Below are 144,179 nucleotides of genomic sequence, written 5' to 3' on the forward strand. Positions count from 1 at the left end.
TCGCAACCACTGCGGCGGATGCCTCCACCCGGTTTTAACTGAAAAGAAAATAGAGTGTTTCCAAAAACTTGGACGCCCAATGAAAAGGGAGTTTAGATGGAAAGTAAGAACTGAGAAAGAGAAACCGGAGGGATGAGAAAATAAGCAAAAGACGATAGGAAAGGAAGCGGGGAGGGGAGGGAAAGGCCCAATGACCTCACGTCACATGTGACGCAGGCTCCACCACTCAAGGAGGGGGAGAGTGCGTGCCTGCGTGGTGTGGAGGATGGCGAGGAGGATGCAGATGCACTGTGGCATTTAGCGTTTTACTAGCACTGACTCCTTAGTCAGGGTACCAACGTTGGGCTGGAGAAACGAGGACGACGCCATCAGGCTACCTCGCTAACCTCAGACCTCGAAGCCCATCAGAGAGGAGCGCGAACCGAACCCTTTCCTGTCTCACCCGCCCGCCCCCCGAGGTCAGTTTAGTGGGCCTATCTGGTGTACCCACCTTTGGAGTCACCATGCTTCTTGTTTTCCACTTTTGTTCGTATCATTCTCTTTTCTGACCTCCACCTTGTCTCTGCTAACTCGTGTTACTGCTGCTCTGTGCTGGTTTGTGGCTTTTTGGGGATTCCAGCGGCGGTCACAAACTCCCGGACTCTTGCTCGCAAACAGGCTGAAGGAGTTCTCTCGCTTGCAGAAGGTTGTGCTGAGAGACGTTCCTTGTCATGGCATCCAACAGCATCTTTGACTCCTTCTCCAACTACAGCAGCAGTCTGCTCAGAGGTGAGTCCTGATCCGCCCCCATTCTCTAAACCCCCACCCCTAACTGCTAAAACCCCCCTCCCCTGCGTCATGCGCAACCTCTTTTCAATGGTTATTTTGGACAAGATTGCATGATATTATATCAAAGTGAAAGGGATGCGTCCATGCAACACCCGTCAAAGCTCCCCTCCTCTCCTTGCATTTCCACTCATAATGCGCCATAATGGGATTCTCACCACAAACGTTCATTATCAGGAGAAAACTCTCGGTGCGAATACAAGCTCTCTTTACTGGAATGCAGCAATACAATACGAGAGAGAGCGAGAGAGAGAGAGAGAGAGAAACATATTAAGATGCTTTCTTTCCAGGAGGTACTTTTGGTCTGTGTGGTGAGGTGAGTGCTCTATACTGGACTTAATGAACAAACCATTTGTTGCCATGGTGATTCCAATTTGAATTTGAAAATTGCAACATAACTTTGGTGGAGTTTGACTGAGTCCGCCCTGGGTGCTGCTTGAGTCATTGTTTACATAAGCCGGTGTTTAGTCTGCACCCGGACGTGACGACTCTGAAACCGGACGTGACGTTGCGTGCAACAAATGTATCGAAATATGGCACCTTTTGATTTTTCGATACCCGGCAGTACCGACTGAATTCGGTCAGCGCCTGTTAAAAACACTGAATTCGGTACCCATCCCTTACTGTAATGGCTTGCTATCAATAACTCCAATTCACAATTTTACACATCACAAGTTATGAGTTGGCTTAACACACAGGTGTCAAACTCAAGGCCTATTATTTTATGTGGCCCGCAAAAGCCTGGAAATAATATGCGTTAATAAAATGCTTAATATTTTCTTACTAAATATATTTGTTCGTTCCCTTTCGACATTAAAAACCATGTGCTGCATGAAATTGCATATCTTTTCAAATTCAATATTATCAAAATCTAAATATTATATTATCATGAATGCCAAAAATATTTTTTGTTAAAATAAAGATAAATACTCTACTTAAATATCTGCTTGTCTTATGATTTCAAAACAAATGATCAATCAAATTGTAGACTGTAAAATTGACAATAGATTTTACGGTTATATTCCACTGACTTGAGTTTTTTTTAACTTTAAAATCAACTTTGGTGCTGTTTTTTCCCATACACAGTAAGACACTAAAACATTAAAAAACAAACAAAAAAAACCATTAAAATAACAAGATTTTACGGTAAAAAAACAAACAAACTGGCAGCTCTGTTGCTTGAATTTTACCGCTAAAAACAGTTGTATTGTTTTTCCTTTCCATTTATTCAATTTTTTTATATGCTGTAAAAAAAACAACACTGCTTTTACTATAAAATTCTCGTGACTGAGCAACCAGTTTTTTAAGTAAAATTTTAATATTTTTTTGCAGCTTATGTAAAAAAAAAGATACTGTTAATGATATCACCACATGGGCTCAAAGCTTTCGCTACAGTAGAAAACAAGGAGTTAGAAAGTTCATAAGCAACTGGCTAAGCATCGTCAAGTAGCCATTTTTTCCCGCCTTTCCTCACACCCAACGGAGGCAGCAGAAAAAAAGTTAATCTCTCTCCCAATTAAGGCCTTGATGCAGTGTTAATTAGAGACAGCCACAAGAGCCCCTAATTGTTTGCAGAGTGTATACTCAAATCAGCGGCGCCTCACACACACAGTCAGTAAAAAGTCCATCTGGGGCTCGTATGAGAAGCAATCCTCTGATAGCCTCCATGGAACCACAGTAACAACGGATGATGTTGCAGTGTTCTCTCCGCCGCGACCGACACTTTTATAACTTCCTCATGACAACTTTTTAACCCTTTCTTCTCTTTAACTGCTGGATCTGGACTGTTTTAGCTCCCCACCGTTTACCGCCCACCCACTTCACGTTTCATCTAACATCAGGCTGTTTCAGCCGCTAATGCAGGGGTTCCCAAAATGGGGCCCATCAGGGTAGGAACTTTATTATTTATTATTTCGGTTATTTGTGTTTCACGCTTAAAAATTAGGGGTGTCTCAATCTGATATCGACATGGGATATTGGTGTGATACAGGGATGGGGCCATATTGCCTGAAATCTATACCACGATATTTAGTGCAGCCTCTTGCTATAATGATATATATCACAATATATTATTTGGTATATATAAATGATAATAGAACTATTTCAGAACACATTACAAAGGCTTCTAAATTGAATGCTGACGAATGGGGTAACATTTCGCCATTTACGGTTATCATCTTCTTAAAATTTTTGCTAATTTAATAGTTGGTTACTTTCAGTTGTAACATGTTTCTACATTCCGGTAAAATGTAATAAACCAAAAAGCCGCTGCCTGACCAGGGCTCAGAAAATCTGGAAAGACTCCTCCCACCCCCACCAAGGACTGTTTTCACTGCTGGACTCTAGAAAGAGGTTCCGCAGCCTCCGAAGCAGAACCTCCAGGTTCTGTAACAGCTTCTTCCCTCAGGCCTCTTGAACGCATCATAATTAAATTATCCGCTCAACTCCCCCCAAAATGGATTAACTCGCTGGAATAAAAAAGACAATATAACATACATCCATAAATGTGGACACATGTGAAAAGGTGCAATATATTTATCTGTACAGTAATCTATTTATTTATTTATTTATCTATATATATTTATATATATTTATTTATTTTATATATATATTTATATATTATTTATATATATTTATTTATTTATATATGCACCTTATTGTTTTTTTATCCTGTACTACCATGAGCTTATGTAACAAAATGTTGTTCTTATCTGTGCTGTAAAGTTCAAATTTGAATGACAATAAAAAAGGAAGTCTAAGTCTAAGTCTATCCATCCATCCGTCCATCATCTTCCGCTTATTCGAGGTCGGGTCGCGGGGGCAGCAGCCTAAGCAGGGAAGCCCAGACTTCCCTCTCCCCAGCCACTTTGTCCAGCTCCTCCCGGGGCATCCCGAGGCGTTCCCAGGTCAGCCGGGACACATAGTCTTCCCACCGTGTCCTGGGTCTTCCCCGTTGTCTCCTACCGGTCGGACGTGGCCTAAACACCTCCCTAGGGAGGCGCTCGGGTGGCATCCTGACCAGATGCCCGAACCACCTCATCTGGCTCCTCTCGATGTGGAGGAGCAGCGGCTTTACTTTGAGCTCCCCCCGGATGGCAGAGCTTCTCACCCTATCTCTAAGGGAGAGCCCTGCCACCCGGCGGGGGAAAACTCATTTCGGCCGCTTGTACTCGTGATCTTGTCCTTTCGGTCATAACCCAAAGCTCATGACCATAGGTGAGGATGGGAACGTAGATCGACCGGTAAATTGAGAGCTTTGCCTTCCGGCTCAGCTTCTTCTTCACCACAACGGACCGATACAGCGTCCGCATTACTGAAGACGCCGCACCGATCCGCCTGTCGATCTCACGATCCACTCTTCCCTCACTCGTGAACAAGACTCCGAGGTACTTGAACTCCTCCACTTGGGGAAAGATCTCCTCCCCAACCCGGAGATGGCACTCCACCCTTTTCCAGGCGAGAACCATGGACTCGTACTTGGAGGTGCTGATTCTCATCCCAGTTGCTTCACACTCAGCTGCGAACCGATCCAGTGAGAGCTGAAGATCCTGGCCAGATGAAGCCATCAGGACCACATCATCTGCAAACAGCAGAGACCTAATCCTGCAGCCACCAAACCGGACCCCCTCAACGCCTTGACTGCGCCTAGAAATTCTGTCCATAAAAGTTATGAACAGAATCGGTGACAAAGGGCAGCCTTGGCGGAGTCCAACCCTCACCGGAAACGTGTCCGACTTACTGCCGGTTATGCGAACCAAGCTCTGACACTGATCAAACAGGGAGCAGACCGCCACAATCAGACAGTCGGAAACCCCATACTCTCTGAGCACTCCCCACAGGACTTCCTGAGGGACACGGTCGAATGCCTTCTCCAAGTCCACAAAGCACATGTAGACTGGTTGGGCAAACTCCCATGCACCCTCAAGGACCCTGCCAAGAGTATAGAGCTGGTCCATAGTTCCACGACCTGGACGAAAACCACACTGTTCCTCCTGAATCCGAAGTTCGACTATCCGGCGTAGCCTCCTCTCCAGTACACCTGAATAGACCTTACCGGGAAGGCTGAGGAGTGTGATCCCACGATAGTTAGAACACACCCTCCGGTTCCCCTTTTTAAAGAAAGGAACCACCACCCCGGTCTGCCAGTCCAGAGGTACCGCCCCCGATGTCCACGCGATGCTGCAGAGTCTTGTCAACCAAGACAGCCCCACAGCATCCAGAGCCTTAAAGAACTCCGGGGGGGATCTCATCTACCCCCGGGGCCTTGCGACCGAAGGGCTTTTTAACTACCTCAGCAACCTCAGCCCCAGAAATAGGAGAGCCCACCACAGAAATTCCCCAGGCACTGCTTCCTCATAGGAAGACGTGTTGGTGGGATTGAGGAGGTCTTCGAAGTATTCCCTCCACCGATCCACAACTTCTGCAGTCGAGGTCAGCAGAATACCATCCTCACCATACACGGTGTTGATAGTGCACTGCTTCCCCTTCCTGAGGCGGCGGATGGTGGTCCAGAATCGCTTCGAAGCCGTCCGGAAGTCGTTTTCCATGGCTTCCCCGAACTCCTCCCATGTCCGAGTTTTTGCCTCCGCGACCGCTGAAGCCGCACACTGCTTGGCCTGTCGGTACCTGTCCGCTTCCTCAGGAGTCCCATGAGCCAAAAGAACCCGATAGGACTCCTTCTTCAGCTTGACGGCATCCCTCACCGCCGGTGTCCACCAACGGGTTCTAGGATTACCACCACGACAGGCACCAACCACCTTGCGGTCACAGCTCCAATCAGCCGCCTCGACAATAGAGGCGCGGAACATGGTCCACTCGGACTCAATGTCTAGCACCTCCCTCGTGACATGTTCAAAGTTCTTCCGGAGGTGGGAATTGAAACTCTCTCTGACAGGAGACTCTTCCAGACATTCTCAGCAAACCCTCACAATGCGTTTGGGCCTGCCAGGTCTATCCGGCATTCTCCCCCACCATCGCAGCCAACTCACCACCAGGTGGTGATCGGTAGAAAGCTCCGCCCCTCTCTTCACCCGAGTGTCCAAAACATGAGGCCGCAAATCCGATGACACAACTACAAAGTCGATCATGGAACTGCGGCCTAGGGTGTCCTGGTGCCAAGTGCACATATGGACACCCTTATGCTTGAACATGGTGTTCGTTATGGACAATTCGTGACGGGCACAAAAGTCCAATAACAAAACACCACTCGGGTTCAGATCCGGACGGCCATTCTTCCCAATCAAGCCTCTCCAGGTTTCACTGTCATTGCCAATTTGAGCGTTGAAGTCCCCCAGTAGAACGAGGGAATCCCTCGGGGGAGCACCCTCAAGTACTCCCTCGAGTGACTCCAAAAAGGGTGGGTACTCTGAGCTGCTGTTTGGCGCGTAAGCGTAAACAACAGTCAGGACCCGTCCCCACACCCGAAGGCGGAGGGATGCTACCCTCTCGTCCACCGGGTTGAACTCCAACATGCAGGCTCTGAGCCGGGGGGCAACAAGAATTTCCACCCCAGCCCGTTGCCTCTCACTGCTAGCAACGCCAGAGTGGAAGAGAGTCCAGCCCCTCTCGAGAGAACTGGTTCCAGAGCCCTTGCTGTGTGTCGAGGTGAGTCCGACTATATCCAGCCGGAACTTCTCTACCTCACGCACTAGCTCAGGCTCCCCAGCGAGGTGACGTTCCACGTCCCAAGAGCTAGCTTCTGTAGCCGAGGATCGGACCGCCAAGTGCCCTGCCTTCGGCTTCCGCCCAGCTCACATTGCACCCGACCTCTATGGCCCCTGCTATGGGTGGTGAGCCCATTGGAGGGGGGACCCACGTTGCCTCTTCGGGCTGTGCCCGGCCGGGCCCCATGGGGACAGGCCCAGCCACCAGGCGCTCGCCATCGTGCCCCAACTCCGGGCCTGGCTCCGGAGGGGGGCCCCGGTGACCCGCGTCCGGGCGAGGAAAATCTGAGTCTCGGTTCTTGCATTTCCATAGAAGTCTTCGAGCTGCTCTTTGTCTGATCCCTCACCTAGGACCTGTTTGTCTTGGGAGACCCTACCAGGGGGCACGGAAGCCCCCGGACAACATAGCTCCTAGGATCACTGGGACACGCAAACTCCTCTACCATGGTAAGGTGGCAGCTCAGAGAGGAGAGTCTAAGTCTAATAAACACATATTCTTCTGTTGTTTGGATACTTTACATTAGTTTTAGGCAATACTACAAATTTAGTAATCGATCTAATACCAAGTAGATACATGGACAGTATTGGTCATACCAATGCTGATACTTCAAATTTTCAAGATCATTAAATGATTAAATTTTTGATCGCAATTATCCATCCATCCATCATTTTCTACCGTTTGTTCCTTTTGGGGTCGCGGGAGGTACTGGAGCCTTTCTCAGCTGCATTCGGGCGGAAGGCAGGGTACAATTATAATCAGACAAAAACACAGGATGGCGGTTTAACGATATCAATTAACAATATATATTTTTTCACCTACTATTTGCTCAGATTTAAATCCATTATTTTTTGCACTTAAAATGCTCCTGTGTCCATGGACTTATTTCCTGAGTTGTTAAAAACAAAAAGGAAAATCTATTTAAAAAAAAAAAAACGATAAACTGTTTTTTAATAATGGAAAAATATCAATCCAACCACTGTAATATAGACTATATACTATTACTATTTTTTGGTATCGTTACTGTAGATAGTTGTATCGATCCGCCTACCTCTGTTTACATTCAAGAGCTCTAGCTTAATGGTTAGCATATCCTCTTATGGTGTGTAGTGTGGCATGTTTAGCTATTTCCCGTCCTTCAGGGAAGATATTTATAAATAATAAATAATTTATTTTTGCCGCCACGGAGGCGAGGAGTGCTGACTTAGAAAAAGCGTTGCACTGTGGAGGGACATTAGCTGCTAGCAAGCATGCTGCATTGCGTTGAGGATGTGTTCAGTAGCTTGTCACTATTTGCGGGACACAAGTAGAATGTTTCATCAAAATGTATTCCCAGGAATAACGATAATATTAAAATGATGGCATTGAACACCGCAGAGGCAGCCCGAGTGTATAAGTGTGTTCGTGTTTAATATTTAACACTGATGTTTTTTTAATGTTTTTTTTAAATATACATCGATGTATGGTGCAAATGTATGTGCACAATATGTGTTATTTCATATTCATTACATTAATAAAGTCTACTATATCCTTTCTGGGGCTGAGGTTGCTGAGGTAGTTAAAAAGCTCCTCGGTGCAAAGGCCCCGGGTGTAGATGAGATCCGCCCGGAGTTCCTTAAGGCTCTGGATGTTGTAGGGCTGTCTTGTTTGACAAGACTCTGCAGCATCGCGTGGACATCGGGGGCGGTACCTCTGGAATGGCAGACCGGGGTGGTGGTTCCTCTCTTTAAGAAGGGGAACCGGCAGGTGTGTTCTAACTATCGTGGGATCACACTCCTCAGCCTTCCCGGTAAGGTATATTCAGGTGTACTGGAGAGGAGGCTATGCCGGATAGTCGAACTTCGGATTCAGGAGGAACAGGGTGGTTTTCGTCCTGGTCGTGGAACTGTGGACCATTTCTATACTCTCGGCAGGGTCCTTGAGGGTGCATGGGAGTTTGCCCAACCAGTCTACATGTGTTTTGTAGACTTGGAGAAGGCATTCGACCGTGTCCCTTAGGAAGTCCTGTGGAGAGTGCTCAGAGAGTATGGGGTATCGGACTGTCTGATTGTGGCGGTCCGCTCCCTGTATGATCAGTGTCAGAGCTTGGTTCGCATTGCCGGCAGTAAGTCGGACACGTTTCCAGTGAGGGTTGGACTTCGCCAAGGCTGCCCTTTGTCACTGATTCTGTTCATAACTTTTATGGACAGAATTTCTAGGCGCAGTCAAGGTGTTGAGGGGATCCGGTTTGGTGGCTGCAGGATTAGGTCTCTGCTTTTTGCAGATGATGTGGTCCTGATGGCTTCATCTGGCCAGTATCTTCAGCTCTCACTGGATCGGTTCGCAGCTGAGTGTGAATCGACTGGGATGAGAATCAGCACCTCCAAGTCCGAGTCCATGGTTCTCGCCCAGAAAAGGGTGGAGTGCCATCTCCGGGTTGCGGAGAAGACCCTGCCCCAAGTGGAGGAGTTCAAGTACCCCGCAGTCTTGTTCACGAGTGAGGGAAGAGTGGATTGTGAGATCGACAGGCGGATTGGAGCGGCGTCTTCAGTAATGCGGACGCTGTATCGATCCATTGTGGTGAAGAAGGAGCTGAGCCGGAAGGCAAAGCTCTCAATTTACCGGTCAATCTACGTTCCCATCCTCACCTATGGTCATGAGCTTTGGGTTATGACTGAAAAGACAAGATCACGGGTACAAGCGGCCAAAATGAGCTTCCTCCGCTGGGTGGCAGGGCTCTCCCTTAGAGATAGGGTGAGAAGCTCTGCCATCCGGGAGGAGCTCAAAGTAAAGCCGCTGCTCCTCCACATCGAGAGGAGCCAAATGAGGTGGTTCGGGCATCTGGTCAGGATGCCACCCGAACGCCTCCCTAGGGAGGTGTTTAGGGCACGTCCCACCGGTAGGAGGCCACGGGGAAGACCCAGGACACGTTGGGAAGACTATGTCTCCCGGCTGACCTGGGAACGCCTTGGGATCCCCCGGGAAGAGCTGGACGAAGTGGCTGGGGAGAGGGTAGTCTGGGCTTCCCTGCTTAGGCTGCTGCCCCCGCAACCCGACTTCGGATAAGCGGAAGAAGATGGATGGATGGATGGATATCCTTTCCTATATCACCCAACCTTACTGTGATATCAGAAAGAAAAAAAAAAGTATTGGCTCAGCTTGCATGTAAAGTGTCCGATACAAGCTTCGATACAAGCAGGCCTGCGGCATGTTTATTTCTGCAAAGCTGGACAGTTAATTATCATCTAAATGTCCTCCAATAAACACACAATGTTGGTCATTTCTTGTATTTTAGTGAGGTTATTTATAAAAAGTAATCATTGTAGGCTTTAGGCTACCAGGAGCTTGCAGCTACACAACAGCTAAGCACACAAAAGCACACAAGCTAGACATCCGTAAGAAGTGTCCTTAATTGAACCACATTGCAGTCTATAACACCACATTTGTCATGTATCAAATATTTATAGTTGCATATTACTTACACATACATACAAAGTCTCCAAGTCAGTATACAGTAACAAACGTGTCTGCATCATTCAGCATATTGCTTCATGATCTTGACATCATGAATTATTTTAACCATTAGGTGTTACCAAAAAACAATTACCCCTCCACTTCAACTTCAAGACATTTCATACCTATCGTTGTTCTAGGTTTGAATCAATTTCACTCGATCAAACTTTTTCTAACATTACTCGCTACAAAATAAAACAAGTATGTGTGATGCATGCATTGTATCAGATAAATATCAGTATCGGCCATTATGAAAGGCTTCAGTATCGGTATTGTATGGGAAGTGAAAAAGTTGTATAAGGACATCCTTACTAAAAATCGCCGCCTTTTACCACATTTCCAATTTGGCCCCTGGGAGGCAATAAGATTGGGCACTCATGATCTACTGGGATGTGCTGCCTGATTTTGATTGTCAAGAGGTAGAAGATGTGAGACTGTACATTGCAAAAAGGGCGATGGTTACTGTAATCACTATTGGAAATCATTATAAAATATGCAATATCCTTTTACAATTTAGAATGACACTTTTCTTTAACAGAAGCAGGACAGAACAATGACCAAGAGTGATTAAATCCAAAACCCTTTCAAATCGGGGCAACCCCATGTAAGCCGAATACCCCATGGTTACGTTAACAACTTGTATTACACAGGGAGAGTAATTTTGCTAAAGCCGTCTTTTGTCGGGCTTAATTCTAGCCAAAATGAAGAGGAATGTTAAATGCCTCCGAAGCGTTGATTTGAATAAAGTGCAACATGCAGCTCATGGAAATAACTTCCCCATCCATTACGGTGTCAGGAGATACGGACCTTTACAACATTTCTTGTTGTGACTTTCAAATAAGACAAGTTTCTTGTTATGCTGTATGTTGGCAACTCTGGCACATGTCGGCGTGGCGCAGTGGAAGAGTGGCCGTGCGCGACCCGAGGGTCCCTGGTTCAATCCCCACCTAGTACCAACCTCGTCATGTCCGTTCACCCTTGCTCCTGATGGGTGCTGGTTAGCGCCTTGCATGGCAGCTCCCTCCATAAGTGTGTGAATGTGTGTGTGAATGGGTAAATGTGGAAGTAGTGTCAAAGCGCTTTGAGTACCTTGAAGGTAGAAAAGCGCTATACAAGTACAACCCATTTATCATTTATTTATTTACATGTCATCTCGCAGAGCAGACATGCATCAACTGCCATTCTCGTGAAAAAACAGAAGATGCCTCACCTCAGAAACCTCAGAACTGTGTTAAAAAAACAAAACAAAACAAAAAAACTCACATACATTACCCAGTCGCACATAAAATATATGAGACATGAGCATCAAGCCCCTTGGCAAACCAGACAGAGATAGCCATGTTCTTGCCACGTTAAACTGATAATGTGAAGCACGACAAAGTGACCGTTGGTCTGTTATGAAAAAGTGCAATGGAGAGCTTTGCATCAATGAGGCGCTAATCTGATGCAGACTCGGTGCTGCTCGCTGATAACCACAATAAGGCTACACCTGCAAGAGTCTCCTAGATTTCTAATACTGACAATTGCAAATACGACAGAACTGATACGTTAGCTATGAAATAACCAAGCATGAGGACTGTAAATTCTGACTACAATGCATTGACAAAAAACAATATCTAAATATTAATATTCGGAAAAGTCTGACTTTCTTCACAAACGTTTGTTAAATTTTGTTCATCTACGTAGATTTGCCTGTTATTATTGTCATTCTTCCAGATTAATGTGTTGTCATTGAATTCATCGCATACGGACTGTTCAGGTTGTCTTACAAGATGTTTCTCCCTCACCTAAACAGCTCAATACTCACTGACTTAGATCGGACAGCTCTATCTGAGAGCTTGTCTGGGCATGTCTCCTAATGTAGAGAATGTATTCTTTAGATAAGGAGTGCCCAAATTTGGCCCCCCAAAGACTAGTTCCCCAACTTTAATAAATATTCATACCGACCTCTTTCAAACTCACCCAGTCATTGATAAGATGTCAGCAAGGCTAATTGGTTGCCATCTATCAAAGGGGACAATCTCCACCACCAGGGCCGTCCATCCGCAGATCACGTCTATGTGTAGGGTCCAGAGATCTGTGGGGGTCCCTGTTTTGCCTGAAAAGTGCATGTCAAATTGTATTTAATGTATGACAGGGCGCGTCAAATGAAATTTTAACAAAAACTCTCCTAGCATTTTCCTGCTCTGTCACTCTGATAAGAATATTACAGTACATTTCCCTTGCGATCTTCATTCTCCCAAATGGAGCACCGCGTTAATGCGCTGGTCTTGCAAGACAGACGTATCAGGACTACTTCAAATATTCAAAATCAGTGAATGATTACACGTTTCATTACAATTGCAATCTGACAAAAACACAGGATGGCTGTGTGATGAAATCAATTAAATATTTTAATGATTTCCTACTATTGGCTCTGATTTAAATCGTTTGGTTGTTTTGCCCTTAAAGCCGTCTTGTGTTCAGGGACTTATTTAAACAATAACAACAACAACAAAATATTTATTGATGTCAAAAAAAAATGTCATCTAACTACTGTAGAATCGACCATATATTGACATTATATTTTGTTTCGTTACTGTCAATCCCCCCACCTTTGTTAACATTCAATAGCTTGCGGATCAGGCCCGTGCAAAGACATTTTCCGGCCCGCGGGATGTGTTTGCTAAGTATAAAAATTAACCTGAAATTTTTGAATGAAAGAAACAGCTGTTGCGACTGGATGTCGCAATAGCAATTACCTGTATTTTTGTAGATGATGCTTCATATGTACAAAATAAACCACATTTTAGTACATCAGTCGAGGAAAATGATCAAACTACATAAATAACATACTGTAATTTGATTTTGATATAATCTTATGGTAACACTTCAGTATGGGGAACATATTCACCATTAATTAGTTTCTTATTAAAGTAACAAAGACTTAATTTAGAGTTATTTGGACAATAGGGGAACATATAAGGGTTAGGATTAGGGTTAGGGTTAGGGTTAGGGTTACTAATAAGCAATAATTGTGAGGTTATTGAGGGAAGACTCTTAGTTAATGGCTTACTGGTTGTATAATAAGGCCATGCAGAATAAGGCCTTAATAAGTACTTAAAATAACTAATTAAGAGTCAATATGTTATTAATTTGCATGTTAATAAGCAACTAATTAATTGTGAATATGTGTTCCCCATACTAAAGTGTTACCAATTTTTTTTATCTTGATAGATTGCAAATCAACACCAATGAATTGACTGATGAACATTATCACATCATTTATTCAGAAAATATAAATAACGAAAAATAAAGATAGAATACTATTAACCGCACCATGTAAGTGTAAATAAAGCCCATTGTACAATTTGATTTGTACAATTTCAGAATGTGCTTGTTCTATTTTTAAACAAGACAACAATCTGAAGTTGTCTTTTTTTAAGTTATTGTGCCGTGATTTTACCAGTCCGGCCCACCTCGGAACAGATTTTTCTCCATGTGGCCCCTGATCTAAAATGAGTTTGACACCTCTGTTCTACGGTGTGTAGTGTAACATGTTTAGCTATTCCTCGTCCATACTTGTAAGAAACATATTTTTATTGCCGCCCTGGAGGTGAGGACTACTGACTTTGTAGTGGCTTTGCGTTAGCCGCTAGCAGGAATGCTAGCTCGTCGCTGTTTGTGAGAGAATGTGTCATCAACATGCTTTATGACAATATAACAGAAGCTTGGTATTGGCACAACCCTAATCCAAGGTACAAAAACTCATTCACAGAAGATAAAGAGACCTACAGATGCATAAAAACAATACAGTATTTAGAAAATAAATTCTAAACATTTGAAAAATTATGAATCTGGCAAAAACTAATAATAATTTGATTAAGACTACATATACGACTTGAATGAATGGGCTTGATTGGAGGCTCTTGCTCAGTGTGAGGCCCTCTTTAGATGCCAAGCTGAGCAAGCTGAAATTTGTAACTGGATATTAACAATTTCAATATTCTAAAGTGAAAGCAAATAATAGAAAACTCATGTCAGCTACAGAGAAGCACAATCCTGTCTCCAATTTAGCTGGGTATAATATCTATTTATAAAACTCTGAAGGCATATTGGATAGAAGAAACACTCTGGACTTGATTATGTCTGCAAACGTTTTGGAGGTACTTATTTACTTTTTGGTCTGTCTCGCCGTTTTCACTGTCTGTCAACACGACTTTATGGGGAACGCTTTTAGGGTTTGCCAGTAAGACGGCTTCCAGGTAGGGAGCGCAGAGGGGCGTTCTGATTATGTGGTTGACTAATCCGAAAGACGCCGCCGCCCTTCTACGCTTTTGGCTTAAACCGCCACGCAGTGCCTTGTGTCGGTCAAGGTTAGAGCGGCGCTAAGCCTGCTAGTAAATACAATTTTCTGGTGCAATGCAAATAATCACTGTCCAAATTCCTCCATGCCAATCTGATAAAGATGTATGCTGTAATCTTTTCTCTGACGTCAACTTATGTTAGCTGAGTCATTACAATGGTAGTATTGTATATGTTGTATCAGTATTATTTAAAAAGTAAGTTACTAGTAAACGGTCTATTTTAAACGGTCAGTGTGCAATTATTTTTATTCTACATTTGTGGACTTTGTTGTGTCATTGTAGGGTTTCATTTACATCCATATTGTTGTACATTTATTGGTAAGAAAGTGTGGTGCTAACTGCGTTGAAAAAAGATGTCACTCACAGGTAGACAAGTGCTCACACTGTATTATTTAGTTCATACCAGATCATTGTTTAATATCTTTAAAGGCCTACTGAAATGTGATTTTCTTATTTAAATGGGGATAGCAGGTCCATTCTATGTGTCATACTTGATCATTTCGCGATATTGCCATATTTTTGCTGAAAGGATTTAGTAGAGAACATCGACGATAAAGTTCGCAACTTTTGGTCGCTGATAAAAAAGCCTTGCCTGTACCGGAAGTAGCAGACGAGTAGCGTGACGTCACAGGCTGTGGAGCTCCCCACATCTGCACATTGTTTACAATCATGGCCACCAGCAGCGAGAGCGATTCAGACCGAGAAAGCGACGATTTCCCCATTAATTTGAGCGAGGATGAAAGATTCGTGGATGAGGAAAGTAAGAGTGAAGGACTAGAGGGCAGTGGGAGCGATTCAGATAGAGAAGATGCTGTGAGAGGCGGGTGGGACCTGATTTTCAGCTGGGAATGACTAAAACAGTAAATAAACACAAGACATATATATACTCTATTAGCCACAACACAATCAGGCTTATATTTAATATGCCACTAATTAATCCCGCATAACAAACACCTCCCCCCTACCGTCCATATAACCCGTCAGTACAACTCAAACACCTGCACAACACACTCAATCCCACAGCCCAAAGTACTGTTCACCTCCCCAAAGTTCATACAACACATATATTTCCCCAAAGTCCCCAAAGTTACGTACGTGACATGCACATAGCGGCACGCACGTACGGGCAAGCGATCACATGTTTGGAAGCCACAGCTGCATGTGTACTCACGGTACCGCGTCTGTGCATCCAACTCAAAGTCCTCCTGGTAAGAGTCTCTGTTGTCCCAGTTCTCCACGGGCCAATGTTTAAAACTTGACTGTCATCTTTCGGTTATGTAAACAATGAAACACCGGCTGTGTTTGTGTTGCTGAAGTCGGCCACAATACACCGCTTCCCACCTACAGCTTTCTTCTTTGCTGTCTCCATTGTTCATTGAACAAATTGCAAAAGATTCACCAACACAGATGTCCAGAATACTGTGGAATTTTCCAATGAAAACAGACGACTTAATAGCTGGCCACCATGCTGTCCCAAAATGTCCTCTACAATCCGTGACGTCACGTGCCGGCGTCATCACACCGAGACGTTTTCAGCAGGATATTTCGCGTGAAATTTAAAATTGCACTTTAGCAAGCTAACACGGCCGTATTGGCATGTGTTGCAATGTTAAGATTTCATCATTGATATATAAACTATCAGACTGCGTGGTCGGTAGTAGTGGGTTTCAGCAGGCCTTTAATATTAAGATTTAAGATTCTCGCCAGATCCTTGTAGTTCGCTGAGCTCCACACAAGGATCTGGGATCGAGGGCAATGCAAACTCCTTCAAGATAGCAAAAAATAAAGAACCAATCAAAATCGCCGGGTGGAATTTCACAGATGTGACGTAGCGCCAAAGCGACTGTTTGATTCAAACAACAATGGCGGCACTCAGCAAGGAGTCGTGTGCTGACATTGATTCTGCTATTGCAACTGTTTTGTCGAATGTATCGAATATTAATTTTTTAAAAGATCAACAGAGAACGGTTTTGAAGGCATTCATTAACTTTTCGCTCTGTCGTTATCCAATATGTTGACTGTTCTGTTTTGGATTTCTCAGCGTCGCTCTCATCAGCGTCACGGGTTGATTTGGATGTGAGTGGTTGAAGTAGCACATCATTCAAGATAACGGACAAGTGGTTTATCCAATCACATACAATGATTTTTTTTACAAGGCCCCGCCTTCTGAAATACATCTCCTATTGAGAAGTCCCAGATCCTTGTGTGGAGCTCAGCGAACTACAAGGATCTGGCAAGAGTCAGGTTACCGATCTGATACTTTGACAATAAATTATAACAACAAGTAACCAAAGTTAATCCAATACCACATTTTTTAAAGTGTATCTAATTAAATTTAGAATCTGCCACTATTATTGTAAATCAGATGATGTATTAAATGTGTAGTATTAGAAACGACATATATTTTTTTGGACTAAATAAAAGGACTAGAGCAAAATAACTAAGCAAAAGCCAAATCTATTGGCTCCCATATGAATCATTTTCATTCCCATTTTCACCAAGTCACACAGCTGACTCAGAGGAGGAAGCACCCGCCCTTTATCCTTACACACAACTACCTTTTAAATGGTGGAAGAAGAGAAACGTCCTTTTCACTTAACACAACGTTGTGATGAACCCTTAACTGAATAGAACTCCTTCAGGAGTTTGGCTTGATCCTGTTCGACTCAGTTATGAGCAACTTGTCTTTAGAAAAATAATGTTGTTTTTTTAATCACAGAAAGAATTTTGGAAAAAAAAAGCGCCAACCTCGATGGATAAAGAGAGGGATGTTTCTCACAGACAAAAATATTTCCACCACACTGGATCTTGGCTTCATAATTAAATAAGTTAACACCCTCATTGCCTGTCCTCGTTCGCATAAGCAGTAAAGAAAAAAATGTAACTGCGGTCGAGGGGGAAAAAATGCAGCTAATGATAGGATGTAAAAGATTTTTGAGTCAGTTTTTTTCAACTTGTTTACAAACAGTCAATGTTTTATCTACAATGAAACATGTTTTGGGTTTGCTTCTTCCTTTGCATCAGAAAAGGATCATGCTAACCACATACAAAATGTTTAGGGCTTTGCGTTTTTGGCCTGTACCCCAGTGACAACATTATTGCGCCATAATGTGCATGTCTTTGAAAGCTGCGTAGATGTATACTTACTTAACTTTTCATCGAATGGGATCATTTTATTAATCTCATTATTCATCAAGATTATTTATATAGCCCTTAATCACAGGTGCCTTGAAGAGCTGCACTAACCACAATGACATCATTGGTCTGAACCCACATCCCGGGTGGCCGGCTGCAATTGATGCCAAGTGGGTACAGTAATTGCAAATTATTCAGGATAAAAATGATGTGAATTACAATTTATTTATTCATCTATATGTATTGCATTGTTTGTGTTACAGATTGAACACTGGAAGTTAACAAAAAAAAATGTGTTGGAAATTGCTATGAAATGGAAAATGAATAGGATTAAATAAGTTCCGCTCATTCCTACTCCTTTAAGGACACGTTGAAATTAGAAACTTGAAAAATGTGATGTAACTTTATGCATGTTTGAAATAAGCTAAAACCATTACTGATACCAAAACCCACCTTTTTAATCTAACCTCCAATCTGTAATGCTTTATACAATGCCTAGTTGTTTTCTGATTTTAGGGAAATTACTATTTTCTGTATTCATTGCTTATTTGTATTCCGTATTTTTTTTATTGTAATTGCTATTGCTTATTGTAAAGTGTCTTTGAGTTTTTGGAAAAGTCCGTCTAAATTAAATGTTTTGTTATTATTATTAACATTACCATAGCTTTGGACACAAACCTACAGCAACGTTGCACCCAAGTAATGCACTCAATTTTGCCTCTGTTGCTTCAACGCTGGATTCATCAACAATTATTTCAATCAGTTCCACGCCCTTAACAGAATCCTTAAACGGCAGTTTAACGGCAATTATTCCCATCCCCCTTCACAAGTCAAAATCAAACCTTTTAAGGATCATTGTTCAAAGTTACAATCCATTTGCACAATAAAGTATCAAGCTGTGAAGGTCGTATTACTGCACATACGTTATAATTACGGATGGGTACTTATAGTTACAGACCAAATCCCATTTGTACTCCCAAGTACCAAGTCAGGTAAAATGAAACAATACTGATCTTAAATACATGGGTTTCACGTGGCAGGCTTGGCGTCAGCTCAAGCACTTGCTGGACAAACAGGGGTATTCATCGCTGGCCGCTTCTAGGTAATGTTGCAAGAGTCCATATCAGCAAAGCAAATACCTGATAAAAAGCACTCAAATGTAAGATAGCACGATGCTAAAGAGAATACACTGTACAACATTTTTTTCTTTTTTCGAGTAACAGAAAATATGGATATGCCATAAAAATGCTACGAGCATTAGCAATTTTACATGGCAATCAAAACTAGATATAAGACACATGACACTCACAGGTACCCCGCCTTCCGCCCGATTGTGGCTGAGATAGGCTCCAGCGCCCCCCGCGACCCCAAAGGGAATAAGCGGTAGAAAATGGAGGGATGGATGGACACTCACAGGTAGGGTTGGCCTGATACCATTATTTTGGTACAGTTACTGGTACCAAAATGTATTTCGATACATTTTCGATACTTTTCTAAATAAAGGGGACCACAAGAAAAAAGCAATATTGGCTTTATTTTAACACTAAATCTTACGGTCCATTAAACATATGTTTCTTATTGCAATCGAAGAACAATTTTGATCTTAAATAAAATAGTGAACATACTAGACAACTTGTCTTTTAGTAGTAAGCAAACAAAGGCTCCAAATTTGGCTACTGACGTATGTAATAAGATATTATGTAATTTCTTATTTATTTTTTTTGTCAAAATTATGAGGGACAAGCGGTAATAAATGCATTATTAATCTACTTGTTCGTTTACTGTTAATATCTGGTTATTTTGTCTTTTAACATGTTCTATCTACACTTCTGTTCAAATGTAATAATCACTTATTCTTTTGTTGTTTGGATGCTTTACATTAGTTTTGGATAACACCACAGATTTGGGTGTCGATCCGATACTAAGTAGTTACAGGATCATACATTGGTCATATTTAAAGTCCCCAGGTGTCCAGGGATGTATTTCCTAAGTTTATAAACATAATGTAAATTTTAAAAAAAGGTAAAAAGATTTTGTGATGATAGAAAATATAGATGTAATCATTGTAGTATCGACTAGACGTGGCGCAGTGGGAGAATGGCCGTGCGCGACCCGAGGGTCCCTGGTTCAATCCCCACCTAGTACCAACCTCGTCATGTCCGTTGTGTCCTGAGCAAGACACTTCACCCTTGCTCCTGATGGGTGCTGGTTAGCGCCTTGCATGGCAGCTCCCTCCATCAGTGTGTGAATGGGTAAATGTGGAAGTAGTGTCAAAGCGCTTTAAGTACCTTGAAGGTAGAAAAGCGCTATACAAGTACAACCCATTTATTTATTTATTTATTTATCTTGTACTTGGTATCATTACAGTGGATGTCAGGTGTAGAACCAACCATGGCATTTGTTTACATTGAGGAGCACTAGCCTGTTAGTGATGAGCTATTGTATCCTCCTACGGTGTGTAGTGAAGCATGTTTAGCTATTCCTCGTCCTGCAGTGGGCATATGTGTAAGGAACGTACTTTATTTGTCGCCATGGTAGCAAGGATTAGTGATTTAGAAGTAGCTAAAACACTGCCAACTGCGGATGGACGTTAGCCGCTAGCTAGCTAGCAATGTTTAAAGCACCTCTTGTAGAGCTCCATTTTAGTGTTATAGCTTCACCTTTATCGTTAGTTTTTAAGCCAAAATGCATCCATTCTCACTGTCTGCTTTTGAATACTCTGTGATTGTGACTCTGCTCGTACAACCAATGTCACGACAAAAAAAAAAAAAGGCAACCTGTATTTTAAGAGGCGGTACAGTACCGTTTATGATTCATTGCGGTACTTTACTAGTAACTGTTATACCGTACAACCCTACTCACAGTATATAAATATTTTGTATGGCTCAACACAAGACATTCAACTTAATGGCAAAGAACTACTCCTTGACTACATCAACACACCGGAGACATGCATATTTGCAGAAGTGTGAGAAAACAAGATATAACAACTGGACATTGAAATTATCTTTAACCTTTCTGTGTTAAATGTTAGATTAGAAGAAAATAGACATGGTAACAATTACTATACCATACAAACACACATAAAAGTACCAACAATTGGTATCAGATACCGATTCCCACGTACCAGGTGCCTCTGATTTTTTGATCTCTAAATGCAATATCAATCAATCAATCAATCAATCAATCAATCAATCAAAGTTTACTTATATAGCCCTAAATCACAAGTGTCTCAAAGGGCTGCACAAGCCACAACGACATCCTCGGCTCAGATCCCACATCAGGGCAAGAAAAAACTCAACCCAATGGGATGACAATGAAAAACCTTGGAGGGGACCGCAGATGTGGGGACCCCCGCCCTGGGCGACAGGTGCAATGGACGTCGAGTGGATCTAGCATAATATTGTGAGAGTCTAGTCCATAGTGGATCTAACATAATAGTGTGAGAGTCCAGTCCATAGTGGGGCCAGCAGGAGATCATCTTGAGTGGAGACGGGTCAGCAGCGCAGAGACGTCCCCAACTGATGCACAGATGAGTGGTCCACCCTGGGTCCCGACTTTGGACAGCTAGCGCCTCATCTGTGGTCACAGAATATGTGCCCCCCCTCTCCACGAAGGAGAGCAGAAAAGAAACGGCAGATGAACTGGTCTAAAAAGGGGTGGATCCAACATAATAGTAAGAGTCCAGTCCATAGTGGGACCAGCAGGACACCATCCCGAGCGGAGACGAGTCAGCAGCGCAGAGATGTTCCCAAACGATGCACAGGCGAGCGGTCCACCCCGGGTCCCGACTCTGGACAGCCAGCACTTCATTCATGGCCACCGGACCGGATTGTCAAATTTCTGTGTTTATTTATATTTGTTAAATCAAGAGCCTTATTGATTACATTTTAGGGCTACCTCACAGTTTTTTTGTGTCAGTACATAGTAGTACTTCTTAAAAGTTTTAACTTTGCATTTGATATCCCCGTTATGTCCTATTTGAAACAAATCTATTACATTTGTATGTTTTTTTTCTGAACCAAAAATACTTTATTATTAATCACTGGGGAAATTGTGTTTAGCTCTGAAGTAAACCCAGCATGTGCTTGTTCTTTTGTGCAATTTCTAAGTCAGGCACACTATGAAAGGGATTCCCCGTCAGCTGTGCAGCAGAAGTGTCACCTCCTTGTCTTCTCCAATGTCTGACGAGTAGTGTGAGATCACACTGTCTGCTTTTGTCTCTCGTCTCATGGTCACGTCAGTCATGAGCACACATGCATTAGGCCCCTGATTTCTATGGCTCCAAAATCAGACGATATCCCACACGTGTATACACGCCTTGCTCGTGCTGAGTCAGGAATGTCAACATGATGACTGTGATTTTTTTTTTTGCTGCTTTGTAAATACTGTCTGACCTCCTGTTAGTGGCTCGTCAAGACAAACATACGGTCTGCTCATGTGCCGGCGCGACAGTATCACCCACATGGTGACAGCACTATGGTCGACTTCCCTCTTTATGTTACAAATGTGCATCTTCCTCTTAAACAGTACATTTGTGAGTGCAGAACAGTGTATGTGCTTACTCTAAATATACAAAACCTGCAAGTTTCCAATGGGGTTTGCAATCATAGTTAGTACGGGACATGACCGGAAAAAACGAATATGGTACGGTATACCGGAATTAGTATAGTATCGCGATACTAATGAATCATATTCGGTACTATACCGCCTTCTAAAAAGTACCGGCGTCGTCGTCATGACGTGTAATGCAGAACTTCTTCAAAATCTCTCGTCCTTGTCTCCATGGAGACAAGTCAAATACGTTTGATTCAAGTATCAACCCTGTAAAACCAGTGGTAGCTGTGCATGCTTCATTACACACCGGTGCCATGATAAGGAAGAACTTAACTTTGTCCACACCAGGGAATACTTAGTCAACACTGTCATAAATATGTGCCATGAAGTGAAACCACACTAAACAACGATGACAAACACATTTTGGGAGAATATTTGCACCGCAACACAACATAAGCACTACAGAACAAATTCCCAGAATTCCCTTCAGCACCAACTCTTCTGGTACGCTACAATGTAAACAAACGCCATTGGTGGATCTACACCTAACATCCACTGTAATGATACCAAGTACAGGAGCTGATCTAGTCGATACTACTGTGATTACATTGATATGTTTTAGCATCACAAAATCTTCTTTTGTTTTTAAAAAATGTATATTATGTTTATAAACTCAGGAAATATGTCCCTGGACACATGAGGACTTGAATATGACCAATGTATGATCCTCGTAACTAGAGATGTCTGATAATATCGGCCTGCTGATATTATCGGCCGATAAATGCGTTAAAATGTAATATCGGAAATTATCGGTATCGTTTTTTTTGTTATCGGTACTGTTTTATTGTTTTTTTTGTTTTTTGTTTTTTTATTAAATCAACATAAAAAACACAAGATACACTTACAACTAGTGCACCAACCCAAAAAAACCTTCCTCCCCCATTTACACTCATTCACACTCATTCACACAAAAGGGTTGTTTCTTTCTGTTATTAATATTCTGCTTCCTACAATATATAAATGTACATCAATACAGTCTGCAAGGGATACAGTCCGTAAGCACACATGATTGTGCGTGCTGCTTGTCCACTAATAGTACTAACCTTTAACAGTTAATTTTACTAATTTGTATTAATTGCTAGTTTCTATGTAACTGTTTTTATATTGTTTTACTTTCTTTTTTATTCAAGAAAATGTTTTTAATTTATTTATCTTATTTTATTTTTATTTTATTTTTATAAAGTACCTTATCTTCACCATACCTGGTTGTCCAAATTAGGCATAATAACGTGTTAATTCCACGACTGTATATATTGGTTGATATCGGTATCGGTTGATATCGGTATTGGTAATTAAAGATTTGGACAATATCGGAATATCGGATATCGGCAAATAGCCATTATCGGACATCCCTACCTGTAACTACTTGGTATCGGATTGATACCCAAATTTGTGGTATCATCCAAAACTAATGTAAAGTATCAAACAACAGAAGAATAAGTGATTATTACATTTGAACAGAAATGTAGATATAACATTGTTCAAACAGAAAATAACCAGATATTAACAGTAAATGAACAAGTGGATGTATAATTCATTTTCTACCACTTGTCCTTAATAATATTGACAAAATAATAGAATGATAAATGACACAATATGTTACTGCATATGCCAGCAGCTAAATTAGGAGCCTTGGTTTGCTTACACACTACTAAAAGACACGTTTCATTACATTTATTTTATTTAAGGACAAACTTGCAATAATAAACATATGTTTAATGTACCGTAAGATTTTTTGTTATAATAAAGCCAATAATGAAATTTTTTGTGGTCCCCTTTATTTAGAAAAGTACCGAAAAGTACCAAAATATTTTGGTACCGGTACGAAAATATTGGTATCGGAACAATACTACCGCAAAGTAGGACCGTTAATAATGAATGTTTTTAGTTAGAGCAAACATTTTTTTAACAGTGTTATACAAATACAATATACAAAAACAGTAGCGGAGTATCCTCTAAGCATCATTGCTATGGCAGTCACCCGGTCACTAAAACACGGCCATGACATGGAAATACTTTGTCACGTCCTGGGTAGTTCCTCAAAGTTAGAACTGGGCTTCCATGTATTGAAAACAAAAACTTGGTCAACAGTCACAGATCATTAGCTGGGTTTTACTTGTTCGCATTCCATCGTGTTAGCAATGTGTGCCCTGCGTTGTCATTCCACATAGTTCATACCAAAGATTTTGGTATTGATGTTGACGATGAAGACACTAGCGTAGTAGGCTTAAGTATTCATTCAAAACAAGGAAGTGGTTTTATTTAACAAGTATTTATATTTAATATTTTTGGCACGTGCACCACAGTTTGACGATAATTGTCTTATTGAGTTGAGGTGAAGTCCATCAAAAAGTTGTTTTGCCAAAAGTTAGTCAACATTAGATTGTTGCTTTGAAGATCCTGCAGAGCCAATATTAGCCGTTTGTGTCGTTGCTTTGTAGTGTTTACCCTTTACCCGGAAATGGAAGTCCATCGCCACAATATGATAGTATAACATTAAGACAGTTACTGCACTGTAATACATACAATGTGACAATAGCGGCTGTTGGTGAGATCCCAGAATGCAGAAAAGACAAGCAACATGCAGGCAGAAGAAAAGTAACACAAGTCGATCAAGAACTAAAAAGGCAACAGGTTTGGCATACACTAGATCAGGGGTGTCAAACTAATTTTAGATCGGGGGCCACATGGAGAAAAATCTACTCCCAAGTGGGCCGGACTGGTAAAATCACGGCAGGATAACTTAAAAATGAAGACAACTTCAGATTGTTTTCTTTGTTTAAAAATAGAACAAGCCCATTCTGAAAATGTACAAATCATAATGTTGTTGGGGTTTTTTTACACTTGCATGTTGCGGTTAATAATATGCTATCTTTATTTGTCGTTTTTTATATTTTCTGAATAAATTATGTGATAATGTTCATCAGTCAACTCATTAGTGTTAATTTTCAATTTGTCAAAATAAAAAAATTATATCAAAATCAAATTACAGGATGTTATTTATGTAGATTGATCATTTTCCTCGACTGATGTACTAACATGTGGTTTATTGTGTACATATGTAGCATCATCTACAAAGATACAAATAATTTATATTGCGACATCCAGTGGACACATTTAGAACAGCTGTTTCTTTCATTGCAAAATTTCAGGTTAATTTAGCAAACTCATCCCGCGGGCCGGATAAAACCTGTTCGCGTTTGACACCCCTGCCCTAGATTATGAACCAACATTAAAGGTGGGAAGAGGATGGAACTCAATAGAACTAATTTGGGTCAAATGTAGAGGTTCATTTCACCACACCTAGTGTGTGTGTAAGAATCATTGGTACTTTAACTTTTTTAACTTTAACTAATTAATGTGGAACGGGTGTGCTGGCATGACAAGGAACATAAAGCAAAGTGCTGCAAAAGAAGGAGACCAAACAGGAAATAGTACCAAAACACAAGCAACAGGACAGGAAATGACAACAAACACAGATAAACTGTCAAAACTGTCATATGTGATCATGACATACCAGTGACGGGCAGTCAGGAAGGCAGGTGAGGCGGGGCCTCACGTGCCATCATGGAAAGAAAAAAAATGTAAAAAGAAAAACAATTAATTAAATTGTTATAAGTATCCAGTGATTATACTATAAAGTTATTTTCCATTTAACATCACCAGTTTTAGATTATTTGTATTCAAAATCGCTGAATTTTCACATTTGCTGTTCAAATACTGAGAAGAGACTTGCGGTGATCAGCAGCCAGTTGAGCCTCACTATGGATTGCGCAATGACTCGGCCAACTGCTGGCCTGCTGTGCAGTGAGACCGTATTGCTATATGAATTATATTTTACATTTCCATAGTTCAGTTAGCTGAGGTATATAATGAACAGTGTATTTTGTCAACAACTGTATGTGTGTAACATATTTCTTGTGCTGAGCAATCATAAAACGGCTGCGAAGGCGCACTGGCTGAGGCTCGCAGTAATCCCGCCTCCTGGTGGTAGAGGGCGCTAGTGATCCCAGAGATCATTTTTGCGACTATTCGGCTGCAGAATAAGTGACAACAAGCAGCAACAGTTAGCAATCGTTTATTTTTTTCCTCTCGCCTGGACTTTTAACATGGAGGATTACATATCTAAAATAAAACAGTTTTCTAAACTGGACTTTCAATCGAAGCAGGAGGTAATAATTAAAGGAAGATCTCCATCGAGACAGAGAGACTATTCAAACTGAAGAAAGATAAGGAAGACTTCTATAAACAAGTTATCGATGCTTTTGTTCAGAAGGAGCGGCGCATGGACTTCATTTATAAGTAAAGGTAAGACCATAATAATGTTTTTTTAATTAAATGTGCTTTTTTGTGTGCTACAGTTTGTATGTGTAAAGTTAAAGTTAAGTTAAAGTACCAATGATTGTCAGACACACACTAGGTGTGGTGAAATTTGTCCTCTGCATTTGACCCATCTCCTTGATCACCCCCTGGGAGGTGAGGGGAGCAGTGGGCAGCAGCGGCTGATTTAACCCCCAATTCCAACCCTTGATGCTGAGTGCCAAGCAGGGAAGAATGCTGGTATGAGCTTTTAAACATAACCCGTTAACTGCTGCCAATCAAATGGTGAATAAGACACTCTTTAGGGTTCATATGTTTGTAAATCTGACTGTGATGAAGTCAGTGCCTCAGCAGCCATGAACCTCACTGCACGTCACTGTGACATACAATATATAGATACAACCTAAATTACTAAAAACATGTAGACTATGCTTGAAAAAAGTTGTTTTTTTATTCTGTGATGTAGCGACCGACGACGGTAGTTTACAACTGCTTACCAGAACAAGTGCAAGATTATTATACTTTTGCGGAAGGGCGTTGGAGAAGGTTTTTATTGTTTCAATTGAGCTTTGAACCCGAATCCCCTGACTGGGAGGGAGACATGCTAACCATGCCTCTACCATGTTACCAATGCCAGATATTTTGTTACATCATGATCCATTGTGCACAGTGGCGCCTCAAATGGAACTGCTTTTAAATATATTAGGGACAAGTTCTTTCCTATTAATCTTTCAACTGAGATTTGAAGACGGATCTCCTGATCACTGTGCTGCCAGTCCAATACAGCTCTTTGATGTTATATCATGATATTAGTGACGAGTTCCTTTCATTTGTCTCTCATTTAAAAAAAAAAACATGACAGCTATTTGCGGACACTGCCAAACTGGATGTCTGTGTATGAGACTGACGGACTCTTTAATCAGTGTGATGACATAAGAGTCAGACAGCAGACAAGTCATTCAGTCAGCACCGAGTTTGATCAACCCAATCACCAGGCAGCCAGACTCCACGCTACTGATTGGATTCACAAACGCCGCTTGTCATCGTCGCGTCATTAGCTTGTCGTTAGCTGTGGCCGCCTTGACGTGGAGCAGCAGCGAGCTGGGCCTAAACACTGCAATCAGGGGATTAGTGAGCAGTCACAGCGAAGCCTCATGTGGACGCCCCAGTCTGCCCTCGCCGTGTTCTAACGCCACGTGGCCGAGGTGATAATGGTACACAGGGAACGCCACAGCTGATTAGCCATGGAGATGATGAGAGGAAACATTTAGTCACTTCGGACACATGGGTGGTTTCCTGGAAACCGATCAAGTCCGGTCCTTGACGGAGAGGGGGGGATTCAGCTCGGTGGTTGGGAATGGAGCCCAGAGTTGTGAGTTGAACTGTTGCATGCTGAGCTGTCACTCTTTGGATTTACTGCAAAAAAAATAAAAAAATAATGACATTTGGAAGTGGTCCATTTTCTCTATTAGATTTCATTTATAAATCAATTGGAAACAACTGACAGTCATATTTTGCTGTCCTTACAATGATTTGACAGTATTGTGTGTTGAAGTGAGGTGAGATCCGGACCTCCTTGACATGCAGGCGGAGAGTCGCCACGCCTTTGTTTCCTTACAATTAAAAGCCCCGAGGGCCTGCCAAGTACTTTCCAAAGATGTCTCGGGTCTGCAGAGGAAAGTGGCATGGACATTTGTCAGGAAACCAGCGCCGTGCTTGCTGCTGGAATCTGGAAGGATTCTGTGGTGAGTCAGATGGCGCTCGGGAAGCAGAACTCTTCTGAAGAGGGAAATTAATGTAAATTCAATATTGGCGACCCTTTGAAGTCCTTTTGCACTTGAATGAGTGTGACAGAACCTGGAATGACCCTGTAACAATAATGTATAAAGCTGAAAGTGGCCAACACTGACGACGATAGTTGAAATTTAGGAAATTAATGCAAAACATCAAGTACAAGAACGGTACCACAATTTTGTCTCTGAGAAAAGTTAATAAGTCTCAGTTTAGATTGACACTGTCTGATAGATATGTATTTTGAAAAATGGCTTTTACTGTGGTTGTACAGTAGTTTAAGACCACAACCACAGTAAACCTAAGGAAAAAAATATTTAGTCAAAATTACTCAATGTGTAATATCAAAATTACAGATTTAGACTATTATTAATGATGCACACATCAAAGACAGTGAGACTAATCGGAAAAAGAAAAACAGTGGTAACATAAACATTAATGTTTTATAAATGTCTTTTTTTATCTGAGCAAGTCGAGCCTACTTTCAGACTGCACAGTCCTGATGTATGGCACGTGCCCGTTTCTGTTTTGTCAGCATGTCGCTTATATAAAGTGTGCAGAAACATGTATTGTACACCATGCCTTGCTGCTGCCTATGTAATGTTTTTAATCAACGTATCACAAGCACATTACCATGACTGAAGGGGGCGCACTTGAGCTAGCAGGTGTCTGAGAAACTTCGTATGCAAATAAAAGTAAGACCACAGATGTTTTTTTAATTTCCATCTATCCATTTTCTACCGAAATTGAAAAAAGTGACATCGCTGTCAAAGAATGGGGAAGTCGAATTGGTTACCACAAAAGCCAAAAGAAATTCGTAATCATGCATTCATTTTCTACCGCTTGTCCCTTTCGGGGTCGCTGGAGCCTATCTCAGCTGCAATCGGGCGGAAGGCGGGGTACACCCTGGACAATTCGCCACCTCATCACAGGGCCAACACAGATAAACAGACAACATTCACACTCACATTCACACACTAGGACCAATTTAGTGTTGCCAATCAACCTATCCCCAGGTGCATGTCTTTGGAGGTGGGAGGAAGCCGGAGTACCCGGAGTGAACCCACGCAGAACATGCAAACTCCACACAGAAAGATCCCGGATCCCGAGCCCGGGATTGAACTCAGCACCTTCGTATTGTAAGACACATGCACTAACACCTGTTCCACCGTGCTGCCTGTTTTTTTAATTTGAACAAGAATAATGAATTGGTATTAGAAGTAAACATGGGGACTTACCGTCAGGCAAACACAGGCAGTTGCAAGGAACCTGAGATTTCCAGAGGCCCCAAAACAACATCACATAAAAAAAACAATCTCTTGTTCAAGCACGACCACCACCGTCAAGAGCTCTCCTTTGCCCACCAGTCAAACACTTCCAGCCTTCACAATAATAGCGCTATTTTTTGTCACATTCAGTTTAACTACGTTAATGATCTCTGAAAGATGACTTACACTTGATTAAACGATAAGTTATCATTTTGTTTTTGTTATGTGGTCGGCCCCAATGACTAGTTTTGCCTTGGGCCCCCAAACTTATTGGAATTCCCATGAAGGCATGAAGGAGCCATGCTTAACTGTAGTCTTACTCCCTATTGATCAGTCTATTGTTGCCACCTCAAACGCAAGCTGCTTATTTTCCTGGAAAGCGATAATAAAGAGCATCAAAAGTGCTTAGAGGAAAAATAAAACTGACAGACCCTCAATTGACCAGAAATGTGACTGCCAACACCCCTTTCCATTCACCCCACACCATCTATCATCCTATCACTTTTGTGTGCATCTTCCCGCTCTTATCTGCAGTTATTAAAGATTTTCCTCCAGCGAGAGGGTGCAGCCAGCACAAAGGCACATTGTCTGTTGGTAGAAATGTGGTTTACAGGCCCCACTTTAATGTCTTGGCGGTTGCTGGAAGCCAAGCACGCTTCCTAATATTTGGCTCTCATGCGATTTTATTTTGAGGAAAGACTGAGCTATGGGGGCCTTGTCTTTGTGCACCCCACCCCCTCTTCCCCTCTCTGGTGGCATAACTATATTTGTGTGGAATCTCTAGCGTAAGGAGCGTAGAGGCAGACTGCGTTGCCAGTCAAACGTGTTTGGGTTGTCAGACTGAATGGCTTCCAGCGCTGCGATCTGTCTCCTCTCCTCGTCAGTGGGAACTGTTTGATCTGACAGAAAGACTCCATTAGAGACAGGAAAGTTCAACTGCTGGGAGGTTGGAAGGCTGCAGCAGCGAGGGCAGCAGCCCAGAGAGGAAAAGCTTTGCACACACAGTCTGGTTGCAATCTTGGTGTCTATGCCTGTGTATCTATAAATGTCTCTGAGCATTACTGGTCAGTTGGTTAGGTGTGTGTGCGGTTTGTGTTGATGAAAAATGTCTATGTTGGTTTCCTTTTACATCTTCAGTACAAACATTTTGAGAAATACCTCTTAAGAGAAGAATTATCAAATCTTGTTTCATCTTCATCTCATTAATATGTTTTGGACAAGTCTATGCTTCCAATTGTGCAGATCAGTTAGGCCAAATGATGGGAAACTCCATTCCTTTTCCTGACTCCAGTTTTTATAAGTTTCACATACAGTGAATTGGGTAACCAATTCACTCAAGTTATTTTTTTTAAGAATCTTAAACATGCTAATGAGGTCGCCACCAAAATAAAGATCTCGAAAATGCAAACAATAAACTCCTTTTCATGATTCAAGAAAATAAGCGCACTCAGTTGTTCAGTTTTTAATAATTCCTTTACGACTCACATCTACACCTAGGGACCCGTGAGTCAGTGAAACTCAAGTCTTCAACGAGCACTCGTGAGTCAGTTAAACTCCATTTTTTTATCGCGCACTCGTAAATCAGTGAAACTCCTGTTTTTGTCATCACCCGTATGTCTGTGAAACTGTAGTTTTTGTTGAGCACACACGAGTCAATGAAATTTGAGTCTTTGTTGAGCACTCATGGGTCAATGAAACTTGAGTCTTCGCCGACCACCTGTAGCTAAGTACATTCCACGTCTTCATCGAGCGCTAGTTAGTCTGTGACACCTGAGTCTTAATGAGCACATGTAAGTCAGTGAAACTTAATCGGGCACCTACGAGTCAGTTAAACTGGAGTTTTCATCGAGCACTCGTGAGTCAGTTAAACTAAAGTCTTCGTGGAGCACCCGTAAGTCACGAAAACTCCAGTCTTTGTCGAGCATTTGTGAGATCAGTGAAACACAAGTCTTTGTCAAACACCTGTGAGTAACTTAAACTCCAGTCTTTGTCCAGCACTTGTAGGCCAGTAAGCTTGGGTCTTTGTTGAGCACCTGTGAGTCAGTGAAACTCGAGTCTTTGTCCAGCACTTGTAGGCCAGTGAAGCTGGAGTCTTCGTCGAGGACCCGTGAGTCAGTGAAACTCGAATTTTTGTCAAGTACCCGTGTGTCAGTGAAAAATTTGTCTTTGTCAAGCACCCATAAGTCAGTTAAACTCAAGTCTTTGTGGAGCACACCCATGATGCAGCTCTGGCAGGGTGAAGGGGCGGTGGGGGAGGTTGAATTTGAAACAAGGAACAGATGCTGCTTTTTTTATGGGGTTAATTCATATACAATTCATATACAGTCATGATCAAAAGTTTACATACACTTGTAAAGAACATAATGTCATGGCTGTCTTGAGTTTCCAATAATTTCTACAACTCTTATTTTTTTGTGATAGAGTGATTGGACCACATAACTTTACTTCAGAAGGTCTTGTCTTTGTCCATGTGATGTCAGATGAAACAAAAATTGAGCTGGCCACAATACCCAGCAATATGTTTGAAGGAGAAAAGGTGAGGCCTTTAATCCCAAGGACATCATGCCTAACATCAAGCATGGTTGTGGCAGTAATAAATCTGGGTCCGTTTTGCTGCCAATGGAACTGGTGCTTTACAGAGAGTAAATGGGGCAATGAAAAAGGAGGATTACCTCCAAATTCTTCAGGACAACCTAAAATCATCAGCTCGGAGGTTGGATCTTGAGCGCAGTTGGGTGTTCCAACAGGACAATGACCCCAAACACACGTCAAAAGTGGTAAAGGAATGGCTACATCAGGCTAGAATTAAGGTTTTAGAATGGCCTTCCCAAAGTCCTGACTTAAACGAGTGGACAATGCTGAAGAAGGAAGCCCATGTCAAAAAACCAACACATTTAGCTGAACTGCACCAATTTTGTCAAGAGGAGTGGTCAAAAATTCAACCAGAAGCTTGCCAGAAGCTTGTGGGTGGCTACCAAAAGCACCGTATTGCAGTGAAACTTGCCAAGGGACATGTAACCAAATATTAACATTGCTGTATGTCAGTGACGTGCAGTCAGGGGAGGCAGGTGAGGCGGGGCCTCACGTGCCATCATAGAAAGAAAAAAAATTTAAAAAGAAAAAAAAAAAAAATTGTATCCAGTGATTATACTATAATGTTATTTTCCATTTAACTTCACCAGTTTTAGATTATTTTTTTATTAAAAATCGCTGAATTTTCACATTTGCCGTTTAAATACTGAGAAGAGACTTGCGGTGAGTCAGCAGCCAGTTGAAGCACGTCACTGAGTTGAGCCTCACCATTGATTGCGCAATGACTCGGCTAACTGCTGGCCTGCTGTGCAGTGAGACCTTATTGCTATATGAATTATATTATACATTTCCATAGTTTAGCTAGCTGAGGTATATAATGTACAGTGTATTTTGTCAACAACTGTATGTGTGTAACGTATTTCTTGTGCTGAGCAATCATAAAACTGCTGCGAAGACGCACTGTGTGAGGCTCGCAGTAATCCCACCTCCTGGTGGTAGAGGGCGGTAGTGATCCCAGGGAGCATTTCTGTGACTACTCGGCTGCAGAAGAAGTGACAACAAGCAGCAACAGTTAGCAGCGATCGTTTATTTTTTCCTCTTGCCTGGACTATTAACATGGAGGATTACATATCTAAAATAAAACAGTTTTCTAAACTGGACTTTCAATCAAAGCTTGAGGTAATAATTAAAGGAAGATCTCCATCGAGCCTGAGAGACTTTTAAGACTGAAGAAAGATAAGGAAGACTTCTATAAACAAGTTATCGATGCTTTTGTTCAAAAGGAGCAGCGCATGGACTTCATTTATAAGTAAAGGTAAGACCATAATAACGTTTTTTTATTAAATGTGCTTTTTTGTGTGCTACAGTTTGTATTTGTAAAGTTAAAGTTAAGTTAAAGTGCCAATGATTGTCACACACACTATGTGTTGTGAAATTTGTCCTCTGCATTTGACCCATCCCCTTGATCACCCCCTGGGAGGTGAGGGGAGCAGTGGGCAGCAGCGGCGCCGCGCCCGGGAATCATTTTTGGTGATTTAACCCCCAATTCCAACCCTTGATGCTGAGTGCCAAGCAGGGATGAATGCTGGCATAACATTATGTTCTTTACAAGTGTATGTAAACTTTTGACCATGACTGGACAATACAAATACATATTGTTCCAGCATGACTGTGCCAAAGTCTACAAATCAAGGTGCATAAAGGGATTGCTGAATGTGTTTGGTGGGCAAGAGCTTCTGCCGTCAAACACATCAGGAATAAACCTGAACAATCTGAACAAACACACCACAAACTCTGCAAAAAATGACCAAACCCATATTTTGTTTACTTCATACAGATGTAATGATGTAGTTAATAGTCATCATTTTGTGACTTTGTGCGAAGACAAAAGGCGGTGACGCATGCGGGTAATGCTGAGGCAGCATTATGTGTAAAGGTCAACTCAAACGGTCTCTCCCACACCTGACACCCTTTAGTTGAGATGACCTCATAAAACCTGCAACAAAATCCAAAAATAGAGAAAAAAAAAAAAGTGTTGTCAAAGCGGTGCGAAAGGAGGCGATGTCTTGATGATTGCTTGTAATAGTGCGGCCGCAGACTCTCACTGCATGTTACATTTCATGTGGCTTCCACTTCCACTAATCATGAGGAACTCTGACAAACATGACTCACTTCTCGGGGGGGGAAAAAAGTACAAAAATGAGGGATAGTCTTAAGACGTGAAGGTATATGTATCACCTGCTTGCTTGTGTCATGGTGTGTATTGTAGGTGTTGGGGGTGTGAAGTGAGAAGCCAGTGTGAAGCTGCAGCCCCCCTGATCTTTGTGTGGGAGCTGGCACTAACGCAGCACAACAGTTAAACTGTCACTGGTGGAAACTGTGCACTTTTTGCAGAAGGTGAATGAAACATGACAGCGCTGCAGGTGTGTGTCTGTAAGTGTGTGTGTGTGTGTGTGTGTGTGTGTGTGTGTGTGTGTGTGTGTGTGTGTGTGTGTGTGTGTGTGTGTGTGTGTGTGTGCACACTCACCACTCCCCAGTTTGTCATGATAAAACAGTAACTTGTCTCTGTTAGTGTCTCTGGCTTGCAGCCGTCTTGAGATTTTTAAACTCCTGAATTTTAGTCGGACACATTCGGCAAAGTCAGAGTGAGTCAGGATATTGTGTGGCGTGAGTCTGTTTATGTGTAGAGTGGTGTGGGGTGTGTATGTGTGGGGGGGAAGGGGGTTGGGGGGGGGGGGGGGGGGGTGCTGTCACTTTGGCAACACAACTGCACATATTGCAGCGATTACCACAGCGGAAAAATGTTTTTCTGCAACATGCAATTACTACAGATTACAGATTGCCGTCCTTGCATCAGAAGCTCTCGCCAGCAAAGGAGAAACACTGCGTTTGCGTGTGTGTGTGTGTGTGTGTGTGTGTTGTTACGCACAAAGAGACAGACAGACAAAGAGACAAAGAAAGATGAGAAATGATTATAGCTTGCATGAAAAACCACAACTAAAAAAAATGGGGGAGTTGATGTATTTATGGTCGTCATTTAGATGTAAACGTTATATAGACTCCCAACGTGTAAATACAGATCCTGCTCAAAATACACAATAGTCCTCCACAAAAGAAGGACACATTTCACTGAAGGCAGCACACTGAGAAATCAAAGCATGTGGAGGCCATTTTGATATTGTTTTGCATTATAAATATTTGTTTTAACCTTGAGGGCTCCCCTCAAGTTTGGTGCCGGGGACCCAAAAGGGTCTTGATCATTAAAATGTTTAAAATAAGTCATTTTTTATTTTATTTTTCAATTCTTAAATCTCCAGATCAGCTTCAGACCTATATGTCGAAATATATATATATATTTTTTTTATGTTTTATGACCTTTCATTTAAAGAAAACACTGTTTTTTTTTTATCACAAAAACAATATGCAGTAGGGTTCCCCCAAAAGATTTAGAATGAAAAATTAGGTCAGTATTTCATAACATTGATTTAGATTCATTATTATTATTTTCAGCAATTCTCAGGGATCCAGAAGGACCCCATTCATGAAAGCCTTTCGTTCACAATCATTATTAAAGACATCAAGATGGATAGATTTAAAAAAAATGCATTCTAACTATTAAATAAACGTAAATAAAAGTCAGCTTACAGTGGAGCCAATGAGAGCTCCACTATTTTGTCCAAAAAAATCCAATAATGAAACATTCAAAAAGCGCTCATTCAAAAAAACGATACTTAAGTTACATTTTGTGCCTTGAATATTAACCAAGTATTAGTGATATTCTTATTATAGCAGACAAACTATTTATAGCTGCGCCGTGATCACAAGCTTATGTTCCAATGTTTACATCATCGAGTGGTCTGCTGCTTCCTCGCTTCCTTGCTCACTGTAAGTTTATTGTAGGTCATAAATCATGCATCTCACCTTGATATGAGACGTCTGAGTAGGTATTCCAACAAGTTGGGACACTTTGACAGCCATTTAGGATCTGGAACTGGCGAGAAAGACACAAATAGCGCTTGTTACCCCCGCATCCCCACCGCAACCCATTCTTCGTGAGAATTATGAGACATTTTTCACCTAAATGGGAGTATATGAACATCCCAGCAGTCGGCATCCTAATGACAGCAGACCTTGCACGGTGAGTGATGTTTTATGTTTGTTTGCTCTCATAAAGTCTGCAGTGAGTATTAATCAGTGATGAAGAAAAAATAAAAAAGCAAACGTCGTGATGCGCTGTTGACATTAATATTAAATGTTATTATAAGAGTGCCCATTACTACATTACATGTATTCTTACATTAAGTGTATAAAACCCTAATGAAGATGTTTGGACGTTTTTTAGGGGCTTTATAGACAGAAAAAAGCGGCTCCTATAGGCTCCATTGTAAGCTGACGTTTGATCAAATTTATTTAATATTTAGAAGGCGTTAAAAAAATCCATCGTCATGTCTTTCATAATGATTGTGAATGATAGGCATAATTTAAAAAAAAAACGTATTTTATGGCAAACACTAAATAATTATTTTTTTTCCCAAAAAATACTAAAAAGTTAAATATATTTGACGCACAGTAATTGGAGCCTTCAGTGGGTCTGTAATTTATAACAAAATGGATTTTGATTATTATTTTTTGAGCAATGACAATTTCAAAGAAAAAAACTGCTTTCAGTTATTAGAGTCAATATTGCAACTCTTTTTATTACATTTCACCTGTGTGCTCGATTCAAAAATGACTCCTGGGCGGGGCCACCGCTGCTGCTCACTGCTCCCCTCACCTCCCAGGGGGTGAGGGTGATGGGTCAAATGCAGAGGATAATCTCACCACACCTCGTGTGTGTGTGTGTGTGTGTGTGTGTGTGTGTGTGTGTGTGTGTGTGTGTGTGTGTGTGTGTGTGTGTGTGTGTGTGTGTGTGTGTGTGTGTGTGTGTGTGTGTGTGACAATCAATGGTACTTTACCTGTTTTTATTCCACTTTTATTTTTATTTTTGTACCAGTCATTTTAAAATTTAGTGCAGGCCGTTAAAAAAATAGATGTGGGCCACCAATGGCCCCCGGGCATCATTTTGGAAACTTCAAACTCATACTCATTTAGAAAATATAGCGTCTCGTTGAATAAATAGCTTTGAATTTGACTTATTTTGGACTTAAAATCCAGGTAAAAATCTGCTTTGATATCAAAAAGCTCCCCTCAGTCCTAACAATATAGCTGGTAAAAGCAGTGACCGCAATAAGGCGGGACCTTATATACAAACCCACCAGATCAAAACTAAACCCAAAGTGCTCTTATTATAGCACGGGGGCCGTTTGGTGAGTTTATACTGAAATGATACTTTTAGTGGGTTTCCAAAGAATAAACAGGCCCATGAACCACATCACAGACTGCCTACTGTCATCATTGGGTGAGTGTACCCAATGGATGATGTGAGGGTGGAGCTGCATGACACAGGGCTTTGCAGAGCGTGCGTGCTGAGTGAGTGGGGAAGCAGGATTGGGATAATGAGGGCTACCCAATCTCTAAACACTGAGCTCATCACATGGTGTAGAAAATGGCTTACCTTTTTGGCACACACCTGACTTGCAGCAAATCGCTTGAAATTCTTTGCATAATTGCCAGCAACGCCATAAAAAACAATATTGTTTCGTCAATTCAAATATTTCTTATGCTTATAGTGTCTCAAGTGTCAAGTTTTGAGATAAGAGCTGTTGTTATGCTTTAAGTTGCAAGCAAAAATTTGAGTTACAAGCATCACCGCTGTTAGTTGGCGTAGCAAATGTTGCAGTGAACCCCGTAAGATCAGACCAAAACATCTGGTCTAACTCGCTAGTATTAGCGTTTAGCTAGAGATCGACATAACTTTGTTTTCCAGCCATTAGAGGGAAGTAATTGCCTGTGAAAAAGTGGATGATATTCATTGAATTAATAAAATAAACAATCAAAAAACATGACCAAACGTATCGGCAACTTGGTGAAGCAGTTGGAGCATATCACTGCTCGTCTGCACCATGCAATGAGTGTAACGCCAGCCAAGGATGTTTAAAAATAATATCTAAATGGTGGACATTTATTCTTGAGAATATGGAGAAGCTGTTGATGGTGTGTTTGACAGAGAAGCCGCTGGAAGGAGATACCGTAGTCCACTCCCCAAGGTCAATGCTGTACATTACTTCATAAAACTACTGTAGTTGTTAGAAGTACATTACACTGCATTATTTAAAGACAAAATTTATTATCTAAAAGTTTGTTTTTCTTTTTAAAAGGTATTTTAAATGTTGAAATGTTGCTGTTTTGGGCGGACCATGCACCAATTAAATGGGTTTAATTTAATTTCAAATAGAGACATTGAGTTGATATATAAGTGCTTTGAGTTAAGAGCTCCGTCATTAATTCAGTTACTTCTGTAACATTAAAAAAAATACATACGTAAAATGACTGGGCTGTGTTTAAGTTAAAAAAAATATTGCCAAATGTACATAAAAATTGATAAGTCAACTTAAAATTGGTTTTCCCATAGTCTGCAGAGGATCGGGTTGACGCCGTTTCCTTTCGACCATGTGACTTGTGGAATTCAGAGGGTGTCATGTGTTAGGGTAACAGAACTGAGTGAAAACCCAAAGACACAACCAAAGTGTGAATTTTAACTAAATGAAATCAACTTAATAGTGGCGGGCCGTGCGTTTACCACCTCAACCTTCAGTGATGTCCTTCTTAGTCCGACTTAAATAAATACCTCTCAAAATACCATCATTTGATTGATTGATTGATTTAAATTTTTAGTGGTAGATTGCACAGTACAATACACATTCAACCACTAAATGGTAACACCCATTAAGTTTTTCAACTTGTTTAAGTCGGGGTCCACGTTAATCAATTCATGTCATCATTTATGTCACCACATGACCACGGTTGGAGAAATACTATACAGAAACACACTTGCGCATTACTGGCCTTTGAATCACCTTAACAGTGTACAAAACGGGCTATTTTTTGGCACATTTAATAATCAATAAACCCGCATCAGCAATGAAAACATATCTTACGTGGTACTGTCAAAAATAAAATAATTGTAAAAAAACAAATCAAACATGAAAAAATGAAGATATAAAATATTTGAACTAACATTTTATAGCAGCCATGCGACGCCGCATAAGGCAGTGGTACCGCTCGTAGTTGGTTGATTCAAGTGGAAAACCATTTTACTGCTGGGACAGCTAGCTTCCGCGGTTGGCCGACCTCGTCTCACAAGATCTAGTTTCTGTTTAAATATCCTTTTTGAAAATGGCCTTGCAAATATATATGGTTTTGCGCTTCTTTTTTGTGGGTTAAAAAAGTCAGTACCAGGGATTCCAGGATTTCTGCGGTGGCACTTGCTGCTTTTGCAAATCACAACTTGTGATTGGATACTCACTTGGGAGTGACAAGGGAGTATCCAATCACAGTTGCGTTTAACGTAATGCGAGCGAGACGGGCTAATGTCAACAGCTTGTAATCTAATTGGCCATTACAACTGTCTATCAACTGAATGTCCTCCGTCCGTTTACACCCCACAGCCGCCACTAATACTGATTCAGAAGGCCTCTGGCCGAATTTATACAGTGCTGACCACAAGCTCGCTGAATTGATTGGCTGAAAGCTCTAACATAAAAACAAGCAACACTGGAGCCTAATTTGACATGAAGAGAATATGATGAATAATTTTATATTTCAAAGGAAAGTAAACTGAAAAATACTGCAATGAGGTGCTGACTTGTCCAGGGTGTACACCGGCTTCAGCCACCCCAGCAACCTCCAGAGGGTCAAGTTGTAGAAAATGGATGAATGGTTGGAAATTTAAAAATAAATAACTTTTATTAATTTATGTTAGGCCAGCAGAGAAGGCCTTGCTGGCCCTCATACGTTAGGTCAGGAAAAAACACATTGGCTATTTCATCCCTACAAGCCTGTTTTGCAGGTTGCCCTGCTTTCAGGGGATTTTTAGCATGTATAAATGAAGAGCAGGGCAGGCTTGTAGGGATGAAATAGAATCTGTGTTTTTCCTGACCTAACATATATTCCACCCTACCCCGGTATTGAGCACTGTATAACAGATAAACCACAGAAACTTTGACTATATATATATATATATATATATATATATATATATATATATATATATATATATATATATATATATATATATATTTATTTATATATATATATATTTATATACATATATATATATATATATATATATATATATATATATATATATATATATATATATATATATATATATTTATATACATATATATATATATATATATATATATATATATATATATATATATATATATATATATATATATATATATATATATATATATATATATATATATATATATGTATGGTTGGAGTAAAGGAGTAGCACAATCTTGTGAAAAAAATAGTGCTGTCAAACAATTAAAAAAAAAAAAATCTGATTTATCACACTTTTAATTTTAGATTAATAATGATTAATCACAATAAATTATTTCCTTACATAATTATAATTAACCTTAAAAAAATTAATCCAAGAGCATGTACAATCAAAACAATTTCTGGTCTTCAGGGTAGTTTAATTAATAATGATTTGCATCCATCCATCCGGTACCTATACAACATGTCCTCGTCAAGGTTATGGGTAAATTGAAGCCTATCACAGCTGACTTTGTACACCCTAGATAGGTCGCCATACAATTACAGGGCACATATGGACAAACAAGCATTCACACCTATGGACAATTTAAGCTAACATGCATGTTTTTATGATGTGGAAGGAAGCAGGCAAACCCTAAGAAAACCAGCCACCACACACACATGTGGAGAACATACACACACCACACAGAGATGTCCACACAGAGATTCAAACCCTCAATTTCTTGACCGTGCAGCCAATGTGTTGATCTTTGACATTGTGTTTATTGCAGAACACTTTGCCTAAAAAGATTTATTACAGAAAATTTTATGGTGCATTTTTACATTTTCTTACCTGGGGGACGCAAATGGCACCAATTCTGTGGAATGGCCCACAAGCGCTACGATTCAATATTTGACAGTACTAGTATATTTCAGCTAACATCCCCATGTGTTGTGCCGAGTTTGGGAAATAGGATTTGGAAAAAGACAGTATCATCGTTTTGCTAAACACAGCAATGATGTCACCCATAATTGCTTATTTAGAAACAAGGCGCCGTCATGCCAAGGTTTGCTTGGCAAGCTACTGTTGTATCCGGACTTTTTTACTTGTACTTAACCATTTACTCAATTTACTTCACATATTGTTGAATTTATACAAGCTCAAAATAAATGACAGACTATTTTAAGTCTATAAAAGAAAAAAACTATATATAATATTACATTACAGCCTATTGCAGCATGCAATCAGCATCAGGACAAGCTGATTGGATAATTAGTAAGTCCTGTGATCTTTCAACATATTCTATATGACAATCTATTGGACTTTTTTCCATTGTTGTCATTGCATAGTGAGTGATACAGTATGAGTATGATATACTATCTGTACTTTTCTGGGCTATAGATGGTACCAGTATTTAAGCTCCACCCACCAAATTTTTAGACAAAATAAATATTTGTACATACTGTATATTATCTGCACCGGACCATAGGCCGCAGATATATACCGGTAAAAAAGATTCTGTAAATGTTTATTTAAATTAAACTTAATTATTTCTGAACTGTACCTGTTATGCGGCAATTAAACAGCTGATCAAACAAAACCAAAGTCATTGTCATGGACCAACTAGCTGAGGAAGCTAGTTCTCCAATCAGCTAAACAGACTCAATAACTCCACGGTGACGTTTTGGTGAATTTAAAAAATTGAAGCAATACAAAAAGAATGCTATTGTGCGTTAACAATACTAACACAGACACGTGTAAACGTGTTAGCATACTCGCTAATGCTAACAACGCTAGCTTGATTACATTACGATAGCACATACAAAAATGCATGAAAACATTCTAACAGAAATCACACATGGGACGTTTTAATAAGTGTGAATTGTTTTAATAACAGTGTAAAACTTACAAACGTTGCTTGAAGTGATAAAGAAGAGTCCTTTTGATCAGAAACGATATAAATAAATAGTAGAAAAAAGGGGATATACTTCCGGTTCAAGGCACGAAACGGGAAGTACATTTTCAACCCGCATCACCTGCAGTGAACGAACTCATCTAAAAGATGGTGCCATAGCACAAAAACAATACCACAAAATTTCAGTGTCTTTGTCGGTGTTGAAAACTATTTGTTGAATACAAAACATTATGGTTGTTAGCAAAGAAAAATCTATAAATTAGCTACACCATTTTATAAGCCGCAGGGGACAAAGCGTAGGAAAAAAAGTAGCAACTTATTGTTTGGAAAATACGGTAGTTGCATTTCATTGCACATTATCATTATATTTCTTTGTGGATTGACAATATGAATATGCAACATGATATTTTCTGTTCTAGTATTTTGAGGTAGAATGATGTTCAACCTCAGACAGCAACTCGGCACATCTGAAAAATTAAGTCCTTAAGAAATCCATTTACATTGCAGGCTAAAATATAAACATAGGTGGAGCTGTCCCCCAACAGCCATTATTTTGCTCAATTGATTCAGAAGGCTTTAATAAGCCCTCGGCTCCACTCTGCACCTTTTATAGAACGTAAGCAGATTATTAAAGATGCATGAGGTCGATGTGCTCAATATCTCCTTCAGTGTTTCGTTTGAACTGATAAAGTGTTCCAGTGTATGTCGCTGCCAGGTTTAGAGACGTCAACAACGTATTTGTGTGTAAACTAGTCATAGACATGTAAGTCATATGTCAGAGTGAGCAAATGATGTGTACAAGAGGGAATGGATACAAGGTGACAGATGTTCACATACATATTTTACTATAGGTAGTTTCATTGGATAGGAATATGATAATTGAGGACATGGGACAGAGATACAGGATAGACAAGTCTCAAATTGTTCATTACTTTTCTTCTTGGGTACAGTGAAGAAAAGCATCAAGTGTAACGGATGCCAACCGGTGTGGATGTGTTTATGTTTTTATTTGAAAAGGATCGCCATTAGCTGATTCCATGGCAGTCAGTTAGTCTTACTGGGGTCCATACAAAACATCACATTATTCGAAAATGTTTAAAAAATGGCAAAAAAAAACATTTAAAAAAATAATAATAAAATAGAAGATTGTGCATGAGTTAACAATATAATTCATTACTATCAAAATATGTATAAAATATGTTAAAAAATGATTAAATTGTGTCAATCAACATGAAAATTAACTCAGGTACAAAATAACACATGAAATATCACAAATTAATTTAGTTTAATGTTATTGTCTCAACTGTGGTCATTTCCATTCCAGTAAATACCTTTGCATTCCTTTTCTAAAGGCTTATTTAACTTTTATTAGACGAATATCGAGTTGTAATCATTCCAAAAAGCAACGGCTCTATAAATTACTGTTTTTTTCATTGAGTTTGCCTTTGAACTATGTATGACAACATGACCGTTAACAGCATATCTTGTATTTTAATTATTTGCATCAATACAGTAGTCGATCCGGTCAAACAAAAATGAGGGCAATTTTGAGTTGGTCACACAACAGAAAAATTTAGCCAAACCTCAAGAAATAATTTGCTTAATGAGAGGCTAAAATGCATTGTATCAATACTAGTTCTAACAGAACAGCCCAGAGCAAGTCTGACAGCCCTGTTTTTGAGCAAACTGTAATTTAACAAGGTTTGTATTAGCTGTGGATGACCATACCGTTGAGCAATAATCCAAGTGACACTAAATTAACGATTGACAAACTTGACCCAGGATGTTAGAATGCACATAGGAAGAACACTTTCTCGTGACTACGATACCAGGACCCATTTTGCAAACCAATGTATTCATATGCTCAGTCCATGATAGTTGACAATATAGGACAATGTCCGGCAATTTTGCTTTGTCTACCTGTTGTTTGGGCTTACCGGCTATGGATAGGTTAAGTTCAGGTGTAGAAACCAATTTATGCGCGACCCAAAAACAATACACTTAGTTTTACATATATTTAAGACTAATTTGTTTGTTTTTATCCAATCATAATTTTTAACTCGCTAGACAGAACTTTGTTTAATTCTTGTCATTCACAGCAGAGGGTAAATCATTATTAAAAATTGAAAATAGCAGAGGTCCTAAACAACTTTCCTGAGGAATAAACTACCATTATAAAAGACCATTTATTTTGTAGAAGAAAGATAGCTCCTCATCAGAGTAGTCGCTGGTTGGCTGAATCCATAACATCAAAGCTTATCAAGTAGAATGTCACGATCAATTAAATCAAATGTGGCGCTGAAATCTAACATGACTGCTGCAGCAATTGTTGAGGTGTCAATCACCCTCAGTCATTTGAATAGGAGCTGTAGCAGTTGAGTAGCCCTTTCTGTGAGCATGTTGATATTTAATAGTCAGACTATTATGATTAAAGTAAACTTAGACCTGGACATAAATAATTATCTCCATAACTTTGCTGAGTACGGGAAGAATACTTATAGGTTGACTATTTGAACCACAGAAAGGTAACTTATGTGGCATATTTACCACCTACCAGCAAGAGTAAATGATAATAGGACTGTCAGAAAGAGGTACTGTAGGACTAAATATCTGTCCCTTCTACACTCAAAAACCCCAACCAGCCATACACAGTGCATCCAGAAAGAATTCACAGCGCTTCATTTTGTTATGTTACAGCCTTATTCCAAAATGGAATATATTCATTTTTGTCTTCAAAATTCTACAGACAATACCCCATTTTTATTTTATTTAGCAAATGTATTAAAACTAAAAACAACAAAAAAATCAAATCTACATGAGTATTCACAGCCCCTGCTCATTACTTGATACACCTTTGGCAGCAATTACAGTCTCAAGTCTTTATGAATACGATGCCACAAGCTTGGCACACCTATCTTTGGGTAGTTTCACTCGTTCCTCTTTGCAGCACCTCTCAAGCTACATTGGTTTTCATCCAGTATGTCTCTGTACATTGCTGCATTCATCTTAGTTTAGTCAGGGAGTTGACCAAGAACCCGACGGTCACTTTGTCAGAGCTACAGAATTATTTTGTGGAGAGAGAAGAACCTTCCAGAAGGACAACCATCTCTGCAGCAACCCACCAATCAGGCCTGTATGGTATAGTGGCCAGACGGAAGCCATTTCTTAGTAAAACGTTTGCCAAAATGCACCTGAAAGACTCTCAGATCATAAGCAACAAAATTATCTGGTCTGATGAGACAAAGATTGAACTGTTTGGAGTGAATGCCAGGCGTCATGTTTGGAGGAAACCAGGCACCACTCATCAGCAGGCCAATACCATCTCTACAGTGAAGCATGGTGGTGGCAGCATCATGCTGTGGGGATGGTTTTCAGCAACAGGACCTGGGAGACTAGTTAAGTTAGAGGGAAATATGAATGCAGCAATGTACAGAGACATCCTGGATAAAAACCAACACTTCTCATCCAACCTGATGGAGCTTGAGAGGTGTTGCAAAGTTGAATGGGTGAAACTGCCCAAAGATAGGTGTGCCAAGCTTGTTTCAGCAACAGGACCTGGGAGACTAGTTAAGTTAGAGGGAAATATGAATGCAGCAATGTACAGAGACATCCTGGATAAAAACCAACACTTCTCATACAACCTGATGGAGCTTGAGAGGTGTTGCAAAGTTGAATGGGTGAAACTGCCCAAAGATAGGTGTGCCAAGCTTGTAGCATCGTATTCAAAAAGACTTGCGAATGTAATTGCTGTCAAAGGTATCAACAAAGTATTGAGCAGAGACTGTGAATAGTTATTTACTTGTGATATTTTTCTTATTTTTATAAAATAGGAAAAAAAATATTTAAACATTTTGAGGACATAAATAAATGTATTCTTTAATGGAAAAAGACTGTAACATAACAAAATGTGGAATAAGTGAAGGGTTGTGAATACTTTCCGGATGAACTGTATTAAACCTAGACTTAGACAAACTTTAATGATCCACAAGGGAAATTTTTCCACAGAGTTGCTCAGTTACAAAGGATGGTAAGAGTAAGGATGGAAAGGATAATGCAGGTAAAGTAGACTAAAAATGTACCGTAGTAGAAATATAAAATAAAAAGTATTGGATCGAAGTGTACATTTTGTACCTTTTCAAGGGCCAAAAAAATGGTATGCGTGTTTATCTCTGACAAAAGAGGGAGACCAAAAACAAATGTCCACAGCAGGTTGTGTACATAGATATTCTTAAGTATAATAGGAATAGGGTTGTCGACATGTTAGGAATCAAAAATAATAACCAATATCAATCAAAATGCTTAATGTTTTTCTTTTGTATTCATCAACACGCGCCACAATGACCAACAAATGTGAGGTGCTGACACATTTTATAATCAAACCAGAGGAGTGAAGCCTCAAACCCCAACAACCTAAACTAACGTTCTCCTGTTTGATGGTCCTCCTTCACCAACATGTGATGTGGCTTTGGTGACGTCCGACATCTAATCACAGGCACTCTTCTCCACTATATGGAGCAGAAAAAGAAGCTTACAACAAGAAAGGATAAACAAGCTCAATGTTCCAGAGCGGCCACAGAATTCATCATCCATACAAAAAAATACCCAAAGCCCAGAAGTGGACTTAATTTGATCCGAGAGGAATAAAACTCCATTTCATAGAAGCGCTCATATTTCCACTGAGCACAAACATCCAGCTGAAATTCGAGCAGACACTTTTGGGAAGGAATGCTTTCGGTGGGTTGAGGGCCAAAGCCGTGCCCTGTAATTTGTGAATGTACATAAATGTGTGATGGCCACAGCTTCTCTAAAGATAGACATCTTTGTCTTAGGTCATCGCCCAACCTTAAACTAGTTCTAATTGGCCCCACGGCCCCCTTTTCCACATGAATAACCCTACCCGTCCAAAGACTTACGTGTCTGGCTGGGCTGAAAATAGCCCCAAAAGTTGACACAGGTTAATAGATTCTATCCAGCTCGAAAGAAAACTGAATGTAGAATTGTGAAGGGATTCACATATCTGAGGTTTCACCCGCCTTCAAAGCGACTCTTAAGTGGCTATGAGGCAGAGTGGGTGGCATACACAAGCAGGAAGCACTTTTTAGTCATATTCATCTTATCTTCTGATTTCTGACCCATGTCCACAAAATGAGGTTTGTTTTTTTATTTGTGAGGTTGGGCATGTTCTATTGAGAGGTCTTTTTTTGCTATAAGACACGACATATGGCATATGCATATGCAATGTTTTGGCTGATATTATGACATAATTTCCTGCCAAAAAGGTATTAACCACTAACCCAGTGGTTCTCAAACTTTTTTTCACCAAGTACCACCTCAGGAAACAGATGTACCACCATAATGACCAACATTAAAATACAGTAGCATAGTAGTGTTCATTAAAATAAGTTATTTAACAATATGTTTGGTCACTGTAACATTACACACAGTTTGAACAGTAACACTGTGTTTGAATAATTATAATGGGTAATAAAACACTCTACTTAAATAATTAATCAAATCTTTGGCGTACCACTAAATGGAGCCTGTGTAACACTAGCGGGACACGTACCACAATTTAACTCTGAATAACCAATCCAGAATATTGGGACATCATCTTACTAGTTTTTGAATGACAGTCATATTAAATATCTAGTATCCATCCATCCATCCATCTTCTTCCGCTTATCCGAGGTCGGGTCGCGGGGGCAGCAGCCTAAGCAGGGAAGCCCAGACTTCCCTCTCCCCAGCCACTTCGTCCAGCTCCTCCCGGTGGATCCCGAGGCGTTCCCAGGCCAGCCGGGAGACATAGTCTTCCCAACGTGTCCTGGGTCTTCCCCGTGGCCTCCTACCGGTCGGACGTGCCCGAAACACCTCCCGAGGGAGGCGTTCGGGTGGCATCCTGACCAGATGCCCGAACCACCTCATCTGGCTCCTCTCGATATGGAGGAGCAGCGGCTTTACTTTGAGCTCCCCCCGGATGGCAGAGCTTCTCACCCTATCTCTAAGGGAGAGCCCCGCCACCCGGCGGAGGAAACTCATTTCGGCCGCTTGTACCCGTGATCTTGTCCTTTCGGTCATGACCCAAAGCTCATGACCATAGGTGAGGATGGGAACGTAGATCGACCGGTAAATCGAGAGCTTTGCCTTCTGGCTCAGCTCCTTCTTCACCACAACGGATCGATACAGCGTCCGCATTACTGAAGACGCCGCACCGATCCGCCTGTCGATCTCACGATCCACTCTTCCCTCACTCGTGAACAAGACTAGTGAATATCGTGAATATCTAGTACTGTTAAATTATTACATTTTTAATCATATTAATCACACTTTTGTATTTTTATTAATCCCGATTAGTCGCAGTAAATTGCATAATTAAGATTAATTTTCAACATTATTATGACTCAAATGCAATTTCATTGTCAGAATGTCATACAGCAATATTTTAAATGTCTTGTTTGTCATTTTTTTGTCCAAAACATGCCTGCAGATTTTTTTCTCGTAGTGTCGAGGTTTATTTTGAAGTGAAATTTGCCAGTGAGTACACCAGTCAGAGTTTCCTCACTCATCTTTACTCTGACTTATGCATTTACCATTGACCGTATTGAAACACCTTTAAAGTAACAATCCAAGATCAAGGTCAAGGAGTCTTTGATACAAAGCAGCATGTGGGGGTTTGTTTGCAAAATTCTGCAGAAAAGTCAAGCAATCAATCAATCAATGTTTATTTATATAGCCCTAAATCACAAGTGTCTCAAAGGGCTGCACAAGCGACAACGACATCCTCGGTACAGAGCCCAAATAAGGGCAAGGAAAAACTCACCCCAGTGGGACGTCGATGTTAAATAAAAAAGTTAAATTTTGTCTGACATTTGAGTGTTTTTTAACATATGTTTTCACATTTTGCTGTGATGTTTGTCACTTTTCTGCCATGTTACCACACTTAAGGACAGAGAGTTTGTTTGCTCTTGCTTTCAGGAAGTTTAGGTTTTCATTAAGGTGTGTAACAACGCATTATATCATAATGGTGCAATATGTCAAATTGTAATAATATTTCATCAATATGCAATAATCTGTACATCTTCTAATACAATTCTTGAATGCAAAAAAATCCCAAAAAGGTAAATTGTACTATCAATCTGCATCATCCATGATTAATGCGATAATGTTACACAGATATATGTAATGTAACTTTGACAGCCCCGATTAAATCTCATAACTTTCATTGTCAATTCTTATTCTCTATACTACTTTGTTTCTCCACACACGCCTTTATGTGTCAGGCAAAACACACGCATGAGGTAATATGGCTTGAGGTGTCCTGCTTTCTATAGTGACATCACGCAATAGTGTTGCAAAAAGGCCAAATAAGAAGAAAAATTCATCCCCAGAATCAATATGGCTGAACCGAGGAATTAACTGACGTCATACCTGAGTTTTATATGTCTTTTTACGATCAGGGTTTTATGCTGCCGATTATGATACCGATCATCCATGAGTGAGATCGTCCAATAAATTCCGATCACATGTAATAACTTCATTTACTGACAGTTTAACAATATCAACACAATATTTAAACTAGTTTATTCTCGTTTATTACGTACAATTCTTAGATCAAAACAAAGTCAATAGTACACAATAACTAAATAAAAGCAATAACTACTATGTGCTGTGTGTATATGTTTAGCCTTGTCCTCCACTTGATAATAAAACTAAAATACTAAGAAATGTACATATTTGTCATAATGGAAATGATTATTATTAGTTTAGTGGGGCGTCTCCACACTGTATCTATTAAAACACATAATTAGCTGCTAGGTGCCTGTTAGCCGCATGCAGGACTACAACTTAAGACAGCGCGTGTCAGTCATACGCATGAAAAGCCATTAATCGGTAATGGTGATTACTTACTTTTTCACGAAAATTGGCCGATACTGATCAGTGGCCGATCGATTGTCACATCCGGCATACTTTTGAATTCCAACACCTTATAGGGGGATTCAGCATATAAGATGTTCCATGCAGTACATGATGATGTTTTTATGGATGTTTTAGGTGCCAACATCTTAAATAATCTGGAGGTGAATTCACCCTCATGAATCATCATACAAATAGGCTGGGGCCCTTTTTAAGTTGCTTTTGAGGTTTTGCATGTCCTCCAGCAGTTCTGTCTCGATATCAGGCTTGAGCCAACTAAATCATTCAAAATCGTTCTGGGCCTTTAATGGCGAGCTCCCTCATGGACGGCTGAAATTTTAGAAAGTGGAAGCTGAAATGTGGAGGTCAAAATGTGACAGGGCACATTAAGGCCAGGATTTTTGTATGAGTGTGTGGTCACGTTTTAATAATGAAGCAGACGACTAAGACATTGTCACTGTGTCCCCAATGAGATAGAAACAGAGGCGGTGTGGTCACATCAGAGCTGATGTTGTCATGTTGTGAGTGGCGGGAGTGCAGTTGGATGTGTCTTATGGGATGTGTGCTTCTAGGCATTAAACAGCAAAGTGGGTACACTTTTACTCTCTATTTCCCTTGGGTCATAGTGAAGTAATATTACTGCATTTGGATCACTTTTTAATTCACCATATTAATAAAACAGAACCTTTGGACCTCTCAATAACCTGTTTTTTAATTTGTTTGTTTGTTTTAGTTCATTTTGTGCACACTTTTCTAACACATTTTACCTAATAAAATGTAATTCGTTTTTTGCATTTTAATGGACTACATAGAGAGATGATGCATATTTTAAATTGTTTGATGAAACTTCAATTTCACATTATCCTGTGTCAAAATATGCAATTATAAACTGATCCTAACACGCCAATTATCTGCACTGACATCATTAATCCAATTTAACAACTGCAAACATACATTAATACTTTAATTGTATTTTTACTACATATATATATATATGTATATATATATATATATATATATATATATATATATATATATATATATATATATATATATATATATATATATATATGCTTCACGTGAAACCTTTTTAGTTTAATTTTAAAATCCACGATCATAATATCATTATACATTTATTTAAATATTTCACTAATGTTTACAAAATGTATCTATTTACTTTAAAAAAAATTATACTAATTTTACAAAATCTACGAGCACAATTGAACACAGTATTTGAGGTGCGTGCACGTCCTAAAGAACAAAGCAGTCACAACAAATACATTATTTTGTGACATGCAAAGTCCACATAATTCAACATTTGGTTTAGCTAAGCTGTTACTAAACGAATAAATGAGATGAACATGAAAAAAAAATATTATTTTCTAATGATAAATGGTCTAATGCGATGCAAGAACATAAAAAACATGACTTGAAATAATCTAATACATCTAATTAAAGTAACTATTCATTTGATTTGTGTTATAATTATTGTTTTTTAGGTTTTTTGATAAATGGACCAATTCCGTTTGTTTTAACTGGTTTAAAGAAGAGATACAAGTGTCTTTCCTAATGCAGAAGCCAGCTAAAATTAAGGGCAAATGCGCCAACTAGTGTCGTCAAGCAGAATTGCAGTCAATGCATTGACAGGGCCTCATTTTAGTTATCTGGCTGTGTTTTTTTTATTTCATCCATCCATCCATTTTTTACCGCTTGTCCCGTTGAGGGTCGCGGGGGGTGCTGGGGCCTATAAAAAATTAATTAAATAATTACGCAAATAATACATGATAAGCATTTGAATAAAATATATGATCTTATACATATTAAGCTGTTTTTAATGTTGATTTAAATTTAATGCATACACTTTATTTTGTTTACATAATATAATACCAGTTTATTTGTTGGACTAAAAAAAAAAAATACGCACATTTTATTGTTTACTTAAATAGTTATTTCATAGTATAGTACAAAATATAGTTTGGGTGATTTAGCATCTTTTCCGTCTGTTTTGTTATAAAATTCCGGTCATTGGAAATTATTATATTGTCTATGCTACTTTTGGACAGAGGCACTAAATAAAATGAGTGCGATGGATCAATAACTAAGTTTGCGACAGTTAAAAAGCCTGTTAAAAAAAAAAGAAAGAAGAAGAAGCAGCAGCGATGAGTCTGATTGGTCTGCTAAAAGCTCCAAACTCAGCGGAGAGGAATGTGATTGGTCCGCTGAAAGGCCAGCCCAGAAGATTGATTGGTGGAGCTCACCTCCGCGCTGGAGCCCACTAAAGACTAAAGTGACTCGGGTAAAATAATACCGCCGCACTCCACGCAGCCTCTCGACGTCTTTTCTTGTCTACAATCCGCTGTGTGGTGGAGGGACGTATCTTTGCCGGGACACGCACACATCCATACACTCACTTTGCTGGACTTTTTTTTCGCTTGTGTGTGTGCGCACGCGTGGGTGCGTGCGGCGTGGACACGGATAAAGTTTTTTTACGCACGTTTTACGCAAGAGAAGGACGCGAATTCTTATTATAAAGTTTCGACTTTTCTGGCATATTTTTGCTTCCATTTCGGACATTTTGAATTCTGGATTTGTAAAACTTTTTTTCCCTCTGCTTTGCGGGCGTCCCTGTGCGCATCCTCCCTCCTCAGCAGCAACTTTCCCCCGCACCGCAGACACTGACCCGGGCTGTTGTTGTGATGCATATTCCCATAGAGCCGCCCACCACCAGACGGTTCACGCCGCCCTCCACGTCCTTCCCCTGTAGTAAGCTCGTAGACGGTAACGGGGCCATGGCCGCCCCGGGGCCCCTCAGGGCGAGACCCGACACCAGGAACGTGGTGGACGTCCTGGCGGACCACGCCGGCGAGTTAGTGCGGACCGACAGCCCGAACTTCCTCTGCTCGGTCCTCCCGTCGCACTGGAGGTGCAACAAGACACTCCCCGTGGCTTTTAAGGTACGCTTTTATAAAAAAATTTAAAAATTATTTTATTGCATTAACATGACGCTGGCATTTAACACACGCATGTACTTGAAATTTTTTTAATGATGCAAATAAAATTACAGTAAATAATTGGCAAAGATGCACTAATAATTTTGCAAATAATAAGACAAACCTGCGAAAATTTGCAATAAAAGCAATAACTATTTGCATTTTGCAGATGATACACTTTTAGCATTGATATAGCCTCATGCGTCACGTGTGATGTGGAGCTCTATGTTAATTGTTTGGGCCCCGTCGTGCAGGTGGTGGCCCTCGGTGATGTTCCTGACGGGACCCTGGTCACCGTCATGGCCGGTAACGACGAGAACTACTCGGCCGAGCTGCGGAACGCCTCCGCGGTAATGAAGAACCAAGTTGCCCGCTTCAACGACCTGCGCTTCGTCGGAAGGAGCGGACGAGGTAAACTATTAAAAAAAAAAAAAAAATATATATATATATATATATATATATATATATATATATATATATATATATATATATGCCAAAATTGTTCATACAAAAAGTTTTTATTTATTATTGACTACCAGTGGGACAAGCAGTATAGAACGTGGATGGATGGATTTTATGATTCCTGCACAAACTGAATGCAAACATAAAACACACATTTTGGACTATTTTTGCCTAAAAAAACTGCAATTGTGTATTTTTTGATATTTCTAAATGTACTTACTTTTGGATTTGAGCTGAAGGTTGATGCATATTTGAGAATATTCTCATTTAGATCTCTTTAGTAGTAATTATAGTGGAAATCACTTGAAATAAACAATAGAAGCAGCTTATGTTATAAATGACCACACACATTATGCAGTAAATTAAGTCAATGGTGGATGTTTGAGATGTCTCTCACATGGCCGCAACATGATAAACTCCTCAAATGTCTCCCATATTGCTGACTTGCATGCAGATGAGACTAAGAGCCTCTTGTTGAACAATAAACTATCACTGTGAGCCTTTTTCAGGCAATCTGGAACACATTCTCTCAATAATCCAAGTCATATACCCACAGCCAGGCCCTCCACTGAGGTGGTCCCGCATGCTTTTTCTCATTTATAATTTCAAAAATGCCAAAGGGCCTCGGCGACACAACACACACTGCTGTAGTTTAGAGGCTGCGTTTGCAAATGATGAACTGTGACCCACAAAGTGATTTAAAAAAATTAGTTCAAAATTCATGAATCTAATGCGTTGCTGTTTTGTGTAGGAAAAAGCTTCACTTTGACCATTACTGTTTTCACCGGACCGCCCCAAGTGGCCACTTACCACCGTGCCATCAAGGTCACTGTGGACGGGCCGCGTGAACCACGCAGTGAGTACACACACACACACACACACACACACACACACACACACACACACACACACACACACACACACACACACACACATCTGGTTAAGTAACCACTCTGTTCTGGTGAGGGAATTAAATCATGTCGCCTCTCACACAGGCTCAGGCTGAAGTATTCCATGCCAGGCAATGGTCATTAATTTAGTATCAATATAATGGATTTGTTCCGTATCGGTTTTTGGCGCCCTTCTATTGGGGTACCAACTGCAGTGTTACCGTATCTGTTAGACACACTGCACACCCCGTTGATGAGCACACAAAAAAAACGCCATTTCAGAAAACGGGTTTTGTAATAAACTGGCACGTGCGAAAACTAGGAATTTGTATCGTTTACATTTTAACTGATACTAGTACCATATCGGTACTTTAAAGGGGACCTATTTTAATCTACATTTAAAACACCTCCTTGTTGTCTTGATAATATGTGTTGGATATGCTTTGGTGTAAATAATGCGTAAATTTGCTTCAGAGTCATATTTAGAGTCTGTCAGCAAGCCGTCCATTGTGGAGGAGCACCCATATTACAAATGAAACCACACCCCATCCGCTCCAAAATGTTTGTTTTTTGTCTGTTTTTTAATGTACACTGTTTAAATATATAACTTGAAGTCATCGGCACCATTTTTTGGCCAGACACTATCAAAAATAAACTTAATAACATTATATAGATTCACCCAGTCACAACATGAGGTGCACCTGCACACTCGCCGACCGATTCAGACTCTGCATAACAAAAGCTGTTTTCTGCTGCGTTTATGTCACTGCATGTCAGTGTTAGTATGTGCAAGCCACGATTAGGTGAAAATAATGTGTTATCTTACCTTTTCTGTGTTTTCTCATAGCCTGGCTGAGAGCTTGTCTTAATGTCCAAAAAAGTATGTCCACCTCTGTGTGACGTCACTGAAAACCCCGCAAACAGAGGCATCCAAAACTGCATGCAAGCTCTCACCAAAATGCATGAACCTTATGATTTGACGCTATGGCATTGTTTAACATGAGTATCCAACTTAATAACAACATTTATAAGTCAGAAAAGATGAAATTCACAGGTCCCTTTTAAAAACGGTGCCAAAACTGGTAAATAAAAAACCATGAAAACATGCAAATAAATTTAAAAAAAACACAAAAAAAACCAATACCTTTTTATTTGTATGGGGTTTTGTAACATTCAAGGTTAACATACTAGTAATTTGAATACCTCAGTGGTATAAACTATATGATAACCATAGGTAATACATTCAGAAATAAGGAATACAATCTACAACACATATTCATAATATATGGACACCGTGCACAAAAACAACTTACTTGAGCTGTAATGTCTGATGCTCAAAAATCCGGGTGTTCCTAAATGCAACCTCGTTCGCCATAACCGTCATTGCTGCATAATGGGGAAGTGCTGTGTTGTTTAAGTTGTTGCTGTGGATACTTGCTAACCTAGCACTCACACAGCGCCAACAGGGTTATAAAGGCTGCTGTTGGTGGGTTAAGCTCTGCAATAAAGTTTAAAAAGAGTTGAGGCGCTGCATTACTTACAAAAATGTATAGATGCACAATGTCACCGCACTTGTTGCAAGGGGATGAGGTCTGCATTCATTTAGCACCGAAACGAGGCACTGATTAGTTTTTCCTATGTATGCCCATCCGTTGCTAAAACTAGACAATGACTAAGAGTGATATAAGTAGTTTATCAATATTGTTGCAGTTCAATTAAAATCTTACATACCCTCACGTTTGATTTTTGTTACAAGGGGGAAACATGCACCATGCATGCTTTTTATTGGACAGCAAATATGTGCTACTTTATGGCTCACCAACGGTGGTTCCATTGCATCTCAAAGACAAACTAAATTAATTCCCAATTGCAAGGAAATAAAAATAACTACATTTTTTTTTGCGTTACTAACAAACTGACACGTGTATGAGCTTGCTTTATGACCGCCGTTGTTGTTTAATTTGTCAGGTTTCTTTTCTTTGTTGATTTCATTAGGCGGTTAGGTCACATTGTTTGAGTAGTTGACGCAGGAGAGCCAAACAGCACTAAATCCTACTGCTGTACAGTAATCCCTCGTTTATTGCTATTCAATACATTTCCGAGAAGTAGGAAATTTCGTTGATTATAAGTTGAATGTTTCCATATAGCTAGAGCATTAAAAGCATGTGTGTTCAATTCTAAATACATTTTTCGATGCTATGAGAGCCCTCTATACATGAAATAACACACTGCAAAATTTTCCGTTGTAAATAAATGATAAATGATAAATGGGTTGTACTTGTATAGCGCTTTTCTACCTTCAAGGTACTCAAAGCGCTTTGACACTACTTCCACATTTACCCATTCACACACACATTCACACACTGATGGAGGGAGCTGCCATGCAAGGCGCTAACCAGCACCCATCAGGAGCAAGGGTGAAGTGTCTTGCTCAGGACACAACGGACATGACGAGGTTGGTACTAGGTGGGGATTGAACCAGGGACCCTCGGGTCGCGCACGGCCATTCTTCCACTGCGCCACGCCGTCCCCAATCTACGCCAAATTACTGGCTAATAATTACATTACTTTCACAGTAACATTTACTGTGAATTATCTTTACAGCAATTAACTGTAACAGCAGAGCTCTGATTTTACAGTTAATTTCAATACAATTACAACTGAATGCTGTAACTTCACAAATTAAATTTTATTGTTACTCTCTCGTTTTAACAGCATACTGCCACCTACTGTACAAGAGTGTGCAACGTGGTCTATGGAACCCCTTAAAAGATAAACAGTTTGGATTTACAGTAGGGATGTCCGATAATGGCTTTTTGCCGATATCCGATATTCCGATATTGTCCAACTCTTTAATTACCGATACCGATATCAACCGATACCGATATCAACCGACATATACAGTCGTGGAATTAACTCATTATTATGCCTAATTTGGACAACCAGGTATGGTGAAGATAAGGTACTTTTTAAAAAAAATTATAAAATAAGATAAATAAATTAAAAACATTTTCTTGAATAAAAAAGTAAGTAAAACAATATAAAAACAGTTACATAGAAACTAGTAATTAATGAAAATTAGCCAAATTAACTGTTAAAGGTTAGTACTATTAGTGGACCAGCATCACGCACAATCATGTGTGCTTGCAGACTGTATTGATATATATTGATATATAATGTAGGAACCAGAATATTAATAACAGAAAGAAACAACCCTTTTGTGTGAATGAGTGTGAATGAGGGGAGGGAGGTTTTTTGGGTTGGTGCACTAATTGTAAGTGTATCTTGTATTTTTTATGTTGAATTAATAAAAAAATAAATAAATAAATAAATAAAAAACGATACCGATAATAAAAAAAACGATAATGTTAATTTCCGATATTACATTTTAACGCATTTTAACAACATCTCTAATTTACAGTCATATGTTGTGATATTACAGAGGATTATGGTTATAGTATTTTACTGTTAATTGCCGTTAAATATAAGGATATCACATTTTTTACAGTCATTTTTTGTAAAGTTACAACAAATATTGATTACAGTATTTTACTGTGAAAAATACTGGTTAAAGCTGTGAAATCCTGATGGTTTTTTTTAGAGTGCACCCTTTAGTACACTCTTTTACTCCAATATAGCAATGCTGCCTGAGTTTTAGCCAATCAGTGTCTACAATACTGAACAGCATTATCTAATTGGTTATGGTCTCTGTTAATCAGGGGTGCCGCTAGGGATTTTGGGCCCCATGAAAAGAATCTTTACAGGGCCCCCAACACAGTGTCATTATGTTTTCTGTATTATAATTTCATCATCATTAGGGGCCTTTCTGGGCCCCCCTCCATCATGGGCCCCTAGAATCCGTCTCCTTTACCCCCCCCCCCCTTTTTCGGCGCCCCTGCTGTTAATGGCCAATCCTACTGTTGTAGTGTTGGTATTTTTTTTCTCCATTTAACCATTTTTATGCTTGGAAAATGTTCGATTTAGGCTAAAAATGTTGTAGAATATGCTTACAAAAACAATATTTGAAGCACGATGTGGAAAGAGACGACCGTCGTAATATCGTCAGGTCATGCAGTACTGCGCACTGTAAGTAGGCTTCCAATACACAGGCCAGGATGGACTCTTAAAAACTGTCATCCCCATTATAGAGTCGGGTCTTCCAACGCTGTTAGCAGCCACAGTCGCATTCTCCTGTGGTTTAATGCCGCTAGTGTGAGTGATGAAGAGGAACAGTCACCAGAGGAGTCAGGGCCTTGATGGCGGCAGCAATGCGTGCCATTTTTCATGAGCTCAAGGTGGGATAGATGAGATGGATAGGATTTCATGACCATTCCAATGGACCGATCCAGTTTTTAATGGTTGGAGCGTGCAGGGTTTCGGAGGTGTCCAAACGAGGCGGATGGCTGAGGCTTGCGCTCATGTCTGTGCGTGGGGATATTTGGGACAGGGGGGGATTTAGTTCAGTCAAAACAGAGCACAGAGAGAGTGGTATCAGGTGCCACATTGGGGGGGTGGGGGGGTTATTGTACCCCCTCCCCTCCCTTGCAAGGTTGCACGCTATTTGCAGCGGCGTAAGAGAACAGTGGGTGCAAATAGGGAGTGACTAGATAATAATAAACAGTGAGTATGTGCGTGCGGGTGGTTTGGGTCTGATGGTGTGTGTGTGTGTGTGTGTGTGCATAAATGCATTCACATGTGCATCTGCAAGCGTCTCCGCTTGAAATAACCCGCGTGCATACAGTAAAGGACGTCTCCCGGCTGTCTGTGTGAAGTGTTACAGCTCCAGCCGGTGGCGTCAGAGTGGCCGTGCTTCTTTTACCCTGGCCCACTTTGAAAAGGTGACACTGTTTAATATAGGACACCACCCATTTAGGTGTCTACTCAACTCGGCTGTACACTGACCTGAAGCGGGAGTCACTCATCACCCAACGGGGGATAAAGAGATCTGAATTAGGGATGGTCACAGATCGGTATCTGATGATTTTTGTGAAGAAGTATTGTCGATTAATGCCGATCACAAATGCCAAACTGACAAGTGGCTAGCAGCTAATTGTATGTCACTATGGTAAATACATTATATTTCTTAGTATATTAAGAAACATTATCAAGTATTATTAGCACTGGAGGACGAGCTAAACATGTTACACACAGAGAGAAAGCCATATACGCTAATAGCTAAGTTGAAGAAGTTTAAGAAGTGTAGATGTAACCACGTTACAGCAGAAAGTAAGCAATCATTAACAGTAAATGAACACGTAGATTAATAAGAGTCTAGAGAGAGGATGATATGACAACTGTTGGTGTGTCAGCGTTGTCACAGTCAGTATACAGGACACGGAAAAGGATGGATTGGATCGATCAATAAATTGGTGGCATCAATACCAAGGGTAGTATCGGTATATGATCGATACAAGAGTGATAAGGTAAATTTTTTTTAATTTTCTCAACATGATTTTGTTTATGTTTTTGTTGATGTTTACAAGTTCAGAGAATAATTCCCTGGGCACATGAGGACTTTGAGGGCAAAAAGTATTTGAACATGTAATAGGTAGAGATGTCGATGGCCGATAAATGCGTTAAAATGTAATATCGGAAATTATCGGTATCGTTTTTTTTATTATCGGTATCGGGTTTTTTTTGTTTTTTTTTATTAAATCAACATAAAAAACACAAGATACACTTACAATTAGTGCACCAACCCAAAAAACCTCCCTCCCCCATTTACACTCATTCACACTCATTCACACAAAAGGGTTGTTTCTTTCTGTTATTAATATTCTGGATCCTACATTATATATCAATACATATCAATACAGTCTGCAAGGGATACAGTCCGTAAGCACACATGATTGTGCGTGCAGCTGGTCCACTAATACTAAATTAAATAAATGATAAATGGGTTGTACTTGTATAGCGCTTTTCTACCTTCAAGGTACTCAAAGCGCTTTGACACTACTTCCACATTTACCCATTATCAGACATCTCTAGTAATAGGTGATAGTTTTGGGGGTTTTTTTAGTTATTGTTTACTATTGGTGGTTATTATACTAAAATAGCGTGAGGAACTAAGGAACTAGTTTAAAAAATGTGTTGATATTGTTTAACTTTCAATAGCACTCATTAAAAATACATTTAAAAATGTACAGTTAATGCATGTGATCAGTATCGGTATTGGTATCGACCGTTATTAGCACGTTAACTTTGACAGCCCCTATCTATATACATCGGGATCTTTCTGTGTGGAGTTTGCATGTTCTCCCCGTGACTGCGTGGGTTCCCTCCGGGTACTCCGGCTTCCTCCCACCTCCAAAGACATGCACCTGGGGATAAGTTGATTGGCAACACTAAATTGGCCCTAGTGTGTGGATGTGAGTGTGAATGTTGTCTGTCTATCTGTGTTGGCCCTGCGATGAGGTGGCGACTTGTCCAGGGTGTACCCCACCTTCCGCCCGATTGTAGCTGAGATAGGCTCCAGCGCCCCCCGCGACCCCAAAAGGGAATAAGCGGTAGAAAATGGATGGATGGATGGATAGATATATATATATATATATTTATATATATATATATATATATATATATATATATATATATATGTGTGTGTGTGTTTATATAGATAGCCCATCCCCCCGAGTAAAAAAGTACGGGGACCCCTGACATAAGATGTGCTAAAGGCTGTTTTATAAATCAACGTACGCTCACTGGCAACAACATTGGACAATCTGCACAGTACAAGAGCTGTATTACAGTATTGCCAAGATGATAATTATCTGTTTTGATTGACAGGGATGGATTAATGAAACAATGTCTATGGTTATAGTGGTGAGGGAAATCTTTGTTTCTTGTTCAGCTACCTGAAAAGAGGTCAAATATTCGATAGTATGATACATTGCGGTTTAACATGACTGCAAATGACCTTAATAAACATGCCAATAAGTATTCATCATTTTGTGATTAATCTGATTTAATAAAATAAGTTTGACAGCACACTATGCCAGCAATAGGTCTGCTTATATGCACACAACTCAGTCACTTTCAATATAGGTTAGCTGGGTGGTGCATTCACACAGCCTTCAGTCCCTCAACACAATTTGGGTTGCGTGTTCAGCTCAGTATTTTCGTCTTCCTCGCTGCTGATTTCCTCATCACACATCCGGCATGCGTCACTCAACTCGATCTATCTTTCGTATTATTATCAAACTTCTGCTGAGGCCAAACTGGCAGCACAACTAACTGTCACAACTGAAAGCCCCCACTCTTCTTCTTCTTCTTCTGAGAAGCAGTTTTAAGAGGAAAAAAAAACGACAAAAAAGTTGTTTGTCGTTGCTATCAGATAGCTCCACACCACACAACCCTGCAGGGTTCCTCTCACCAATGAAACCTCCAACTATATTTCTGGTGCTCTTCTCATTGCCTCACTTATGCATGAGATCAGCCGCTGCCTATTCACTAACAGGCGGGGAGGAGGTCTGTTGGTATTTCTGTATCTGCTGCTCTCAGATGATTCAGTACCTTCATGAAGTCACTGTTTGTGAGTCGCTTTTTTAAACAGCCCTCTGTACTGTATTTTGAGCTTGTGACACCCTGTTCCAAAATTAGAGAGGGACAAAACATTACAAACAGCTGATACAACAATAAACATACTGTTCAATTACAATGCATCATATCAAACAAAATTAGGCTGATTTGATTGACTTCCACCTGAATTTACCTTTTTGATGCATACAAGTTATGTATAATTTTAACTGAATTCAAACTGCCCAGACTTGCTTGCAAGATGTGTTTTTTCTCCAAATCACGATCATAGCAGTTAAAAATGCCTAGAAACAACACTGTCTTCATTGGTTATGACATTGTTTAATGATGAAATGAAATAATGTGTAAAAAAATAAATAGAAAACAATAAATCAATTATATTAACATAATTTTAAATTCTATTATATCATATAATATAATGTAATTTATAATAATATAATATGAATACATGATATGTAAATAAAAAACGCACACATACCCCAATTCCACCTTTATATTCCTAGATCTCTAGGTAGCTGTACACGCCCAGTCGAATAAATACGTGCAACAAAACACGACTGAACCTGTGTGTGTGTGTGTGTGTGTGTGTGTGTGTGTGTGTGTGTGTGTGTGTGTGTGTGTGTGTGTGTGTGTGTGTGTGTGTGTGTGTGTGTGTGTGTGGCCATTTGCATTTGGCACACATTCTGTTCAAAGTATGCAAATAGACCCACAATGACATTTGCTTCTTTTTCCTATGAATCTGCAGTGCTGCCATAAAGTCAACAAAAGCCACTCTGGGTGCTGTTGCACACACATATGTGTGTTTGAGCATTAAGGTGCATATGTGCGGGCGCTGCAGCTCATGCACCTGCCAGGTGCTTCCATTGCTTTAAGTCAGGGCCACGCCTCTGCTCCACAAATCACATGAAAGGCTCGCGGCCTCAGTGCGAATTGCTCACTCAAAGGCATCTTTGATGTTTGGAAAATGGAGATGGTTGTCTTTGAAAAAAAAAAAGGCCTGCGGGTGTATCAGTGCCAGGGGAGGGCGTGTGCTGGGTGCTTTCCTTACTGTTAATGCTCGCGCTGTGACTGGTGGATAAACTGAATAACCTGCAGATATAGTGACTCATCAGCAGCTATTGTCTATTTGCATTAGTGCCAGTTTTATTTTTTTTCATATTAATCCCACTTTTGAATTTGGATTTAACACAGGTTATTACTCACTTGCGTGATTTAAATTAACTTAAAGGTCCTCAATATTTGGACGCAATTTTAATATTATTGTCAGAATGCCATTCATGAACATTTAAAAAAATGTTTTAGGCTACTTCAATGTTACATTTATTTGCTCAAAACAAGCTAACAGATGTATTTAAAGTCCAGTTAGGGTGCATTTTGAAAGGAAATTTGCCAGCACCAGTCTGTGTGTCCTCACTTATCGTTGCACTGACGGTATGCATCGACCTGATTACTGACGGTGTAACGACCTGCCCTGCTATTCAGGTAACCATCCACGGTTAAACTATAGGAGCAATAAAAAATAAAAATAAATGATTAATCTGTGTATGAACATGATTGATGTAATGCTTTTTTGTGATTAATCAATCATTGTTTTTGACAGTCCTAATCTACATGCAGTACTGTATATAGGGTACATATGCACATGCATACTGTACTGTGTATGTATGCAACTGAGTAAGAACACCATGCAACTCTTTGATGATTATTTTATTTCTTCTTTACTTGGCTTCATAATGACAATGATACATATCTAGTACCAAAAATGTGTGCATTTGATTGCATAGTTTGAATTAACTTTAAAGAGAGCACACTATTTTGACACAAATACAATTTTATTGTAGCATTTTTTTAAGTGTTTTACTTGAATGCAATAGGAGTATAAGCGTTCAAAATATTTTGTGAACATACATAATTAATGCAATAATTGTGATTGATCACATGAGTTAACTTGTTATTTTTGACAGCAATTTTACACATATATATATATATATATATATATATATATATATATGTATATATATATATATATATATATATATATATATATATATATATATATATATATATATATATATATATATATATATATATATATATATATAATTTGGTAGTCAGCATGTCATACAGGAACGTTTTTAAATGTTTTACTGAACTGCAAGTCATTGATTTGCTCAAAACGTGGTGACGATAAGTATATTAGGAATTAAGTGCATTTTTTGAAAGTCTTTGCATTAACATAGCAAACAAGGTACAGATGTGCACTAAAATATAATGTACAGTAGTAAACACACACATAAACAACTTCACATAGTGCACCATTTACGTCTGCAAATACTCCCCAGCTCGTTGTGATTAATTACAGATGTTAGATGTTTTCCGGTAATCAAAATAAGTTCACATTCAGCCGGTAGTTACAACTTGATGCTCTTGTTTGTGTAGTACATTCGGTTCATCCTTGCCGTGATCAAGGTATTGTGCGACTGAACAGCTTGTGGTGATATGAATTATATCTTCTTTTTTTGATAATCACATGCGTTAACGCGTTGACAGCCCTGATATATATATATATATATATATATATATATATATATATATATATATATATATATATATATATATATATATATATGCATATATATATATATAATGCAACATTCATGCCATAGACTCCAAATTTCTACCTGTTTTTATTTTCCACCAGAGTCAACCGCGTTGTTTTTCACCAAATTGAAAAACTTACAAACTACCACCTACTCAGTGGCCTAGTGGTTAGAGTGTCCGCCCTGAGATCGGTAGGTTGTGAGTTCAAACCCCGGCCGAGTCATACCAAAGACCAAAAAAATGGGACCCATTACCTCCCTGCTTGGCACTCAGCATCAAGGGTTGGAATTGGGGGTTAAATCCCCAAAAAGGATTCCCGGGCGCGGCACCGCTGCCGCCCACTGCTCCCCTCACCTCCCAGGGGGTGAACAAGGGGATGGGTCAAATGCAGAGGACAAATTTCACCACACCTACTGTGTGTGTGACAATCATTGGTACTTTAACTTTAACTTATTGTCATGACCAGAGTGTTTGTGCCTCTTACTGGAATTAACAAGCATTCTTACCTGCAAGCTGCTTCCTGCCATCTTTTGCATCCTGGGAGACACGACCTCCGCAGACATGTGACCAAATTGTAAATTAAATTAAATTAAATGGTAAATGGGTTGTACTTGTATAGCGCTTTTCTACCTTTTTTAAGGAACTCAAAGCGCTTTGACACTATTTTCCACATTCTTAAATTCACATGTAACACTTAAACATTAAATCATTATGAAAGTCTCCAAAAAGAAGGATTTAAAACAAAAAAAAACTCAATCAAAATGACAAAATATTGACTTAGTGATGTCCAAACCTACTGGTGGATAGTGCCCAACCGATTCTGTGACTCGGCAGCACAATCCACCATTCACGTCACGTTACGTGAGGGCAACTGTCCACCAAGCAGGTTTAGGCAGTCAAGGATAAAAAACAAGGATTTCTATATAACGCAATCTTTTTATGGACCCCAACGGCCGTGTTATATCGAACTTTGAGTGTAGTACATTTTCAATATACAGTAGTTTGGCTGACTTGAGGAAATTGTACAAACTTGTGACGAGCGAAGATAGTTGAACGCCACATGATCTGCATGTACCCTCTTTCATTTTGAATAAACGAAAAGTTGTTTATGTTTATGGATCAATTAAATGTACCAGAGCAAACCTTAATTGATTTGTCCTTTTTAATCACTGTGCGTCTTCCCAAATACCGTGACCAATTACTGTATTTTTCAGTCAAATAAGTCTAAACGCCTCATCTATAGAAACTATACTATTTTGTCATTACTGGCACTTTGTCCTCTCCTTTTCTCTTCTACCAAGACGCAGTTTTACCAGCAAAAAGGAAAATATGTGGAAGAGTGCATTATGAGTTCTTTAAGCCGGCTGATGTCTGTGAAAGCCACAATAGCCTCAAGCTCAAGTGCCCTTTCTTTTTCCACTCAGACTAAAATTTCCCCCCCTATATTTGCTGACGCCAGATAGAACAGGCAGACACACTATGAATTACCAAATTATTTACAGAGGCTCCAGACAACACTATGAATTCATTGTGATGCATCATGGAAGTCGAGGCGGCGAGGAAGACAGTTTTTCGCCACTGCTCGCCTGCCGCCTCCATCTCCAAACGCGCGAGCCAAGCGTCTTTCCTGTTTACTTACCTACCAGGGGAAGTAAAATGCTCGCTCTGTGTGTCCTCACTCCTCCATATTTACTCGGACCCACACAGGAGGGACCCATTACAAGCTTTCAGGCGTAATTCAATAAAAGTTCCGATCTGCATTTAGAAAAAAATAAATGGCCCGTGAGTGGGGGGAATATTTTCTCCTCAGCTGCATTATGACAATAAACCATTTTTCTGGTCAGAGTGGAGTTTTGTGTGTGTGTGTGTGTGTGTGTGTGTGTGTGTGTGTGTGTGTGTGTGTGTGTGTGTGTGTGTGTGTGTGTGTGTGTGTTTTAGTAAGCACCTGCCGCTTACTGGAAATGACTTTGTGTACCACCACCATGTGGTTCGGATCTTTATTTCTTCAGGCTTTACAGGTTAGCAACAGCGAGTAAATAATAGGTCAAGAGAGGCCTTTTTTGTGTGTTTCCAGGAGTGTAGAAGGTTGTAATCCTGTGGGTACACACAGAAGGAAGCCTTGGCTTGTAAAACTGTAGCTGAAAACATCCCAGAAGAAGAGAGGTCATTTTTTATGTGTGTGTGTGTGTGTGTGTGTGTGTGTGTGTGTGTGTGTGTGTGTGTGTGTGTGTGTGTGTGTGTGTGTGTGTGTGTAACCTCACCTCAAGTGGCAAGCGGTGTTTTGCAGGCCAGCACGGTGTGGAAAAGTCACACATTTTTTATTTCACACGTACTCAATTGTTGTGAGTTGCACAATAATAGGTGTTAAAGGGGAGAAGTCGTTTGACACATCTGCTGGCATTGTAGTCCCCGCGTTTCTCCGAGAGATGGTATTTAGTGCTCTTTGAAGAGAGCCTGATCTTGAGGAGCCGTTCCCTTACAACAAAAATCACCGGTACTCACTTGTAATCACAAGTGCAGTGTTTTATTTTCCTATATTCAAACACAGTGTTACTGTTCAAATTGCGTGCAATGTTCCGGTGGCCTAAAATGTTAAATATACTTGTGCAATAAACACTATGCCTTGTTTTTAATGAATACCCGGGCCTACTACGCTACTGTATTTAAATGTTGACCACGGTGGTGCTTGGAGAGACAAGTTTTTTTTGTGGCTCCTTTTTTCAATCAATCAATCAATCAATCAATCAATCAATCAATCAATGTTTATTTGTGGGCGGTATGGCGTAGTGGGTAGAGCAACCATGCCAGAAACCTGAGGGTTGCAGGTTCGCTCCCTGCCTCTTACCATCCAAAATCGCTGCCGTTGTGTCCTTGGGTAGGACACTTCACCCTTGCCCCCGGTGCCACTCACACCGATGAATGAATGATGAATGATAGGTGCAAATTGGCAACCACGCTTCTGTCAGTCTACCCCAGGGCAGCTGTGGCTATGAAAGTAGCTTACCACCACCAGGTGTGAATGAATGATGGCTTCTCACTTCTCTGTGAAGCACTTTGAGTGTCTAGAAAAGCGCTATATAAATCTAAGTCATTATTATTATTATTATTATTATTATTATTTATATAGCCCTAAGTCACAAGTGTCTCAAATGGCTGCACAAGCCACAACGACATCCGCGGTTCAGCGCCCACATAAGGGCACGGAAAAACTCACAACCCAGTGGGACGTCGAAGAGAATGACTATGAGAAAACTTGAAGAGGACCGCAAATGTGGGTAACCCCCCCCTTACGGCTTTTATATTTCCTTTTTTTTGAAGTAACTCATTTTTGTCAAGGAAACAGTCACTGGTTGCAGTAATAAGATAACAATATTTCAAATTAATTAAAAACACTAATATCAACCCTATTGGGAAGATTTATTTTTGAAATATTGAGATGGATGGATGGATTATGAATTTCAGGCAGCACGGTAGGGCAATGGTTAGTGCGAGGAGGTCCCTGTGTTCGATTCCCGGGATCCTCTGGGTCAAGTCAAGTCAACTTTATTTATATAGCACGTTTACAACAACTTTTAAATTTAACCAAAGTGCTTTACAGGTTAAAAAAGCGTAGAGCAAAAAAAAAAAATGGGTGTTTGCATGTTTTCCCACGACTGTGTGGGTTCCCTCCAAAGACATGCACCTGGGGATAGGTAAATTGGCAACCCCTGCTCAGTGGCCTAGTAGTTAGAGTGTATGCCCTGAGATCGGTAGGTTGTGAGTTCAAACCCCGGCCGAGTCATACCAAAGACTATAAAAATGGGACCCATTACCTCCCTGCTTGGCACTCAGCATCAAGGGTTGGAATTGGGGGTTAAATCACCAAAAATTATTCCCGGGCGCGGCCACCGCTGCAGCCCACTGCTCTCCTCACCTCCCAGGGGGTGATCAACGGTGATAGGTCAAATGCAGGGAGTAATTTCGCCACACCTAGTGTGTGTGTGACAATCATTGGTACTTTTTTAACTTTTAAATTGTCCCTAGTGTGTGAATGTGAGTGTGAATGTTGTCTGTCTATCTGTGTTGGCCCTGCGATGAGGCGACTTGTTGGTGTACCTCACCTTCCGCTAGAGTGCAACTGGGATAGGCTCCAGCCCCCCGCAACCCTGAAAGGGACAAGCGGTACAAAATGAATGCATGATTACGAATTTCTTTTGCTTTTTGTGGTAAACGTTTCGACTTCCCCATTCTTTGACAGCGACGTCACTTTTTTTGATTTCCCTGTAGACAATTGAAACTATGCAGGCTAAATATAATTTCCATGTAAAACAACTTTACTTTAACATTTTACCAATATGCGCTAAGTGTACAAATAGCACTATTTGATGTGGAAGCAGGACTCATGGACAGAGGCGTAGCACCAAATTCTGGGTCCTCATACACAAGACTCCTAAAAGTCCCCCATCCCACCCTAAACCCAACGTAGCCGCCCCCACACACACACACTTGGTTTGTTTACATGCACTAAAAAACTAATTATTGCATGGATTTGTTTGAAACCAGCTTATCAAAACACATGTAAAAACCATAATTAGGTTTTTATTTTTGGAATTTGTGAGTGACCGCCGTAAACACCAATTATGTTTTTCGGACTGGCAAAAAATTGTATTACATAAACTTAGTAAATGTGAAAAACATGGACAGTTTTAAAACAAATGTGTTCAGTTAAACCACTAATGGTAACAGAAGCTAGCCAATGGTGTTCATATTTTTTGCTTTGAAAAATGTAACTGTGAGTAAATTGCAAACAGCACCTTTGAAAAAGATTATAAATCTGTCAGGTTTTCCTTTACCTCAGAGTGTAAAGTAGAGAGTAGCTGATTCAAGTGGGATTATCATCAGTGGATGATATGATTCATAATAATACATCATTTTTATTATTATTATGTTATTATTAGTGCCTCTACTAGGAGTTAGGCCTCCCAGTCTTTAAAAACTAGTGACACGTCTGTTTCAAACTTCAATTGAGGGTCCTGAAACACACCACAGTTATGTGCAATTTGTACATAACTTTCTCCTATGCTGCCACAAATGCATTTATTAGATTTGTATCTTTTTACCATCTCCTCATCCTTCCTCCAAAATGTTGGTGCTGGTAAAAATGCTTAAAGGTAAGCTTTTATGATGTCTATGTTGAGTGAAGTTTTCGAAGTTTGCCGCTATCCAGGTGGAATAAAGCGTTTTTAATTTTGATAGGGGGCGTAGTGTCTTTGACATGCTTACAGTATATTCATTTAGGCAACCTTATTATTCATCTTTCATGGCTATATTAATTGTATATTAACATTTATGATGTCTTTTTTAATAAGTTGCCTATTTATATGACAGGATAAATACTATATCTTCAAATTTTACAAAAGCTGATGGAATCAGTGAACAGAGACAGAGACATCAATTTCAATAATATATTTCCTGATATCTAACAATTCTACTATCGAGCTATATCAGTTAAAGTTGTTTGTTGCTCCAGACTTGAAAGATACTGTAGATTTTATTTTATTTTTTTTACAAATATTGCATTGCGCTTTAACTTGGGTGTTGTCACGCCCAGAAAAAAAATGTTGGGAATAGATTTATGCTGTTTTAAGTTGAAGAGGAGTGGTAATTGTTTTTTTGTTTTTTTTGACGACGCCTATATAATTCATGTTAAGATCATGATAATGCGGACATGTTTGTTACTGGATACTTTCTAACACTCTCCTGCCTTGGAGACGTTGCATGTGTAAAGTTAAAGTTAAAAGTTAAAGTACCAATGATTGTCACACACACACTAGGTGTGGCGAAATTATTCTCTGCATTTGACCCATCACCCTTGATCACCCCCTGGGAGGTGAGGGGAGCAGTGGGCAGCAGCGGTGGCTGCGCCCGGGAATCATTTTGGTGATTTAACCCCCAATTCCAACCCTTGATGCTGAGTGCCAAGCAGGGAGGTAATGGGTCCCATTTTTTATAGTCTTTGGTATGACTCGGCCGGGATTTGAACTCCCAACCTACCGATCTCAGGACGGACACTCTAACCACTAGGCCACTGAGTGGTTAGAGTAATATAAGTAATATGCAACTATAATGATTGGATACTTGTTTATATTGACAAATATTTTAGATTGCAATATTGTTAGATTAAGGACACTTATTACATATGTCAAGCTTTGTGTGCTATTGTGCGCCTATTTAATTTGTAGCCTATACCCAGCTACACAGGTGTCACACTGAAGACCCCGGGGGCCAGACATGTCCCGCAATATCATTTAAGCCTACAAATAATGTGTCAATGAAGCACTTCATCTTTTTTGCAGACTGTATTTGTCTTTTCAATTTTGACAGAGAAAATGTAATTGGATATTATCTAAATTTTATTATTCTCTGATCATGCAACAAAGTACTGTATTTCAAGGATCTGTTATTGAAAATGATTGGCAAATACTAAAATTGGCCCTAGTGTGTGAATGTGAGTGTGAATGTTGTCTGTCTATCTGTGTTGGCCCTGTGATGAGGTGGTGACTTGTCCAGGGTATACCCCGCCTTCCGCCCGAATCCAGCTGAGATGGGCTCCAGCACCCCCCGTGACCCCGAAAGGGACAAGCGGTAGAAAATGGATGGATGGATTATTGAAAATACATATCTGCTTGATTTACGATTTCAAAGCAAGTTATCCATCAGTTTATATGGGAGTTTATAGATGCAAGCTTATAAAATCCAATACTCTTTTTTTTTTTTTTTTTTGCTGATATTGGACCGATATCAAAATTGGCTCGGGACACCCTAAATTCACATAAAAGACTTGAATTGTTTGCAAACATCACATCTCTAGTCCACCAGCTTGGACTGCCACATGTGTACACAAACTAAGCAAGCTCATTCACTATGAAAGTTATACAATAACACAGTGGTCCCCAACCTGTTTTGCACCACGGACCGGTTTGATGTAGGCATTATTTTCAGGGACCGGCTTCCCACTCGTGAAAAATACAACTCACTATAACGCTGAACTAGGGGGAGCCCTGGGCTTGTTTCTTTGCAATGAAATGCTGATTGAAATCAGCCTTTGGCTACAAGCTGTCACATTTACATTTGATATGTTCATAAATGTGCATTGTATCATGTCACAAAGTTATAACAAATGGCAACTTCCTATGAGGAGTTTTATTGTACATCTATGAACAAGCTCATTGGTGTGTCTTGTACACAGGTGTCAAACCCAAGGCCCGCGGGCCAGATCTGGCCCTCCACGTCATTTTATTTGGCCCGCAAAAGCCTGGAAATAATATGTGTCAATTAAATACCTTATATTTTCTTTCTTTACTTCCTTATTTTCTTACTAAAGGTATTAGGTTTTTTTTCAAGTTTGACAGGGGAAAAAAAATAGTGTCCAATATTGCAACAAATATTATATTATCTAACTTTGTTGGTCAAAATCCAAATAAATACTTAAATATCTGCTTAACGTATGGTTTCGAAGCAAGTTATCCATCAAATTGCACATTATAAAAATGACCAATAGATTTTACTGTAAAATTATATAATATATATATATATATATATATATATATATATATATATATATATATATATATATATATATATAAAATAAATAAATATATATAAATATATATAAATAAATAAATAGATTACTGTACGGATAAATATATTGCACTTTTTCACATGCGTCCACGTTTATGGATGTATGTTATATTGTCTTTTTTATTCCAGCGAGTTAATCCATTTTGGGGGGAGTTGAGGGGATAATTTAATTATGATGCATTCAAGAGTCTTACGGCTTGAGGGAAGAAGCTGTTACAGAACCTGGAGGTTCTGCTTCGGAGGCTGCGGAACCTCTTTCTATTTACAGTAATAAGTTGTAAAAATAATCATTATAAAATAACGCCATATATTTTACAGTAAAAGTCTGGCAACTAAGCTGCCAGTTTTTTTCTGTAAAAAACAGTGGTCAAATCCACAGATTTTTGTTTACTCTTTACGTACATTTTTTTTTGAATATTTAAATTCATAGGCAAAATCATTAATTATTTACTGTTACAAGCAGCCCTCTATTGGCAGCCATGACTGCGGTGTGGCCCTCAATGAAAACAAGTTTGACACCCCTGATCTCGTGGTACAGGCCAAAGTTAAGTCGGAGAAAATGCAGTCCGTTATAAATTATTAATTTTTTCTCTCCGGCCCGGTAGCAAATGCTTCACGGACCGGTACCGGTCCCCGGACCGTTGGTTGGGGACCACTGCTATAACACACTTAATAGCAACACGCTACTTTAATAGGACGTGTCACCTTACCCCAATGGGGCGTCTGTGCTCCACAAGCACCGCTGAGAAAGCCCTTAGGCAAACAGCCCAAAAAAAAAGTATGAAAAGAAAATCCTCCTCCAGTCCATAGTAGAAGACAGTAATGACACATGTGCACATACATCAGGGACAAAAGAAGGCTGATTGCTCTGAAGCATGCTACGGGCGCTGTTGTGTTGGTCAGGAATCCGGGTGCATTTGGCACCCCTCACCTCCCTTTGCCTGCCTCAACCTGTCCTTATGTGGCACTGGCTCTACTCCACACACACATTAACACACACACTCTCTCTCTCTCTCTCTCTCACACACACACACACACACACAACTTTATCACCTTATCAGAAAAGGAAGGCAGCGCTCTCTGCTCATGCAGTCTCATGTAGCAACTTCCGTTGATGGGAGGGGGATTTTCACACTGCTGACGTCCCCCGAGACGAATGCTGCATCTGCCTGGGGGACGAGGGAGAGTGCTGAGATCCTTTAAAAATAAAAATATCTGAAAGACCCATATCATTTTTCTGTGAAGATCCTCAGTCATCGTTCACCTTCAATTATACACAAAAAAGTGTGTTATTCTCAAAAGTCTTATGAAAAAAAAAAAAAAAGTCTTATGTAAATGAGTTTTCAGTTGTGTAATGTCTGCGTGCGGCAAACATGGACTCATTTAGGCCCAGACGAGACAGCCACAAACACCAACCAAGGGTAAAAGCCACATCCTTCAGGGTCAGCCTCAAAACAAGAACTTTGATTTGGCCAACTCGAAATACCTAACGTGTGATTGGTGGCCTTGGGAACGCTGCTGCTGCTGCGGCGGTGATGATGCACCACGGCGTTGCATGCGTGTCGGTGCGGGTAGAGAAAAAAAAAAGAAAAAAGGGGAAGTTTAAGAAAGCGAGGCGGAAAGGGTAGGGTGGCAACAAGGCTGTAAGGGGGCTCAGGAGGAAGAGAAAGACAGGTGTGCACGGCTTTGCTCAACAGATGTTGAAACCTTGTTGGAACGGAAGTTTGCTCACACGCCAGTTTGAGGCAACTGCTGCCTCACATGAACAAACGTAGGATCATGTTCCACAAGCCTTTTGATGAACTATTTTCATGCAAATCAAATGTCTCCAGAAAAGCAGTACAGCAGACTATCTGCCGGGGGGCCAAATCTGGCCAAGAGTTCAGTTCATTCTAACCTTGCTAGCAAACAAAACGACTGGGGGCCAAACTTGTGACTTACGTAATTGAGGCGTTTTCTCAAGGCACCCCTTTAAGTCCTCTCCCTTTTGGCAGTTACACATTCTCTTATAATGTGATTTATGTAACTAATGTGTTGCTTGTTGCCTTCAGATGCAGTGAGTATTCATTTGTTCAACTTATTTCTGTGTTCCTCAAAGTGCCTTTTTAGGTCCTCCCTTTTTCATCATTTGAGTGATTCAACTGGTGGCACACTTGTGAGGGACTCACATTTATATAGTGAAGGTAGAAGTCATACTTGCCAACCTCCGATTTCGGGAGGTGGGGGGGCGTGGTTGGGGGCGTGGCTAAGAGGGGAGGAGTATATTTACAGCTAGAATTCACCAAGTCAAGTATTTCATATATATATGAAATACTTGACTTTCAGTGAATTCTAGCTATAAATATATATTTCTTTTATTGTATATATATATATATATATATATATATATATATATATATATATATATATATATATATATATATAAAAGAAATACTTGAATTTCAGTGTTCATTTATTTACACATATACTTGTTGAGTTAAGGGTTGAATTGTCCATCCTTGTTCTATTCTCTGTCACTATTTTTCTAACCATGCTGAACACCCTCTCTGATGATGCATTGCTGTGTGGCACGCACAAAAGTGCTTTCATCGAATGCACTAGATGGCAGTATTGTCCTGTTTAAGAGTGTCACAACATTACTGTTTACGGCAGACGAACTGCTTTACGGTAGACCAAAACGTGACTGCTGTTGTTGTGTGTTGTTTCCGCGCTGGGAGGGCGTTAATGAAACTGCCTAACAATAAACCCACATAAGGAACCAAGAACTCGCCCTCCATCATTCTACAGTTATAACGTCATTGGGCAGGCACACCGTTTATATTGTGGGAAAGCGGACTCAGGTCCGCATGGACCTGAGTCCGCCTGAATTTCGGGAGATTTTCGGGAGATAATTTGTCCCGGGAGGTTTTTGGGAGAGGCGCTGAATTTCGGGAGTCTCCCGGAAAATTCGGGAGGGTTGGCAAGTATAGTAGAAGTGGCCCCCAAAAACAATTTAGTTGACTATCCCTGCAACACAGTGTCTCCTTCTAATCCTATAACCATGTCTACCACTGACTGTACAGTCCAGACATAGTTCTCATTCTAATGTGTGATTCATTTAGTCAGATTCAATTCAAGCTTGTTATCCGTCGCCTATCAAGTCCATTTATATTGCAAATACAAATATTTACACTGCAGATATACCCAGTGCAGACTTGGGCTCGGGCCAGAGCACGTATTGCCCTTTTGTCGTCCAGATAGAGTTTCAGTTTGCCCCTGAAAACGCGCCCAGCCCTTTACTAAAAAGAGCTTGTGTTTAATTTGTCTCCCTGTGGATGTAAACATGTGTTTCTTTCTTTCAATGGCCGACAAATACACAGAAGAAGAAGACGTGAAGGAAGAAAAACACATCAAAGTCGCTGATTGTGTTAAAGGTCTGGCGGTCACCTCAGTGAGCAAACACTGATACATGCTCTGTGGGGAGAATGTCTGAAATGGCCCCTCTAATGCTGTCAACATTGGCACGTATTGCATAGTTGTGGTACGTTCCAATGTGAGTTTTAGCACATTTTAGCACATTTGGGAAGACCTCCTTTTAGCTCTAAATGTGGGCAGTCCTGCATTACGGCTCAGTGGCCTAGTGGTTAGAGTGTACGCCCTGAGATTGGTAGGTCGTGAGTTCAAACCCCGAGTCATACCAAAGACTATAAAATTGCTCATAATGTTAACCATATCAGTTTTGAATTATTCTTGGACCAGGGCGACAAAAACATGTCGTTAAAAGATCAAAATAATAGTTTTACATGCCTTTCTCCACACTGTCTATGAAATGGAAAATGGGCTCCAGTTCGGTAGATGACGTCCCACCAAGAGGGGGTGATGGAAAGGGGGCGTTCTATGTAATTACTAATTAGTTATCTACTGATTACTCAAAAACTAATGGATGTATTGGGAATTAATTTTCAGGGGCAAAGAATACATAAATCTAGATGTTATGAGTCCTTTAATTGTGCTTGATGTTCATGTGTCTTCAACCACATCACGTTTTTAACACAGCTTATGTCCAACTGCAGAATTGTACACAACAAGGGAAGCCATTTGCCGCGAAGATAAAGCACTATCAGGAAATATAACACTCACAAAACAAAGCGAGTGTGGCAACAGCACACCCATTTCTTCAAAACACATCTCAGTACATCGTTAATACATCAAGACGTTTTATATCAAGCTTTTTATTTGCTCTTCATAGACTTCCATAATGCTTTCAGGCGATTCCGAAAGGAGGCTAGTAAATCTACAGCATCCATTTCAGCATCGGGCGTCGCTGTTTAGGCCTCATGTGTGCACTGGCCCCTGTCTCCCAGCTCTATCTTGTGGTTATGATATCATAGCGAGAAAAACAGGGCATTCTTTCCTAAGTGCACCCTGACACATAAAATATTCATCCCACCACAAAAACCGTACTGAAATGGGGCTGCAGTGGAGCTCCGGCACCCCTCTGCATGGGCCCGGACCCTGCAGAGTACGAGTCAAACGACCGGAGGTGCTTCTGGAATCGCGGGGGTCAACAAGCCAATGAGACAGTATTGACGCGCTTAAATGGAGGATACAGGTGCACAACAAAAGTTGTGCTCTTTTGCACACAATCTGAAACAATTCATGCTTCCGTTGACATTTTAACCTTGTTAGCAAACATAGAATACTGATGTCTGAACTTGTGATTTACATAGCCGAAGCATTCCTCTAGACACCCCCAGTGTTGGCGTTAATGCACGTTTTGTGTCTTTTTACGCATTGAAATCAGAAAGGATGTGAAATTCCGGAACGTCCCCAAGACGCGTTTTTTGTTGTTGTTTTTTTTACCGATTTTCCGGCGTATAAGGTTGAACTCACCCACTTCAATGCTTTTGAAGCGTTGGAAGGGGTGATAATTGTCTTAAATCGAAGATGTCAAGAAACGCTGTAATTCTTACTAACTCTTACTATTATGTTGGATCCACTATGGACTGGACTCTCACAATATTATGTCATCAGACCCACTCGACATCCATTGCATTCGGTCTCCCCTAGAGGGGGAGGGGGGGGGGGGGGGGGGCGGTTACCCACATATGCGGTCCTCTCCAAGGTTTCTCATAGTCATTCACATCCACGTCCCACTGGGGTGAGTTTTTCCTTGCCCTTACATGGGCTCTGTACCGAGGATGTCGTTGTGGCTTGTGCAGCCCTTTGAGACACTTGTGATTTAGGGCTATATAAATAAACATTGATTGATTGTAATTCTGTATGACTATAGTCAATTTAATGACCTTTTTGCTTTTGAACATCCTATGTACAAGTGAATGAAGGGCATTGTTACTCAACAGCCATACATGTCACACTAAGGGTGGCTGTATAAACATCACCAACACAGTCATAAACATGTGCCATATTGTGAAACCAAACTAAACAACAATGACAAACACATTTTGGGAGAAAATTTGCACCGCAACACAACATAAACACAACAGAACAAATACCCAGAATTCCCTGCAGTACCAACTCTTCCGGGACGTTACACTATTTTATTTGGTACAGAGTGTAATTATTAGTGTGACCAGTAGATGGCAGTCAAACATATGAGATAAGTCTCAAGTAAACAATACCAACATTTTAAATGTTCCATTGAAAATATAGAACATTACACACGGCATTCAAAAATCAATAAAAATGTTTTAGTAGTAAATTTTTTAGTGCTATTTCTAATATAAAGTAGTGTAAGGTTCTTACTTATATCTGTCAGTAAACTCGCCATGAAAGCACTAAAACATACCGGTGTCGTGAGTTTACATTATTCACCCAAGGAACTTAAGTTATTAGAGTTCCGGTCGGACGGTTTTTCACGGGACACATTTCCGGTGTGGTTCTTTTCGGATGAGGGACCCCAAAAATGTTCTGTGGGACCCCATTTTATGACTTGATGGAGTCCCTGGGACCCCATTTTGAAGATTCCTAGCGCCTTAAAGTGACCCCTTTAAGTCCTTTCCTTTTTGGCAGCTCTACATTTTGTTGTGATGATGTTGATCTATGTAACTAAGGTGTTGTTGCAGCTTGTTTCCTTTAGATGCAGTCAGTAGGCATTTGTTCAACGAGTGGTGTTCCTCAAGGCTCCATTCTAGGTCCTCTTATTTTCAGCTTTTGGGCTATTCACATTGAGTTCAGTTAGAAAAACTTCATCATAGAGATGATCTTTGACTAGTTTTTTTTGCAGAAGATCCTTAAAAACAGCAGAGCGTTCCTGCAACCGACAAATTAAATAGATCAAAATGACTACTGTGGAGTACGCTAGTTTTTCGGGAGATACAAAATAAAAATAATAGTAAAGGAAGAACTCCTTAGCTTTCTGGAAATGTGGCCCCCGAGACAATTTAGTTGAAAATCCCTGCTGCAGTGTGAGTGCGCTGCCTTCCACACTGAAGGATCCGGGAGACAGAAGTGGCGAGGTGGGCGACAGAGTTTCCGCAAACATTTGAGAAGGCGAGAGAGAACGTTTAACGCTTCCTCCCGCTTGTTTAGTGGTGTTAACAGTGTCTGTGGCCCCCGTGTTAATGAGCTCTGGGCGTTATTCTAATGAAGCCCCCAAAAATAACCCCCTCACCCTGCGACAACCTTCCGCTGGAAGCTTCATTGAAGTGTGTGTGCTTGCGGCCAGCTTGGATGATCACTCAAGAGTCACGCAATTCCTCTTGCGGAATCTGCAAAACTGTCCAATTATCTTCTTTTTTTTCAAGCAGTGAGCGTCGGGATCTGTCATTTCCCTGACTTGAGCCGCTTGAGGTGGTGTAAATCTCTTAATAACTACACAAGGACACATATTGGGGTTATATTTGGTGTGTTCCCCCCGTCAACAATAACCTCAGTGTGGGTGAGCGACGGTGTGCATAAGTGTGTGAGAAAGAGAGTAAGAGAGAAAAGAGAAAAAAATCCCAGCTTTCATTCCTTTAACCATGCTTTAAAGCAAAGGCAGTCTTAAACAAAATGTAGACTGTATGGACAAATGTACTTAATTATTCAATCAGTTTGCCCCTGAAACTTCATCGTACCAAAGCTTTTTGGACAATTTTATGCTTCAAACGTTTCTGTTACAGCAGCAAAGTACATGAAGGCATTGTTGGGCGAGTTTGACTTCCATGCAAAAACCCCTGCAGTAAACATTTGTGTTTTGTATATCAGGACTATTTATTTTCCCCCAAACAAATTAGAGCAAAAGCAAATGTCTAATGCAGAGGATGCTAGTGTTTTGCGCAAAAGAGCTATTTTTCTTACCAAAATGTTCGACTGTGACAAACAAAATGGAACGACAATAAATATCCACAGTTGAAGACGCTTGCGTTTTGCGTAATAGGGATAATTTGTTTCCAAATTTGTAGCAAATGTCCACTGCAGTGGATGCTGGTGTTTTGCATGACAGGTATTTTTCCCCCCGAAATGTGTAACTAGGACAAAAGAAATAGACCAACAAAAAATGTCCACTTCAGTGGACGCTTGTGTTTTGTGCAAAAAGGGCTATTTCTTCCCTAAATGTTTAACTGTGACGAAAAAAATGGACTAAAAATAAATATCCACAGCAGAGGATGTGTTTTGCATAACTGGGCTATATTTTCCCGCGATTTGTAACACTGACAAGATAGATGGAACAACAACAAATGTTCACTGCTTATGTTTTGCATAATAGGGCTAATTTGTTTCGCTTGTGTTTTGCACTAAAGGGCTATTTCTTCCTAAATGTTTAACTTTGACGAACAAAATGGACCAAAAATAAATGTCCAAAGCAGATGATGTGTTTTGCATAACCGGGCTATATTTTCCCGCGATTTGTAACACTGACAAAATAGTGAACAACAACAAATGTTCACTGCTTATGCTTTGCATAATAGGGCTAATTTGTTTCCCAAAATGTGTAGCTCTGACTAAATGAAGAGATAAAAAATAAGTCCAGTTCAGAAGACGCTTGTCTTTTGTGTAATGGTGCTATTTTTCCCTAAAATGTGTAACTCCAACCAAAAAAATAGGCCAAAAACAAATGTCCACTGCAGTGGACGCTTGTGTTTTGCGTAAAAGGGCTATTTTTTTTTGCAATTTGTAACAGACAAAATAAAGAAAACAAAAATAAATGTCCACTGCAGAGGATGATTATGGTTTGTTTTATTAGGGCTAATTTGTTCCCAGAATTTGTAACTATGACAAAAGAAATAGACCAACAAAAATGTCCACTGCAGTGGACGCTTGTGTTTTGCACAAAAGGGCTATTTCTTCCTAAATGTTTAACTTTGACGAAAAAAATGGACCAAAAATAAATGTCCAAAGCAGAGGATGTGTTTTGCATAACCGGGCTATATTTTCCCGCGATTTGTAACGCTGACAAAATAGATGGAACAACAACAAATGTTCACTGCTTATGCTTTGCATAATAGGGCTAATTTGTTTCCAAAAATGTGTAGCTCTGACTAAATGAAGAGATAAAAAATAAGTCCAGTTCAGAAGACGCTTGTCTTTTGTGTAATGGGGTAATTCTTCCCTAAAATGTGTAAGTCCAACCAAAAAAAATAGGCCAAAAACAAATGTCCACTGCAGTGGACGCTTGTGTTTTGCGTAAAAGGGCTATTTTTTTGCAATTTGTAACTGACAAAATAAAGAAAACAAAAATAAATGTCCACTGCAGAGGATGCTTATGGTTTGTTTTATGAGGGCTAATTTGTTCCCAGAATTTGTAACTATGACAAAAGAAATAGACCAACAAAAAATGTCCACTGCAGTGGGCGCTTGTGTATTGCACAAAAGGCTATTTCTTCCTAAATGTTTAACTTTGACGAACAAAATGGACCAAAAATAAATGTCCAAAGAAGAGGATGTGTTTTGCATAACCGGGCTATATTTTCCCGCGATTTGTAACGCTGACAAAATAGATGGAACAACAACAAATGTTCACTGCTTATGCTTTGCATAATAGGGCTAATTTGTTTCCCAAAATGTGTTGCTCTGTCTAAATGAATAGATCAAAAATAAGTCCAGTTCAGAAGACGCTTGTCTTTTGTGTAATGGGGTTATTTTTACCTAAAATGTGTAACTCCAACCAAAACAATATGCCAAAGACAAATGTCCACTGCAGTGGACGCTTGTGTTTTGCGTAAAAAGGCTATATTTTTTTTTGTAATTTGCAACTCTGACAAAATAAAGAAAACAAAAACCAATGGTCACTGCAGAGGATGCTTATGGTTTGTGTATTAGGGCTAATTTGTTCCCAGAATGTGTAACTATGACACAAGAAATAGACCAAAAACAAATGTCCACTACAGAGGACGCTGGTTCTCTGTAGGACATACATACTGCAAAGTGTTTCCAGACGTTGTTATAGCTCCTGCAGAACTCCTTCCATTTTACTTTCCTTTTACTTGCATCCATAATGTGTTTTAGGGAGTGTGTTCACAGCATGTTCCAAGGCACAGGGTAGGAGGTGGAATCACATCCCAAAAAACAAACAGAACTGCTGTGTCTGCTCAGACAGATGAGTCATTAGTGAGTCTATCTTTTACACGCACACGCAGTCACACACACACACACACACACACACACACACACACACACACACACACACACACACACACACACACACACTCTTTGTTGTTGAAGTGTTTGAGGCCTGAAAAGAATCATAGTTTTCATCTCTTCACTTCAGATACTGTTATCTCATCACACACACCCGTGTAGCCTGTGTTTGTGTGTGTGTGTGTGTGTTGACGTGTGTTGGGGGGAGAGAGGGTGTGACAGAGTTAGACATTTCTATATTGCTGGATGGAGGGGAAACAGTGGGCACTACCAAATGGACAGAGCGGTAAACGAAAGGAAACTTTACCCATGGGTCAGCCTCCAAGTGAAGATATATTGCCCATGGGTCAGTGGAGAGAAAGGACGGGCAAAATCCATATTGGTCCGTCTGCCTTGCCCCCTTTATATAGTGATAAAATATTCAAATCCAGCCATTACTTCACATTAGGGTAGTCTGCAGAGATGCCAAGGAGAAAACCACAGAATGTATACATGCGAGTTCACACACACAGTTTTGGTGCATTGATAGTTACATTAAAATCTCTTCCTCCCATTAGAGGGACTAAACCTCATCCGGACTCGGACATTTAAGGTGTGTCCACATAAATGTAAAGTGTGTGGTGTGCGTACATGTCAGCGGACATGTGAGAGTCTACATAAAAGCCATGATAAGAGTTGTATTTATTGTTCTTATACAAGGGGCTATGTAAAGATGAAGAAGGTGCTAATAAATGACAAAATACTGATGACTGCAGCCGCTCTATCTGGGCGTTTCCTTTTGACTAAGTGCTGTGTCAGTCAAACTTGAGCATATGTGCTTTGTCTGAGGATTGAGGGAAAACAGCATTCCGCTAGTAATTATTTCCAAGCACTTTTTTTGCTGCTGTTATCAAGGGGTGACGAGGCAGCAGGTGCAGCTTGGGTATCATGTATTTCAAGGTCTGCCGGCAATGTGAATAATATTTTTGTGCTGGGAGGTTGAAAACACGGTGACATTGTCTCACAACACCCCCCCCCCCCCCCCCCCCCCCCCCCCCCCCCCCCCCACCACCACCACCACCACCACCACATAACGGCATCCAGCGTTGGCTTTGTGTGAATTACACAACTGTCCTCAAGCATGCACACACAAGAGCATTTTAACGTAAATATAAAGGAAAGAACACGTTTCTTATTGACTTTTTTTCCCCACCGTTATCCATGTATTTCAGGGCACAGAGTGAAGATGGAGGATTCCCAGAAGCAATTTTCGGAAAGGCTGTCAGAGATCGAACGCTACCAGCGGACCATGAGGATAGGTCCAGTCAACAATAATCCTCGGCCCCTTCCTCAAAGCCACCTCAGCACCACACCAGGTAAGCCCCACTGTAGTCAAACTGACACAAAAACTGACGGTATGGTTCAACGGATCTGTGTCAGCTATGTAAATAGTGGAACATTGCAAACAAATTCAACACAGGTGTATGACACGGTCAATAAGGTGACACTTTAGATGACCTGACAACCTGATGACCTAATGAGAGGATTGCGTCACTTACGTGAATAAGGAGCGCAATCAATTCGGCATGTCTTTATTCATGACCGTGCACAATATGCTGATCATCAAAATGCCCACAATACTGGGAAGAGAAAAGGCAAATTGAAGTATTTTGCATGCGTGGTGTGATTTATCAAGACTCAAACTTATGCGGGATCTGTTTTGCATCTATATTTAGTACATCTAGAAAGGATGTGCAAACTGGCAGTTGCAAAGAAATAACCATACTTGCCAACCTTGAGACCTCCGATTTGGGGAGGTGTGGGGGGGTGGGGCGGGGGCGTGTTTGGGGGCGTGGTTAAGAGGGGAGGAGTATATTTACAGCTAGAATTCACCAAGTCAAGTATTTCCTATATATATATATATATAAGAAATACTTGACTTTCAGTGAATTCTAACTATATATATATATATATATATATATATATATATATATATATATATATATATATAAATAAGAGACATTTTTGAATTTCAGTGTTTATTTATTTACACATATACACACACATAACACTCATCTACTCATTGTTGATTTAAGGGTTGAATTGTCCATCCTTGTTCTATTCTCTATCACTATTTTTCGAACCATGCTGAAGACCCTCTCTGATGATGCATTCTGCTTCGTCTCCTTGTTGTGTGCGCAGTTGTGCACTGCACTCTCTAAAAGTCTTAGATGTTATTGTCACATATGCATGTACAGTTGATGGCAGTATTGTCCTGTTTAAGAGTGTCACAACATTGCTGTTTACGGCAGACGAACTGCTTTACGGTAGACGAAAACGTGACTGCTGTTGTTGTGTGTTGTTGCCGCGCTGGGAGGGCGTTAATGAAACTGCCTAACAATAAAACCACATAGGAAACCAAGAACTCGCCCTCGATCATTCTACAGTTATAACGTGATTGGGCAGGCATGCTGTTTATATCGTGGGAAAGCGGACGTAAAAACAGGCTGTCGACACGTCACTCAGGTCCGCATGGAGCTGGAGGGGGCGTGGCCTCCAGCTCCGCCTGAATTTCGGGAGATTTTCGGGAGAACATTTGTCCCAGGAGGTTTTCGGGAGAGGCGCTGAATTTCGGGAGTCTCCCGGAAAATCCGGGAGGGTTGGCAAGTATGGAAATAACTGTGAGAAAGGAGGCAATTATCCTGCAGCTCTGTCCTACATATGCTTGTCAACATATATGAACTGTCAAATATTAGACATATTTTCTATCAGCAACATCATTTTATAATTTTATAGCTGCTGGATAACTTAAGGGGCTGATTAAAACAAATTAAATTGATGTGTTTTGGTGTGTGCAGAGCAGACATTATTTTAATGAAATTTTTTTTGTCAACACTATTTAAAAAGAACACTGCAATTTCCATTTTCTTGCACCTGGAGCCCATTTTCAGCACACTGGAAAAGTGGGTTTCCTTGTAGATGCCCTGCAGGACTGCTTCTTAAATGCAGATAATGAGTGGTACATGTCTGCTACATGTTTGAAAACATAACAGAATGTCACAGGAAGGAGCATGATAACATGAATGTGCAATACATGATTATCTCCGCGGTACAAGCTGCTTAGTGCACGTTAAAAACGTAACATAAATAGGTGGATCTGCACCATTTTGCACTTATTGAGAATTGTACACGCAGTCTTAGTAGATCACACGGAACATGCCCACTAATATAAATGTTATAGTTTGCACACACTGTTTAGCGTGTGGTATTTGGATCTTAATGGATCAGGTCCTATTAAAATCCTGAATTATGTTATTTTCACTCACAAGATGAAAAAAATTGCAAAATACTGAATTAAAATCTGTGGAAAAATGTGATTCCGTTTTGGATCAGACACACCAGTGGCGTGCGTAATATAGCTTTTTCGCCTCTGTGGATGCGGTGGTTTTCACCGAGGCAGTCCGACTGAGTGCTGCTTGAGTGATTGTTTGTGCTTCGTGTTTGAGTCGTCACGTCACGTGCAACAAAGGTATTGAAAATAAAAAATAATTTTACGTGAATCGATAACCGGTAGTACTAATGGAATTTGGTCCTTGCCTTTAAAACAGTGGTTCTTAACCTTGTTGGAGGTACCAAACCCCACCAGTTTCATATGCGCATTCACTGAACCCTTCTTTAGCGAAAAATAAAATGTTGTGTTTTTTTTTCAAATTCAAGACAAAGTTATATGTTTTTGGTAACACTTAAGTATGGGGAACATATTCTAAGTAACAAAGACTTAATTTAGAGTTTTTTGGACACTCGGGGAACATATTCTAAGTAACAAAGACTTAATTTAGAGTTATTTGGTTAGGGTTAGGGGGTTATGGCCAGGGTTAGAGGGTTAGGGTTATAATAAGGCCATGCCGAATAAGGCATTAATAAGTACTTAATAATGACTAGTTAAGAGCCAATATGTTACTAATTTGCATGTTAATAAGCAACTAATTAATGGTGAATATGTTCCCCATACTAAAGTGTTACCATGTTTTTTTACTGGTGCACAAAATGAACCGTGCATGAACATCACCTTGTTCAAAGAACAAAACCAACACAGTGCATAAAATCACAACAAATTACACACCTGGAAATCAGTCTGACTTCTGCTGTTGCCGTATCCGTAATACGCCGATAGGGAGAAGTTTTTATTTACACGATGAGTCCGGTGTGTTTTAACCTCCGCCGAACCCCTGAGCCCGACTCACCGAACCCCTAGGGTTCGATCGAACCCAGGTTAAGAACCACTGCTTTAAAAGTAACGATTTCCGTACCCATCCCAATGCTCCCTAACGTCTTGTGCTTGGCAATGGGTTAACAGCCTGGACTTTTAGCCTACTCGGTAGCGCTGCTCGACTCCTATTCGGAGGGTATGTGTGGCGATGGGGTTGAGGCCGTGGTACTACCCAAGCAAGGGAAAGTACAGTAGTTTCCTTGGTATGTAGCTGACCTAAGTGACAAAGTGAAATTAGACACGCAGCAGAACATAAAAAGCCTTCACCGTTCTGTACCCCAAATCTGAAAATGTCGGTTGTCATAATAGCTCGGTCCCCATATGGCCTGTGTCGGGGGTATCTGAGGCTCTACAGCGCGTAGAGAGGCAATGCTGCCAACCCCAACTTGGCGTGGGCGCTGAAGTTGGCCCTCCCCACTCCACACACGACAGCCTCAAGAATGTAACAGCAGTCCGCTACCTTGGCAATCACGTCACTCTCAGACGGGCTGAAAACCAGGGGGTGTGTGCAAGGGGGCAAAGGGGTTGACGGGCAGACTTAGGTGGTGCGATGTGTGTATATGCTGTCAACAGCTGCGTGGGTGATGCTGGAAGTGAAGATGAGTGTTCGGTCTCTGTCATATGTCAGAGGCTTTTTAACAGGATGCCACGTCTGGACTCCAGCAGACTAAACACACACCGTTTGCTCTCCTCCTCCCACCCACTCTTTAGTTCTCATGCTGGCTAATGAATCTCATTACCTTTGTATCAGCATGTTGCTGTGTACGGTGGCGCTTGTGTGGGAGCGCGGGGCCGTGTGTGGGCGGAGTCCTATCAGTGTGTATCACAAGTGTGTGGCCTTGTGCTCAGCTTTGCACTGACTCACCAGCATGGACCTACAGTATCTACCAGCTGACCACCACTAAAACAAAGACTTTTATGCAGCTCCCACATGTACCCGGACGCATTGTTGATATTAATCCACATCCTTTGCACAGCCTGTACCGTACAGACAACATGAAAACAGCTAGTAACTTGATATGATGACAATAAACAGTACGGAGAGGTTATCATATTTTGGTTATCACCCTTCCTGGAGGTGCCATTGTATGACATACAGCTTGAAAACATCTTGGCCTTTACACATTGTATAGGATGATTGTGATATCCCTACTTTCCATTGAACTGAACCTTTTTTTTTTTTTTTCAAAATAATACAACATTTATTTGTATTGTCACAGATTAAAATCTGATTAAAATGTCAGTTGTTGACAAACATTTCACTTTTAGAGCCTTCTTTTCAAAGAGGACTTTTTTGCAAATAGTCGTCATTCTTCCTATTCAACATGTGTGCCCTCTAAATAGGAAAATAACTACCGTATTTTACGGACAAAAAGCCGCTACTTTTTTCCTACCCTTTGCACCCTGCGGTTTATAAAACGGTGCGGCTAATTTATGGATTTTTCTTCGTAAATGACCATAATGTTTTGTATTTAAAAAAACAGTTTTCATAAAACAAAGACGGAGACACTGAAAGGGTGTTTGTGTTTGTGCTATGGCGCCATTTGTCGGATGAATTTGTTCACTGCCGGTGCTGGTGGTTGAACGTCTAGTATTTCCTTCTCCTTGAACTGGAGGTACAAATGCCGTTCCGCCTACTAGTCGTCCATAGCGCTTCTACTCGTTTGGATTCTTCATTCATCAATGTTTGTAAATTTTACAATATGTCGAAAACAATTCACACTTACTAAACCGTCACATGTATGATAGTAGTGTTTTCATGTGTATTTGTACGTGCTATCCTAACGTGATCAAGATAGCGTCATTAGCATTAGCTAATATGCTAACACGTTTACAAGCGTCTGGTGTTATTAACTTACAATGGCATTCTTTTCGTATTGTTACAGCTTCCCAAAATACTCAGTAAACTCTCCAAGACGTCACCGTGGAGTCATTGAGTTTGTTTAGCTGATTGGAGAGCTAGGTTCCGTAGCTAGCATGACGATGACTTCCGTTTTGTTTGATTTGATATTTATTTTTCCAGGCAATGCAGATAAACACAATCACTTAAAGGGCGATAGATACACCTTTGGGTGGCACGCATGCTCCCAAACAATGGTTTGTTCAAAGAATCACAAACTCTCTAAACGTCACAGTCACTTGTTTGTCCACTGTCGTCCACAAGTTGCAGACATTCTCCATGTATGTTTTATGTTTAAAAAGTGTTTGTCCCTCTTAAACATTCATTTATGGTCCAGCATACTTACGGTCGCATGTTAGGAGCATTTGTGAACTGTTGAGAGTGATCTGTAGCGGTAATTTTTGATGATAAATGAGAGCCGATGAGAGAGTGTCTCTGTCAATAAATTTGACATTATGTTCTGAACTGCCTTACACAAGAAAGCTTATATCAATAAATAAATATATTTAAACAAGGAAGAAAATGTTTTTACAGTGGAACCTCGATTTACAATCTTAATTGGTTCTCGAGCATGGTTCACAAACCGAAAAGTTTGTATAGTGAAGCAGAGTTCCCCATAATAATAAATGTAAACATAAAAAAATGGTTAAAGCCTTGACAAAAGTCCCTATTTTAGTTAAAAAAAAAAAAATTGCACACCTTGAAGACACTATGTGTGATGAATGATGATATATATATTTATCAAATCCACATAACAAGGGGTTAAAGGCTTAACAATCCCTTTTTAATCCAAATCAACACGCACACATACACAAAAGTATTTTTGGTGCGCTCCAAAACCAACATGTTGCTACAACAAAAAACAGATGAAGGAAAATCATTCGAAGTAGCGTCTGCAAACAATTGTGGCATTGTTAAAAGTTTCACATTGATGAACGAGCAGTGGCTTTATGAAGTCGCTGCTAGCGTTAGCACAAACTAGCACTGTGAGGCGATCCTTAATCAGGTTGTGTCCCGGTAGTGCTCTCCCCTTCGCTGTAATAAAGGTGCACTCTGGCAGAGTTTTCCGTCTCATCACAATTAAAGACTTGCTGCGGAACAAACCCCCTTCGCTGATAAAATCCTCGAAGTGAAGGTGCCACAAGCTAACGAGCTAAAACACAAGCTCAAAGCGGTTGTCTGGCAACCCGAAGCTTTCAGCGAGACTGTGATAGTTTGGACACATTTAAAGCATTTCTGATCCCACAAAGTGATCTCTAAGACGGCTGACACAGCTCAGATCAGCGCAAGGTACGACAATTGTGGAAATAAACTCGTCAGAAGCGCTAGTCCCCGTCGAAACTCTTTGAAATGGCCGCACCAGTGTTCACAGGATGCAAACAGGTTGTGACGTCGTGGAAGGCATTCTTTTAGGGGCATGCAAAATGAATGAATGAACGAAGCGTTCGTACAACATGGTTCACACAGAGGCATATTAGGCGCGATGTGAAGGTTCGTAAACTAAAAAGGTCGCCGATCGAGGCGTTTGTAAATGGAGCTTCCACTTTATAGACCATTGCCCAGTAGACAAGAAAAGGAAGTCGGTCTGAGGTACGTGGGAGAACAACATTTGAGCAATGAAGAATGTGCAAAAATCAGCATCCTTGTCCTGTAATGTGGATGTGCAGAATTCCTGTGTGTGTGAATGCACCGTATACATTACTTGCAAGACGTTACTTGCACAATACCACCTTGAAGCACCCGTTGCAGGTGGCATTCATGTAGCAATCAAATGACTTACTTTGTTTTGGGGGGGTCTGGTTACTACCGTAGCCGTTATGCAACTTCGTTTCGGCACCCATCCCTATCAAGGTGAGACAGAAGGCAGCAGCGTTGTGTTTTTTTTTTTACCTCGCACAGTATTAGCATTTGAAAAAAAATGTAGTCGACAAAACACATTAACCTCATTTGAACCTAACAGGGAGGAGAAAGGCCTTCACGGAAGAGCTGCCAATGGCTGGAGGCCATTTACGAGTGTGTGTGTCAGAGACGGAGAAAGGGAAGGGCTGTGAAAACCACACACCTTAATATGTGGTATTAGCATCACGACGGCGTACCGCAAGGCAAGCACTGTAAAATAATTAAATAACAGGCCTCCCACCTTTGGATAAGTCAATGAATTCTGAGTGTAAATGAGCGTCAAGCACAGACATCCAGTATGTGAAGGATTCCTGCACAGACAGTTACATGGCAACATTACAAGCTCAAACAAAGCAGGCCTGTTTTAATAAAGCACATGAAGAGGAGGTGTTTACACATAAACAGCAGACACAAACGCTGCCAGACACCGTCGTAATTTGCCAAAAAATTTTAATCCTGTTTGTCTGAGTCCGTCAACATGTTACGGTTTCCACCTCGCTATTACATAAAGGTGTTTTCTATTCCTCCGCGGCAGAATAAGATAACACAGTGTCATCTCCTCCCGTGAAATAGTGTCTCACTTTTGTTGTCAGCGGGACGCCTCTCCAGACATGCGTTTAACACACAGATGACTGTCTTAGAGGCCCGCTGGACTGACTACACAAACACACACACTCTCACACACAGTTGAGCGGCGGTAACGCAAGTTGTGCGCAAGTGTCCCAGACAGACAGGGTAATTAAGAGCTCATTACAGTGCATGCAGTAACAGGATTCCTGCACCTTGGCAGACGGTGCGTTCACTGCTTGTTTTTGTTCTTTTGTGGTTAAAGGTAAGTCTGCTAGACATGTAGATCATTCCCAGCAATACGCGCAGGGAGTGTGCGTGCGTGTGTGTGTGCGTGCGTGTGTGTGTGTGTGTGTGTGTGTGTGTGTGTGTGTGTGTGTGTGTGTGTGTGTGTGTGTGTGTGTGTGTGTGTGTGTGTGTGCGCGTGTGTGTGTGTGTGTGTGTGTGTGTGTGTGTGTGTGTGTGTGTGTGTGTGTGTGTGTGTGTGTGTGTGTGTGTGCGGTTTCGAATTCATGGTTTGACTCGTGCAGTCAAGCTGATCCAACACTCAAGAGATCTAATTTGTTATTCCAGGTTTCTTTAGTAAATGTCTGTGGGTGGCAGCTTGCTGTCTTCCTGTTGTACAGAAAGGGTTGATCATCCAAAATCCAACATGTGGCCTCGCACTTAGTATGTCATAATGTAACATTAAGGCAGCCCTTCTGAAATGGTGGGGCGGACCGCCCTGGGGGGGGGGGGGTTTGGGGGGGGGGGGGGGGGGGGGCGTGGTGCGATGCCAGCTTTTTTTGCCAAACCAGAAGATATGATGACGCATGTATGTCGCACTCGGCTTCAATGTAACCACAGTGGGAGACAAGGAAAGACCGGAGTGTTTTGCAGAGGTATAGTGGTAACAATTTTATGGACACATTACACTATGTATAGTCACGGTGGATAAATATTTGAGGAGCACTGCATTAAAGGCCTACTGAAATGCGATTTTCTTATTTAAACGGGGATAGCAGGTCATGTGTCATACTTGATCATTTTGCGATATTGCCATATTTTTGCTGAAAGGAATTAGTAGAGAACATCGACGATAAAGTTCGCAACTTTTGGTCGCTGATAAAAAAGCCTTGCCTGTACCGGAAGTAGCAGACAATATGCGCGTGACGTCACAGGTTGTGGAGCTCCTCACATCTGCACATTGTTTACAATCATGGCCACCAGCAGCGAGAGCGATTCGGACCGAGAAAGCGACGATTTCCCCATTAATTTGAGCGAGGATGAAAGATTTGTGGATGAGGAAAGTGAGAGTGAAGGACTCGAGGGCAGTGGGAGCGATTCAGATAGGTAAGATGCTGTGAGAGGTGGGTGGGACCTGATATTCAGCTGGGAATGACTAAAACAGTAAATAAACACAACACATATATATACTCTATTAGCCACAACACAACCAGGCTTATATTTAATATGCCACAAATTAATCCCGCATAACAAACACCACCCCACTCCCGTCCATATAACCCGCCAATACAACTCAAACACCTGCACAACACACTCAATCCCACAGCCCAAAGTACTGTTCACCTCCCCAAAGTTCATACAGCACATATATTTCCCCAAAGTCCCCAAAGTTACGTACGTGACATGCACATAGCGGCACGCACGTACGGGCAAGCGATCAAATGTTTGGAAGCCGCAGCTGCATGCGTTCCCACGGTACCGCGTCTGCGTATCCAACTCAAAGTCCTCCTGGTAAGAGTCTCTGTTGTCCCAGTTCTCCACAGGCCAATGGTAAAGCTTGACTGTCATCTTTCGGGATTGTAAACAATGAAACACCGGCTGTGTTATCCGGCACAACAGTCAGGGGGTGCATTCTACGGCGGGGGTGCATTATCCGGCACAAAACCTGACGCAATACACCGCTTCCAACCTAAAGCTTACTTCTTCGCTGTCTCCATTGTTCATTGAACAAATTGCAAAAGATTCACCAACACAAATGTCCAGAATACTGTGGAATTTTGCGATGAAAACAGACGACTTAATAGCTGGCCACCATGCTGTCCCAAAATGTCCTCTACAATCCGTGACGTCACGCGCAGGCGTCATCATACCGAGACGTTTTCAGCAGGATATTTCGCGCAAAATTTAAAATTGCACTTTAGTAAGCTAACCCGGCCGTATTGGCATGTGTTGCAATGTTAAGATTTCATCATTGATATATAAACTATCAGACTGCGTGGTCGGTAGTAGTGGGTTTCAGTAGGCCTTTAAGGTAACAACCATCATTTGGATATTGAATTTTATTGGAATAATAGTTTGTCATGGGCATGTCTATAAAATATGTTGGCCCACCCTGGACACTTCTACTGTTGAGTTAGCACTTGCTCCTACTGATTATCAAATGCACATTGTGTACACAGTTGGGGGTCCCCCTCACTTTTGTGAATAATATGCACATCACTGAAATAAAGTTTAAAAGGAAAATGCTATACAGAATTGCTATGCAAAGGAAGTGTGAGATAATTCTCATGTTGCCTGATTTGTGTTCAATTTTACTTGATGTTTTTAAACATTTGTATTTAGTACAATAGTACAATAAAATACAAATGTATATACATTTGTATTTCAATTAAAGGTGGGAAGCTTTTGCCTCATCATGATTTGATTTGATTCTGCTTCTTGGGGCGATGATTCGATTCAGACTTGATTCTCGATTCAACACAATTTTCGTAATATCTTATTTGGTATATTAACATTTAATACAACTTTTTCAAAACAGGTTACAGGTCACAAAAGCTACTCTTGGCTGCTGACATACAGTACGATTTATATGTTGGCCTAAAAAACGCCTTTTTACATTTTTTATTTTTTTTTGTATTTACAAAAATTACGGAATGTAAATGAATCTAACAAAAAAATAGAGCAACCCTAATTCCAACCCAATCCAAGCTTTACAATACTTAAGATAGAAATGTACAAAGTAATTGGAAAGACATACAAATACAATACTAAAAAAGGGAAAACCAAAAATGTATAAAAGCAGCAGTAACAATAAAATTAATAATTCCAACAATATCATATATATATATATATATATATATATATATATATATACTGTATATATTGTATAGACACTAGAGATGCGCGGTTTGCGGGCACAACTGCGGAGTCCGCGGATTATCCGCGGATCGGGCGGATGAAATTTTTAAAAATTAGATTTTATCCGCGGGTCGGGTCGGGTCGGGTCGGGCGATTGAAATAAAAAAAAATTAGATTTTAAATAGATTCAGGCGGGTGGCAGTTAAACCAATTCGGAAATATATATACAGAGTTAAATGTTGTTACCCACATACGAAAAACGAGCAGGCACCTGCTGCATATGCCACAACAGAAGAAAAAAAAAGAAAAGAGATGGACACTTTTACGGAGCGGAGAAGGGACGCCTCGCCGGGGTCCGGGACCGAGGCCCCTTTCCCCCGAGAGGGCCCCACCGGGAGCCGTAGCTGAGGCGATCCGCGAGAAGGGCCCGACGCACGTCCAGGGTCACTACCGCGCCCACCGCACCGACACCCCGCCTCGTCCGCCTTCGCCGCGGCCGGCGTCACGCGCAGCAGGTAAGCAGCTTACCTGCCCGCCACCCCCGTGGCCGGGGGCTCGTAACAGGGGTCACTCCGCGCGCTCCGCCCGCGCAGCTTACCTGCCCGCCACCCCTGTTGCCGGGGGCGCGTAACAGGGGTCACTCCGCGCGCAGTGCGCTCACGAAAGGGGTGGGGCTCACCCTGGTTGATATAGACAGCAGCTAGGACGGTGGCCATGGAAGTTGGAACCCGCTAAGGAGTGTGTAACAACCCACCTGCCGAATCAACTAGCGCTGAAAATGGATGGCGCTGGAGCGTCGGGCCCATACCCGGCCGTCGCCGGCAGCGAGACGCGCTTGGAGGTGCGCTCAACGCGGCTCCCATATGATTGCGCACTGGTGTGCGTCTGGGTCGTGACAGCGTGGCACGCGAAAGTCTGTGCTGCATTGGATCAGTCTCCTTTCTTTAACAGGCAAAAGCTTTATAACCTCACCATACCTGCCAACTTTTGAAATCAGAAAAACCTAGTAGCCAGGGTCCAAGGGCCGCAGGCCCCGGTAGGTCCAGGACAAAGTCCTGGTGGAGGGTTCAGGGCTTCGCCCCCCGACGCAAAATGATTATTAGCATTCAGACAGGTTAAAATGTTGCTAAAACCATCACTTTTCTATCAGTCACAGTGACTTTTCAAAACAAAAATATTACAGCAAAAATCATATGGGTTGATTGGCATGTTTATTCTGTAAGCTAACTTCAATAGTTTGAAATTATTTTGACAGTTAATGCCAGTTATCCTGTCAACCTTTCACAAGACTTCAATTTGTTAATTGAAAGTATAAACAGTATAAACACTTTTTACAGTAAACAAATGGTAAAACAGTACTAAACAATTCCATTAAAAAAAAAATTGGTGTCATTATTAACTTTATGTCCAAGCTTGTATAATCTACTGCCTTGTTCAATTGTAAAAAATATTCTGTGCCTAAAATTCACATTTCTATCACAATTATCATACTGTAAACATGGTAAGCTAACTTCATTAAAATTAATAGTCCTGTCAATAGCATGGAATTACAATTCAAATGTAGTTTTTTTTGTAAGCCTTTCAAAAGAATTCAAAATATGAAAAATTAATGAAAATTAATTTAAGCCATCAGACACTTGAAAAGTGGCACATCACATCTCTAATGTAATCATTTGAACTTTTCAACAGAAATAGCACTGCAAAAATATTAAGGACATACTTCTGTATTTTGGTAGTTATGCTGTCAACATTTAACAAGATTTCTTCAACTTGGACTTGAAAGCATAAATGGTATAAACACTTTTAACAGTATGTCGTGCTGTGAAATACAGCCGACAGGATTGCGCACCAAACACGAAGCAAGGCCAAAGCGCTTGCATGGTGCAGGAGAACAAAGGACTTCTTTCATTTAAGGTTTGTGATAAACCATCAAACTCATTCGTTAAAAGGACTCTATAGTAATATAAAGCGAATTTTTCTGGACATTATCATGCAAGAAAAGTTTATTTTTGGGACCGCGATCACCGCGTAATGATTTTTAAGGGTTGCATTACAAACATTTAACTGTCCCATGTGATCAGCCAGTGCGATTGGAAGTCCATGCTCAATTATTGCCTCCGTAAATAAAACTTCGGCATTTATCACATCCAAAGAATCTGTTTGGGCGACGAAAAACGTTGAAAGTTTTCCACTTGTATCGCTAGCAACGGCATTAGACTTGTGTTTTTTTGTCCCAACGTGGTCTTTTACATCGCTAATTCCTCCGTGTCCGATCGAAAAATCTTGTCTGCACAAGGTGCAATTCGCGTAGTTTTCACCCTTCGTTTTTTTTTTAATTAATGAAAAACCTTATTTTTTATCACTGCAACCGTAACCCGGAATAGGTTGATGAAAACCGTACGAATTACGGGAAAACCGGAGTAGTTGGCAGGTATGCCTCACTAATGCCTTGCATCGTCTATATTAGATATATAACAACGGGCGGGTGCGGGCGGATGGCGGGCGGGTGCAGTTCTGATCAAACGTTACATCGGGTGGATGGCGGATGGTTGACGACTTTCTGATGCGGTTGCGGATGAAATAATTGCCTATCCGCGCATCTCTAATAGACACACACACACACACACATATATATGTATATATATATATATATATATATATATATATATATATATATATATATATATATATATATATATATATATATAGTATACACACACATATATATATATAATAAACATACATATGTATAGTATAGTATAGATGTACAGTATATACTGTACATATACACATGTATATGTGTGTGTATATATATACATATATATATATATATATATATATATATATATATATATATATATATATATATATATATATATATATGTATACATATACATATATATATATATATATATATATATATATATATATATATATATATATATATATATATATATATATATATATATATATATATATATATATATATATATTGCCCGGTCCCCCAGTCAAATTCTTTAAACCCAATGTGGCCCCTGAGTCAAAAAGTTTGGGGACCACTGGTATAAGACATTTAAAGTATACAGACACTAACTTAATGCATCCCAGCGTGGTCGGTATTCTGATAAATTAGTCTCAGCGTTTAATACTCGACGGTATACAAAAACCGGGTAAAATGTTCATCAAAAAACAGATCAGATAAGTGGGGTGTATGAAAATCCTGCGAGTGCGTGCGTGCGTGTGTGTTCCTCTTAGATACGGTCAAGTCAGCTGCTTCGATAATAATGTTTTTCACTGAATCAATAAAATCAGCAAAAAAATCTTTATCAACTTTTTAATATTCTTAACTATTTAATGTTGCACGTTATATTGAATCCATTAGTGACACTTCCCTTGAATGTTAGATTCCCCGACTATGACATCTGCTGTTGGGTAAGTCCAAGCTGTTGGTGAAAATCCTGTCTGATGGCAGACCAGCCATGCCCCCTCCTGCCTTGTCCACTGCGACCACAGTGTTTACTTCACATAAACAAGCTGGCCGGGCCCCCCCAGGTTCGAAGTGGCTCTGTGCTACCATCGCGGCCAAGAGTCTCAGACTAATTCCCACATTCAGAGTGACATGATCAGCCAATTAGGAGCACGAGCGGGACAGGAAATTTGCACCGTCAGGTAGCTGTGGCGTTGACTTTCAAGTGTTAGCCGTCACGCTGTAAGAAGATCGGTGCCAAACCTCAGCAGGAAGCGGGCCCTCCGAGGCCAACGCAACCAAACTAGCATCTGGACCGGTGCTTAAAACACTCCACTATTTACATAATATGGAGTTTAGTGCTTATGGTGCCTGCAATCTCTTGTGGTAAGAGCAATACTTAAAAAAAAAAAAGTTAGTTGCAAAAAAAACATGTTTGAAAAAGAGAAGTGAAATCAAGTTGTATTTTACAGCCCCCCTCTGTTTATGTAAGTTAATATTTCACTTTAGAGTTGGGCTGAGTTTTACATTTCAGCAATTACACAAACTACATGCACGCCATGAACAGTTTCTATTGAGTCTGGGGGGGGGGGGGGAAGTGCCATTGGGGGACAAGCCCTCGAAAAGAACCTAAAAAATTTTCAGCCCATGTGTTTGTTTTTGCTCGCGTTATAAGTGAGGGCTCAAAAGAAGTATCAGATGTCCGACATAGCCGAGCCAAGGCCGTGTTCCTTTGCGTCTCTAACACGCTTTCTTTTCTCTCCCCTCTCGTTGGCGTCTTTCTTTCTCGCTGGCTCGCGCTCTCACATTCTCTCCCTGTTGCGACGCCTAAGGCCTAAGTGAAACAGGAAGCCAGCACAAGGGCCGGCATTCACTGTTACTCAATGACACGCTTCATTGCGGCGGGCGCATTGCATATCTCGCAGGACCCCGAGTCACGAGGACGCCATTTTGGCTCAAAAGGTCTTCCCGGTCGTGGCTTTCATCTCCACATAAACTTCAAAAAGTGTCTCGTGTTTATTTACGTCCTCCTCAAGACTACACGGGCGCCTCGCCTGTACGCCGAGTATTAGTGATGCTTCCCGTTTCGGCCCCCTGCCTCACCCACTCCACTGGCTCCACCCAGGGGTGGGCCCTCCTATTAACAGGGGTAATCTGTGCTTCTGGTATTGACGTTGTCTGCCGGCCAATCAAAATATTTGAAGGAAATGTTTATTTTCTTGAGCAAATCACACCAGCTGCTTGCAAGTCTTTCTGAATAAGGCCATTTATACGTAAGAATTTGCCATTGTGAGCCGTAGTGCAGGACCTCTCAGTGCTGATTTGGTTCTTTACAGAGGAAGTCAAGGGGAAGCATAGCCTTTACACATGCTCAGTGTGGCTGTAGGTCAGTACTATTAAACCGGCGGCCCTGGAATGACACCATACCGGACCTTCGGTTCAGTTCAGAACTTGGGAGACAAACCTACTCAGTAGCCTAGTGGTTAGAGTGTCCGCCCTGAGTTCGGTAGGTCGTGAGTTCAAACCCCGGCCGAGTCATACCAAAGACTATATAAATGGGACCCATTACCTCCCTGCTTGGCACTCAGCATCAAGGGTTGGAATTGGGGGTTAAATCACCAAAATGATTACCGGGCGTGGCCACCGCTTCCGCCCACTGCTCCCCTCACCTCCCAGGGGGTGAACAAGGGGATGGGTCAAATGCAGAGGACACATTTCACCACACCTAGTGTGTGTGTGTGATAATCATTGAACTTTAACTTTAAACATTTTTACAGATAATTCCTAAAAAAAACACTAGAGTGCTCTTGTTGTATAGAACAGTGTTTTACAACCTTTTTTGAGCCAAGGCACATTTTCTGCGTTGAAAAAATCCGGAGGCACACCACCAGCAGAAATCACTAAAAAACTAAACTCAGTTGACAGTAAAAAGTCGTTGTCGCAATTGTTGGGTATGACTTTAAAGCATAACCAAGCATGCATCACTATAGCTCTTGTCTCAAAGTAGGTGTACTGTCACCACCTGTCACATCACGCTCTGACTTATTTGGAGTTGTTTGCTGTTTTCCTGTGTGTAGTGTTTTAGTTCTTGTCGTGCGCTCCTATTTTGGTGGCTTTTCCTCTTTTTTTTGGTATTTTCCTGTAGCAGTTTCATGTCTTCCTTGGAGCGATATTTCCCGCATCTACTTTGTTTTAGCAATCAAGAACAGTTGTTTTTATCCTTCTATGTGGGGACATTGTTGATTGTCATGCCATGTTCGGATGTACATTGTCTTTGCTCCGCAGTAAGTCTTTGCTGTCGTCCAACATTCTGTTTTTGTTGACTTTGTCGCCAGTTCAGTTTTAGTTTCGTTCTGCATAGCCTTCCCTAAGCTTCAATGCCTTTTCTTAGGGTAACTCACCTGTTTGTTTATTTTTGGTTTAAGCATTAGACACCTTTTTACCTTCAAACTGCCTCCCGCTGTTTCTGACATCTACAAAGCAATTAGCAACCAGCTGCCACCTACTGATATGGAAGAGTATTACACGGTTACTCTGCCGAGCTCTCGACAGCACCGACACTCAACAACAACACATCATTTGCATACTATAATTACTGGTTTGCAAAAAATACTTTTTTAACCCAAATAGGTGAATTTAGATAATCTCCCACGGCACACCAGACTGTATCTCACGGAACTCTAGTGTGCCGCGGCACAGTGGTTGAAAAACACTGGTATAGAAGAACGTGTACCACTATAAACATATTGGCAGATCCTTGCACTGACATTTTAACCAGGGATGTTCGATAACATCGGACTGCCGATATTATCGGACGATAAATGCTTTAAAATGTAATATCGGAATTTATTGGTATCTTTTTCATAATTATCGGTAACGGTTTAAAAAAGTAACATTTATGACGTTTTAAAACGCCGCTGTGTACACGGACGTAGGGAGAAGTACAGAGCGCCAATAAATCTTAAAGGCACAGTTGTTGCGTGCCGTCCCAATCACATAATATCTACAGCTTTTGACACACACAAGTGAATGCAAGGCATACTTGATCAACAGCCATACAGGTCACACTGAGGGTAGCCGTATAAACAACTTTAGCACTGTTACAAATATGCGCCACACTGTGAACCCACACCAAACAAGAATGACAAACACATTTCGGGAGAACATCTGCACCGTAACACAACATAAACACAACAGTACAAATACCCAGAACCCCTTGCAGCACTAACTCTTCCGGGATGCTACAATATACACCCCCGCTACCACCTACTCCCTACCCCCCGCCCCCACCCCAACCCCACCCACCTCAACCTCCTCATGCTCTCTCAGGGAGAGCATGTCCCAAATTCCAAGCTGCTGTTTTGAGGCATGTTGAAAAAAATAATGCACTTTGTGACTTCAATAATAAAAATATGGCAGTGCCATGTTGGCATTTTTTTCCATAACTTCAGTTGATTTATTTTGGAAAACCTTGTTACATTGTTTAATGCATCCAGCGGGGCATCACAACAAAATTAGGCATAATAATGTGTTAATTCCACGACTGTATATATCGGTATCGGTTGATATCGGAATCGGTATTTAAGAGTTGGACAATATCGGAAAATATCGGATATCGGCAAAAAAGCCATTATCGGACCTCTCTAATTTTAACCTTTCTTGCAGACATAGAACACTTGGGTCCAAATCTGTGATTTACATGACCGAGGCGATCCTCAAGGCACCCCTTTAAGTCCTCAACTTTTTGGCAGTTTTGAAATGTTTTATTAATGTCATTGTTGTTACTTCAGATGCAGTCAGTAGTCATTTGTTTAACTAATTTAATTATACTAGTGTTGTTTCTCAACGTTCCATTTTAGATCCTCTCTTGTTCTTTATTTGGTCTATTCAACTTGAGTTCAGTTCAAAAATGTGTGAGGGACTCACATTTTTGCAGTGGATTCTTAAAACCCTAGAGTGCTGTCGTAGAGATGATCTTTGATTAGCTTTTATGCAGAAGGTCCTTAAAAACAACAGAGCGCTCCTGTAACTCTGACAAAATAAATGCACTAAAATCCAATGTCTTGTGTAGAGGACGCTGGTTTTCAGGAATATACAAAATAAGAATGACAGTGAAGGGAGAAGTCTGCCCCCCACCACCTATCCTAAACTCTGTGGAAATGTGGCCCACAAAACAATGTACCGTATTTTCCGTATTATAAGCCGCACCAGTATATGAACCGCACGCACTAAATCTTAGAAGAATTTTTTTTTTTCATATATTAGTCGCAGATATATAACGATAGCTTGTGAAATTAGATATTTACTTAAAAAGATTTTGTATATGTTTTTTTACATTCCTTAATTTTTTCCAAATGGTGCCTGCAGTAAAACAGCTAATCAAACAAAACAGAAGAGTCATTGATGCCTTGGTTCATCCTTTTTGAGCTGAATAAGATGTTCTCCTTTTTTAATAAGGTTGATTTTGTTTATTAGGATACTTCTTCCTTGTAATTTGTAAACACTTTGAGTTTGAACTGTTTCTTAAAGTGGATCATTTTAGTACATTGTTGGATTTCTTTGCTTAATCCATTCCATAATTTTATTGTGAGAATTTCATCCAGGCACATTTGTTTTACTTTTACTTGAATGCACTACAATTATTTTTTCAAAATGTAAATCTAGTCAGGTCCAGTCAGGCTATATTTTATTTTAGTCTCCTCACTCATCTTTGCACTGACGTATTCATTGATCTGATTGATCACTTTCAGGTAACCATCCGCGATTAAGGTAACGGAGCATGTATGGTCAAAATAAATTGTGTGATTAGTCTGCGTGTACACATGATTAATGCGATTATTCTTTGTGATTAATCACATGAGTTACCTAGTTAAATTTGACTGCCCAAGAAAAAAGAGACATGCACTATAGAATAATAAAACATACATTTGACCATGTATATGCATTCCTCTAATTCTGGATGCAATGTATGTTTAGTTATTGGAGCTTAGATATCAAAACACAGCCGCATTAATATGCTGTGGTAATATTGTACATGCAGTCATAATGTGGTGAGTCATTGAAGTATTTATTGTTTATTTTGCTCATTTTTAATTGAGTGATAACAATGGTCTATAAATAGGTCTGTGTGTGGCCAAACAGTGGAAATATATCATTTTTAAGACTAAAGACCACAAAAGTTTGGCTTGCAGCACAACATTTCGCTCGATAAAATAATGTAATGAATTTAGGAATTTAGTGCATTTTTTTATTCAATACATTTAGACATTGAGGGCTAGGATAGCGGTAGGAAATGGATGGATGGATGGAGTTTATAACACAGTTGGAGTGCAAATGTTCTCACGCAGCATATATCAAAAATATTATTATTATTACTACTGAAATATTTTTTATGAGATAAACAACTGTATAAAAAACACATGTATTGTGCAAATGACATATTGAAGTCATCTGGTATTGGTGCCAATTGCCCAAAAGAGCTCTAAAAATTGCTCATGATGACCAATTGTGTCATGCACTAAAATGTCTGACAAAATACAACACATATAAATAACACATATAAATAACAAATGCTATAATTATTTGGACAAAGACTTGGCAAACTGAAGGCTAAAATTGTTAACATGTTGTTCTTTGTCCCAGCAACTTCAACAGTATGATTGGTCAAAAAGTGCCATTCAAATTGTTATTTTTATGAAACCTGTATTTATTGGGCTCTCCAAAAATAGTCTTCTTATGTTGCGCAACGTAATAAAGACCAATATAGAAATATTTTTTTGGGGGTCAGTTCAACACGTGATCCCTCAACTCATTACCATATTCATGACCTAATTAGCACGGACATTTATGCATGATTATGGGAGGTACTCTTCTGCGCACAATTCACTGCAGGTGTGATTCATAATGAGAAGAGTGCAAACAAGCGTGTGCAGCGCGTTTTTTTTTTTTTTCGTGCGTACGTACATTCTGAGGTCTGGGCTTACGCAATGTTCGGTTCCACGCGCACTTTTATAAATGAGGCCCCAGGTGCGCTCAGTACAAGTTGACTTGCACCGTCTCAGACCTAAAGCAAACACAGCCTGCTTGTGTCAGCTTTTTTGCGGTGTGACCGTTGAGTGCGAAGCAGGGTCCCACGCGTTGGGCCAGCAGGTCGTCCACCTTCCCTCGCTTTCTTGACAGCTTTTACTGGCCGGGTTGCTGTTGCCTTTCACATGTCTGCACTGCCTCTCCATTGTCTCGCCTATAAGTAAGACCCAAAAATATCTCCACGGGGGCATGTTTTCCCCAAGGCTGCTCTCACTCGGGTGAGAAACCCAGCCGTCACTGCCCACTGCTCAGTCAGCAGAGGCCGGCCTGTGACAGGAAGACACATCTCCAAAACCACCACATGCCAGGACCGTTTGACGTGTCTGTCATGAAGTTTTTTCTCTTTTGGAATGAGTTTTATTTATATTGCTCAGGTGGTGACTTCCTCACCCCGTGCACACATACGCCACCCACACATCACTATGCATGCTACAAAATACTAAAAGTATGCATGTAAAAATATGATTCTTCCAATGATTTATGTTTTGGGATTTTTGTGTTTTAGCAGCACTGTGGCAGGATCAGATGGACACCACAACTTTGAAGACGTGCAAGGTGGAGGAGGACCTGAGACCATGGCCAGGTAAGACTTTTTTTCATTTCCCTCCAAATTAAGTAGAAACCTGTGGATATTGTACTGTATTTTTTAGGGATGTCCGATAATGGCTTTTTGCCGATATCCGATATTGTCCAACTCTTTAATTACCGATATCAACCGATATATACAGTCGTGGAATTAACACATTATTATGCCTAATTTGGACAACCAGGTATGGTGAAGATAAGGTACTTTTTAAAAAAAAAAAACTACTAAAATAAGATAAATAAATTTAAAAAAAAATTCTTGAATAAAAAAGAAAGTAAAACAATATAAAAACAGTTACATTGAAACTAGTAATTAATGAAAATTAGTAAAATTAACTGTTAAGGGTTAGTACTATTAGTGGACCAGCAGCACGCACAATCATGTGTGCTTACGGACTGTATCCCTTGCAGACTGTATTGATATATATTGATATATAATGTAGGAACCAGAATATTAATAACAGAAAGAAACAACCCTTTTGTGTGAATGAGTGAGAATGAGTGTAAATGTGGGAGGAATGTTTTTTGGGTTGGTGCACTAATTGTAAGTGTATCTTGTGTTTTTTATGTTGATTTAATTAAAAAAAAAAAAAAAAAACTATACCGATAATAAAAAAAAAAACGATACCGATAATTTCCGATATTACATTTTAACGCATTTATCGGCCGACATCTCGAGTATTTTTATAGAGTACACATGTGTACAGGCGTGGCGAAGTTGGTAGAGTGGCCGTGCCAGCAATCAGAGGGTTGCTGGTTACTGGGGTTCAATCCCCACCTTCTACCATCCTAGTCACGTCCGTTGTGTCCTTGGGCAAGACACTTCCCCCTTGCTCCTGGTGGCTGCTGGTTAGCGCCTTGCATGGCAGCTCCCGCCATCAGTGTGTGAATGTGTGTGTGAATGGGTGAATGTGGAAATACTGTCAAAGCGCTTTGAGTACCTTGAAGGTAGAAAAGCGCTATACAAGTATAACCCATTTATTTATCATTTACATGTTGTTCAATGGTTAATTATAAGGGTAAGGTACAATAAACGAGTAAAGATACCCGTCAACTCCAGTGTTTTGCGCGATATTTTTCCAACAAAAATCATCTCTGGTGTAACACACATCCTGCAGCCTGTAAAAAGACACACCTTCAAAATAAAAGCACAGCTGGTTGCACACACCAACCACCTTGCAGGTGTCAATTGTTCATGCGTCTGAGCAAACACAAACTCCCTGACCATTCCTTGGTCAACATGTGAGAAACATAAGTATCCTTTTCCAAAACTTGAAATCATAACAAGTTACATGGCTTAATAAAATAATCCAATTACAGCAGTGATTATCATAAAATGAATATAATGTAAGGCAGGGGTCCCCAAACTACGGCCCGCGGGCCGGATCCGGCCCCCCAGCATCCAAAATCCGTCCCACAGGAAGTCCCAAGTAAAAATATATATATATATATATATATATATATATATATATATATATATATATATATATATATATATATATATATATATATATATATATATATATATATATATTTAAATCTTTCCTTTCTAATCCATTTTCTACCGCTTGTTACTCTTGGTGTCTCCTAGCCGCTCAGGCAAATCATATTGTCTAAAAATGAATTTTCCAATCGATAACGTGACAATGTTAAATGTTGATGAACATCAATGTTAATTGATGTTAAATGACAAAACGGATTATAAAGACAATTTATATATGTATATATACATATATTTATATATACCGCCTGGCCCCCGGCCAAATTTTTTAACCCAATGCGGCCCCCGCGTCAAAAAGTTTGGGGACCCCTGCTGTAAGAGATTCGGCCTACTTACAATAAAAATAATAACATTGTGTGTAAATAACTTGGAAAAATGGGAGACTTATTATCCTTATCTAAAGTAGAGCACAACAGTTTCGTAAGATTTATAACTTTGTTTTTGGCATATCACATAGAGGAAGAAATTATGTACGAGGATGTGTAACTTTCACATTTAAATTGCAATTTGTGGTCCTGGGAATCTAAATTGGTACTCAGCAGTACCAATTTTCTGTACTTTTGTTAGTCTTCAAATGTGTTGATAAATGTTAATTGTGGCGACTTGTCCAGGGTGTACCCTGCCTTCCGCTTGAATGCAGCTGGGATAGGCTCCAGCCCCCCGCAACCCCCCGACAGAGACAAGCGGTAGAAAATGGAGGGATGTTTAAATATATATATATATATATATATATAATTTCTGTATTTAACACTAAGCTGTGCTGTCCAGTTGCTATCTTGTTTTCTTACACTAATGTGTCTCATTTGCCAGCACTGTACTGTATCATATAGTAGATGTGGCTAGTGCCTCACAATAAGAAGGTCCTGAGTTCGATAATATTTTCTATGTTCTCCCTGCGTGGGTTGCCTTCGGGTAGTCCCCAGGTCCAAAGACATACACCTGGGGATAGGTTGATTGGCAACACTAAATTGGCCCTAGTTTGTAAATGTGAGTGTGACTGTTGTCTGTCTATCTGTGTTGGCCCTGTGATGAGGTGACGACTTGTCCAGGGTGTACCCCACCTTCCGCCCGACTGGGATAGGCTCCAGCCCCACCCCGCAACACCAAAAGGGACAAATGGTAGAACATGGATGGATGTTGCACGCTGTTGCAATTCCAAGACATTATATGGCAGTACTGTTTAGACTTTGGTGTGTTGCCTTAGTCAGGAAGTAGTCTTTGCCGTCAAGTTGAATGTGTCATTTTTTTTTATTTTGTTGAGCCTTATGAAGTGTTGCTTTATTACACACTTGCTGTTTAATGTTTGTGTGCGTCTTACAGTAGTAGTAGTTTTGAAATTGCCATGTAAAATCGCTAATGCATGTAGCATACCTATGGCATATCCATAGAGCTTGCGCATTTTGAAAAGTCGCGCTTTACTGTACTTTTGAGTGCCTACTGTTGGCATGAAAAATTGGAACAATACCTATAGGCTTAGTCTGCTTTGACTGCTTGTTTCCCGCCAAAGTGCTTGGGCCAGTCTGCAACCGAACGTGACATAGGTTTTGAACTATGGCCCAGTTTGATTTTATAGTACTCTATAGTACCATTGAATAACAGTAGTAAAATATAAAGCATCATACTGATACTCATGGTATAACAAGTATAAATGTTGATAGCATCAGTTGGGTTGGGTGTGATGAAAACCCCGTATTTTTCCAGGTCAATGCAAAGATTTGTTAGTGCTTGGTGTCTGGAAGGAGCCTTGCTCACACCACCCAGCAGCATCTCCTAACAAAGCAAAGATTTTAAACGTTTATTTGTATACCGTCTGACATTTCAAACACCAAAAAGCAATCGCGAAGTACAGAGTCTGGTAAAGGCGGGCAGCACAGCACAAGGAGGGTGTGCCATTCTGACAATTTTAGAGTCTGCTTCATTTTACCCGTAGGGCCCTTGAACAGCCCAGAACATTCCTAAGACGCCACCACCCTGCTTGGCTTCATCATATTTCCCCTCCTACTTCTTTGTCTGATTCTCTTATTTTGTTCCCGACTTGCCACGGACCACCACAACATGCACTGAATAAACGACACCAGTCACAGTCAAGTTCTTCCACCCCAAACTCACCACACTGTATTTTCTGCCTTGCTTCTAGTGCATGTCACAAGAAGAACTCATGCAAAATATTGACACTAACACGATAAAGACCATTTTGCCATAGTATACTATTGCATTCCACATGATGCATTGGCCTTGAAGCATCCGCGCCTGAATAAACAACTGGAGATCATTTGTGTTCACTCAGCTCTCCTATTCTTAGCAAGACGTTTATGACGTCTGGGGCATCCACGCCCTATTATCAGCATTAATTACCCGTTTTCATAACTTACAGGTTTCAAACTCTCTGAACCAGGCAGCACCTGTTGAATTCACACAAGTGGTTCAGCCTGCATTGATAAAACCACAATAGTATGTCAGCATACATGCTAGAGATTGGGTTGTCCCGATACCAATGTATCTATGCTTTTTGATACTTTTCAAAGGCGACCACAATTTTGGCATTGAATAGCTTAGGGAACATAGTAGACAACTTCTCTGTTAGTAGTAAGTAGGCAAACATGTTACAAAGGCTCCTCATTAAGTATGCAGTAACATATTGTGTAATTTCCCATTCTATTATTTTGTCAAAATTATGAGGGACAAGTGGTAGAAAATGGATGGATTATTACTTTTACTTCTTCATTTACTGGTAATATCTAGTTACTTTCTGTTTTAGTGTGTTCTAAATACACTTCTGTTGAAATGTAATATACACTTATTCTTCTGTTTTGGGTGATAATACAAATTTGGGTATGGATCCAATACCAAGTAGTTATAGGGTCATTCATTGGTCATTATTAAAGTTTTCCTGTGTCCAAGGATTTATTTCCTAAGTTTATAAATAATTTTAAAAAATTAAAGATTTTGTTGCAATGAAAAATATCATCATATTATAGTATCGACTAGATACGACTTGTACCTCGTATCGTTAAAATCGATATTTGTATAGATCCACCCATTTGTTTACATTCAGTAGCGCTAGCTTGCTGTTAGCTATTGTATCATCCTACGGTGTGTTGTGAAGCATGTTTAGTTATTCCCTGTCCTGCAGGGATGATACTTGTAAGAAACATAGTTTATTTGTTGCCATGAAGGCGAAGATTAGTGATTTAGAAGCATCTAAAACACTGTGTGGACAGACGTTAGCCGCTCGTAGCTGGCTAACTAGTTATCAATCAATCAATCAATCAATCAATGTTTATTTATATAGCCCTAAATTACAAGTGTCTCAAAGGGTTGCACAAGCCACAACGACATCCGCGGTACAGAGCCCACATAAGGGCAAGGAAAAACTCACAACCCAGTGGGACGTCGATGTGAATGACTATGAGAAACCTTGGAGAGGACCGCATCTAGGGGAGACCGGATGCAATGGACGTCGAGTGGGTCTGACATAATATTGTGAAAGTCCAGTCCATAGTGGAACTAACATAATAGTTAGCTATGTTTTAAAGCACCGTTTGCAGAGTGACGCTTTAATGTTTAAAGCTCCACTTTTATTGTTCATTCTATAGCCAAATACGTCGATTCTCCCTCTTTTGTCTCCATACTGTTTCTGCTTGAAAGGATTCTGTGCCTGTATTGATGTTGAGTCGTGACATGCGCCGTAGCACGCCATCAGGCGCTTAAAAACAAGACCTGGTATTTTGCAAATGGTAGAAGAGTACCTTTATTAATTCATTCCCAGCCGGCACAAGACATTGAAACAACATTAAAAAATTAGGTCCTGACATTGAGCAACTCAGACTTAACGTTGGAACAAAATGCTTTTTGACGACGTTTAATTAATGTTGGGTTCTGACTTTGATTTGACCATTGAATTTTGGTCATTTCCCAACCAATTATCTCCAACACAAAAAGAACTGTAACGTCGTGGTCGCATGGTTATGAGCGGGTCGTTCTCCCAAGATGCAGCAGGAACGCCGATGGCAAGGTGCAGGTGAGACAATGATTTATTCGCATAAATCATGCAGGATTAGAGATGTCCCATAATATCGCGATAAATGCGTTAAAATGTATTATCGGAAATGATCGGTATCGCTTTTTTTATTATCGGTATCGGGGTTTTTATTTTTTTTTTATTTTTTTTTTTATTAAATCAACATAAAAAACACAAGATACACTTACAATTAGTGCACCAACCCAAAAAACCTCCCTCCCCCATTTACACTCATTCACACTCATTCACACAAAAGGGTTGTTTCTTTCTGTTATTATTATTCTGGTTCCTACAATATATATCATCCATCCATCCATCCATTTTCTACCGCTTATTCCCTTATCAATATATATCAATTCAGTCTGCAAGGGATACAGTCCGTAAGCACACATGATTGTGCGTGCTGCTGGTCCACTAATAGTACTAACCTTTCACAGTTAATTTTACTCATTTTCATTAATTACTAGTTTCTATGTAAGTGTTTTTATATTGTTTTACTTTCTTTTTTATTCAAGAATTTTTTTTTAATTTATTTATCTTATTTTATTTTAATTTTTTTTAATTAATAAATTATCTTCACCATACCTGGTTGTCCAAATTAGGCATAATAATGTGTTAATTCCACGACTGCATGTATCGGTTGATATCGGTATCGGTAATTAAAGAGTTGGACAATATCGGAATATCGGATATCGGCAAAAAGCCATTATCGGACATCCCTATACAGGATACAAAATAAATAAAACTAGCGTGCCGATCGCACGGGAAGCAAAACTAAGGAAGCTAGCGTGAACGTTTAGCATAAGGAATAAGTCGACGACATAACTTGTTGCATAGAAGCAAATAAGACAGCCAGACAGTGTGTGGCAAAAAAGACAGGAACATGTAGCTCTGTGATTAGTGCCCAGGAGCAGGTGAGCGTCCCGAACACTAATCAGAGGCAGGTGAAACTAATCAGCACCCATGGAAGCCAAAACACAAACCCCGGGATGCTGAAAACAGAACTGAGGTAGTCAAACTAACAGAACAAAACATGATCCGGGCAACGGATCATAACAACAACATTGAAACAACATGCTTTTTGACAAAGTTTATTCAAAGTCAGTTTGTGACTTTGAGTTGACCATCGAAATTTGGTCATTTCCCACTCAACAACATGTATGTGAATTGAAGTTAATTATATTCATGTAGCGCTGTTTCTCTAGTGACTCAAATCACTTTACATAGTGAAACTCATTATCTACATCTTTAAGCTACATTTTAAACAAGTGTGGGTAGCACTGGGAGCAGGTGGGTCGAGTGTCTTGCCCAATTTCACAACGGCAGTGACTAGGATGGCACATGCGGGAATCGAACCCGGAACCCTTAAGTTGCTGGCACGGCCACTCTACCAACTGAGACACGCTTCCCCAATGGATCTAATGTTACACATCAACACTTTACAAACACAACTATTTTGCCATGTTGTTTCGAAGTCAGTTTTAAAGGACATGTTGGTACAATCAAGGTTTCAATGTCGTAGCAATGTTCTGTGCCTGCTGGGTCAGGACCGCGTTACTTGATTAGTCCCGGGATACCGTACAGATACAATAGATATGAGGAACAAAATTGGAGAAATTGTTTTCTTGGAGTTAGCACCCTTCCCCCTTTTTCTTTACTTTGACTCATTTGCCTGAGACACCATTGCCTAGGTGCCGGCCGTCACAGTTTGCATCAAGCCTGTGTAAACATTTCACAGGTGAGCGCCTGGATTTGCATCTCCTCTTTGCCAGCCGCTTCATACAGACACACACACACACACACACACTAAATAGTGCACAATCCCACACAAAGACACGGTCGTCTCAAACTCGCCCCTATACCAACAACACAAGTCTGTTTTCCCCATAAGCAAATGAGTCAAACCTCCTGTCCTATCTGGGTTGCACGCTTCACTGTGGACTAGTGGTCTTTTGCAAAAAAAAACCCTCCAAAGTAGGCAAAAGGACTCCACCCTGGGTTGCGCAGAACTAAATAAGTGTGTGTCGCTGTGCTTTAAGAGGGAAAGAGAGCAACGGAACACTGTGTTCTCTTATAAAAAGTTCTGGTTCCCTGCTACCCGCTTTGTGGTCTGTGAACATCACAGACTTTTGGGCCGTGCCAAGCGAGCCCTCTGGGGTCCATCTTCTCTCCTGTCCCTGCAAACACATTTCAGATGAGCCCTAATGGAGATCATGTGTGGTTTCGGGATACAGAGGTTACAAGCAGCTACTACTAGTCTCGCTTTCTCTCTGCCAACGATACACCACAGTTACCACAGTCACAACAGCGGAGCCTGTACTTATGATGGGTGGGGGCAGGAAAGTATGCACCATGGTTAGATGAGAAAGAGAAAGAGAAAAAACAGACTGCAAATTAATTGCGCCTCCGTTACGAAACAGTGGATGTAGAGCAAGGGTTCCCAGCTTGTGGGCCCGGGGCCCACTTTGGCCGGTCGAGTCGTTTCGAGTTGGCTTCCCAAATGTAATACCTATTCATTCTGACCTCTTTCAAGCTCACAAGTGGTGTCCCAGTCCGATATTGATATCCAATATCAGACCTATGTCAGCAAGTATGGGATAGTATCGACTTGCATGTAAAATATCCAATACGAGCAGTACCTAGTATCCAATTGTCCTCCATTAAGCGCAAAGCAAAGGTTAACATCGTAAGCTATAGGCTACTAGGAGCTGGCAGCTACACCGCAGCTAAGCACACAATAGCTCACAAGCTAGACATACGTAATAAAAAAGGGATGTTCTGATCAGGGATTTACTGTGTGCCGACGATTCCGATACCAATCACGCATGATTGAGATCGGCCGATACCGATCACCGGTATCAACTGTACATTTTTCAGTTTCTTTATGGTGAGTGCTATTGACAGTTTAACAATATCAGCACAATATTTACCAATTATTCTCTCTTGATACATACAATTGTTTGAGCAAAACAAAGTCAAAAGTACACAATAACTAAACAAAAGCAAAAATACTATCTATTACTCATTGAAATACATTTTGCCCTTAACCATGATAAAAAAAAAATCTGAATTTATGGATGATCTTATTTGTCTCACTATATGAAATACAACTTCCTTCACTAATCATTATTTATCTATTTTTAAATGTTATTACTTATTGTGAATAAATTGGGAACAGGAAGTGAACAAAAGTGTTAGCAATTTCTATGTAAAGGAAAAGGGGTACGATTAAATAAGCTCGGCTTCTTCCTACTCCTTTTCGAACATGTTGAAAGGAGAAACTGGAAATTGTGATGTATCATGTTGTAATTGTATGCATGTTTGAAATAAACTAACTCAATCATTAGCCTTATGCTGCGACCTAGTTCATCTTTACGTTTTGCTACGCTAAGTTTGCTGTGGGCTTCCCGTGCGCTTCCGAGCGGCACACGTCTTTTTGTGTACTTTGCCTCGCTTGAGAAAAAAAGACTAGTACCTGCATGCTGCTTCTACCGCTTCCTGTCTTTTTCGCATTCCGGGAACACGACCATCGCAACAATGCGACCCGAACGCAACATCAGTGGCCGATCAATTGGCACAACCCTAGTAATAAATGTCCTTATTAAACAATATTTCAGTCTAAAACACCACAATTGAAATCAAAGTGCTTGACCCCCCAAAACAGCACCATTTTAACATGTAACATACTCTTTTAAAAGAAAAATAACTTTTAGATATAAAATATCATATGAAACCACAATAGAATTAAGTTTTTTGAAGTAATGTAATAATAATGTACAACATTTACCTTGGAGAGTGGACTTCTACGGCATCTCCTTCTAGTTGCTTCTCCATATTTTCAAGGATAAATGTCAAAGGTTGAGATATTATTTTAACATTCACATTAGATTTCAATCCAATCCACTGAATTTATATAGCACATTTCAAAAAACAGTAGAAGTTTCACAAAGTGCTGCACAGAAATTAAGACGAACATACTAGAAGAGTCAGTAAAACATTTAACTATAAAAGAGTAAATACATTAAATACATCAGAGAAAGTAAAATAGACTAAAATCACAAAACTCTCATGCTAGTTTAAAAGCCAAAGAGTAAAAATATGTTTTAAGACATGATTTAAAAGTCTTTAAAGAGGGAGCCGTGTGATTCATTCTGCTTTAGTATGATGCAGACTAGCAGTGATACTGCGAGTGGTATTGCTTCGCCAAGTCGACGACACACTCTGCCACATTTTTGATGATTTCTTTCTTTAATTCGATGATTATCATCCACTTCCTCTCAGCAATGTCCTTCACACTCACTTTCTTCCTTCCCGTGTTTGGAAAAACAAACATATGTCAATCTCTGGCTAAAATTTTATACTAGCGAGTAAGTCCAGATGATTTGGTCGGATCTTACGGGTTCTGCTGTGATTTTTGCTACGCCAACTAATGGAGGGGTTGCTTGTAGCTTAAATTGTTGCTTGCCACTTAAAAGCATAGCAATTAGCCGAGAGAAACTCTTAAGTTGAGGTACCAGTGTACTTGCCGTTCCTCATTGTTATTTGCAATACTTAAAGTTAAAAAGTGAAAGTACCCATGATTGTCACAAACACACTTGGTGTGGCGAAATTATTCTCTGTATTTAACCCATCACCCTTGATCACCCCCCGGGAGGTGAGAGGAGCAGTGAGCAGCAGCGGTGGCCACGCCCGGGAATAATTTTTGGTGATTTAACCCCCAATTCCAACGCTTGATGCTGAGTGTCAAGCAGGGAGGTATGGGTCCCATTTTTATAGTCCTTTGGTATGACTCGGCCGAACTTTAAAGGAACTTTATTATTTATATTTAGGCTTTTTGTGTTTCAAGCTAAAAAAAAAAAAAAATGCTGGGGGTTTTTGGCCCGTGGCCCATTGGCACATTTTCCCTATGGGCCCTTGGAGGCCGAAAAGTTTGGGCCCCTCTGCTCTAGAGGGAGCTACTGTACTGTTGCTGGACCAGAGCCAAGAGCTTGAGACTGCACAAGCCAGTTAAGATGTTGTGATATGTGTCCAGTCCAGTTTCCCCTGAAAAAGCACAGGAGTCGATCCCCACCGCAGTTTAGCCAACACGTTTCCACCAACTCCAATCAAGTGAGGATCATGTGCAAGGTGGGCCACAGGCCGCAGGATCCTCCCCTGGCGTTGCTGCAGCCTGAGACCTAAATATAGCACAGGCGCAGGATGATGAAGAGAGACAGACAGACAGACAGAGAGAGAGAGAGAGAAAGTTCTTTTGGGAGTCCGGTAGGAATTAGTGGGCCGACTCCACTTTACCCGAATCAACAGCAGCTGAAGGCTCGAATTTTCCTCGCGTGAAATCAGATACGAACTCCAGCGCCTGGTAGACTCTGGAAAAAGAAACAATCTTCCCGCCGCCACCACCACCACCACCAGACTATTTCACCCCCAAAAAGAAGACACAATTCTACTGAAATGTAGAAAAAAAAAAAGAAAAAAGTGCACAACAGGACCAATGGAAAGTGCAAAGGAATATTTATTTTTTATTTTTTTTACGTTGAAAATGGACCCAGTTTTCCAGACATAGGGAAAAGACATTTGAACAAGACTGTGGCACGCAAGTTTGGCATTCTCCCCCCTCAGGGCTGGAGCGTGCAACTGCTTGCTGCACTAATACAAGCTCCCTTTTTTCTGCCATTTAAATTCTCATTTTACACTGGCAGTCATGTGGGCATGTCGGACATATAAAAGCCGCATGCGGCTATTGAAATGCACCGACGTTTGTGTGTGTGCATGTGTTGTCTGTCAAGCAGCAGGTGTCACCAGGTATGAGGAACTTGTGATTGTCAACCGGGTTCAGGGCGTTTACGGTTATGGCTCATGGCCATATTGCCTCCATTCCAAATACGTCCGTGTTGTGCAGCATGAAAGGCGAACACGCTCAACACGTCAGGCAAGCCCATGTGCTTCGTGACATAATTCATTTAGAAAATATTCCCATAAATATATCATTCTTCTTCCCACTACTTTTTTTTTCTCCCTTTTTATTTGCTGTGTTCATGTTTTCCCTCTTAAGTATGATTTATGATGATTTGCAGCAGTTCGACAAGTCGTTTGTGTTTGTAGAAAACACCCACCTGCTCTGACAGAGCTTCTTTTCATTGCTTTGAGACAGACAGGATCTTTTATATTGTTGTGTTTTAAAAGGTAGGTGGGCTGGCCTGTGGGGAGATGGTCTTCACAAACTCTTTCTTCATGAGTTGGGTTGGGTTATCCTGAAACAATAACTTTTTTTTATCATTTAATGCATTAACTCATGTGATGAATCACGAAAATATTCCATTATTCACGTATAAAAATACAGATGAATCCTGCAATTATTTACCTTACTTTCCGGTCTATAGAGTGCACCGGTACTTAAACCGCACCCACCAAATTTTAGGAGAAAAAATTTTACACAAGCCGCAGATATATACAGCGATGAAATATTTTGTAAATGCTTATTTAAATACATTAATTGTTTCCCAACGGTGCATGTAACACGGCAGTAAAACGGCTGATCAAACAAAACAGAAGTCATCGTCATGGACCACCAGTTGCGGAAGCTAGCTCTCCAATCAACTAAACAGACTCAAGAACTCCACTGTGAGGTTTTGGTGAATTTACGAAACTGAAATAATACAAAAAGAATGCCATTGTAAGTTAATACTAACACAAACACTTGTGATTGTGTTAGCATATCCACTAATGCTATCGACGCTAGCTTGATTACATTACGATAACACGTAGAAATATGCATGAAAACAGTTTTGTAAGTATGAAGTGTTTTAGTTATATTGTAAAACTTACAAACGTTGCTCGGAGTGATGAATGAAGAATCCTTTCGAGATTGAATGAAAACAGGACTTATACTTCCGGTTCAAGGCTCGAAACAGGAAATACATTTTCAACCCGCAGCACCTGCCGTGGGAAAACTCGTCTAAAAGATGGCGCCATAGCACAAGCAATAACACACCTTTTCAGTGTCTCTGTCAGTGTTGAAAACTATTTGTTGAATACAAAACATTAAGGTTGTTAGCGAATAAAAAAAAATCATAAAATAGCCGCACCGTTTTATAAGCCACAGGGTTCAAAGTGTGAGAAAGAAGTGGCGGCTTATAGTCCGTAAAATATGGTATTCATGTAGTGATTAACCGCGGCCAGTGCATGCAAAGATGAGTGAGGAGACTCGGACTGGTGATCTCGCTGGAAAATTCCGCCTCAAAATAAACCCGGCCAGCACTTGTTACCTAGTTTTGAGCAAATAAATGTAATGTATTCAAGTAACACATTCAAAATATGTGACATCCTGGCAATAGTGTCAAAATATTGGGCTCTTTTCGAAGGTTAATTAATCATTTACTGTGATTATCGCCTAAAAAATATGTCATGTTTGTTGTTTCTGAATCCTGTTTGATGGTCCATCTTATGTTTTTTTTTGTTTCCTTCAACAGGAACGACGGATCTCTTCCAGCAGAGGACCACCTTCCCGTCTCCGCTGACCGATCCGCGCTTCTCCGACCCTCGCATCCATTACCCTGGGGCCTTCCCTTACTCCACCAACACTTCCAGCACCGGCATCAGCGGCCTCAGCATGTCGGCTCCATCGAGATACCACACCTACCTGCCGCCGCCCTACTCAAACAACCAGACCCAGAACTTCCAGTCCAACTCCTACCTGTATTACGGCACAGGATCCGGGTCCTACCAGTTCTCCATGGTGGCGCCGGGGAACACCGGGGGCGAGCGCTCGCCCACCCGCCTCCTCTCCTGCTCGGGTGCCGGGGGCACTGGCGGCACCAACAGCCTGATGAACCCGGGCCTGAACGCCCAGAGCGAGGGCGTGGAGGCCGACGGCAGCCACAGCAATTCCCCCACGGCCATGAGCGCCTCGGGGCGCCTGGATGAGTCCGTCTGGAGGCCTTACTGACTGGCCCGGTGAAGGAAGCGTGGGAAAGTGAAGAGAACGATGAACAAAAATACCGAACACTGAAAGAAAAGAAAGAAAAAAATGATGCATGTTTGTCTTTTATTTCTGTAGCCTATTAAGACTTTGTGCGTTTTAACGCTGACAAAAACGTCCATGTATTTTGTAAACTCTGCACTGTGCTCAGACTTGTACCCTTGAAGCCTATACAAAAGCCATAGGAGCTGAGGAAAGCCATACAGTTCACTTCAGCCTGAGTCAGCCCTTCATGAGGGCGGAGGAGAGCAACCAGACTCAACGTTTGCCCCACCAGTGACTCAGACGTCCCTCCAAGGCTTTGGCTGCACTGCTGAAACCATCAGTCCTCCGAAGCTTTCATTTGAAATTATGCAAACTTCAGATATTGAAAAAAAAAACATTTTCCAGTTGCATCCTGAGCTGCTGGACTCAAATGTACTCTCCAAGTGCTGCATGCAGGTTGCCTTACAGACAATACTTCCTCTGCTGAGACAGTTGACAATCTTCCCATTTGTTGATTGGAGTCCCTTTTTTGAAAATGTTTTTTTTTTTTTTTTTTCACAAAAGATACAACTCTGGTGTTTTGAAACTGGACGACACGGTTTACTTTTTGATATTTATTTGAGCCAAAGTTTGAGGAAATGTGTTGCATTTTCCCCCAAAATCCTTTTAAGTATTGCTCTCCAGCTTCCCTGTTTTTTTTTACATAGATTTTGTTTTCTTTTTACGGTATAAGGATCATGTTATGTCGTAGAATACATTTGGAACTCCTGTAATATATTGCAACTAAATTATAAAAACCAAACAAAGCTTTAAAGTAATTATTTTGTCTTCCAATGTAGCTTTGATGCACTAAAAACCTTTATCCTGCATGAACCCCGCCTGACCGACTTTGTTAGTGAGATCATGTGTCCTCCTCTGAAAAAGCGTCCTCTGCAGTGGACACAATTTGGGGAAAGTCCACCTTTCTCGGGAGGGTATCGGAAGCTTTAAAATTTACCTAATATTTGCACTAAGTTCAAACTTAAATTTCCCTCTTCTTTGCTGTTTTATACTGACAGGCATCTAAAAGCCTGACAAAGCATTTCTGTAAATATTTATAAGACACCTTTGGGTGTGTGAGTGTGTGTGTGCACACGTGGGACCCTTCAATCAGAGAAGGGAGGAACCGAGTCAAAAGTGGTGTCTTTTTACCCCCAAAGGCAATTATGCAAAAGAAGAAAGTCGACCGCCGTGCACAGACCCTTTGTTCTGGTTAATCTGTAAGCATTTTGAAGCCTTGATGACTGTTGCTTGTGGACTCACTTATTGGTGCCAATATTTCCACACGTCTGTACAGGACCATCTTAGTATGAGCCACGCTGAGGTATTTGCAGCATGTACCATATCATATCTATGAGGAGCTCTTCCACAACGCGAGTCACAACTTTAGAAATATGCTTTGTGGTAAAGTGGGAGAACTTGTCTGGCTCTCTCCTCTTCTTTTATTTTCATGTTTTTTTTTCTTTCCCGCTGCTCTTCTTTATGTGGTTGAAGCAAAAACAATCATGCAGCTAGAGAAACCAAATACTTGTTCTGTGTTTGCGATGAAGAAAATCTTCATCTCTGATAACATTCTTAATGTAATAGTAGGAAGCCAAAATGTGCAAGTGAATTGTAATTTATTGTATATTAGAGCACAATATTACTTCTGTTTCGTTCTAAAAGAACTAGCTTTTTCTTGACCTCCTGTGGCGTCCTCTGCAGTGGACATTTTGTGTTTGACATCTTTTTTTTTTTTCTGATAGAAGAAAAAGACTTAAAACAAATGTCCACTGCAGAGGACGCCGGTTCTTTCATGAGGATCCACCAAAAATTTTACTTTGCCTTTCCTGTCTGTTTTAATGCTCAAAGCATGTACATCTGATATGTTAATTTAAAAGAATCCCTGTATGTATTAATATCATTCATGTTTCCATATGGAGTGCTTGTAAAGTTTTGAGATAATGTAGTTTTTAATAATTGTAATTAAAAAATGTGTTACAGTTTCCATCACGTTTTTTTTGTTGTTTCAAAGAAAACCCAATCAAAGAAATTCCAAGAGTGTTATGACAACTAATCACTCCCCACGTCACTTTTTGAGGAGAAATCCCACCCAAGTGAGATTTCTGGATCAGTATTCATGGACACATTCTTCCACATTATTTTCATAGCTCTTAAAACAATACCATGTTACAACAGTTGAAACTCAACACTGCCATGTCTGGATCGCCAGGCCTCTTATAATTGAACACAGGAAGGTGTTTAAAGAGAAAATGTTCAACATGGCGACAAAGGGAAAACTATTCTTCCAAAAACGAGCGCCATTGTATTGGCTGACAGATGATCTTGAAGGTTAACGACAGAGGTGGGACCAAGTCATTGTTTTGCAAGTCACAAGTAAGTCTCAAGTCTTTGCCCTCAAGTCTCGAGTCAAGTCCCGAGTCAAGACAGGCAAGTCCCGAGTCAAGTCCAAAGTCAAGACTGGAAAGTCTCAAGTCAAGTCCCAAGTCCTGCATTTTGAGTTTTGAGTCCTTTCAAGTCCTTTTAACCACAGACTAATGTATTTACACAGATTGTGTATGCTTTTAAAACACTGTATTTATTTATTAAAACAAGTGCATTTGAAATTGCAGGAGAAAAAAATAGTGCTGACATTGCACTTCGTAATAGCACTATTAACCAGTCATTTTAAACATTTAACTCATTCCTTTACAGAATAAAACAAGTGCAACTGTACTTATTTGCACAAAAGTGTAGCATTGTATTTCCATGGCATATTGCATTGTAACTAGTTCCACAACAGTTTCTATCCTGTTCTTACCTTATCTCATTGATCTCATCTCATACTGTATGTGTGTTTATGTGTGCGCACACATGAAAAACATAACAAATACATGAACATAACAATGAACAGAGTTGGACTTTTTAGATGTCAGGTCCCTATGCAATATGTACACATATTCTTAATATAGTATACATTTTAACTGACCTTTATTTGACTATGTTTGTCTTTTTGTAGGTGGCTAAAATACGCGGTGCTGCTGACCGCCGTCTAACGTTATGTTACTGTGTGTGATACATTGACTAACGTAACGTTATGTTCAGGTACCTCAAGCAACCCTGCTTAAAACAAATCACCTGACAAAAAGTATGAATAAGGTAGCGAACTGCAGTGGATGCAACAGATTGCCGTGTTTGCAATGAGGTTATAACCATAGACATCTTATAAGTAGACGCAGCATTGGCTGCTGTGACGCGAGCAATTTGGCCACCATCTTGAAGTGGTGATGAGCAGCCTAAACTGACAGTTGACAGGTAGAAAACAAAGATGCCGGGCTGGTGTTCAGCGTTTTCCTGCTCAAATGAGCGAACAGTTGAAAATAGGAATCGGGGGATTATTTTTCACAAGTAAGATTTAACATTAACGTACTATTGGTTATATTTTGTGAAAAGAATATTACCACAGAGTTGAGATGGAGCAAAGATCTTCAATATTTGTATGTGAAAATCACAAAGAAATCTTCTGGGGGAGGATGACGCCCCTACAGGGGTTTGGTTTACAAACTTTCAGCCCCATCTAAAACTAAATTCACCAGCCGCCACTGATTATGATGTGTTCTCATTTTAGGCAACGTATAAGACAATACTTTCTTAACAGTATAATTGTAACCAGGAATAAGTCTTCAAGTAACAATATTCAAATACTAACATTGTTGGGTAAGACCGAATTTGGTTTTATTCTGAATCCAGTCAAAAAAATTGGTGGTTTTAGCTGATATAAAGACTTTCAGGTGTTTTATATGTTTATGTTTAAGTATTTGGCAGATGCTTTTATCCAAAGCGACATACATCAAAAATACATAGAAAACAATCAGTGTAAACATGATCATTTAAGGGAAGAATGTAATAGAAAATATCAATACAAAGTGTCAAGCCAGAATAAACTCTCTGCTGCTGCAGCAACAGAGATACAGTCTATAGGTCCTAAGATCTATATATATCTAATGTATTCATACATTGTTTATGTAGAATATACGCATGTTTTTAAAACCTAATCATATTGTTTCTTCAATTTAAAAATAGCTGACCGTTTTTTTCCCCCTTCTCTGGGATTATATTCCCAGTTTTGATCTCGGACGTCTGGTCACTTATAGCATATAAGAATATTCTATTACTATTAAGCAAACTATGAATAATAAAACATGTGTCCTTTATCATAGCTACACGTAAGACAAAAAAACGCGTGAAAATCAGTGGTATTCAGTGAGGTAAAATTAATTAAATGCGCTGACAGTTCATTGCTCCTGCCAAATGAATTGCACTGAGTGGAGCGGATCACCACTCCAAGATGGCGCCCCCGCGTCTCGTCAGCGCCAGTAGGCAGTAGCGCTCGATGCTGCGTCTACTTATAAGATGTCTATGGTTATAACGTTAGCAGTGAGTTTACAGCCTCACTGATTTAACTACACAGCAAATAAAAGTTACGTTACTTAGCCAATAATCGTTAGCTTACATTCAAAACTTGCCGTTCTGTTTGCAACTTCAAATGTCGAACGAAGTTGGAAGTTGTTGCAATTCGTTTTTTGTTGACCAAGTCGTAGTTTTAATACCCGAACGAAACTATCTTTGGCGTCATTTTTCCTCGCTGGCGCGTTGTTTGAGAGCTCTTCTTCGTTGGTTGTTCTGCAATTTGATTGGATGAATGCCGTGGGACGAAAACAACGTAGATCTAATTTGATTGGCTGTTGTACTGACAGACACACACGCTGACAAAGCACACACTCCCTGACAGACACACACACGTACACTTTGGAAGATATGGAGCACTCCTGAATAACTTTTTAATCGTTGGGTTTTGGGAAAAGTAGCAAGTCATGTCAAGTCAAAAGGCTCAAGTCCAAGTGAAGTCATAAGTCATTGATGTTAAAGTCCAAGTCGAGTTGCAAGTCTCTTTACATTTTGTCAAGTCGAGTCTAAAGTCATCAAATTCATGACTCGAGTCTGACTCGAGTCCAAGTCATGTGACTCGAGTCCACACCTCTGGTTAACGAGACACAATCCCACGCCACAACAAATGATGCAGTACTCTACGCATTTGTTTTTTTGCACATTTATTTTCATTACATTCTCAGAAAGCCTTTTTAATAACCACCCTCCTCTTTGCTATTAGTGACATTGCCAATTAAGCACACATCTGAAGGGATATGGAAAAAAGACCTCGCCTGTCAACACTGTGATACCCAGGACGTAAATAAAGCACACACGTGGAATCTAGCTCCACTCGACCTCACCCTGCCAGCACACACCTCGCCACTAGTAAAAGTAGCATGTACTGTAATAACAGCTTTAAATCATTTGAGGTGTACAATGTCTTGAAATATTTTGGTAATAGATGAGACCTACTTTTGTGATCAATAACATTAGTAGTCCAAGGCTGGACACCTCTCGCCAATATTTAATTTTGCTAAAAAAAAAAAAATTTCTTAAAAACTCAATTAAGGACAGGGGCACAATGCCACTCAAAATGTCAATGGCAAAAGTAAATAGTGTGTGGAGCGACGGTTGCGTTCTCAAGATGCAACCGGCAGGAATCAGTGAGTAAGAGTCTTTTATTTCATATGCAAGGCAGCAAACACAAAGTGGCATGTCGCTCAGAGGTGATTTTAATTCAGTCTTAATTTTAATTTTATTTATGATTTTTCTCGCCTTCTTGTAATTTTTCGGTAAAGCACTTTCAATTTCCTCTTTTAGCTGCCACCTTACCGTGGTGGAGGGGTTTGCGTGTCCCAATGATGCTAGGAGCTATGTTGTCCGGCCTGGTAGGGTCTCCCAAGACAAACTGGTCCTAGGATCAGACAAAGAGCAGCTCGAAGACCTCCATGAAGAATAAAAACAAAGGACCCAGATTTCCCTCGCCCGGACGCGGGTCACTGGGCCCCCCCTCTGGAGCCAGGCCCGGAGGTGGGGCACAATGGCGAGCGCCTGATGGCCGGGCCTGCCCCCATGGGGCCCGGCCGGGCACAACCCGAAGAGGCAACGTGGGTCCCCCCTCCAATGGGCTCACCACCCAGAGAGGTCGGGTGCGGTGTGAGCTGGGCGGAAGCCGAAGACAGGGCACATGTCGGTCCGATCCTCGGCTACAGAAGCTAGCTCTTGGGATGTGGAACTTCACCTCGCTGGGGGGAAGGAGCCTGAGCTAGTGCTCGAGGCGGAGAAGTTCCGGCTAGATATAGTCTGACTCACTTCGACGCACAGCAAGGGCTCCGGAACCAGTTCTCTCGAAAGGGGCTGGACTCTCTTCCACTCTGGCATTGCCAGCAGTGAGAGGCGATGGGCTGGGGTGGAAATTCTTGTTTCCCCCCGGCTCAGAGCCTGCACGTTGGAGTTCAACCCAGTGGACGAGAGGGTAGCTTCCCTCCGCCTTCGGGTGGGGGGGCGGGTCCTGACTGTGGTTTGCGCTGACGCGCCAAACGGCAGCACAGATTACCCACCCTTTTTGGATTCACTCGAGGGAGTACTTGAGAGTGCTCCCCCGGGTGATTCCCTCATTCTACTGGGGGTCTTCAACGCTCATGTTGGCAACGACAGTGAAACCTGGAGAGGCGTGGTTGGGAAGAATGGCCGCCCGGATCTGAACCCGAGTGGTGTTTTGTTATTGGACTTTTGTGCCCGTCACAGATTGTCCATAACAAACACCATGTTCAAACATAAGGGTGTCCATATGTGCACTTGGCACCAGGACACCCTAGGCCGCAGTTCCATGATCGACTTTGTAGTTGTGTCATCGGATTTGTGGCCTCATGTTTTGGACACTCGGGTGAAGAGAGGGGCGGAGCTTTCTACCGATCACCACCTGGTGGTGAGTTGGCTGCGATGGTGGGGGAGGATGCCGGACAGACAACGCATTGTGAGGGTTTGCTGGGAACGTCTGGCAGAGTCTCCTGTCAGAGAGAGTTTCAATTCCCACCTCCGGAAGAACTTTGAACATGTCAAGAGGGAGGTGCTGGACTTGAGTCCGAGTGGACCATGTTCCGCACCTCTATTGTCGAGGTGGCTGATTGGAGCTGTGGCCGCAAGGTAGCTGGTGCCTGTCGTGGCAGTAATCCTAGAACCCGTTGGTGGACACCGGCGGTGAGGGATGCCGTCAAGCTGAAGAAGGAGTCCTATCGGGTTCTTTTGGCTCATAGGACTCCTGAGGCAGCGGACAGGTACCGACAGGCCAAGCGGTGTGCGGCTTCAGCGGTCGCGGAGGCAAAAACTCGAACATGGGAGGAGTTCAGGGAAGCCATTGAAAACGACTTCCGGACGGCTTCGAAGCGATTCTGGACCACCATCCGCCGCCTCAGGAAGGGGAAGCAGTGCACCATCAACACCGTGTATGGTGAGGATGGTGTTCTGCTGACCTCGACTGCGGATGTTGTGGATCGGTGGAAGGAATACTTCGAAGACCTCCTCAATCCCACCAACACGTCTTCCTATGAGGAAGCAGTGCCTGGGAAATCTGTGGTGGGCTCTCCTATTTCTGGGGCTGAGGTTGCTGAGGTAATTAAAAAGCTCCTCGGTGGCAAGGCCCCAGGGGTAGATGAGAACCGCCCGGAGTTCCTTAAGGCTCTGGATGCTGTGGGGCTGTCTTGGTTAACAAGACTCTGCAGCATTGCGTGGACATCGGGGGCGGTACTTCTGGATTGGCAGACCGGGGTGGTGGTTCCTCTCTTTAAGAAGGGGCACCGGAGGGGGATCACACTCCTCAGCCTTCCCGGTATGGTCTATTCAGGTGTACTGGAGAGGAGGCTACGTCAGATAGTCGAACCTCTGATTCAGGAGGAACAGTGTGGTTTTTGTCCTGGTCGTGGAACTGTGGACCAGCTCTATACTCTCGGCAGGGTCCTTGAGGGTGCATGGGAGTTTGCCCAACCAGTCCACATGTGCTTTGTGGACTTGGAGAAGGCATTCCACCGTGTCCCTCGGGAAGTCCTGTGGGGAGTGCTTAGAGAGTATGGGGTATCGGACTGTCTGATTGTGGCGGTCCGCTCCCTGTATGATCAGTGTCAGAGCTAGGTCTGCATTTCCGGCAGTAAGTCGAACACGTTTCCAGTGAGGGTTGTCACCGATTCTGTTCATAACTTTTATGGACAGAATTTTTAAGCGCAGTCAAAGCGTTGAGAAGATCTGGTTTGGTGGCTGCAGGATTAGGTCTCTGCTTTTTTCAGATGATGTGGTCCTGATGGCTTCATCTGGCCAGGATCTTCAGCTCTCACTGGATCGGTTCGCAGCTGAGTGTGAAGCGACTGGGATGAGAATCAGCACCTCCAAGTTCGAGTCCATGGTTCTCGCCCGGAAATGGGTGGAGTGCCATCTCCGGGTTGCGGAGGAGACCCTGCCCAAGTGGAGGAGTTCAAGTACCCTGGAGTCTTGTTCACGAGTGAGTGGATCGTGAGATCGACAGGCGGATCGGTGCGGCGTCTTCAGTAATGCGGACGCTGTATCGATCCGTTGTGGTGAAGAAGGAGCTGAGCCGGAAGGCAAAGCTCTCAATTTACCGGTCGATCAACGTTCCCATCCTCACCTATGGTCATGAGCTTTGGGTTATGACCGAAAGGACAAGATCACGGGTACAAGTGGCCGAAATGAGTTTTCTTCCGCCGGGTGGCGGGGCTCTCCCTTAGAGATAGGGTGAGAAGCTCTGCCATCCGGGGGGAGCTCAAAGTAAAGCCGCTGCTCCTCCACATCGAGAGGAGCCAGATGAGGTGGTTCGGACATCTGGTCAGGATGCCACCCGAATGCCTCCCTAGGGAGGTGTTTAGGGCACGTCCGACAGGTAGGAGGCCACGGGGAAGACCCAGGACACGTTGGGAAGACTATGTCTCCCGGCTGGCCTGGGAATGCCCCGGGATTCCCCGGGAAGAGCTGGACGAAGTGGCTGGGGAGAGGGAAGTCTGGGCTTCCCTGCTTAGGCTGCTGCCCCCGTGACCCGACCTCGGATAAGCGGAAGAAGATGGATGGATGGGCACTTTCAATTGCCTCGCTTAGAATAGCGCTCTATAAATAAACTTGCCTTGCCTTTGTCATAATCTCACATGACAGTTATTATTGTTTTCTTGTCTTTTGTCTTATTTTCTTTCCAGCGCTCTTTTTTTTTGTCGTTTCACTTCCTTGTTGCCTACCATTCCTCTGGTCTTAGCGCTGGCTCCCTCACCTGTCCCTGATTGGCAGTTATGACACACCTGTACTGGTTGCCAATAAGGATGCATCTTATGCCAGCCCTGTCCCTGCTCGCTTTGCATTTAACACCTATGTAAGCTCTTTGTGCATCTGTCTTTTTATTATTTCTATTGCCTGCATTTTCCTTGATAAAAATATTGTCTTTTCTGCACTTGCCTGATGTCTCTGCATCCTGGAGTCCAGACCAACAATACCGCACCCAAACCTCAGACTTGCTATTGTACAGGTGCGAAAATAAGGAAATGTTCTGTTTTTTTTATTCTGTGTCATTGAATTTTGATCATGTATTATTTCATGATTTCATGTGTTTCGTGTACAGTGTTCGCAAACCAAGGACCTCTTGTAGTTTTGAAATAAGTATGCATTTTATATTACGACATGTATTTGTTTGGACTGCTTTATGCTGTTGCGCCTGGAAAACAAACATATGAGAAGCTACCATATTCAGTGGTTGGATTTGATGTCTCGTGTGGTTAACCAGAAATTGAACAGCAGCAAATCCTCGCTCTTAAACTAATGCCACCTGTAGATAAACACTGAAAGGCCTCCCTGTTTATTTTACCGTCTCTTTTCTTCTTCCCATTCCTTTTTTTCCTGCAGACGTCAGTTGTGTTTATGTGTGTGTCCCTATGTGTGTGTGTTAGGCCTTCTATGGGGGCACTGTTGGCAGAACAACAAAGCCTCAGGATGCACACTGCCTTGATCTATGCTGTATTCAATTAACTCTGCACACTGAAAGCATCTCCATGCACGCAAGACGCTATCTGTTACACACACACACTCCCTCACACACACACACACACACACACACACACACACACACACACACACACACACACATGCAATCCACTGCTGACAGATCTCACACTACCTCAGAGTCCAGACCGCCCGAGCTCAGCTTTCTCAGTGTGTCTGACAGATCCGCACTGTCTTCTTCAAGACTCTCCGACAGTGTCACCGTGGCAGCGTCTACCTTTTTCCTTGCCAACACGCCCCGAGATCCGCCCACCCCACTCACTCCCATGCTCACCAAGCACAAAGAGAAGATGATAAGCTTTCAATTAGACGAGGCTCTGGGGGATTTTCCAGCTGTCTTCGCTTCTTCTGTGAGGGCCGGCTCTCTGGTCCACATGTGGGGAGCAGAAGAGCGCTGATTTGGATGTATGCATGAAGTGTTTTGTATCAAGAGCTGTTCAGCCGGCAACCTGGGGGCCAAATCGGGCCCGGGAATGACACTATACCGGCCCCATGAGTTCAGTCCAAAACTTGTGAGACAAACAATTTTGGAGCAAATTCCTAAAAACACTACAGTGCTCCATAGAGGAACTAAACACAATGGCAGATCCTTGCATTGCCATTTGAACCTTGCTAGCAAACATAGAACTTGTGATTTACATAACTGAGGCGTTCCTCAAGGCGCCCCTTTAAGTCCTCTCCATTTGGCATTTAACAAATTTTTTTCGTAAAGTGATTTATGTAACTAGGGTGTTGCTGGTTGTTTATTCAGATGCATTCAACATCTTTAGTTATACTACTGGTGTTCCTCAAAGTTCCATTTTAGGTCCTCGCTTTTTATCATTTGTGCTATCAACTGGTGGCCGGCGAGTTCAGTTAAAACAAACTTGTGAGAGACTTTCTTTAAAACACTAGAGTGCTGTCATAGGATTGATCTTTGACTAGCTTTTTTTGCAGATCGTCCTCAAAAACAGCAGCACACTCCTGTAACCCCTCCCCGAAAGGCCAAAAAGTTAAATTTTGGTCTCATCACTCCTATTTACTTTGTTCCAGAAGTTTTGGGGCTTGTCTCTGTGCTGCTTGGCGTAATGTAAGCGGGATACTTTGTGACATTTGCGCAGAAATGGCTTTCTTCGGGCGACTCGACCATGCAACCCATTTTCTTCAAGTGCCTCCTTATTGTACATCTTGAAACAGCCACACCACAATTTTTCAGAGAGTCCTGTATTTCAGCTGAAGTTATTTGTGGATTTTTCTTTGCATCTCAAACAATTTTCCTGGCTGTTGTGGCTGAAATCTTTGCTGGTCTACCTGAATCTCTCATTTTCCACTTCTTTATCAGCATTTAAACACTGTTAATTGGCATTCTCAATTCCTTGGATATCTTTTTATACCCCTTTCCTGTTTTATGCAGTTCAATTACCTTTTCACGCAGATCCTTTGACAATTCTTTTGCCTTCCCCATGACTCAGAATCCAGAAACATCTGTGTAGCACTGGATGAAAGATGCAATGGTCTGTCAGAAGCCCAGAAACTCACTGACCTTTTATAAACACACATTAATTACAAACAAACAGGTCACAGGTGAGGATTGGAACCTTGATTAGCCATTAAAACCTATTTGTGTCAACTTTTGTGCATGTTATCAGATCAAAGTCACTGGGGTATGTAAACTTTTGATCAGGGTCATTTGGGTACTTTCTTTTGTCATTTTGATTTAAAAAGAGTAAACACAGTTGTTTGCCAATAAATAGGTTCACACAACCATTAAGCATGAGTGGAAGAAAGGTTTTTGTGTTATCATTCATATTCTCTGAAGAATGGCCAAGAAATCCTAAATTCTACCAGGGTATGTAAACTTATGAGCACGACTGTATGTATGAGTGTATATATATACATATATGTGTATATACATTTGTGTATACATATATGTATGTATATGTATGTTAGACTTAGACTTAGACTTCCTTTATTGTCATTCAAATTTGAACTTTACAGTACAGATAAGAACGACATTTTGTTGCATTAGCTCATTGTAGTGCAGGATGTATATATGTAGTTATATATACATATACATACATACACACATACGCATACATACATATACGTGTGTGAATGTATGTGTGCATGTGTATATATATATATATATATATATATATATATATATATATATATATACCGGTATATACATACATATATACAGTATATGTATGTATGTGTGTGCATATATGTATATGTGTATGTCTATATACTGTATGTGTATTATGAATCGATTTAAAATCAGAATAAGTTAAAACCGGGATTTGGATGTAAATCTTTTTTTTTTTTTTTTTGATCACCCGTATTGAATATCCCTCCTTTATATAGTCGCTCTCAGTTCTTGCTTATGTTCTTCTTCTACATATTGCAAAGAGAAAATGTTCCTCTTGGTAGGAGCATGCCTGTCTGGATGGGATTCCTCTAACGATCTGTGCATTTTATCAATGAACCATCACATGGTTTTACCCTCAGTTAATCAAAGTCCTTATGGGGAAATTATTTTAATGCAAACAATTCATTTTTGAGTCTTCCATTCAGCATCATGTGACTACTTTTGCTACCTTCATAGGAAAGCTTGATTGCTCTTACCCCCAAACAAACCCATGAGAAGAAGTGGGCTAGAACCGGTTCAGTTTAGACGCACGGTACATGACCAGAAATCTATTTTCTAACCGAACTGGTGGTGGGAACACAGGCAACAGTCCAAAACCGAGGTTTCCCACAGATTGATCACGAAAAAACAGGGACGGAGGGCTCTGAGAAACCACCAGAGCTGTGATGCAACCGTTCTCACAGTTGACGCTTGTTGCTGCTTTATTGGACCGCGAAAGGGAAGGAGAGAAAGCAACATGGCTCTCCGAGTTAGGAGGGATCCCAGTGAAGGTGCAGTCATTTCTCATCCATGCTGGGTCTACAGAGAGTACTCAGTGTTACAATGCAGCAGGCAGAGCCCAGTTCCCACAGTGGAGCTCCTCGCCGTGAGTTTTGGCCTCAGAGGACCCATGAGGATCACTAAAGACTAAGGGCCACTTGTGGAAACACATGCAAGTCAGTTGCAATCATCATTTTGCAAGCTCTTCAATATTTAACCATTTTTCGCAAATTTCAATACAAATCGTTGAAGAAACGGGATAATCATTACATCTTTTTGCTAATGACTTGTTTTAAAATTTCATCAATAAGTATAAAAATAAGTGAAAAAACCAACAGTAAATTGTGTACTTCTCATTCATTTTGATGGATGTTACTGAAAAAAAAAAATTTTGATATGTTCCATTTATTAGATTAGATTAGATTAGATTAGATTTATTGGTCCCCTTGGGGAAATTCATTGTCACTGCCGTACATTTAAACACTAGACATTACACATCACACAAAAAAAAATAACAAAAAGACATCATACATGACTAACACACATTTACAGGCTTGTCAGACAGGTCGGCCGGGCCTGCTGTTAAGGACGGCTATAGCTGCAGGGATCAGGCTTTTCCTGAGGTGGGCCCTCCGGAATTTGATTGTTCTGTACCTGCGCCCTGATGGTAGTGGGATGATGTATTGGTGTAGTGGGTGAGTGATATCCTGAACTATTGTTTTTGCCAGTCGGGTGATGAACCTGTGGTTTATGTCTGAAATGTTGGGTGTGGGTAGGCCGATGATTTTAGCTGCTATGTTTGTAATGCGTGTGAGTTTGGTCCGGTTGGTTACAGAAAGCATGGTGAAAAAACATGTGGAACAGTACAGAAGGATGGGTTGAACAATGCTTTGGTAAAGTAATAACAGGAGATGAGGTGCAACGTATAGTCCTTTAAGTTTCCGGATGGCTGACAATCTTTGTTGACTTCTTTTTTGAATGTCCGTGGTGTGTTGATCAAAGGTGAGTTTATTGTCCAAGGTTATGCCCAGGTATTTAAAAGTGTCAACTGTTTTAACTGGTTGTGTGTTTATGATGATGGGGTTCTGAGGTGAGGGGGGGTTGAACCATATTTCTTTTGTTTTATTGACATTGATTTCCAGATAACTGGCTGTGCATGACTCTGTGAAATGTTTGACTGTGTTATGATAGTCCAGGATGGATTGACTGTTGGAGAGGAGTGCGAGAATGGCTGTGTCATCTGAGTATTTTAAGTATGGTGTGGTGGGTGAGATGCTACGGCAGTCATTGGTGTAGAGTGTGTACAGGAAAGGGCTCAACACACATCCCTGTGGGACCCCGGTGTTGATGGTAAGCATCGGGGATGTGTTTGAGCCCACCCTTACTGCTTGCAATCGGTCGGTGAGGAAGTTGTGGGTGAGGTGGATCAGCTGAGGGGGGATGTTGAGCTGGTGTAGTTTCCGGATCAGTAGATGCTTCTGTAGGGAGTTGAAGGCGGAGCTGAAGTCCACGAAGAGGATCCTGGCAAAGTTATGGACTTTTGTATTGGGTGTTCCTGTGTATTAGTTTGCTTTCACTCTCTAGCACACTTATTTTAAGTTCCTATTCCCGTTTGGCATGTCAGGCGGCATTTTTACCCCCGTTCAGAGCGCTAGTTCTTCGCCTGTTACTGACTGGCAATCAGGAGGCTTACTTGTTGCTGTGTTCATTTTGTTGACTAAAAATATTTGTCTTAATTATCGTTAACAGTGTTAATTTTGACAGCAGTCTTTAATTTAGTTTTAGTCATTGTCTTTTGACGAAAATGTATTTTATTTTTAGTCATGTTTTCGTCAACTAAATTGATTGAGTTTTAATCAAGAAAACTTCTCAACATTTTAGTCGACGAAAATGACGGCAAATTTTCTCGACTGAAATCTAAAAGTATAAAGTATCGATCGTTTTTGAAGTTGTCTTTAAACCACTTTTATTAAGGTTATGGCAGATGCAAACATAAAAAGAGGCCTAAACTTAAGCAGAATGTAGAATATGGGATACAGAATATGAACCCTACTTGTTGCCATTCAGTAACTGAACTGTATGCTTGTCATGATCCGTGACCCGGATCATGTTTTGTTTGGTCATGTTCTGTTAGTTTTGGACTCCCTTAGTTCCTCTTTTGTGCACCTCTGGGTTTGTTTTGGTTACCATGGGTACTAATTGGGTTCACCTGCCTCTGGTTAGTGGTTGGCACGCTCACCTACTGTGGAGCACTAATCAGAGAGCTATTTATTCACCTTTCTCGCCACGCTCAGTCTGGCTTCGTTGTTTGCATACAGCAATGACAATGACAATGCTACATTCTTCTTAAATAATGCCTCTTTTTACGCTTGCATGTTAGCTTTGTGTGCCAAGCTAAGTATTTTGGATTCACCCGTAGTCTACTCTTCATCCATCCTAGAGCAACTATAATTTTTGTTCATTAAAATATTTTTTACCTGAACATTGCCCTCCAGCCTGGACAGAGACCAATCATGGTGTATATACTGTATGTATATATAATGGAAATCTTGGCATCTCCACGCAAATGCTCTCCTGAAGATGTGTGTGTATTTTTAAACATGTGCAAACTTGATAGCGCAGACAAAGCTGATCTGCTAAACTTGTGTGTTTCTGTAGATGAGCAAAATGGGAAGCGCAATCCATTCAGCATGTTTGTCCTCATTTACAGTAAATGCAGAATATATGATGATTGTTAGAACACCCACAAAATTGGGAGGAGATACAAATATAATCATTTAGCACTCGCATTTGAATTTATCAAGACTGAAAGTGTTTTGCAGCTGCTGTTTTGCATCTATATTTAGCATGTTTCAAATGTGCTTGCAAACTAATCCAGCTCCACACAAATGAGTGCAAAGACAGGCAATGGACAGAGAATCATCTGTCCTTCATGTGCATGTCAACATGTTTGTACTGTCAGAAATAAAACAATACACACATTGTCTTTTCAGCAATATCATTTTATATTTTTTTAGCTTCTTGATGACTTTAGGGGCAGAATAAAACAGATTGCATTGATTTGTTTGGTGTCAGCTGGCATATATATGGAGATTTGTTATTATTACATTTATATGAAAGAAATACCTCTTGCAACATGCATTCTTGCATGCATTTCTAGATCATTCCAGACGCACCATCACAAAAGTGGCATCTCGCAGCTTCAGCGTGCAAAAAAAAGCATGATGCCCAGAAAATGTGGTCCATACTATATTTATCTGCTGTGTATTCTTCATTATAACACAACAGCACAGTTTAAAACATTGGAGCATATTATGTCATTAATGTGGAGGGAAATAAGTGTCTCCATGGTGACAGCTGGAATACACCAAAATCCTCTTTTAAAAAGGGCGGTCTGCACCACTTTTGCACTTGTTATCAATTGCACACACAGTCTTAGTAGATCACATGCAACATGCCCCACAAATAGTACACATCATTTTGTACTTTACACAAACTATTAAGCGTGTGGTAGTTGGCTCTTAACAGATCGGGCCCTAAATGTTAAAAAATGTTTTTGACATAGGTCTAAAAAGCATCCACAAGTTAATTTTTTTGTTTTGTTTTTTTTAATAATCCACATTATCATTTGGATACTGCCTTAAGTTTTCATTAACTTCGGCATGCCATTCTTAACTCTGATGCAAGTATAACATTATGTTATACTTGCATCAGTTAATATCAATCAATGCATACTTACACTCAATCAATGCATACTTATACTCTGTAAAAAAAACAAAAAAAACAAAAACAAAACCTACTTTTGTCATGTTTTTACAGCGTTTTGGTTTCCTTTGCCTTTAAAGCACCATTATTTTAAGTTCCTTTTCCTGCTTGGCATGTCAGGCGGCATCTTTAACCCAGCTCAGAGCGCTGATTCCTCACCTATTACTGATTGGCAATCAGAAGGGTTCATAATACATATGCTGTATTCTCTACGCTACATTCCGCATGTTTGCTACATTCTGCTTAAGTTTGAGCCTCTGTTTTTTAAATATTGCATCTTTGCTTTGTGTGCTAAGCTAAGTGTTTTCGATTCACCTGTGGTCTACTGCTTCGTTCATCCTGGAGAAACCTGCTTTTTTCTTCACGAAAATATTTTGTACGTCGCCTTATGTCTCTGCATCCCGGGGTTACGCCGCAAGCTCAAGCTTGTTATCAATTGTACACGCAGTCTTAGTAGATCACCCAAAACACGGCCACTAGTAGTACACACAATTTTATACTTTTCACACACTATTTAGTACAGGGGTCACCAACGCGGTGCCAGCGGGCACCAGGTCGCCCGTAAGGACCAGATGAGTAGCCCGCTGGCCTGTTCTAAAAATAGCTCAAATAGCAGCACTTACCAGTGAGCTGCCTCTATTTTTTAAATTGTATTTATTTACTAGCAAGCTGGTCTCGCTTTGCTCGACATTTTTAATTCTAAGAGAGACAAAACTCAAATAGAATTTGAAAATCCAAGAAAATATTTTAAATACTTGGTCTTTACTAACTGACAAAGAAACAGATAACAGATTTGGTGTCCAGTTCAAAGTGTGACATGATTTATTAAAAAATTTGAGAGTTGACTTTTGTATTTTACAAGAGTTATTATTTGTACAAACATGGTGCAAAGTAATTCATGATTTGTTAAAAAATATTAGTGGCTAGCTAGTTAGAATGGGATATTGTGATTTCACAAGACTGTCTTAGAAGTGATCATTTGAAAATGTTCTATTTGAAAAATGTGCACTTAGAGAAAATATAAAAATAAAGCGTTGCATATTGATATTTATCTGTTTCTATATATATCTATTGTGAGAAATCATTAAGATGATCAGTGTTTCCACAAAGATAAATATCATTAATTATTAGTAATAACATAGAGTTAAAGGTAAATTGAGCAAATTGGCTATTTCTGGCAATTTATTTAAGTGTGTATCAAACTGGTAGCCCTTCGCATTAATCAGTACCAAAGAGGTAGCTCTTGGTTTCAAAAAGGTTGGTGACCCCTGATTTAGGATCTTATGTTGAAAAATATTCTTGACAAAAGTCTAAAAAGCATCCATCAGTTTTTTCTTCTAAATAATCCCACTATCACGTGGATACCGCCTTAAGTGTGCATTCTCTTCTGCACAATGCTCATGCAAAAAATGTTGCTGATAAAGGAGAACACAAAGCTGACTCATCTACTCCTCTCATTGATTTCTAGGAAACCAATAAGTCAAAACCAGAAGAGCCTTAATAGAACCCAATAGACCACAGCATGGTAGACCAGCGACCGAGACCTCCATAAGGGGTACACTGGCTAAAACCACATCATTTAAAAGCCTAAATAGATTTAAGCTTGGACCACAAGTGAGTCCACCAAATTTGCCTTTAATTGAATGATTTGGGGTAAAGCAGAACTTTGTCAAACTGAAGAGCTCGCACTATTTAGAGTATCGACAGTACTAAAGCTGTGACACAGTTGTATTTTTAAGACTTGGGATTGGCACTGGAGCTAAATATGGTTTTACTAAAAGAGTGGGTCAGTTTCCCAGAAACAATGCAAGTTGTTTCCCATGCACGTTCATGAGAAATGACACCATACTTTTTTCTCCTTTTCTCTCACAGAACATCAGAATAACGATCTCTACATGTGTACGCCGCTTCCTCCATAAAAACATTGGAAATTCTAAGCATCGGCGCCACACGCTACCAGGCTTCTTTTGAACCCCTTCTCGGTGGTGCTGGGGTCCTGAGTAAAATGGCGAGCGGGGAAAACATATTAGATCCCAGTGGAGCAGGTCTCTGCTCACTTCCTGCTCGGGGAACACGCTAAATAGCCGTTCACATAAACACAATCTCTATCTTTCTGTCCCCCTCACTGTTTTCATCCAAGCCTGCATGCAACATGAGGATGATTGTTAAAGTCTGTTTGGAGCCACGTGGGAACGAGAACTGTCATTAGGTCGCATTGTTCCTCCTTTTTTAGCCCCACTCACATGCAGCAAAGGCAGCACATGCAATTGGCTTCAGAAGTGCAGCAATGATTTATCAAAAGTGTTTCAGTTATGTCGCAGTGAAGAAATCGATGTTGCTCATTGTTGGTCGGATGCAGAGACAGCAGGCAAAGTGCAAATAAAACCCTTATTATTAGGGGAAAAAAACGGGAAAAAGTGCAAAGGAAGCACGAGGACGTCTCTGCTGCATGGAGGTTCAAAGCACAAAAAGCAAAGTGATCCAGACCATTGCTGGCATAAAAAGCATCCTCAATTAGGGCTGGGCAATATGGCCTTTTTTTAATATCGCGATATTTTAAGGCCATATCGCGATACACAATATATATCTCGATATTTTGCCTTAGCCTTGAATGAACACTTGATGCATATAATCACGGCAGTATGATGATTCTATGTGTCTACATTAAAACATTCTTCTTCATACTGCATTACTTTTAAACTTTCATGCAGAGAAGGAAATCACAACTAAAAAAATCACTATTTTTTTCATACGGTGTTGATCTGGAAATGTTTGCCTCGGCATTTTGATGGTGTGGGCGTGTGGCACCGAACGGAGATGTTGACATGCGGAGTAAGCCCTCTTCATTGTCTAGCGGGTGACTTTTCAAATGATGCTACATATTAGCAGTGTAGCCGAGTGTCCTGGGTTCGCCTATACAGTGTACTTATCTAATAAAATAATAAACGGGAGACATTAGAGCAGGTTCGGTAGCCACCGCTTCTTTAATGTCAACATCACACACCTCCTTCCACAACCACACACACCCTACGTCACAGTCCTACGGCAACAACTCTGAAGGGACAAAACTCCTCCTCCTTACCTAACACACTCCGGTAACTTGGGACACCCTGAACTGTTTGTTACAGCAGTAATGCTACTTTTTATAGCAACGCTTTCGCCCCACACTTGACAAATTACGGTTGTCTGTTCTACATATTCCCACTTGAAGCCAAACCACCGCCAGACGATGGACCCCGTGCTGTTTTTCTTAGGAATTCATTATTCCTCCATTTGTTACCAGATTCGCACCTTCTTTCTCTTGTATTAGCGCTCGCACCACTCCGCTAGCATCACAGCTAACGTTAGCCATGCTGCTACCTCTCTGCTCGGGGAGGGCGTATACGTATGTGACGTGTGTAAGAAGGTGCGCTTGTCTGTCTGTGAGAAGGACAGACAAGAAAGAGTGGAAAGAGCCTGTGTAATGCCCGCAGCTAAAAGCAACTGCGTGAGAACGTATACTCGATATCACGATATAGTCATTTTCTATATCGCGCAGAGACAAACCCGCGATATATCGTGTGTATACTGTATATATATATATAGCCCTTAATCACAAGTGTCTCAAAGGGCTGCACAAGCCACAACGACATCCTCAGCTCAGATCCCACATTAAGGCAAGAAAAAACACAACCAAATGGGAACAACAAGAAACCTTGGAGGGGACCGCAGATGTGGGGACCCCCTACCCCTGGGCGACCGGATGGATGTCAAGTGGATCTCGTCTGATTGGCAACCAGGGACAGGTGTGTCCTCATTAGATTCACTATGGACTGGACTCTCACAATATTATGCTAGTGCAGGACTTCTTCGAGAACCCCACAAACACTAGACGAATGTGGCAGGGCATACAGGTCATCACGGACTATAAAGCTGCCTCCTGTCCTTGTGACAACAGTATCAGCTTCCTAGATGACCTTAACAACTACTTTGCAAGGTTTGAGGCACTTAACACCACTCCGGCGAGAAAATCCATCCCTCGCCCTGATGAGCAGCCGCTCAACCTGGATATAACGGATGTCCGGAAAACCCTGAGGAGAGTGAACCCCCGGAAAGCACCGGGACCTGATGACATTCCGGGCAAGGTGCTTAAGGGATGTGCAGACCAGCTGGCTGGGGTTCTCACAGACATCTTCAACATCTCACTGACCCAGGCTGTGATACCATCATGTTTTAAGACGGCCACAATCATTCCAGTGCCAAAAAAACCCACAATCTCCTCCCTCAATGATTACCGCCCCGTTGCACTCACCCCCATCATAATGAAGTGCTTCGAGAGGCTGGTAAAGGAATATATTGTCTCCAGAATTCCCCCCACGTTCGACCCATACCAGTTTGCTTATCGCCCTAACCGCTCCACAGAGGACGCCATCTCCTCTGCACTCCACCTGAGCTTAGAACATCTGGAAGGAAAGGACACACACATGCGGATGTTGTTCCTGGACTTCAGCTCAGCGTTCAACACCATCATCCCGCAGAACTTGGTGAGCAAACTGGCCCCCCTTGGATTCAGTACCCCCCTATACAACTGGCTGCTTGACTTCCTCACAGACAGACCCCAATCTGTGAGAATGGGCAACAACACCTTCAGTGCCATCTCCTTGAGCACCGGCTCCCCCCAGGGCTGCGTCCTGAGTCCGCTGCTGTTCACGTTGATGACCCATGACTGCTGCGCCAGGTCCACTACTAACCACATTGTGAAGTATGCGGACGACACGACAGTAGTGGGCCTCATCCGTGACAACAATGACATGGACTACAGGGAAGAGGTGAAACATCTAGTCGACTGGGCACATCTGCAGCCCCCTCCAAGGTTTCAAATGCTCATCCCATTGGGTTGAGTTTTTTCTTGCCCTGATGTGGGTTCTGCAGCCCTTTGTGACACTTGTGATTTAGGGCTATATATGTAAACATTGATTGATTGATTGATTGATTGATTGATTGATTGCCGGAGATAGGTGTGTCCTGATTGCCAACCAGGGACAGGTGAGAGAGCCTGTGCTCAGACAAGTGAAGTGGTAGAGGCAAACGGGAAGTGGAAAACCAAAATTAGAGCACTGGACTGGAAATAATAGGGAAACTAATAATAAAGTCCAAACTGTCATGTGAGATCATGACAGAAATCATCAACATCACAAACAGTCACTAAAGTGTCCTGCATTGTTGTTGGACAAGTGAGGTGATGGTTACTGATTGCTTGGGTGATTCTGTCTCCAGCTTGTGGTGTGTGCGTGTGTGTGGCAGTCCTACACACCCCCATGTCTGGTCATGGCTGCCCGTAGGCCCTTGCAAACCAGTTCCCATGGTTCCATGGTTCCACTATATTGACTACCTCAGGGGACACCTCCCACTCACTGGTTTGTCTTCATCCTTAATGGGAGATCATTTTACACTCTTTATAGTATGTGTGTGTGCGTGTGTGCGCGTGCGTGTGGTGTGTGTGTGTGTGTGTGTGTGTGTGTGTGTGTGTGTGTGTGTGTGTGTGTGTGTGTGTGTGTGTGTGTGTGTGTGTGTGTGTGTGTGCGTGTGTGTGTGTGTGTATGGGTGTGTGTGGGTGTGTGTGAGCGTGACAAACATTGTGCGCTTTCTGTATTGTGCATGCACCTGCACATACAAAGGCAAAATATTATTGTGTGTGTGTGTGTGTGTGTGTGTGTGTGTGTGTGTGTGTGCGTGTATGTCACAGTGACGTGCGGTGAGGTTGATGGCTGGTGAGGCACTGACTTCATCACAGTCAGATTTACAAACATATGAACCCTAAAGAGTATCTTATTCACCATGTGATTGGCAGCAGTTAACGGGTTATGTTTAAAAGCTCATACCAGCATTCTTCCCTGCTTGGCACTCAGCATCAAGGGTTGGAATTGGGGGTTAAATCACCAAAAATGATTCCCGGTCGCGGCGCCGCTGCTGCCCACTGCTCCCCTCACCTCCCAGGGGGTGATCAAGGGGATGGGTCAAATGCAGAGGACACATTTCACCACACCTAGTGTGTGTGTGACAATCATTGGTACTTTAACTTAACTTTAACTTTACACATACAAACTGTAGCACACAAAAAAGCACATTTAATTAAAAAAAAACGTTATTATGGTCTTACCTTTACTTATAAATGAAGTCCATACGCAGCTCCTTTTGAACATAAGCATCGATAACTTGTTTATAGAAGTCTTCCTTATCTTTCTTCAGTTATAAAAGTCTCTCTGTCTCGATGGAGATCTTCCTTTAAGTATTACCTCCTGCTTCGATTGAAAGTCCAGTTTAGAAAACTGTTTTATTTTAGATATGTAATCCTCCATGTTAAAAGTCCAGGCGAGAGGAAAAAATAAACGATCGCTGCCAACTGTTGCTGCTTGTTGTCACTTATTCTGCAGCCGAGTAGTCGCAAGAATGATCTCTGGGATCACTACCACCCTCTACCACCAGGAGGCGGGATTACTGCGAGCCTCACCCAGTGCGTCTTCGCAGGCGTTTTATGATTGCTCAGCACAAGAAATACGTTACACACATACAGTTGTTGACAAAATACACTGTACATTATATACCTCAGCTAACTAAACTATGGAAATTTATAATATAATTCATATAGCAATACGGTCTCACTGCACAGCAGGCCAGCAGTTAGCCGAGTCATTGCGCAATCCATGGTGAGGCTCAACTCAGTGACGTGCCTCAACTGGCTGCTGACTCACCGCAAGTCTCTTCTCAGTATTTGAACGGCAAATGTGAAAATTCAGCGACTTTGAATAAAAATAATCTAAAACTGGTGAAGTTAAATGGAAAATAACTTTATAGTATAATCACTGGATACATATAACAATTTAATAAATGTTTTTTCTTTTTACATTTTTTTCTTTCCATGATGGCACGTGAGGCCCCGCCTCACCTGCCGCCCCTGACTCCACGTCACTGGTGTATGTGTGCGTGTTTGTGTGCTATGGGGACACACAATCCCATGCCACAATATTAGGTACACCCTGCTCAGTCTGCGATCTAATAAAATGGTAAATGGGTTATACTTGTATAGCGCTTTTCTACCTTTAAGGTACTCAAAGCGCTTTGACACTATTTCCACATTCACCCATTCACACACTGATGGCGGAAGCTGTCATGCAAGGCCCTAACCACAACCCATCAGGAGCAAGGGTGAAGTGTCTTGCTCACACTTGGTAGAAGGTGGGGATTGAACCAGAAACCCTCAGGTAGCTGGCACGGCCACTCTTCCAACCGTGCCACGCCGTCCCCAAGGAGTTTGAAATATATTTTTAAAGGTTTGGTATTTTTTTAACAAAATGTTCACTATTGTGGTTGTACAAATGCACTTCCTCATACTGACAAGTATTTGAAAGATTGTTGTTACCTGCCAAGTCGTGTTATCTTTGCGAAGAGAGAATTGTTGACCCGTCATTTGAATGTGACCCCAACAAAAAAACGGAATATAAGGCTCACACTAAAAATAATAAAGTTGTACGAGTCGCAGGAATTGAATGTCAAAAACTCCTACATGAACTCGAACTAAATGGTCTAAAATTATTCCTGTGGTATTTTTTTCTTATCAGCGTTATTATGATAGGAATACTAATGTTTCCTGAATGAAATGTTCATTGTGTACAAAATACCTTTTTAGTGAGCGTTCAACTCGAGGTGCTGGATACAGATGTACTGCAACTTAAAGGTGTTTTAAAATAAGAGCTTTGTTACGCGTCAACTACAAGCAAAAATGTAACTGACAAGCATCCTGTTATTAGCGTAGCAAATTTCACAGTAAACCCCAAAAGATTCGACAAAACAACTTATAGCTCGAGATGGACATAAGGACAATGAAGGACAATGCTGTGTAAAAGAAGTGGATGATATCAATTGAATAAATAATGAAATCATCTGACCAAAAGTGTCGCCAGCTGTGTGACACAGTTTGAGCGTATCACTGCTAGTCTGCACCATACTGAAGCAGAATGAGTCTAATGCCATTCAAGGACATGTATCCATGAAAATATGGAAAAGCTGCTCACTGTGTTTGACAGAGAAACAGTTGGAAGAAGATACCGCTCTGTAGAATGAGTCCACTCTCCAAGGTAAATGTGGAACATTATTATTACATTACTTCACAAAATTACTGTAGTTGTTAGCAGTATGTTCTATTGCAGTGTTTCTTAACCATAGGGCCGGGGCCCATTGTTGAACTGCGGGCGCTCCCTAGGGGGCCGCCAAAAAAGATTTGTTTTTCGGCAGTGGTCTGTATGGGCCGCAGAAATACTCAGTTTTAATACATTTTTCCGACACAACAATCTCAAACAAACTAGAAATTTGTGGCGCAGTGGAAGAGTGGCCGTGCGCAACCCGAGGGTCCCTGGTTCAATCCCCACCTAGTACCAACCTCGTCATGTCCGTTGTGTCCTGAGCAAGACACTTCACCCTTGCTCCTGATGGGTGCTGGTTAGCGCCTTGCATGGCAGCTCCCTCCATCAGTGTGTGAATGGGTGTGTGAATGGGTAAATGTGGAAGTAGTGTCAAAGCGCTTTCAGTACCTTGAAGGTAGAAAAGCGCTATACAAGTACAACCCACCCAAATTCTGACTAAAGTGGTGAAGCTGTATTTTTATTTGAACTTTTAGATTTATTGACGTTTTAGGTAAAATGCATGTTCATTATTGATTTAGTGTATTTATGTTAGCACAAAATAATTGAATGTCAAAAAAAAAGTCAGTTATTTAGTTATTTATGAGTCCCTTCTTACGTAGTATATTTGGTTAGTACTTACAGTGCATATTCACTTGTTTCACATTTTGTCAAATTTCTTCATGACAATTTGGAAAGTGTTTTTTTTTTTATTATTTGGCAAACTTATCACAAATAAATTACTAAAAAAATCACATATAGATATGTATTCACAGAATTTGCTCAATACTTTGCTGATGCACCTTTAACAGCAATTACAGCCTCAAGTGGTAAATGGGTTATACTTGTACAGTATAGCGCTTTTCTACCTTCAAGATACTTAAAGCGCTTTGACCATATTACCACATTCACCCATTCACACACACATTCACACACACATTCACACACTGATGGCGGGAGCTGCCATGCAAGGCGCTAACCACGACCCATCAGGAGCAAGGGTGAAGTGTCTTGCTCAAGGACACAACGGAGGTGACTAGGTTGATAGAAGCTGGGGATGGAACCAGGAACCCTCAGGTTGCCGTCCTCTTGAATACAAGCTTGGCACACCTATTTTTGGGGCAGTTTGCCAATTCCTTCCTCTCGAACTCCGTCAGATTGGATGGGTTTTCATCGAGGATGTCTCTACATGTTGCTGCATTCATTTTTTTTATTATACTTTATTTTTAAAAAAAAACTTCACATTCTCATGGGTTATTGTCTTTAGAATTTTGAGGACAAAATTTTTGTACTCCATTTTAGAATAAGGCTGTAACATAACAAAATGTAAAAAATAAATAAATGATTAGGGATGTCCGATAATGGCTTTTTGCCGATATCCGATATTCCGATATTGTCCAACTCTTTAATTACCGATACCGATATCAACCGATACCGATATCAACCGATATATACAGTCGTGGAATTAACACATTATTATGCCTAATTTGGACAACCAGGTATGGTGAAGATAAGGTACTTTAAAAAAAATAAAATAAAATAAAATAAGATAAATAAATTAAAAACATTTTCTTGAATAAAAAAGAAAGTAAAACAATATAAAAACAGTTACATAGAAACTAGTAATTAATGAAAATGAGTAAAAATAACTGTTAAAGGTTAGTACTATTAGTGGACCAGCAGCACGCACAATCATGTGTGCTTACGGACTGTATCCCTTGCAGACTGTATTGATATATATTGATATATAATGTAGGAACCAGAATATTAATAACAGAAAGAAACAACCCTTTTGTGTGAATGAGTGTGAATGAGTGTAAATCGGGGAGGAAGGTTCTTTGGGTTGGTGCACTAATTGTAAGTGTATCTTGTGTTTGTTGCGTTGATTTAATAATTAAAAAAAAAAGTTAAAAATAAAAATTCTGATACGATACCGATAATTAAAAAAAAAAAACGATACCGATAATTTCCGATATTACATTTTAACGCATTCATCGGCCGATAATATCGGCAGGCCGATATTATCGGACATCTCTAATAATAATGAAGTGCTGTGAATACTTTCTGGAAGCACTGTATTTTTTTCTAATCCTGTGACCTAAGCCTAAAGTTTATGTGTTAAAAAATAATCATCTTTCTGACTAGCATATGGTTTCATGTCATTTGACAAGGTTGTAAACTGTAAGTATGTTGGATATATTTTATTTAATATGATTAAAACCAAGAGAAAAAATATTAATTTAGTGTTAATATTTGAGTGGGCCCTTCTGGAGTGGAACAGTTGGCCCTGAGGTCAAACATGTTAAAGGACCTATGTTCCATTGCAGTGGTTCTTAACCTGGGTTCCATCGAACCCTAGGGGTTCGGTGAGTCGGCCTCAGGGGTTCGGCGGAGGTCAAGACACACCCGACTCATCGTGTAAATACAA

The 144,179-nt window shown here is 40.8% G+C and overlaps 1 protein-coding gene across 2 annotated transcripts; it reads left to right on the forward strand.

Moving 5' to 3' along the window:
• Positions 1-666: 666 nt before the first annotated feature.
• Positions 667-118,918, forward strand: runx3 (RUNX family transcription factor 3). Of its 2 annotated transcripts, none has more exons than XM_061968548.2 (7): positions 667-768; positions 52,678-52,919; positions 53,210-53,366; positions 54,169-54,273; positions 82,834-82,977; positions 103,380-103,457; positions 116,451-118,918. In XM_061968548.2, exons 1-7 carry the CDS (start codon positions 711-713, stop codon positions 116,924-116,926), a joined length of 1,260 nt encoding a protein of 419 aa, XP_061824532.1. In that variant the 5' UTR covers positions 667-710; the 3' UTR covers positions 116,927-118,918. The 2 variants fall into 2 exon arrangements, with proteins under 2 accessions (XP_061824532.1, XP_061824533.1); XM_061968549.2 differs by having other exon boundaries at positions 103,383-103,457.
• The last annotated feature ends 25,261 nt before the right edge of the window (positions 118,919-144,179 follow it).

This window comes from Nerophis lumbriciformis, linkage group LG08, assembly GCF_033978685.3.
Source record: "Nerophis lumbriciformis linkage group LG08, RoL_Nlum_v2.1, whole genome shotgun sequence".
NCBI lineage: Eukaryota > Metazoa > Chordata > Actinopteri > Syngnathiformes > Syngnathidae > Nerophis > Nerophis lumbriciformis.

Coding starts and splice junctions, on each gene's coding strand:
- runx3 (XM_061968548.2), top strand. CDS start 711: ATGGCATCCAACAGCATCTTTGACTCCTTCTCCAACTACAGCAGCAGT. Junction 52,920..53,209: donor CACTCCCCGTGGCTTTTAAG/GTACGCTTTTAT, acceptor CCCGTCGTGCAG/GTGGTGGCCCTCGGTGATGT. Junction 54,274..82,833: donor CGGGCCGCGTGAACCACGCA/GTGAGTACACAC, acceptor CATGTATTTCAG/GGCACAGAGTGAAGATGGAG.